The sequence below is a fragment of the Grammomys surdaster genome, unplaced genomic scaffold (assembly GCF_004785775.1).
Source record: "Grammomys surdaster isolate TR1022 unplaced genomic scaffold, NIH_TR_1.0 166, whole genome shotgun sequence".
In the NCBI taxonomy this organism is placed as follows: domain Eukaryota; kingdom Metazoa; phylum Chordata; class Mammalia; order Rodentia; family Muridae; genus Grammomys; species Grammomys surdaster.
Window position 1 is genome coordinate 12,589,933 of NW_021604614.1, and position 143,744 is coordinate 12,733,676.

Below are 143,744 nucleotides of genomic sequence, written 5' to 3' on the forward strand. Positions count from 1 at the left end.
CTCAAATCCTGCCTCTGTCATCGGAAGGCTAGCATACCAGGCATGCACCATCGGCCTCAGTTGGGTGCATGTTTTGTAGTAGCTTTACAAAACAAGAGGTGTTCTGCAGCTCTCCTTCCTGGAAAGTTCCCATTTCCAGTTTGAACAGATCCTGGCGTTCCTCAGCTGGCACCATGGGTTTCATGGTAAGTGAACTGCCCTGAGGCAGGCAGTGACAGGATCCAGCTCACTTACAGTATCCACAGGAAATAGCAGAGCTGTGGCTGTATGGATACACATGGGATAACACAGACAACCTCATATATTCACGCTGTAATCAACGCAACAATAAAGAACATGGAACTGCGTGTTTGAGTTCTCTAACAAGACTTCTCTGGCAAACCTTCCATCCTATCAGACTTCGTTCTGCCCGAGGGAACCAGAGTGAAGATTGGGAACCAGCTCCTACTGGCTGAGCATCAGGTTCAGCCAAGCTGGCAGCCTGATTTCCATTTGTGGAGTTCTAGTGCCACCGTGTGATCCCTTAGAGTGTTTGTGCGTTTGGTAACCAAGTACACAACACCCTTGTGGTTTTGGCCTTCTGCTTGGTGAAAATGCAATTACAAATCCATAAATATATATATCTTAAAATTAAGTTCATTCATTTATTTAAGAGGCAGAGCACATGTGGAGGTCAGAGGTCAGTTTATAGGGATTGGTTCTCTTTTTCCACCAACTCAGGTCATTAGGCTTGTGGGCAAGTGTTTTTATCTGCTGAGCCTTCTCATCGTGTGTGTGTGTGTGTGTGTGTGTGTGTGTGTGTGTGTGCCTATTTGAAGCAGGGTCTCACATAGTCCACACAAACCTCAAACTTGAATTCCTGATCCTCCTACCTCCACTGCCCAAGTGCTGGGATTACAGGCATGGGCCAACAAGCCCAGTTTCTGCGAGGCTGGGATTGAACTCAGGGATTTGCACATACTAGCAAGTACTGTGCCATGTCTCAGTCACATCATAAATATTCAAGAAATACAAATGTTGGGCTGGAGAGATGGCTTAGTGGTTAAGAGCACTGACTGCTCTTCCAGAGGTCCTGAGTTCAATTCCTAGCAACCACATGGTGGCTCACAATCATCTGTAATGTGATCTGATGCCCTCTTCTGGTGTGTGTGAAGATAGCTACAATGTACTCATATATAAAAAATAAATAAATCTTAAAAAAAAAGAAATACAAATGTAAATAATGAGACGCTATGTTCACCTATGAGGTTAAGCAGGTTTTTAGAGACAAGGTTGCTCAATGTTGGGGACAATATAATAAAGACATTCCTACCTCTGCTAGCAGGCAAGGACATTAAGATCTTTTGAAATGCACACATGTAGTTCAGTAATATGCACTGCAGGTGGTAGTATCCAGTAAGTCTGTCCTTGGAATGTATCTTTAATAAAACATAGTGTGCATGTGTGTGTGTGGGGGGGGTATAAGTGTGTGGGTATGTGTACATCACAACATGCGTGTGGAGGTCAGAGAATAACTCAGTGTACCATGTAGGCCCTAGGAATTAATTTCAGGTAACTCACATTTTGCAACAAGCACTGGCTCTGGGAATGTATCTTATGTCAATGATTCTAAATATGGAAATTTATTTAAAAAAAAAAAGATGTTAGTGAGTTCTGGAAAGAGTCCTCTTGCTTTCAGAGGACCAGAGATAGTCAGAGCACTCACCTAAGGCGGCTTTCAACTGCTTGTAATTTCTATCTTCAGGGGTTTTGATGTTGTCTTCTGCTGATACCTGTACTCAAGCATGTCTGTGGGCACAGACACACACATATAATTAAATATAAATATTCTTGGAGGGATCAATTAAGATAGGGTCTCAGTATATAATGTTGGATGCACAGAAGTCACAGAGATCTACCTACCTCTGCCACCTGAGTGTCGGGATTAAAGGACTGCACTACCATGGCAGGCTAGCATTTAAAAAACAGAACAGAACACTATTAGTGCAATCTAAGTTGCTGGACACAGTGGGGCATGTCGGTAAACCCAGGTCTTGGAAGTACAGTTAAGAGGAACAGGAGTTCGCTATCATTGGACGCATGGCAAGCTGAGGTCAGTTTAGACTAATGAGATGTATCTTATCCTCCATCTAACTGTTGAGTGGACACTCGGTAGTGGAGGATACAGGGATACAGGATGTGTCACATGGAAGTCAATATTCTACATCACTTTTCCTCCCAGCCCATGAAGGAGATACGTTATCCGACATTTTGGATATGAGCATGTACTCAGGAATCCCGAACAAACCAGTCTAGCTAATCTACCTATAGTTGGAAGCAGCTGTGTAACCTGAGAGTATGCCTGGCTCTCCAGACTATGGTCTTTTTCCAATACCAGTGACAGAATAGGCAACCATTGAAGACAATGCTTTGGGGCTGGAGAGATGGCTCAGGGGTTAAGAGCACTAGCTGCTCTTCCAGTAGGTCATGAGTTCAATTCCCAGCAACCACATGGTGGCTCACAACCATCTGTAATTGGATCCAATGCTCTCTTCACATAAAATAAATAAATAAATCTTTTTTTAAAAAAGAAAAGAAAACAATACACCTGAGGATCTAAGGATCATGCGTGGAAAAAAACCATAGGACGTTTGAGACCTGCCTGAGTAATGTAAGAAGACCCTTCCTGCAAATAAGAAAGACTGAAATCTTGTATTTGTTTAAAAAAGCTTATAGTATGTCAGGTACATTAGTGAATGCCTTTAATTCTAGTACTTAGGAGGCAGAGGTAAGTGGATCTGAGTTCAAGGCTATCCTAGAGAAACTGTCTCAAAAACAAAACAAAACTAAACAAAACAACGGTTTATAGTAGGGGTTGGAGAGATGGCTTAGCAGTTGAGAGCACGTGCAGAGATTCACCAGCAGCCATATGGCTCACAACCACTTCTGACTCCAGTTCCAGAGGATCCAACCCTGTCCTCTGGCTTCCAAGAACATTTGCATCCACATGCGTGCATGTGTATGCACACACACATGGTTAAATTAAATCATAAATAAATGCTTGGCTGCTATTTTTTCCTCTGGTGAAATATATATATAAACACATGATATGAAAAATATATTTTTATATGAAAATATATATCTGTATCCTAAGTTGCTGCTGTCGTATTGGTCGCTGCTGCCTTGATTCTGTCAGCTCACTCCACTGCTAAATTATTTTGCATTACCAAGCATATACAAAATGCATTATTCTCATTCCCTTGGTTATCATTGACTGTCTACTTGAAAAAAATATACGTTTCCTTACGCAAAATAAAAGCATATTGGCTGCGTCTAGTGATGTACACCTATAATCCTAGATGCAGGAGGGAGATGGACCCCAGGCCATCCTGGAGTATATAATAACACATCTGCAGAGTTACAGTCGTGGTTCGTGCTCTGTGTAATCTCAGCAGGTAGAAGGCAGAGACAAGAGAATTCCTTGGACTTTCAGACCAGCTATGGCTAACACCAACCAAACGAGCATTTTTCCCTCCTTTGAGACAGGGTTTCTCTGTGTATCCCTGGCTATCCTGGAATTCTATAGACCAGGCTGGCCTTGAACTCACAAGAGATCCACCTATCTCTGCCCCTGGAATGCTAGGATTAGAAGTGTGCACCGTTCGAGGCTAGCCTGGTCTACAGAGTAAGTTCCAGGACAGCCAGGGCCACACAGAGAAACCCTGTCTTGAAAAAACCAAACCCAAAAAAAAAAAAAAATAAAAAAAAAAAAGTTGGTGCCAGGTGGTGGTGGCGCACGCCTTTCATCCCAGCACTTGGGAGGCAGAGGCAGGTGGATTTCTGAGTTCGAGGCCAGCCTGGTCTACAGAGTGAGTTCCAGGATAGACAGGGCTCCACAGAGAAACCCTGTCTCGAAAAAACAAAACAAAAAAAAAAAAGTGTGCACCACCACTGTCCTGCTAAATGAAGTCTTCATGAGAAGTTGAAACTAACATTGGACAGACAGAAACATTTCTCTCTCAGCAGTAGATTCTCCTGTAGCCTTCCAGACAACGTCACTCACAGGTTTTCAGTTTTACTAACATATGACTGCGTGCTGTCACTCACCCATTTGAAGTATACTGCCAGATGTTTTGTTGGGGTGCTGCTGTGCTTCTGCATGTGCCTGGACAAGCACAGAAATCTCATCAGGCTGCTTCTGTCCTGGTCCCTTGGCTGCAGAGAGTACCTTTCGTTGGGACTTTCCCCAGCAGTGCTCATTGGTGTTTGTAAAGAAAACCCAGGGCTACATAGCAAGATGCCACCAAATAAATATGTGGACCTTGATCTGAGGCCCTTGGCCAGCCGTATCTCTCTGGTTCTGTTTCATGTGTAGAGTTTATAGCTGTACTTAGTGGAACAGCACAAAGTATGCACATTCTATTTCCCAGAAGCACGTGTTCCACCTGACTTTTGTTTTCAAGGTAAATTTATTTGGTTTGTTTGTTTGTTTGTTTTTGAGAAAGGGTTTCTCTGTATAGCCCTGGCTGTCCTGGAACTCACTCTGTAGACCAGGCTGGCCTCAAACTCAGAAATCTGCCTGCCTCTCCCTCCCAAGTGCTGGGATTAAAGGTGTGCGCCACCACTGCCCGGCTTGAGGTAAATTTAGAGGGTAAAAAACATACAACCTGGAGACCAACAGTACCAGAAATAATTGACTCTAGATCCTGGAACATGCTAGATAGGAACTCTCATTACAGGACCATATTCTTGGCTGGCATATATATATGTGTGTGTGTGTGTTTATTTATTTAATAGATCCTCCTGCTTCTATCCCCCAGATAGGGGCATGAATTCCATGCTAAGCTAAAAACAATTTTTGTTCTACCTTTACGTAGTCTCTTGTATCCTAGAACTTCGAACTAACAGTCAAAGATGAACTTCTCTCCTATACTGTGGGTCCTGGGGGTTAAATTCAGCTCATCAGCTTTGGTGGCAGCTGCCTTTATCCGCTTAGCAAACTCACCAGCTCTATCCCAAAGGTTTCAAAAGTAACTTTACCATGGGTATGGGAGGCAGAGGCAGGAAGACCATAAGGTTGAAGCCATATTGAGCTACACAGCTAGGGTCAGCCAGGTAACGTGACTAAAGACAAGGAAAAAAAAAAAACCAACAGTCCATTTTTAGACAACAACTTTATTGGCCAGGTGTGGAGGTGTGCGCCTTTACTCTCAGCATTTCAGACACAGAGGCAAGTGAATCTTTATGAATATAAGGAAAACATGGTCTAAACAGTGAGTTCCAGGCAGCCAGATCTACACTGTGACACTCTCACCAGCCCAGTTTTATATAACCCTTTAATGTTATTTTTCTGTATACATTTTTCTCTTTCTCTCTTTCTTTCTCTCTTTCCTTCTTTCTTTCTTTCTTTTCTTTTTCTTTCTTTCTTTTTTTTTTTCTGAGACAGGGTTTCTCTGTGTAGCCCTGGCTGTCTTGGAACTCACTCACTCTGTAGACCAGGCTGGCCTCGAACTCAGAAATCCACCTGCCTCTGCCTCCCAAGTGCTCGGATGAAAGGTGTGCGCCACCACTGCCCGGCCACGTTTTTCAAATGTATACATTTGAAAGTCATCACTATGTTGCTTCATCAATGTCTCTTAATTTGACAATATACTTTGAAACATAGACCTAAGATCCCCAAGGGGTGAGAGAATTCATTTCAGGAATGATTCTGGGCACTGGTCCATGGAGTCAGTGGGTAGCAAACTAGCATGCAAGCAGTTGCATCTTGAAAAGGATGACAGGTGTTGGAGACACCATAGGGCAGGGATGGACAAGTGCCATTATGTGAGTACCACAGGCAGCCCGAGTTTCCCTATGCCAAGAAGCATGACCCCAAACTCATCTTATATAGACACCGCTTTTCCCAGTGGTACAGATCCTCATCTGAGAGTGCTTCAATTGCTGAGCCATCTCTCCAGCCCATGCCTGGCACTCTTTCAGTTCCTTTAACACCTTGTAGGCAATCCCTGGTATTCAACCCTTTTCCTGCCTAGCATATCAGGTGTCTTCCATCTTTTTGTATGGCAATTGATTGACATAATCAAAGACTAAAATTATATAAAATACTGAGAATAATCTTAAGGAGATGGTTAATTTACTATCATGTGTAGTGAGAATTTTGGTTTCTTTAAAAGCCCGGTTATGTTGTGTGCATATATTTTTGTTTTCATCCCAGGTGTGAGATGAGCGGCTGCTTCGCAGCAGGTGATTGTGATTTGTCTTGTGCACTAGCAGGGCCGTGACCTTTGCCCGCTGTAGATGCTTGCTGTTGCTGCAGTTTGTCCAGTGATAGTGACAAAGACAACTTCCTAGCTAGTGTTGAGGGTTGGAAGGGATCAGGGTGGAATGAAGGTTGGAAAGGGAAAGAAGGATGAGAAGTATAAGAACATAATAAAAATAACTCAAAAATAGTGCCAACAATCATGTGCACATGCCGCTGTGTGTGTGTGTGTGTGCACACAGACTTGTATGAAGCTTGATTTGTGGTGTCTTATTCAATTGCTTCTCCATTTAAGTTTTTTTGGCACAGTATCCTTCACTAGGCCTGGAGCTATGCCATTTCCTAGAATGGCTGACTAGGAATCCTGAGGCATCCTTCTGTAACGAGCACAAGCCACAGTACCAGGCTTCTAATATGGGTGCCGGGATCTGAATTCAGTCACCTATGTTTGCATGGCAAGGACTTTACCAAGGGAACCATCACCCCAAACCAATGCAGGATCTTTATATAGAGAGGAAATAGAAGTTAAATATAGGGCTATTTCTCAAGAGGGAAAGGGAGCTTCTTTATTTTTGTTTTAACTGTACTAGTGTTTTGCCTGCATACACATATGTATATGAACCATGTACATGCCTGGTACCCATGGAGACCAGAAGAGAACATCAGAATCGTAGCAACTGGATTTTACCAGTTGTGAGCTCCCAGATGGGTATTGGGACCTGAGCTAGGTCTCCTGGAAGCCTTCAGAGTTCTTAACTGCTGGAGAAGGTGAACTAGCTTTACATTTTGTTTCCTTCATGCATAGTGCCAACTCCCCCCCCATCCCCCTCCCCCAGACTACAGATCACACGAGGGGACAGGCAGTGGAGGCGCATACTTTTAATCCTAACGCCCTGGGGGCAGAGGCAAGGAGATGTCAGAGTTCTCAGCCAGCCTGCTCTACAGAGAAAGTTCCAGGACAGCCAGGGCTACACAGAGAATCCTGTCTCAAAAACCAACCAACCAACGAACCAACCAACCAACCAACCAAAAAAAAAAACAAACAACCTCTGTTCCCCCACCACTACCCAAAACTCCAAAACAAAACCCCTACAAAGTACACAAGAAACCAAAATCAAAATATTTATTAATACATCATGTGAGATACCCGAGTCAGTTATGTCAATATTGAATGTCGTATTTACTCCTTGCAGGATAATGAAATACAGATCGCACAATTTGTAAGCTGCAATAAACAGGATTAATTAGCGGCAGACTCCAACTTCCTCTTGGTTTTGAAAACTTGTTTGCTTTACTACGATCCACCAAGAAATGTCTAAATGGGGGGAAAACAGAAGAATAACTCATGAGCGTTGGCTTCATTGTCACCATCGTGACGTGTGGGGATCAAGCTCACATACTCAGGCCTGGCAGCAGCTGCTCTCCCCTGCTAGGCCATCTTCCCAGCCCCGCTTCAGTTCTTAAAACAGGAAGTTGTTAGACAGGCTACAGAGCACAGGGCTCAGCCACAGGGTTAAAATACACATATGCAAGCACCTCCATGTGACAGGGACAGCTAGAGAAGAACAAGCTTTACAGGCTACAAAGTTGTCTCTATACTCTTCACGTTTTTAAAGTTAATACCGTGTTGTTACGGTGTCAGCATGGTGTCACCAATCTCCACCTGGTGGCACTACTCAACAGTGACTGCAAGTCAGTTTGCTGGCACCAATGGGAGGTGGTAGTATCTAGAGCTGGGCTGGGTTAGAGGACTTGGCTTACTAAGGCTGTACCTTGACAGGAGTTTCCCACCCCTGCCACTCCATGCCTGACTCTCTGTCTTGAGGCCAGCAGCTTGGTGACATCATGTTCTGTTTTGCCACAGGCTGAGGAGTCAGTAACCGTGGCCTGCAGTCTTGGAAATGGAGCCAAAACAAGCCTCTCTCTGCTCCTTTGTAATTGTCACAATGGCTAACCAACACCGTCACAGAGCACAGCTGACTGACAGGAACACGGCTAGTTCTTTATGGAAGGGTGCACGGTGGCATGTCAAGAGGTCCTGGGGCTCCAGTCACAGCTGGGCCATTAGGCAGCAAATGACTCTGGCAGGTCACTTAGCCTGTGGGCTGTAGTGACATCATGATGGCTCTAACATCCTAGTACAAGTAACTCATTGCTCATGATTATGGGGACGTTGGTGTCAGCGAGTCACACGGAGTACAGAAAACTATGTGCACATAGTAGTTGATAGTGACGTTAGCTACGGTGGTGCACACCTTCAATCCCAGGACTCAGGAGGCAGAGGCAAGTGGATCTCAGTGAGCTCCAGGCCTGCTTGGACCACACAGTGCGCTCCATGACAGCCAGAGCTACATAGTAAGACCCTGTCTCGGACGATAAAAAACAAAACAACAAAACCAAACCAGAACAAAACAAAAGGTGACCATGATCGTAAATGATGTTTTAAGGCAATCTCTTCGCATGTGCTCCTGCATAAAGAACACGCCTTCCTGTCATACTTTTACCTGCATCGAGAGACCACGCTGAGACACTGGGCGACGTATCAAGACCATGCCGGCATGTGGAGACACACTGTGATGCTGGCCTAACACAGTGCTTGGAAGGAAGCCTACATCAGTAAGTGAATGTACATGCACGTACAGTCACACTCACTGATGCAAAAATGAAAGGCCAAGACAGAAATGGCAGGGATGGCAAGGCCCTTAGCATGGAAGGATACTTGCCAGGCAAGCCTGACGCTCTGCATTGATCCCCAGAATCCATGGTGGAAGGACTGCTCGCACACACACACACAGACACACACACACAGACACACACACACAGACACACACACACACACACACACACACGAGTTAACTTAAAAGTATATAAATGATCTCAGATTTGACCTGAGGCAGTCTTTAGCTGGCTTACCTTCAGGATTTCACAGGGAGCTGCATCTGCTGGCACAGGCTTCCCACAGTGCTTTGAATACTCAGTTATCAAAGATGAGGCTTCATCTAAACTAGAACCAGACAGAACAAGGCAGGTGTGAGGAGACCCCTGCCGGAGATTCCTGGGGTGATGATGTCAACAGTGTAGATTGATGTCAAAACATATAAGCTGTATTCTTCACATAGGTATAGCCTATTACACACATCAACTGTAACTAAAATGATCACTTACTCATAAAGGACAATGTAGTCATGAGGGCCTGAGGATGAATAAACAGCTAGAATCATGGTGTGTGGAGGAGACAGGGCACCCCAGAGTGACCAATGCGGGGAGGACAGAGCCACGGCCACTGCTTCTGACTTTCCCTTCTAGAGCATCAGCTGGTATTTTCCTTCTTTTAACTTCCCATATGCAATCTTGGCTGCAGCCCAAGCAGCTTACTGCTTCTTCCCTCGTGGGTGTAGAAAGTCAGTTAACCAAGCACAGCAAGAACCACGTGTTACGTAACACTAGCAAGCAAGGCCCCGAGCAAGCATCTAAGGAGTCAGTTGTAATGTAAGGGTCAGAGCGGAACTATGAGACACCTGTTTTGAGGATCTAAGCAGCTCCTTTAATTAGTAGATGACAGATTCATGTCCCAAGGTTCCAAGCTTCGGGAGCCTTAACTCTAGGAATGTGTAGGAACACTATGGCTCAGTGGTAGCTACAGCCACACATGGCGCTCTCTCTCTCTCTCTCTCTCTCTCTCTCTCTCTCTCTCTCTCCAGAATCAAGACACATTTTAAGGAAATTCTACAGTAAATTGAAGTTCCTCCCATATTAACTCACCTGAAGTCATTTGCCAAATAGTTCACCAATTCAGTGATGTTGTCGGTGTTTATCACGTGCCATTTCAACAACTGAAAATACTTTGTCTTTGCCAAAACCCCAAATTCCTTCTTATTTACGACATGATTCAGAACCAGACTTCTAATCTAAGGAATGACAGTTATCATGATATTAAAAATGTGTTTAATTCTAAGTCCTTCATCGAAACACAGATTTCTGACAGTCAGAAATTGAATTCTTGGAGCTCTGGGAGGGAGGGTGTGGACTAGCACAGCACACAAATAGAAACCTACTGTGTTATGTGCTAGGGTTTTATTTTTAATGAGGAGGAGGATCTAATTACCAGTACTTATGGGTACAGTTCTCCAGTGGGCACAGCAGTAGACAAGATGGCTGGGGCACCTGCCTTTCACATTTTTACGTAATTCTGGGGATGGAATCGAGGTTCTTGAGTACATTAGGCAAGTTCTCTACTACTCCGTCACAGCCCCAGCCAGGTACCTGACTACTAAAAGCCGAAGCTTTTAATTCAGAGTGAAAGAAAACTATCTGGGGGATAAGAGTTACCTCCTGTGATCCAGACGGAGCAGAAATGAAGCCGAACTGCCCTTACCTGATGTGAAAACCCTGCTAGCTGGCCAGTCCTTACCTGATGTGAAAACCCTGCTAACTGGCCAGTCCTTACCTGATGTGAAAACCCTGCTAACTGGCCAGTCCTTACCTGATGTGAAAACCCTGCTAACTGGCCAGTCCTTACCTGATGTGAAAACCCTGCTAGCTGGCCAGTCCTTACCTGATGTGAAAACCCTGCTAACTGGCAGTCCTTACCTGATGTGAAAACCCTGCTAGCTGGCCAGTGCTCATATGTTCTTCTAACTGCTGTAAAATGATCCGAGCATCACATGAATTCAGAAAATTCTAGGAAAAAAGTGAAAACATAATTTAAGAATTGTGATAGCAATTGCTGTGATGTTGAGTCTGGGAGGCTTTTAAAAATTCTTCAAGATTTTCTTTAACTTGGAAGACAGGCATAAACCCACTCAGTAGCGTCTGCCCAGCACACACGAAGCCCCATGGTCTAGCCTCAGAGTTAAGAAATTGGGCACAGTGGAGAGTGTACCTGTAGTCACAGCACTCAGGAGGAGGAAGGCTGTCCTGGGCTACACAGTGAATTTAAGGCTAGCCTGGCTCACCAGATCTTGGTCTCAAGAAAGAAGGGTGGTTATGGGGGTGGGAGAGAGGAAAGGCAGACAAAACCAGACTAAAGACAGGAGAGTGGGGGGGGGGGGGTCACTGGGGCTCTGTAACTCTCTTTGGGGTCATTTCCATACACGCTTTTTCTTAAACTAAAAGTTTATCGGTTCTATTAAAAATTTTAAAAATTAGATGCTTTTATTTCTAAGATACTTCTAGTGACAAAAAAAAAAAATTACCCAGACAAGGAGAAAAAAAAGGTTTTTTTTTTTTTAATATAACTTATGTAAAAGATAAAGCTGTTTATCAGGCTTTATCTGTTGTGACAAAACTTTTTTAAATCCTGAAGTTGAAAAGTAGTGAGATGCCTTTGAGTAATCAAAACAGTTAAAGACAAGCGCAGACAGCCTTGACGGCACGTGAATGAGACGGGAGACAGACAGCAAGTTAGAGCGCGCCTGCCTGTTTATCCAGACCCCTGCTGCTCTATCTACCCAGAGGTGAATAACTGGAGACATTTCAGAAGCACTTGTCCTAACAGTTATTTTAAAAGTTCTGTCTCAAGCAGGGCAGTGGTGGCACACACCTTTACTCCTAGTGCTCAGGAGGCAGAGGCAGGTGGATCTCTCTGAGTTCGAGGCCAGCCTGGTCTACAGAGTGAGTTCCAGGACAGCCTGGGCTACACAGAGAAAACCTGCCTTGAAAACCAAAAAAGAAGAAAACCCAAACCAAACCAAAAAAGGAGAAAAAAAAAAACCACCCAAAACTCAAAAAACCCTCCTTGGAGGCCTCCTCAACTCGCTCAATCTGAAGACCAACCCTCTACCGAGGAGACCTTTCCCTCTGGCTTTAGCTAGGGCCTACGACACTCTGTCTCACCTCACCTCAGGGCCTTTCCTCAGGCAGCTCTGCTTCTTTTCTTTTTAATTCACTTCACATCCCCGATCACATCGTCTCCACTCCCCCTTCTTATCTTTTTGGTGAGAAAAGAAAAGTCTAACTGTGCAACCCTGGCTGGGCTGGAACTCAGAGCTCCACCAGCCTCTGCCTCCTGAGTGCTGGCATTAACGACGATAAAGCCTCGGCCAGTCACACCTGGCTTGCTCAGCGCACACAGCCTGCTAAAGCACCGCTTTTCTCAGTTCACTTTGCTCTGCCAAGAAAATCAGTTTCTCACAGATAACAGAATAATGGCCAAACTCATTCTGAGATATCCCTCTGCTGAACTTCAATCAATCCCGTTACTTCTCATTAACCTGCCTCACCCACACCGAGTATCCATGCTTTATGAGTCTGGTGAAAGAAAATGCCCTCTTCTGAGGGCTATGCGGTATCTTCTGAGGGCTATGCGGTATGTCCTGGCAACCTGAGAGGAACAGCATGCGCATGCACAGCATACCTTGATCTGCTGGTGTCGTTTCTCAGAGTGGGGCATGAGCATTAGGCAGGTGAGTGCAAAAGCGGGAAGCTCTAACTGGACATACTGCTTGGCAACACCCATCATGTCGAGGTCATCTGAAACTGGACATCTTTGAGAGGGCGCAGTAATTAGTTAATGGCTTGGCAGGTTTACTAGACCACATTAGCCTTTCTCCGTTTCCACAGACGTTTCCCGTCCACTGCCAATTCCTTTAAATGCCTATGCGCTGGAACGCAGCACATTCTTACTAATAAGGAAAGAGCCTTTGAGAACATTCCATAGGAAAAAAAAAAAAAAAAAAAAGAATCTTTTCCTAGGACACAGACTGCTGTCTGCCATGTCTAGACACTTGCAGATGCACAAGATATATTCTTAGACGCTCAAGCCGGGCATGGTGGCATACACTTTTAATCCCAGCACTTGGAGTCAAAGGCAGGAGGATTTCCAAGTTTGAGGACAGCCTGGTTTACAAAGCGAGTTCTAGGACAGCCAGGACTACACAGAGAAACTCTGTCTTGGGGCAGTGCTGGGGCAACAAAAACAAACAAAATTCCTTGACGCCCAGGGTCCATGTGACAACATTCTAGGACTTAGCAAGAAGAGGCACCCCAAACTTACACTTATATCAGGTGCCAATCTCAGAGTGCAGTGAATATCGGCTTCTGAGGAAACTTATGAGAGAACGTTCCAGTTCACATGGAAAGTAGGGATTACAAAAGTAATAGGTGCATTTAATGAAAGTAAATGTTAGCTTAGCTTCCTTGAGAAAAGGCATGCGAGCCACCCCCTTTCTTATTTGTAGGGATTCTATTCCAAGACTTCCTCCATTGGACAGCTGTATCTGTGGATTCTCCCCAGACCTATTTCCTTATGCATACACATTTGTAACAAGGTTTAATTATTTAATCTATTCTCTTGGTCAGAGAGCACGCATCTACTTACTCAAGAACAGCGACAAGACTCTCACAACAGTCTGCTAACTGACTGGGTCTTAAAGGACAGGAAGCTGAAGAGAAAAGGTGAGAAACACATGACCGCTCAAACATCAGAATGCTACCGTCTACCAGGCATGGTGGCTCAACCTGTGATCCCAGCCCTTGGGAGGCTGAAGCTGTTTAAAGCTAGCCTGGGCTATAGTGCAAAACACTGTCTTATCACAAAACAACCCCAAATTGCTACTGTCGGTGTTCAGAGGCTAGACGCTTACCTGAGAGCAGGGGGATCTGGATCACACGTTGCCAAGCTTTGCTGAAGTAGGGAATCTGTGGAAATATGGGCACTGAAGAATCCATGTCTAGGATACTAGAACCTCTATTTCACATGCCTGGATTGAGCCTGATTACTACATACTACATGTATGACAACTATTTACACAGCAATACAGTGTTAGGTTTTATGAGTAATCCAGAGTTGACTTAAAATACACTAGCCAGCTGGCTCAGTGGGTAGCGGTGCCTGCTGCCGAGCTGGAGGAGCGGAGCAGAGTTTGATCCCAGGGACCTGTGTGGTAGAAGGTGGGGACTGACTCCCGTAAGTTGCTGTCTGACTGCTACTCACACAATGTGGCACATATGCACCCACAAACACACACACACATACACACACACACACTGAAGCAAAAATCACAGCGCCTGCAGGGTGGTGGAATCCTAGTGTAACCCTCACAGAAATCAAGGGTCTGTTATTATTACAGGTGATAAAAGAATCGAAGAATTAAAATGTCACAATGCAGCGTTAGGTTACAGGAGAGGAGCCAGACATGGAGCTCGTTATGTGAGCCATTTGATGTGAAATGTCTAAAGCAAACAAAGCCACACAAAGAGGAGGAGTCTGAGGTTAAAAGGAGGGGAAGATGGCAGCCAGCTATGGGGGATCTTTTTCTTCTTCTGGCAGTTCTAGGGGACTGGCCTCAAGTATGCCTCCTCAACTCTCAGCCCCAACCCTGAGGTTTCTTTCTGAAGAGAGGAAAGCAGTCTAATATTAGCCAATAGTGATGGTTGTTAAAGCTCATACACATAGTAAAAGCCACATAATGATATACCTTTGAAAAGGATGCTTGCTACCTCAGTGCTTAGCACCCACAGTGGGCGGCTCACACCGCCTTTAACTAGTTCCAGGGGATCTAATACCTTTTTCTGGCCTTCTTGGGCATGGGCACTCATGAGCACACAGCGAGACACACATACACATAATTGACGAAAAACAGCCCTTTAAAATGTTTTGTTTTAAAAACATAAAATGCGCTGGGCGGTAGTGGCGCACGCCTTTAATCCCAGCACTTGGGAGGCAGAGGCAGGCGGATTTCTGAGTTCGAGAGTTCAAGGCCAGCCTGGTCTACAGAGTGAGTTCCAGGACAGCCAGGGCTACACAGAGAAACCCTGTCTCGAAAAACCAAAAAAAAAAAAAAAAAAAAAAAAACAAAACATAAAATGCATTTATGTACATTCCTCCCCATGATTGTGTAATAGGAAAGTGTCTCTAGAAAGAAAAGGAGAATTGTTGTTTTACTTAAAATATTCTCACACTGTTCTAGTAAACTGAGAATAAATTACCTACTTCTTTTTAAAAACGTGTGTGTGTGTACATGTGCAAGAGAGTGTGGATACACCAGTCACAGGCAACTTGTGGGTGTTGTTTCTCTCCTGCTACCAAGTCGACCCAGGATTTGAACTCGAGTTGTGAGGCTTGGTGGCAAGCGCCTCTCCCACTGAGCCAGCTCACTGGCCCCTAAATGATCTACTTCTGTATGATGAGTCTGAGGTGCACAACTCATGAGACTGAACAAGTAAAACAGAAAGACCCCAACTTTCAAGATCTGTTAGGTCTGAGGGGGCACTCCAACCAACACGGAAATAAAATCAATGACACTGTAACAAATGCTAGAGGAGTGCCAGGCGACTCATGCAGCCTGGGGAACTCAGAAGGCAAAGCCCTGATGGGGGCAACAGCAGCTGAGGACGCCGGAACAGTCCTACACCGATCCGATTCGCTCTTTACTAAGGAAGAAGCTGACAGCTCGATGCAGGCCACCCATAAACTACCTAGCACAAAGGTTAAACCTAATGAAGTGTGCCTTAAAGGAAAAGCACATACCTGCCATAAGGAATGGATACTAGAAATGTAGGATAGAACTCTCCTCAAGTAAGGAATCTGTAAAAGAAAATTCCAAAATGAGACTCCCAAAGTACTAAGTTTCAATATGCCAACACAAAGTTTTACACCTTTTAAAGAATCATTTTTGAGCTAGGGCCTCACCCACAGCCCAGGCTGGCCTTAACTTCTTGGGCCATCTCAGCAGTGGTGGGATTGCAGGTGTACAGCCACTTCTAACTTACTTTCCTCTTTGGGACAGGGTCTCATGTAACACAGGATGGCTTCGAACTAGATATGCAAATGAACCTCACCTCAGATCTCTGGTTCTCTTGCCTCTACCCCGTGACTGCTGGGATCACTGACTCGGGACCCATGTTTGGTTTTTGTGAAGCTGGGTATGGAAGTCAGGCTTTATGCTGCTAGTCAAGCAGCCACCGAGTTCTGTTCCTAGCCCCTAAGTCATTCTGAGTTTGACTTCCTCTAATAGTCCTTAAGTCTGGCAGGAGCCCAAGAGCAGATGTTTGTATCAATACACATCAATAGCCGGTGTTAGCTTAGAATATGTTAGGAGGTTGTGCATCAGGAAGACCCAAGTCTTACCATGTTGAAGCCCAGAAGCTTCTGCAAGAGCCCATTCCAAAGCTGCAGGTCATAGATTCTGTATTCTAAACAAAGCTCTGCCACCAACCGTACTGCCTAAAAGCCAAAACACCAAAGAAAACAATAAAATCACATTGCTTTGAGACGTTGGTAAGTCAGTCCAACCAGCCTCTTGAAAAGGCAAGGTACCTTTTTAAAACATGGACAATAACTTATAAAGCTCTAATGTCCAGCTCCTAATTTAATAATAATAATAATAATAATAATAATAATAATAATAAACCCAACCTGCCTGTCCCAGCTGCAACTGCATCAGTGACTAGTCTCCCAAAGGCAACTAGGCAGGAGAGAATGGAAGCTTCCCTCTCCAGCAGGTCTTGGAAGGAAGCGTGAACAGTGCTTTCTTGCTCGCAAGCATGATTAGCCTATGTACTCTAAGAAGAATGGGAAGGACCTGCCACATTGCCTTACCATTTCATGAAGTGTGCTGCAAACCTACAGAAAGGTCTAGGGCATTGGACCTACTGAGGGCAAAGGGTCTCTGGGCACCTGAGGGGTGGTGGATGACCGGGTGACACACACTGCATATGTAAAGACAGGCGCACCATGGCCGGAGACACATACCATCGGTTCGTGGCTGTGGTTCTTCCACAAGCCCTTGATCATGCCTTCTTTGGGACTGTTGCAGAATAACTCATATGTGATGGGAATATTCAACGTTTCAAATGAGGCCAGGAAAGTGATGCATTTCAGGTAGGATCTGGAAAACAGAGGTACTTGTAAGAGTCATTCTTGTGGCTCACATTTAAATCTAAAACCAAAACTACTGCGGGGGACAGGGGACTATCTTGTTTCAAGTGCATTTAGGCTGCAGGTATCGTCACAGGATACAGCTTACATAGAAATCAATTTGAACAGGAAAATAGTCACCTTCTAAATGTTGCTAAGATGTTCTCATGGGCCTGTTTCACCTTTGCTTAAATAGTAACAATTGAAAGAATGAGCCTGCATCTCTATAGCGACCAGTAGGCATCCATGTGATTCAATCAAGGGTTCAAAAGTTATGGTTCAGATATAAGCAAATAAAATCTGTTTGCCTCCTTCAAAAACAATAAATCAAGTGCCACTTACTTCATTTCATCAGTGGGCTTTTTGAAGAGAGATTCTATTGTTTCCTTGTCAGCCAAATAGAGGAGACACTGAAGAGCCCGTGCTTTGTGGGCAAACGTTAACTGGGGCATGCCCAGTGTCTGTAAAAACAAGAGGCTTGGAGAGTCAAGCTGCACACCTGCAGCCTCAGTCAGGCGACTGACTTCAGCTTAGGAAATACAAACACCCCTTCCCTTGGTTATTTTCCACTTTACTTGAGCTCAATTGTCTCTGCTCTTAGCTAGCATAGAGCCGAGCTGCTCAACGTGACCCCCGGAAGGAACCCGAGACCCCAGCCACGGCCAGCACTGGACACCAAAGAGGGCTTCCCCTTGAAATGGTTTTGATTAAGCAATAAAGTTTAATTTTCTTAATTCCTCGACTCCTGTATATATCACGTGAACAAACCCACCTTTGAATCCATGTCATCGTTAATTACTGATGATGCGTTCATTAATACTCTTCTTAACAAAATGAACAGTTTGCTTATAGACAGTACATCAGGAGGCAAGTAGCTCCCTGCTTAGCCTGCGCTAACTGGCCATCGAATGACTAAAGGACAGACTCCAATCAAGAACCATGGTGAGCGTACATCCGGTATCTCAGATTTTCGTCTCGTCCTTCTAAGGACCATGTACCCCGTGGTTCCTCACCCTCTACTTTAGCTGCTTCACAAGATATTGTTAGCTGGGTGCGATAACTCACACTTGCTATCTTAGTACTAAGGAGACTGAGGTAGGAGGATTGCCAAGAGTTTGAGATCAATCTAGGGTACATAGTCTAACCAAGACTATGTCTCAAAAAAAAAAGAAAAAAGAAAAAAGAAAAAAGAAAAGAAAAAGAAACACCCTTCTCAACACCAAACAACCAATAGAATTGCTATAGGAAAATTCCAGAAGACTCAAGAGTTTGTGGATCCCCCCCTGGAGACTGCAGTTTCACATGGGTAGGGAGGCTAGTGGCTAGTGGGTGATTAGGGCCAGAGCAAGTCATACAGGGCCATGGAGACAGGCAGAGTTTCCCAGGGCTGGTTTGTACAGTCTCCTGGTATCAGGAGTGCTGACTGATCAGGGAGTTAATCACCACAGAGTGCACCTCTGAGAGCTACGGCAGGTGCATCCTGTGGCCTGTTGAGCAGATGCTGTGTCCAGAGCGCTAGCTGGAGTGTGGTGTACAGAGAGGTCCCCACTTATCGGATTAACATAACCCACAAGTGTATTAGTGAGCGTTATCTGAGTGGTGTTTAGGAAGCCAAGTGTGAAAAATACACAGGGGTAAAATGTCAAGCAGAGATGGCTGCAGGTTCCAAACATGTCTCTAGAGCTTACACTTGTAGTTGAGGTGGCAAATACAAACAGCACTCTCGAGCTGTAATCAATCGGACGAGCCTGGAGGAGATACACAACTCTGGAGGACAAAAAGAGAAAGACATTTTTTAAACTTAAAGCGATAGATTCCCACTACAATGGAGCTGTGTTTCTGCCCACAGTAAACGACAACATCCTGGCTGTCAGCCAGGAAGACGCAGGCCGATGGCATTTTTGTTTTCCCTTTCAAAGGAGGTTTAGCCTCTCTTATTTTAACCTTTTTAAAATTTATTTTGTGTGCGTGCATGCTTTGCCTGCTTATATGTCTGTGTACTGTCATGTGTGCCTGGTGTCTGCAGAGGCCAGGAGACAAGAGGTCCTTTGGAACTGGAGTCAAAGACGGTTGAGAGCTGCCTTCACAGCTAAGAGGATAACGCCCAGAACAAATGCTGGCTTCAGGGTTCTCCTCTGAGCCACCGCCGCTTAGCCTTCCAGTATGGTTGATGGAACTGACACGAACCCCAGCTTACAGCACAGTGAGTGTCACACATGGGAAAACCTGTTTTCACGAGACCCATGAGGACCTTGTAAGTGACTCCTTTTAAATTCTAGACCTAGGGCTGGCAGGCCACTCCGAGGAGGGCCCAGAGGGATTAGACATACAAGCCAGAGGAGAGGAGCCTACAGATGGAAAAGACAGAAATTCTGATTTGGACATTTCTTCTGTCACTGAATTGCTTCGAGGGCCTTCCACGAAACTGGTTCTGTTAAATAGGCCAGAAACTGTCTGTGATCTGGAAAGGTGCACCTACCCTTAAAAGTCTAAGCAAGAAGCCTGCTGTAATGGTGCATGCATTTAGTCTCAGTGCCTGGGAGGCAGGGGCAGGTGGATCTCTGTCCCAGGACAGCCGGCCTACAAAAAGAAACCCTGTCTGTGGGGCTGGGAAGGAAGCCTGGCTTTGTATTGCATGGCTGTCATTTCAGCACTGGGGAGGCTAGGGCAGAGGTCCCCAAGTTTAAGATCAGTATAACTACCCATGTTGTGCCTGGAAGCATTTATGAACCCCAACAGACCACCAAGGACCCGACTCCAGTGTAATCCGACTAGGGTCCCTTTATTACAGACTCCAGTTTGGGCCGACTCACAGCCGACCCATAGGACGGTTTGGTGAAGCAGCCCCAAATGCTCATTGGAACAGGGTTTTATAGGAAAATGGGGGCAAGTGAGGGAGTGTCCAGCCCGGCAAGCATCTAACAGAATGACTATGGTAACCCGACAGGTGGGGGCTCTGAAGCAAGACAGTGAACAATCACACACAGCCTGAAAGTACATCTGAACAATCAGACTAATCTTGGATTGACTGTTAGTAGGAAGTAGCTAAGGAATAACTTTGGGGTGTGGGCCAAGGGCAAGCCAAGGGGTCCTTCTGGTACTTGGGTTCAGCTGTAGGTCAAGTTCTCGAGCTTTTTCTTTTAAGATGGAGGCCAGTCCCAAGATGGAGTAGGTTTGGCCTCTTCAGTACAGTTAGACCCTGACTAAAAAAGCAAGTAAAAGTAACAACTCCTCCTCTCAAACATCCACCATTTCCAAACAGCAGCATGAGGTGGGGTCCAGAGCAAAGGAAGGCAGAGAATAGGAAGGTAGCCATCTCTGTTCAAAACTAGGAATAATTATTTTCTTGTTCTGGGCTTTGCAAATCTGTCTTCACTATCTGATTTTCAAGAAAGAAGAAACCACAGGGCCTCCCAGGCCTCTCAGCTACTTGTGGTTGAGGCCAGGAATGGTAAAAAGCTGGCAGCTACCACTACGCCCTCTTCTCATGCTGGAGTGAAGTACTGGCAACGAATTACCACATTCCTTCTGATTCAAGCCTAGATATAGTCTTCTCAATAGAACAAGCCAAGAGCACTCAGACTCAGCACGTTTAATGGCAAGCACACAACTCTGTAGATCTGGGTCTCAGACAAAGGATACAGTCAGTGTCTTACAGCTGAGCCATGCCATCTTCTAGAATTTGAGAGCACACAGGGCCCTGGGGCAAAGGTTCTGGCTGATAGAAGAGTTTTCCTTTGCTTGGCCCTCTCTGCTGCAGAAGTCTGAGAACACTCACAGGGGTTCAAATCCACAGTCTTGGCTACTGACTCCATTCCCGCCCCTGGGGCCTAGCACTGATTCTTCAAGACTCTGAGCCACGTTCCATCAGTCTCTTGATAAGATCCCTACTGGGTGTCAAGGACAGTACAATGAAGGAATGCGTACCTATGTAGCACTTCATCCTCTTCAAGTTCAAAGAGCTCCAATGCTTTCTTTGAAAACAGAGAAGAATACAAGTTAAAGGTTAAACTAAAGGTTGTGACCACACAAACTGTCATCTTAGTGCAGTAGCTCAGACAAAAAACCCAAATTACAAAACAATGTTTATGGGACTGGACAACCGGCTCAGTAGTTAAGTGCACTGTTGCTCTTGAAGAGAAGACTTGAGTTTGATCCCAAACACGCACATGGTGGCTCACAATCCGGAACTCTAGTTCCAGAGCACCGAACACCTTTTTTGGACCTTAGCAGGCATCAGGCATACATGTGGTATATGTACATGCATGCAAACAAAACACTCGTATACATAATAAAATGATTTAAAAAACAAAGAGCAAACTATGTTTCTGTGGACAACTGCTTAGATGGAGGGCCCGCTCTCTGCGGCACCTCTAAGTACACTCATGGCCAACGTAAATGAAACAAACATTTGGGTGCTCGTGGAGCTTACATTTGTTGGATAAATTTTAAAATGAACAGAGCCTGGCATGGTGGCACACATCTTTAATTCCAATCCATCTTACTATGTAGCCAAGGCTGGCTCCTGCCGTGCCTCAGCCTCCCAGGTGCCCAGGGTCTTGGCATGCCAGCCAAGTGTTCTGTCACTGAGCTACTTCAGAGAGTTAAATGAGTTGTTTGTAAACTTAAGGTGTATTCATCAGGACTCAGAAAGCACTGTGCCAGGTTTGATGTAAGGCATAGTTCTTAGTTGCCAGATCCTTCCAGCTGACTACTCTGAGCTTATGTGATGCTTGGAACACAGAAATGCTGGTTTTAGACACATGCTTACATTCTGTTTCCACTGAAGCTGTCACTGCTCTTGGTAGAATGGGGCTAGTGCTGGATCTCAGGCAGGCAGTGTTTGCACTGTAGAATGGACCACTGGGTTCAAACCCCAGCACAGCACAGATCATGTGTGATAGCACACACCTCTAACCCCAGCACTTGGGAGGTATGTAAGTTCTAGTTCATCCTCGGCTACATGGTAAGCAAGCGTCTAGCCTGGGGTACTCAAAATCTATTGACAAAACAGCAGCAGCACATTGTGGCATGAAACGAAAAATTAATATAAAAGAAAAGCTACTAACTAAAATCCAACAGGACTGCTAAGTTGACTCATAGGTAAAGGTACCTGCTGGCTAAGCCTGAAGAACCAAATCCGTTCCCCAGGACCTACGTGGTAGGAGAGAGCCAATTCCCTCAGGCAATTTGGGTGTAATTAAAAAATAAATTAAATGCCAAGGGCTGGAGACATAATTTAGTGGTAGAGCACAGGCTTAGCATTCAATGAATTCAGTATTCAGCACAAAAATCAATCAACCACAACAATAAAACAAAAACAAATAAAAACTGGCTGCCAACTATAGCTAACCTCAGCTGCCTGGGAGACTGCAACAGAACTGCTTTCAATTGGGAATTGAAACTAATTTGGGTAACATATTATTAGCACCCTAAATTGAGCAAATTTACTAAGTATAAGTACTTAATTTCATAGTGATTATACCATTTTTTATGAATACATTTCAAGAATATTATCTTCCTACGTAAGAACAGAATTATAGACTTTACTTATTAAATTCTACTTAAAAATTCACAGAAACTCTTGAAAAATCTGGATTGAGATTGCTAATTCCTTCCAGGAATGTGAGATTCGCTATTTCTAATAAGTGTTTTTGTTGTTGTTGTTGTTTCGAGACAGGGTTTCTCTGTGTAGCCCTGGCTGTCCTGGAGCTCACTCTGTAGATCAGGCTGGCCTCGAACTCAGAAATCCACCTGCCTCTGCCTCCTAAGTGCTGGGATTAAAGGCGTGTGCCGCCACTGCCTGGCGAGATTCACTATTTCTAACAATATCAACATCATGAGCCGCCTGCTGTGTTCTGCTGAGAAGAGCACATCACCTGTACATCACCTATACATCACCTATACAGCATCTATACAGCACCTGTACAGCATGACTAAAGCCCATGACCTAGGTTAAATAACAGAAAAATGTGAACAAAGCAAAAATGGCATTTTATAAAAGCAATCAGCCTGCACCCTTCAAAACTGTTAATGTACTACCATGATTAAAACATGTTAGAAAATCATCAGTGGTTATTAAGTTAACATGTAGGGTGGGTAGATAAGATAAAGGATGAATTTGCAGAGAACTTTATACTGTAGTCTCAAAATATTTCCCCTAGTAACTACAAAAGAACTATATATATATATTAGAAAAAGTGAAAACTGAGCCAAGATATGTATCTAAATTAATATAACCTGTAAAGATAGGAGAGCACTGACTCTACAGAGTTGTCTCTTGACCTCCGTATACACACACACACACACACACACACACACACACACACGTAAATTAATACCACCTATAAGGGCAAAACAGATATCCTATTCTTCCAAATATCGTACACTAACATCATTTATGCAGCATGATACTTAAGGGGTCAATAACATGTCATAGGTAATATATTCCCCAACGGTGAGAAATGAGTAAAAAGTTAGAGAATGAAGTAAATATGGAGAGATATTAAAAACCAACGAGCATGGGTAAACGGAGTCAAGGAGTATCCCTGCACTGTTCTTAAACTTTACTGTTTCATTTTAAATTATCTCAAGACAAAAAGTTAATCACATGAATCCTGGTAAAAAGTCTTCTTATATGAGTATGTGTCTGAAGTCAGGGGCTAGAGGGTAGATTAGCTACAGTTACAGAAAGGAAAGACAAACGGCCTCATTAAAATCACCAGGTAACAGGTGATCTTAGATCCAGTCAGGTGTGGTGGTGCAGGCCTATGATCTCAGCGCACGACAGGCCGAGGCACTAGGATAAAGTATGCAAGCTCTCTGAGGGACACAGAGAGACACTGTCTCAGAGGAAGCCAGGAAGAAAGGCCAGTCTGTGTCCTTCTTTGCAGGGTTGTATTGTGTAGAACACAAACTCAGCTCCTATCAAAGCACAAATCTGGGCTGTGAGCACTCACTCACTCACTCACTCAGTCACTCAGTCACTCACTCACCCACTCACCTCACTGGGCACCGTTGAAGGGCACAACCATTTCTCCAACAACATGTCCCATATTTTTTCCAAATTAATTTCATTGACCTCAGCTATTTCTTTAGCTGCTGCATGGATATCTAAGACAACGAAGATAAAAAAGTACAAAAGTGAAACTCAAGCTTTTGGCTGAAGACAACTGGCAATCAAGACAGCAACTTTTCTGGACCAGAAGCTGGCGTCTCCTCCTCACCAGGATAAGCTTTGCCAGATGGGGTACAAAGTCTTTCGCTTATGCTGGGATGTTCGTAGAGGCTCACGATGAGGTGCGCTGGCTTCCCTATGACTCTTAAATATTCCTGAGTGTTCAACTTGTGGGCTATGAGCACAGCTTCTGTTCCCGAGAGCCGAAACTGGAGGTAAAGCTTCTTCAGCAAGGCCTTGGCCTTTTCACACGTCTCATCCTTTAAAAACATTTGAAATGGAAAGGAAACCCGACTGTAAAAATCTCAAGGGAGATAGACTCCACCTTCAGCAACCTCAGGCCCCATGATGAGACAGATGCTAAGCAATCACCGCTTTGGCAAAACAACAAGAGGCACTTCAGTTTTCTAGCTCATACTCACCTGAGGTGGGATGTTCTGTAGCCACCTCTCAGCTAAATACACGCAGAATTTCAAACTAGTCATCTTGAAGGGGCCTGGAAAGACGAAGGTTTGTAAGGAGATATGAATCTTCTGAGACAATACATGTTACCAAGGCAGCAAGAACTTTAAAACTATAAATGAACAGTCAGTAAAAATTAAAGTTGAGGCAAATGGGACAGAAGGATACAACACAAAAATCAAAGGCCACAGAGATCCTTCTTCGGCTTCTAGTCCATGACTAAATTCTTATTTCTAGGAAGTTTCTATGAATATGGGGATGAAGAGCGTAACACCATCCATACTGTTATCCTCTTGGATATCTTTTCTTTTTTTGTTCTTTTTTTTTTTTTTTTGGTTTTTTGAGGCAAAGTTTCTCTGGCTGTCCTGGAACTCACTCTGTAGACCAGGCTGGCCTTGAACTCAGAAATCCGCCTGCCTCTGCCTCCCAAGTGCCGGGATTAAAGGCGTGCGCCACCACCGCCCGGCTTGAATATCTTTTCAAACAAGTCACTGATGTGCCTCAGCCACCTTGCTGCTCATAGGGTGAGGCTTGGACAGCTCCTGACAAACTCTTCAATCCTGGGATAGACTGGTAGCTCCCGGCTGGCACCTAGCTGACGGGCATTAGAGATGAAAAATAATATACAGGGCAGAACAGTTGCCTAGCATGTACAAGACCCTCGCTAGATCCCCAGATCTATCTGCAAAAAGGAGATAAGAACCAAAACCAGTTTCCCATATGGTCTAGTGTTTAGGATTCCTGGTTTTCACACAGGCAGCCTTTGACTCCCTGTATGGTAACATCACAACTTTGGCCTGGAGAGGTGGCTCAGAGGTTAAGAGCACTGACTGCTCTTCCAGAGGTCCTGAGTTCAATTCCCAACAACCACATGGTGGCTCACAACCATCTGTAATGGGATCTGATGCCCTCTTCTGGTGTGTCTGAAGATGGCTACAGTGTACTCACATAAAATAAGTAAATCTTTAAAAAACAAAACAAAACAACAAACTCCTTGTCCTGAGAGCAGAGGGCTACACACCTTCTGGGACTTCCTGGGTGAGACTGATGGCGATGGCGACGGCCCACTCGGGGTTGACAATGGACAGGAGGTATGACTCCAGGGTCTGCATTAGCTTGTCCACCTCCTTGCTCATCAGGGTGGAGGACCTGGCTTGTGCTGACTTCAGGAGCTTTGGCTTCAGGTTTTTTTCAAACACGTGTTTGGCGGTAGACACGTAGAGAGTATCTAGGGAGAACTTCAGAATGGAGGAGGGCAATGATGAGGCAGGAAGTAGCAGAAGATCTCCCGCCCAGGCCGAGGCCCGACTAGAGACGAAGAGCCCTCTCCAGATGCTTTACCCATTACCTTCATCAGCTTAGAGATTAAGAGCAGGGTTGGGAGCGACTCTTCACTGAGCTCTGAAGCTGGAAGGGGAAGAAAAAGGACGTGATAAGAAACAAATTAGTTGGCCACCTAGTAACATTCATAAGAAGTTAATGAGCATACAGAGAATTTTCCAGAAGTTCTGTGCTGTGCCAAATAATATTAGGTGAAAGGGCAGTCTAGTCTGCGCAGCTGGCGGCAGAGTTATCAGGTGCTCCAGCATGTACTGGTATTCGAGGTCCACTGGTGGGGAGATTCTTCTGTATGACTTCAAGTGTCTCAGAAGATTCAGAGCCTGTGTGGAAACGAGCAAGAGACCCGTAAGGCCCACTGTGTCTGTAATACCTGCACCACGTGCATTTCCCATTCCTCACAGTCTTTGCTAGGGGACAGTGGCACTTGCCACCAAGCCTGCTGCCAACCTGAGTTCAATCACGGGGAACTACATGGTGGAAGGAGAAAACCAACTCTGGCTTCCACATGTTCATGGTGGTACATGTGTGTGCCGGACTACACACACATACACACACACACACACACAGTCTTACACAAATTTAATAATAAGTTTTTTTAAAAAATAGAAAAAGCAAAAATTATTAAATAAAAATTATAAATGAATTAAAGAAAACCAGGGGTTTATATGAGGGATGAGTTGGGGAAGGATGAAGGGAGTAAATATGATTAAAATACATTGCATTCATGTTTGAGATTCTTAAAGCATCAAAATATTACATATTGCCGGGTATGGTGGCGTATGCCTTTAGTTCCAGCACTTGGGAGGCAGGAGCAGGTGGATCTATGTGAGTCTGAGGGCAGCCTGGTCTACAACATGAGTTCTAGGACAGCCAGGAACTCTACTTAGAACTAAGTTCAGAATCTAAAATGAGGTCAAAGAATAACCCAGACATTCTCAATCTTATAATAATTACAACATATATGATAAGTTATAATATATCATCATAATAAGTCAAGGCACAGAGATGAGTTTTCAACCTTTAACATCCTTCTATACCTGATTAATGTTCACACTGGTTATCTTTTCATCAGCTTGTTCTATAACTTTCAGGACAACTTCAATCATTTCATAATCATATGGGTCCAGCTGCAACAAAAGCAGAAATTGGTCAAAACACTAGGAGGCATCGTCATGCTCACAGATGCTTTCTTTAGCAGTGCTCACTGGTTCACAGAGCAAAGGTAAGTAAGCTGAGCATGCACCACAGCCCAGGCTGCCTGTCACAGATCAGTTCTCCATCTACGGCTACCTCTGCTAGACTAAGCATCCATGTTTAACATGTCTTGAAATGGAGGTTGAAAAGCTGTACAAGGCAATCCTTGGAGACATCTGTCTCTCGGATGCTAAATATACAGAAAGAATAAGCGTATGGTCAGTGTTTCCAGTTTTTAAGAGTTTGGAATTGAAGTTCCACTTGTTCTACTCATGATGGAAGTTAAAACAGGAAAAGTGCCTCAGAGATACCTTAACTACAACGTGGGCCCTCGTGGCTGAGGCTCTTGGGGGACTCTGCTTTAGCGTCACCATCCTCCTAACACAAGAATTAACTGGATGGTGTCTGTACAGGCTTACAAAAAGAGAAGACGTGTTCTCTCTGCTCCTTGCCCACACACCATTACTTTCTTTCTTTTTTTTAAATGCCAACTAAAAGCACATAATTATCAATGTAGGAAGACAGTCTATCAGACCGAGGAAATTTAAGCAAGACTATAATTTCTGGCTGACTTACAGGCAAAATATAAAACTAAAATTCGCCTTACAGTTCTAATGATAATCTTACTTTTGCTATCTACCTCCCAATCCTCCAACCAACTATCGATTAACTTAAATACCAATTTGTAAAAAATTTCATTAAAACACACACACACACACACACACACAGAGAGAGAGAGAGAGAGAGAGAGAGAGAGAGAGAGAGAGAGAACATATATTCATTCAACATAACTCTTTATAATACTAAAGCATATGGCTTAAACATATATCCGTGAAAGTCTGGTTAGACACAGTGTTTGCCCCCAGTAAGCAGGGTACTAAATAGGACAGGCACTAGACCAAATACTGACTGTGGAATGGTAGTACACTATGTGTCTGAGTTAGGCTTTCCATTGCTGTGAAGAGATACCATGATCAAGGCAACTCAAAAAATGACATTTCTCTGGGGCTAGCTTATAGAAGTTCAGTCCATTATTAAGACAGGAAACATGGCAGCATCCAGGTTGGCATGGTGCCAGAGAAGGAGCTGAGCATTCTATATCTTGTTCTGAGGAAACCAGGAGAAGACTATCTTCCAGGTAGCTAGGAGGGTCTCAGAGCCCATCTCCACAGTGACACACTTCCTCCAACAAGGCCACACCTCCTGATAGTGCCACTTTCCCTGGGCCAAGTATATACAAACCACACTGTGGTTTATCCCACTCCAGAGAGTAGGATCCACAGGTAAATTTCTCCTTGGGATTTATACTTTCCTTCTCATTTGATTCTTCCACGAAGAATGTTTGTTATTTAAAAACTCTGAGATTGCTGACCAGCACTTTGTTGGGATAACAAACACTTGTATACTCTGTAAAGATTGTCTTTGTATTATTCAAATGCTGTTTTCTGTACCAGCAGATTTCTGAGTACTGTCTGAACTTTGGTATATTTATTTCTCTGAAATGTCATCTGCCTTATTCTTCCCCATCACCTTCTGATTGGTTTAATAAAGAGCTGAATGGCCAATAGCAGAGCAGAAGAGGAAAGGCGGGACATGGGGGTGGGTGAGATGGGAACTCTGGGAGTTCCTGACAAACAGGAAGGAGCGGTGACTAACAAGCCTCACACAGGGACAGAGCCCCATGACCGGGCTTACATAGATGAGCTAGTGGAGCGTCTGCCAAGCTTGCATAGTTATTAAAAAGTCCCATAATTCAGGTACTAAGGGTTCGAGCGACAGCACTTGCTGCCATGTCTGACAACCTGAATTGGATCCTAGATCCCACATGGCAAGTGACATGGAGTCCTGTGTAAATTGTCCCCTGACCTCCTCATGCATACTGCAGTGAGCATGCCCCACAACAGAGGCAAACTAAAACAATGTAAAATGAAAACAAAACCTGAGAAGCCAAGGATGGTGGCACACATCGCTAATCCCAGCACTTGGAGATAGAAAAAGGAGGTCAAGGTTACAATTGGGTACACAGCAAGATCCAGGATAGCCTGCACTACGTGAGACCATTCTCAAAAAGAGATATATTGAGGGAAAACAAAACAAACAAAATGATGGAAAATGCTGCTTTATTTTGAGGGGAGAATTAAAGGTAAGACAAGAGGGAGGAGCTATCTTAAAGGCTGACTGCTATGTGAAAATAAAGAACTTAAGGTTGAAGAGACTGCTCAGTGGTTAGTGCTGTGTGAAAATAAAGAACTTAAGGCTGGAGAGACTGCTCAGTGGTTAGTGCTGTTGCAGAGGATCCAAGGCTTCCCAGTACCCATGCAAAGCAGCTTAAACCAGTTACTGCTGCTAACTCCAGCTACTGGTAAGTCTATGGCTTCTGAGGGCATCAGTACCTACACACACACGATTTAGCAGTGTGGTGGCACACACCCATAATCCAAATACTTGAGAGGTAGAACCAGAGGGTTCAGGAGTTTTAGACCATCCTTAGCTAAATACTGAGCTTGAGTCTAGCCTGGGCTATTTGGGACCCTATCTTACACCAAAACTGAAAAAATTCAGGACTTACATATGCAGTTTGTTAGAATATGTATCCAATCAATTAAGGATGAGAGGGGGAAGGGTGATCAGCGGTATCTACGTTTCCACTCACCTACCTTATAAAGGATTTCACTAAGACTGATCACCAAGTCCTTTGTGCTCTTCAGTAGAGGGATCATCTCAGTGGCTTTCACCAGGAGTTTGGAATGCTGATGTTTTGTCAACTCCAGGGCAGCATCTCCCTGGCTCTGGCTGGTAGTGTTGCAGAGCAGGGTTTCGATGAACAGCCGCAGGGTGGCATCAGAGTCCAGCTGAAATGTGCTAAAGGAGCAGTCAGTCAGTTACAGGCTGATCTCAAGCTCCTGCATGTCCAGACAAGGCTCTGACAGACAGGCGCATGCTTCTGTCACTCAAGTCTTTAACCATGCTGTTGTCCAGCCTCATAATCAGAAAAAGGAACATAATCAAAGCTAAATACTGCCTTAAAAAAAAAAAAAAAGGTCTTGATAAGGAGCTGGTGTTAGAATCAAGCTTGAGGTAATCTTTGGTTCTCAGACAATAGTGAGGCCTATATCATAATGTCTGGTTTAATTACTGTCTTTTCAAATCTGGTATTACAGCCTTTGGGAGTTAGCAGGATCAAGAGTTCCAGGTCGCCGGGCAGTGGTGGCGCACGCCTTTAACCCCAGCACTTGGGAGGCAGAGGCAGGTGGATTTCTGAGTTCGAGGCCAGCCTGGTCTACAGAGTGAGTTCCAGGACAGCCAGGGCTACACAGAGAAACCCTTTCTCGAAAAACCAAAAAAAAAAAAAAAAAAAAAAAAAAAGAAAGAAAGAAAAGAGTTCCAGGTCATCCTCAGCTGCACAGTGAGGTCATGGATCATCTGAACTACAGGAGGCCCTACTTCATGCAGAAGTAATAGGTTATATAAAGGGAAAGAAAGATTCTGGTTTGTATAGACAAAGTGACAACTGAAACACTCCTCCAGTCCTTTGAATGAGAGAGCAATCCTTTTGTTTTTCATTCATGGTAACAGAGATATCAAGCAATGCTTTTGGTACCATCATGGTCAAGTCCTCCGACATTCTAAAAAGCTAAGTAGCTAAGCATGACGCTGGGCGGCTCACAGCTGTAATCCCCTCCCTTAGGAGGCTGCATAAGGAGGATTGTAAGTTAGAGTCAGCCTGGACCACAACAAAAGCCAAATGAAAAACTGTTCACACAGATTGCCGCAGGCAAAAGTGTCACCATGGATACGAATGATCCAGGCCTCTGCTGAATGACTGAAACAAACTTAATATTACTACAGCTCCTTAAAATGCAGGGAAGGGAGCGGTTACAGAAATCCACCCGGAGTACGACTTCGTAAAGCTGAACCCCACCAGCACTTGAAGTTCTCAAAATTGAGACTGGTAGAGTCCCATTTCCATGTTCATTTGTGTCAGTGTGACTCCGAGCTCTGGGCAGCTTCAAGTCCTTGACTGCAGCACCCCCAGCGTGGAGAGAGCCATTACTCTCGTCCCCAAAGGGAGCTGACTAGGTGCTAGGCCGATGAAAGAATACTCTAAGCAGCTGTTATCAGTAACTTAGGCACTGGGGATCGGGGTGTAGTGCAGCCAATGTGCTTGAGGACATGGATTTGATCCCTAGCACCAAAAAAAAGCAAGATGACTCAGATCTGAACCTGCATAGGGATATGCATCTGTTATTCCAGCACTCGGAGGTGAGGGCAAGATGACCAGAAGTTCAAGACCAGCCTCAGCTACATAGCAAACTTGAAGCTACTGTGGGATACATGAGATCCTATCTCAAAAATAAACAACAAAAACAACCCTGGAATCCACGTATCTATTACAAGTCAGAAAGGAGGAAGAGTATCTTTAGTATTTTAGAAGAGGTCACTTAGTTGACACTGACCACAACCACATCAGAGTCCCCTCCCATCCCCCACCTGCCCGTCTTTCCTTCCTCGTCCCCTCACTTTGTCCAGTGTATCCACGCTGTCCATGTGACTTGCCTGTTAATTACTTAGGTAATTACCTGTTCTCACAGGTAAGAGGGAATCCACATGGAACCCATATAAGATACTCAAGACTTCAGACCCTCTCAGTCCAGACCTGCAGAGCCAAGAATGCCAGGGAAAAAAAGCCCAGAAACCTGTATTTTTTATTTTTGATACAGTAGTTCACTATGTAGCCCAGGCTGGTCTTGAACTTGTGATTCTCCTGCCTGAGTCCTGGGAATATAGGTGTACAATATAACAGGAGCTCAGATTAGACTATCTATACTTCTGTCCCAGAGCTTGGACATTCGTCAGGGTGTAAGTAAAAAAAAAAAATCTCTCTCCAGAGAATCTAACCTGGCTTTGTCTGCTCAGGCCGATCACAGAAAAAGAAAACAGGTCTCTGGACTGACTGAACAACCAACCTCCTTGACTATGGGCTTCTCAGAGCAAAGGTTATGAGCCGACTAAACCAACATCAAAGACGCCACTAATACTTAAAGATTACCTGCAGTACTCCAGAATGAGGCTTGTGTCCATATCTATGTTATTCACAAGAGCTTTAATAAGGTCTTTCTTGGTGAGAAAATTTTGTCTGAAAGCAGGCTGAAAAGAAATCTAGAAACAAAAAACAACTTCTGAACCAAAAAGTATTTAAAAAGGGACATTACAGCACGCCTTTTCACTTTACTGTTATTTTTATAAACACTCTCTACACCGCCTCAGATTTTACTTTTAGGTTTATTTCCCGGTTGTGCGTATGTGTATAGACGTACATCCATGAGAAAGCTAAGCAGGTGAAAGCGTCAGGCTCCTAACATCACTGACAAGGACGTAACACAGAAGACCCTGATTTCTTTATACACTCTAGCGGACGAGATATTTGTCTTATATTTGCAGACTAGATAATCCTCAAGACAGATTAAAGTGTTATGAATACTCACACCAAGTTTACTAAGACGAATACCCCACTTGGCATCAATACTGAGTTCCTGGAACCGGAGACCTGTTTCAATATCCTCGTAGAGATCTGCCAGCCGAGAGCCCACCAAAGATAATGCCTAAAAAGTTTGAACAGGATCAAACTGCATTGTAAATAGTATTAGTTTTAGTATGATTTAGATGAAACTCAGAAAGGGGAAAACAAAAAACTCAAAGCCAGGTGCAGCAGTGCTTGCTTAAGCTCAGCACTTGGCAGAACTGCTGTGAGGTTTAGGGCAGCCAGAGTTACACACAGAAACCTCATAACCTTGGGCTGAGTACATGGTCCAGCGGTGAAGTATGTCTCGGCATACACGCAGCCTGAGTTCAATCCTGAGTTCCCACACTCCCTAAACCCTATAAAGCTTTTTGTGAAAAGAAGTAGACCGTTACATATTTGTTTGTATGGTCACTACTTCTCTAAGTTTATTTATTATTTTACATAATCTGTCTCTCTGTGTGTATGTGCACCTGTGTGCAGGTGTTCAAGGACACCGCAGGCTTCAGATCCCCCTGCAGCAGGAGTTACAGGGGTAACAGTGTGGGTGCTGGGTACCAAATTCCAGTCCTCTGCGGAGCAGTATGTACTCTTGACCACCGAACCGTCTCTTCAGTCTCTATTTTAACTTAACTTCTATGTGTGTGTGTCTGTGTGAGTGTATGCCACGTGTGTGCAGGTGCCTGCAGAGGCTACAAGATGGTGTCGGATCTTCTGGAGCTAGAGTGAAGGCAGCCATGAGCTGCCTAGCAGGGGTGTTAGGAACTGAACTTGAGTCTTCAGGTAAAGCAGCAGCTGCTCTTACTGCTGAGTCATCTCTCCAGCAAGACCCCCCCCAACCCCCAATACTCACATACACCACAGACTTTTTTTGAGATAAGGTCTCAGGGAGCCCAGGCTAGCCTCAAGTTTCCTATGTGGCTGAGCATGATCTTGAACTTCTGATCCTCTTATCTCTGCCTCCCAAGTGCTGGGATTACAGAGATGAACCCACACTTTGTTACGAGATGCTGGGGATTCAACCCCAAGTCTTCTGAATGCTGGGACAGCACTCTACCAGCTGAGCCTAGTCCTGAGTCCTTTACCTTTTACTCATCTGGGTGATTCAGTTTCTTGCATGATACTGTTAAATGTAGTGTACCTTTCCTTCACAATGAAAGGACATATTTGAGGCCAGCCTAGGCTACATACAAAAACTCAAAACAAAACAAATAAAACAACTAACCAGAACAACCAAGATGAGCTATGTAGCCCCTGTACCCATCCTACACAAAAGCCTTGCTGTGAGTCTAGGGTTTCAGTAAAAGGGGTGATGTTCCGAGGGTGCACAGAGATCCGTGTGTGGCAGCCAGAGGACAACCCTGTCCTTCATTCTTCACGCACTGCCCACCTTATTCTTGAGACCGGAAGAGCAGCCAGTGCTCTGAACTACCTGCTCACTCAGTTCTCCAGCTTTTTCCCAGATCTGCCTGCTTCTGCCTTGCAACGGTGCTGGAATAAAAGGCTTAGCCACACATATAGGTTTAAGTTTTCATGTTCTGTTTTACGAGTCAGGACTTCTCTATGTAGTCCTGGCTGTCCTGGAACTCCATCTGTAGACCAGGCTGGCCTCTAACTTAGGTTCCACTAGTCCATGCCTCTTGAGAGCTGGAATTAAAAGCATATGCCACCACACCCAGCTACAGTTGTTTGGTTTAGTTCTTAAAGAAGTAAGAGCTTATTTTTTAAGCAATGCTTATCACCAGTCAAGCACAAGTAGGTAGAGATCATATGAGACAGATCACCATTTTTGCCAGAGAGTTGAGACCTGCTAACAAAGTCCTTCACTTTGTCCCTCAAACCTTAACATGTCAGCAGGAGCAGGTCTCCATGCTCGGGGCGTACCAGAATTTTGTCGTAATTTTGAGATGCTTTATCTATGAACTCCCAGAGGTTGTCAAACACATCCTTCTGAGGTAAGAGAGTGCAGTAAGCCAAGGCCAGGTCCAGATCCACCAGACGACAGTTAAACACCTATGGGAGGAAAGCATCAGAAACAAAGTCTCCATGAACAAATAGAGGATGGACCCTAGGCTCACTCCCCACCAGCTGAGGTACAAGACCCCCAGAAAGGACAAGCTCTTCAGGAGGTGATGCAGAGAAAAGACCTGTGCTTAGGGAACCTTTAGCCAGGACTAGAAATGGAAGGAAAGGGGCCTCAGTGCCCTGTAGGACCCAGAGCTCTTCCTTCTCCCTACAGTTTAGGTCAATCTGAAATCTCCCATAAGCCCTTCTCTGCCTCCTTAGTTACTGACCCCACATTTTATCAAGCCAAGGAATCAAAAGGAACCAGAAGTGATGTACCACACTTTCCCACCAGCGTCCCCTGCATCGGAACCCAAATACAGCTGTGCGTTTTGCAAGGAAGCTGTAGTTCCAACAGAGTGCACACTTAACAGTGGTCCCACAGGGCCTTGTTGCTGCGGCAGCCACCCTTGTTCAGGAGGTACGCTCCGTGGGGGCTGCAAGGCTTTGGTCCACTCACCAGGGTGTCCCTCCCTTCTGCATGTCACTGTACCCCATCTCCAACTGCCTCGCCTACTTAAGGACTTGCTTTTTGTTTTGGCTACTCAACAGTCTCTCTTCTATCAAAAATCAAAACAAGATAAACGGCGGGCTCTGGGGAACTCTAGAGAGAGGTAGGCTGCTTTGGCTGAAGGACCATTCTGCACCTTAAAGTGGAGATGTACAGATTTAGACTGAATAAAAGATGATTATTAAAGCAACATCAGGACTTGGCCCTTAAAAATACTATATTATTGTTTTACTAGGTATTTTGTCTGCATGAAGGTTTGTGTACTGTATGTGTGCAGCACTTGCAGTGGCCAGAAGAGGGCGGGGACCCCCTAGAACTGGAGTTACAGACCACTGTGAGCAGCCAAATGGGTGCTGGGAATGAAACCCAGGTCCTCTAGAAGAGCAGCCAGTGCTCTTGACCACTGAGCCATCCCTCCAGCTCCAAGACTTCAGAGTTAACATTTCAGCCTTGGAGGCACACCTCTGTAGCAACAGCTCATTGCTTCTCTAGAGGCAGGAGAGCAACCTTAGCAGCCATAGGTAGCACACAGTGGGCACGGCCATGGGCTCGACAAACTGTAAAAGTTAAAAGCTGGTCTTGCAGGCTGTAGTTTGCTGGCTCATTAAATACACAAATCAGTCTAAATTTTGTACCAAAAACACATGATTGATAAGCAAGACAAAATTAGATTAGAATGTGAACATTAACACAAGTGCTTATACCACTGTTAAATTCAGTGCTGGGGAAATCTGCATGGCCATTAAACCAGAGAACTTTACACAAAGGAGACAAACACTGGATATTTAAGGGTAAAAGAACTTTATATGCTAGGTGTGGTGGTACATGCCTTTAATCCCAGGACTTGGGAGGCAGAGGCAGGTGTGTGTCTGTAAGTTAAGACCAGCCTGCTCTACCTAGTGAAGTTCCAGGTCAGCCAAGGCTAAGGCGAGAAATTCTGTCTCACAAAAAACAAAAACAAAACCCAAAATCTTATATGTGATGAGGGGGAAAAAAAAATTCTAATACAGACGATAGAAAAAAAGAAGAGAACTCGACATTAAGTAATGCATCAATTAAGGGTATACTTTAGTTCCTTGTATTATTATTACATTTTTTTCTAAAACTTTGAAAGTATCACCAAATTTGGAAGTGTGTGCTCATGTACATACGTGTGTAAAGTCACTATGACCCACTATGGCACTTGGCATCCCTAAGTTTCCTTCTAAAGTACTGGTTCCTAGTGCTGCGACCTTTAATACAGTTCCTCTCCATGTGGTGACCATATTTTGCTTCTACTTTATAACTATCTAATACACAACCTCCTCCCGCACCGCTGCCTTCCCACCGCCAGGGGGGGTCACGACCCACAGGCTGAGAACTGCTGTAAGGCACTCTGACAGGGTTGGTTGTGTGGTAAGGGATATTGATGAATTTCATCATCTGGAAAGCAAGGCAGAAGATTTTTGGCAGTTGTGTACAGCTTGGGCTATACTGAGTTTCACCCCTATCTGCGGGGGATTACTAATTAATCTATCTGATAACTAGAAACCTAGTGCCAACACAAGAAATAATAATTCTTCCCTTTTAAAGGTCTCTTAAAAGTTCTTAAAAATTAAAGGCTTAGACATGCCTCTGATGGCAGCTATTAGAGGCAGGGAATCAGGAGCTCTAAGGTCATTTTTGCCTATACACTAAATACAAATTTGAGACTAGCTTGTGTTACACAAGACCCTGTTTCAAAGGGGAATTTTTTTTTTAAAACAACAACTAATAAATTAGCATTCCTGTAAAGAAATCCTGGAATAGAAATGTAAACTGTAGGCAAGGATCATGAATATGCTTTAGTCCACTTGAAAAATAGCAAAATCCAGGGGAAGTACTGAGGAAGACTCATTACAGTTTCATCCATGTTCAATAAATAGCATTTCCATATACTAAAAACCAATACACAAGCAGCAGTGTTGGTGGTCACACTGTTTTTGAAGCTTCCGAATGGTCGGACACTACCCAGCACTGTCTGACTGGCTCGGAACCACAAGCCAAGTGTAGGCACCCACCTTATGCAACAGGGTGGCGGCATTTCCCTTGATAAACGTGATGGACTTCTCTTTCAACTCCATAACAATATGCCTTGAGTTTGCCAACGTGTTCTTGCCAAGTAACTTTCAGAAAAGAACAGAAGACTCTTTAGGTCCCTTTGATGTGCCATCTCAAGAGACAGAGGCAGGTGGATCTCTGTGAGTTCAAAGCAAGCCTGGGCTGCAAGATACTCTGTCAAAAATATCCCCAAACAAACAACAACAATAGCAATAAAACCCCTACTACAACAACCACAGTGAAACAAAACAAAAAATACTGTGTTGTGACTACCAAGCTAACCCAAAACTCTGGGTAACCAATTTTTACATGCTCCATTCTGAATTTCGGTATTTACAGAGTGGAGACTCGCAGGGATGTTAGTAGGAATGTGTGCAGGTGTCCTGGGATCTTAGTAGACGCTCGACAAATGTATCTTGCATTTAACATCTACCATTAGTGCCTTTGCCAACAGGAAACCGGTTTGGCAGAACATTTGGTGATTACCCAGAAGTCAAATAATTTATTGTGAAAGTCATACCTTTTCACTCAAACTGATATTCATGACGTTTGACACAGAGTGCTGCAGGCAGGTACCAAAGGAGCCTACCACAAACCTCAGCGCTAGCTCCCACTGACTGGATTCCTGAAGGGTCCGGAGCAGAGCAGAGATGGAGCTTACAAGGGGGAGAATACGGTTTTCTCCTGAAATGTGAGATGATTTTCACTAATTATATATTTAACCAATAAAAATTTTGATATTTACTTACTTACTTACTTACTTAAATGTGTATGTATGCATGCCTGAGGTGTGTGGACTATGGGTGTGCAGAGGCCTTTGTGGGTCCGAAGAGGATGTCAGAGGGAACAAAAGTGTTGGTGTGGGTGCTAGAAACTGAACCTGGGTCCTCTGCACAAGCAGTCATGCTGTTAACCACTGAGCCACCCTAGTTTTTTTTTATTTGCTTGGTTTTTGTTGTTGTTGTTGTTTTTGTTTGTTTTTTGTTTTTAAATAATAATCACTGTTGTGGAAAATTGATTTGAGGAATGGCCTATTTCCTCAAAAGAGGTAACAGTTATGAAATTCATTCCCAAAGTCAGTGAATGAAGAGTTAACATGAGGCTGGGATTTAGACCAGAAGTCCACAAGACAATGAGATAGGTTAGCTACAGTATCTGTATGTTTGTTGGCTTGTTTCTTTTTTAATTTAGATGCTTAAGTTATTGGCAGTTGAAGACATTTTCTCTATATATAACCCTAAAATTTATGAATAGTCATTAAAGTTAATACAATTAGACAAATCAAATAATTGACTTCTGAAAATTACTAATTAAATTATTAAACAGTTACATCAAGGATGTCATGACAAATTCACATTCAAAATTTCAATATGTAAGAATTCATGCTTTAAGTTAGCGTGGCATTTGTGCATTTATAAAATTTTAATATAATACTATACATTTCTAATTGTAAATACCTTCACTAGTGGAACAGTATGGCAAACTTATAGAGTCCAAAGGATGTCTTTTGCTTTCTACAAAAGAGAAAAACAAATTAACGAAGACGAAACAACGTAACTCATACAAAAGGCCAAACTCAGATATCTGAAACTGCTCTATTATCAAATAATGTTCTAAAGCAAACAACTGCTTTCAGAAGCGAGGTGAGTGACAAGCCTCAAAGCTGAGCATGGGGACGCGTGCCTGAGCCTCAAAGCTGAGTATGGGGACGCGTGACGAGCCTCAAAGCTGAGCATGGGGACGCGTGCCGAGCCTCAAAGCTGAGCACAGGGACGCGTGCCGAGCCTCAAAGCTGAGCATGGGGACACGTGCCTGAGCCTCAAAGCTGAGCATGGGGACGTGTACCTGACATCCCAGCAATTTGCTGGCAGACTGCAAGTTCAAGGCAAGTCCTATCTCAAAACAAACCCCTCAAATAAAGCCAGCCAACCAAACTAACAAAAGCCTTCAACTACACATCCAAATGCCCAGATAAATATACAATCTGTAAGCAGCCAAACTGAATATGGCAGCAGCAAGATCAAGAACCAGAACTTCAGGCCCCACAGCCCTCACACCCTTCTGCAGGCATGGCCTGTATGACAGTTTGAATGAGCTATGTCCCCACAGGCGTGGGTAGCTGAATCCTTGGTCCGCAGGCGGCGGCTGTTTGGGGAGTGTAAGCAGGCACAGCCTTGCTGGAGGGTTAGCTATGGAGGCAGGCTCTGGGTGTTCAGGCCTAGCACCATTTCCAGTTGGCTCTCTGTGCTTCACTGTTGCTTTGGAACACGTGAGCTCTCTCTTCCTTTTTCTGCTACCATGCTTCCCTGCCATGGCAGACTCTGGAATTGTAAGCCAAAGTAAACTCCTTCTTCTGTAAGTTGCTTTTGGTCAGGATATCTTATCATAGCAAGAGAAAAGTGACTCATCCACCTTCCCTAAGGACAACCGCTACCCTGACACCAGATACCATGACTTATTGAGAGCTCATTTTTCCTTGCATAAATGAAAGAATATACAGCACGCATTCCTTTGCACTTGGGTCCTTAAGTATTTACCTTATGGGATGTAGTTCTGGTTCTAAGCCTCTAGGAGTTCCAGCATGCATAAAACAAAAACAAGTAGAAAATAATGATTTACCTGCAGGGGGCACCACTGATGAGATCAATTCATAGATGACAGGCAGCACCACCTGTGACTCAAGAACAATTCCATCTTCACTGAAGAAGTCACTGTAGGACCACTCTTCATAGGGATCTTTGTGAGTTCCAACAGCAGCCTAAACAGCAAAAGCACAGAAAAGACAGTGCTAGGCACACTGTAACACAAACCACTCTCACCAAGCTGAATAAGGGGTCAGGTTGAGAGCCCAACAGCTTGAAAAAACAAAAAAGGTTTTGATTAATTTTAATTATATGTAGGTCTGTATTTGTACATGTGAGAGAGGTGTTGGATCCCCTGGAGCTGGAGTTTCAGACCACTGGAGTTGGACCATGTGTGCCCAGAACTGAATTTGGATTCTCTGGAAGAGTAGCCAATGTTCTTAACCACCGAGCCAACACAAGAGCCCGACACCTTTGATGTTTAAACACAACTCTAGAATCATGGGTTGCTTCCCTGAACCCACAGACTCTATGGCTACAGCCATTTTGGATCAAACTTAGTAAAAGCTGGAGATGCTGAAAGTGTAAGAGATGCGTGTGGGTTACATGTAAATGTTACGATTTTGGATACAAAAGGGATCTTAGCACCGAGAGATCCTGGTATCTCTGAGGAGAAGGGCAGTCTGGAACCAATTCTTCTGTGCATACTAAGGGGAAACTGTATTCTAACATTCTTTTCTGGATGGCAACTTGTAAATATATTACTTTGATTAGACTCTTAACAGAAGCTCAACATTCAAAGAAGCCTTGGTTGAGGCCCCATGTTTTAAACAGTTCAAATCAAAATGAACAAGTTTGCCTGGAAAGAGAATTGGCTTCACAGCTCTTTAGAGGATAGTGTGCTCTCCTCTGGAGAAAAGCTATGTATAACAATTTTGGAATTTTGTTTTCTTAAACACATATACATACACAAGAAATATTATAAGAATATGTTTTAGCTTTAAGCCCAAGGTGTGGGATATGGGGCTGTTTCAGACTATGGACAGCAGCTGATTTGCCTCGTGCTCTAGGAGGGGTGTGATTTTGCCATTGGCAGATAGTTTCTTCAATTGTGTAACATTTAGAATTCTGGTAACTTTCTAGAGAGTGTAATGAATGCTAGGGTCCCGAGAGATAAGGTGGGTTGTTTGCTGTTGGTCTCAGTTTGTTAAGTAGTTGTGCAGAAACAAGAAATAAAAATTAGACATCCTGACAGTGAACTCAACGCCCATAACCAGCATGAAGTAGACTAACGAAAAAGTCACCCCCTTTCCCTTCTATCTTTTTTTCTCTCCTAGGGGTTGAAAGGATGGAAAAACAGTGCTACCTACAAAGTAGCAAATGCCAGCTACAAAGGTAAGTGGTGAATTCCGCATTTCTGTGAACTGTGCAAGTGATCTGAAAGGCCACACACTGGGCCAGTAGCAGTTCTCTTTATGGAAATAAAACTCAGAGGTGGCTTACCTTCATCAGAATTCCACAGTCATCCATCTGGCACTGTCTGCAAAGCTCCACAGCGGTTAAAGTGTATTTACTTAATTCTAAAACATCCAGTAAATAATCTGAAAGTGGAAAGAATCATCAAACTACTGTAACAACCACTTAAATTCACACATAGCTTTGACTATTGTAAACACAGTTCACATCTGTGCGTAAGCATGCCTTGGAAAAGATCCATGTGGGATCACATGTCAGGAACACCATGATCACACAAAAGCAAATGCCATCAATACAAGAAACGACAGTGTTAATGGACTTGTTGACTGACTGGGTCTAGCTAAGTAGTCCAGGCTAGCCTCGAACTGATGATTCTCCTGGCTCTCAGTCACCTAACTGCAAGCATTTGAGGGGGCAACCACACTTATTTGTTGTTTTAAAACTACAGTGCCCTAGTGTAAGAAGAAGCTGTCTCTCTTGTGTGGTTTCCAGAAGGCAGTTATCAGAGATAGCATGTGGAACACATCGATACAATGGACCAGAGAGCATGAGAGGTTTATATGTCCTGTCACCTGGACTGCAGATGGTGACAGCGTGGCACGCGAGGTCATGGATCTCAGAAGGGAGGTTGAGTCCTACTGGGGCCACCATTGGGACATCGTCAGCCAACATCTGACAGAGCTTCTGACACACCACAAACAGTAATCTCCCTGTGTCAGCATTGCAGTAATGCTTAAGTAAATCTCTGGAGAGGAAAGAAGGTGGAGTTAGGAGTCACACCACAAGCACACGTTTGTCCCTGTGTTCATACCTAACCACTAACAGCAACACATGAAAAGTCTTCAAAATATTTTCATGGTACAAATTATAGTCCATTTTTAAAGTATACCCTTAAAGGTCAAGGTGCGCAGGAGTGGACCGTCAATAGTGACATCACCAACTGAGTAAGTCTATTTTCCCTCTATGCTACTATTTTTAGACAGAGGCTATAAAATAGGCTCTCAAGAAACCAACCAATAATCACTGCTGTGAAAACAGAAGTAGCCCTGACCCTGTGCTTATCAGCAAAGAAAAGAACAGAGCAAATGTCACTTTCACACAAACTGAGCGAGGTGGGGATCCAGGCGTCACCTGCACTTGCTCAGGGCTGCTGCCACCTTCCCGTCCTGTAAGGCTCTCAAAGCCAGCTCTGCCTCCAGCTCTTGTGCAGACACCTGCAGGACCAGTGCCTGTCTGTGCAGCTTTGACTTGATGCTCAAGTTTGTTCCCCGGGCCGGGGTGGGTCCTGGGGGTCCCCTGTGTTTGTGCTTAGCCTGTGCATCTTCCTGTGCCTTAATATACTGTTCTCGAAGGCCAGCTACCAAGGTGGTGTCGCTATAATCTTCAAATGGAAGGAAGACCTCAAAGTTCTCCTGCAGCAAAGCAAGACAAAGCTGTAAGTTTATTCAAGTGTTGAAACTCAGCATTGCTTTTCACCCCCTCCTTCAGAAACTACTCCCTAATAAATTATGGAGTAATAAAATTTAACATTTTTATGTCTCAAAGGTTATAAAATACCAACATCAAAAGTTAGGAAAATAAGAAGGTATCATTAGGAAGAAGGTCTTCTCAATTTTAACTCTCTTGACATTTGGGTCCAGATAATGGTGTGCTGTGTGGAGCCTTGCAAAAGCAAGAGGCTTACTCCTAGAGAGGGTTCTGCTGCCTTATGAGCAAAGAGTTTCCCATCTGAGTGTGAAAAAGGCAGAGGAGATGGTTGTGTAGCATTCTGAATGTAACTAATACCAGTGCAATGCGGGCAGAGAACCCGCTAGAATGTATCATTTTGTTTTGTGTATGTTACTACGTTAAGAAACTAGAAATACAATATATCAAAAGTTATCAATACTGTATGTGATACATGAATTACACCCCAGTAAAGTTGCTGAGAAAAAAGAACCAGTGTATCACCATCTCTGAAGGCTGAAAGCACTAAAGTGAAAGCACTGATCAGGTGCATAATCTCTTTACCTGTAAACTAGCAACCATTTTAAATCGCTTCAGGAGTTCTTCAGACTCATCCTTCTTCTGGAGATTGTCTGTAATTACATTGTAAAAAGTTACAGCAGATATATGGATTCTCATGTGGTCTAACTTGAATTTCCCCCAGAATGTCACAGTAACAGGAGGCAGGATCTCTGGAAGGTGACTGAAAACTCATTGTGAGCCAGTTGCTTCAGTGAGGGATCAATGCAGGCAGAGAACCCGCTAGAATGTATCATTTTGTTTTGTGTATTTCAAGAGTGCTTGGTGGCTCTAGCTTAGTACTTCTGAACCCATGATGCCTTCTGTCACATCACAATGGAGCAAGGCCCCTGGCAGACCCCAAGCAGATGCTGGCACCATATCCTTGGACTTCTCAGTCTCTAGGACTATGACCTCAATAAACCAGTATTCTTAGAGATTACGCAGTTAACTCTGGTTTTCTTGTAAGTCTTCTGTGGTGGTTTCCAGTTGCTGCTGTAACAGTTTGTTTATTTGCTGTGTGTGTGTTGGGTGTGCACGTGCCACAGCACGCATGCTGTGGAGGAGGATCTCTCCTTCCACACTGACATGGGTCTCAGGGCTAGAACTCAGGCTGACAGGCTCGCCTGTGAAGTTCCTTTACCTGATGAGTCATCTCACCACCTCTGACATAACACAACTGAAGTGCAAAGAAAGATCAAATATGAAAAGAGAAACTTCTTCCTGTGGGTAGAAAAGGGAAGTTCAAGGCTTATAATAAAAGAGCAGAGGCTGGAAAGATGAATCTGTAGTTAAGACCACACCCTGCTCTTCCAGAGGATCAGAGTTCAATTCCCAGCACATACATCAGGTAGCTCATGGCCACCCGTAACTCCAGCCTCAGGGTCTCCAACTTCTCCGGCCTGCACAGAAACAGGTGTGTACCCAAAGAACAGAAACATGCATGTACCCAAAGATCAGACACGCATGCACATAATTTAAAAACATAAAATATAACAAGAATGGCAGTCCTTCTGAAACAAATTTAATCCCACTTCCCAAGAAAGTTACTTTTTCAACTCTTTTAAGTCCAAGCTTACATGGGCTTTCTCCCCTTATCACAGATAACAGCTACATCAGGTATCTAGGCCAACAACGACCAGCTTAATGAAACGTGTAAGATGTAAATAGAAAAGAACTCAACTTCACATGCTTTAGTCTAAGATGACTAATTTTAAAAAGATTAGATGTTTCTCATGGAACCTTTGTTAATTTTGGGACAAAAACCAAGTTGAGGAATAGAAACTAGAAAAACTACCTTTCTGAATATCACACAGGATTTTGAGAATATCCACCGATGTCTTCGCCAAAGATATTCTCCAGGCCTTGTCCTAAAATATGCAAAGTGAAATCTACTTCTTTACTGATCACCTCAGCTGGACAGACAAAAACACATAGAAGAACCATGGAATCATGGGCTGGGGAATAGGGAGAGCATTTGTCTAGCGTGTCTCAGGCATGAGTTCCATCTTCAGTACCAACAGAAAACCGAAACAAAAGAATATGAAGGAAGCAAACGAAAAACTAACCAAAAAGAATCAGAAAAATAATAAAACAAGTGTTTGAGGCTTATGTATAGCTCCAGTCCAGCGCTGCAAGGGTATAACAGCATCACCAAGGCTCAGTATAGAAACCCACCAACACCAGCTTTAGGGCTACCGGGAAGAGATGCTAACCTTCAGCCTTTCAACTACACTACAGTCGATGGACCTTTCTTTTTCTTGTGGAGTCACACTAAACAACTGCAAACCTCCTGAGGTAAAAAGCTTGAGAGAACAGAGTGGAAGGCTCATAAAGAGCTTAGATAGTCTAAGTGGAGTCAGGAAGTATGCTTTCAACAATTACCTTAAAATATTTAACAAGAGAAGAAAATGTGAAGCATTGATTAAAGGACGCGGGGAGAAAGGTGATTCACCGTAGAAACCATGCGAGACACTGTTCAGTCAGCAGCAAAACGTGCACACAGCAGTGATGGGAGCAAGGGAAGCGGTCTGAGCGGAGGCTCTGCTACTTTCTAATAAACCAAAATGTCATGGAAGATCTCATGTTCTACAGTCAATCGACAATGGGGCCTACTTCACAACTTTGTGAAAATAAATAGATTATTTAAAGCTGGGAGGCATTTCTCAAGGCTAAAAAACCCAACTTCTCTGCTAAATTAGGCACTTGGTTTCTTTTTTTATTTCTTCTTTGTGTGTGTGTGTGTGTGTGTGTGTGTGTGTGTGTGTGTGTGTGTAAGACAGAAAGAGTGAGAGAGGGAGTCAGAGAGAGACAAAGAGAAGAGACAGAGAGAGAGAGAGACAGAGAGGAGACAGGGTCTTACTATGTAACCCAGGCTGGTTTATAGACCCGTAGACTGACTACTTCTGCCTAGTACTAAAGTAGAGTGTCACCTCACCCTGTGACACTGGATTTCCTATTACTAGAGGAAAGAACTGTCTCTACTGAGGCCATCTTTAAGCCGCAATGATTTCCTTTGAAACAAGGGCTTATAATGGCACCAGGCTGGCCTGGGAGGCAAGGCCCTGCCTCCCCACCCTGACGCTTTGCCTCACCTCTTCAGAGCCGTCAGGCTCTTCCTGCAGTGCCAGTCGAGCCCAGGTGATGACTCTCACTGCAGTTTTCTCAGCTTCAGCAGGAGGCAGAGACCTCAGGAGCAGGAAGCAATCCTTCCCCTGTGGACAGTGTTACAAAGGAGGGAAGGAGACAGCTGGTCCTTACAAGGAATAGTTTGAGATTGGCTTTCTTTTCTTTTTTTTTTTTTTTTAAAAAAGATTTATTTATTTATTTTATGTATATGAGTATACTACCATTGTTCTCTTCAGACACAGCAGAAGAGGGCATCAGACCCCATTACAGATGGTTGTGAGCCACCATGTGGTTGCTGGGAATTGAACTCAGGACCTCTGGAAGAGCAGTTGGTGCTCTTAACCACTGAGCCATCTCTCCAGCCCTTGGCTTTCTTTTCTACTTGAAAGTGAGAAGAGAAAAACAACAAAAGCTTCTGACCTGTGCTGCCTAGTGTGAGGACAACTGTATCAATTAGCAGAATGGGAAAAAAAAAAAAAGACTACAGCACACACAAACAATCTTAGCACTTGGCAGGGCACTGGAAGGCCAGCCTGGGCTATACAGTGTTCCAGGACAGTTTGGGCTGTACAATGAGATCCTGTCTCAAAATCTGAAAATCCTATTTTGAATGACAGGGGTACATAAGCTAAATTTACAATCAGCCCAGGGCAATGAAGACCACCTTACCACTTAAGCATGCCCATGATGCTGAAGATGAAGCAATAAAGACATTTAAGGCTACAAAATGGTGACCCTTCAGTGCTGGAATGTATAATTAGCATGCACGAGGCTTTAGTTTCAATTTGTAACACCTAAGAAGACCAGGCAGAAAACCATAAAACCACACACCTTAGTTTAGCATCTCAGAGTCTTTTACAATATATATAACCCACGTTTGAGCTGTAGTAAGCATAAGCTAGCTACAAGACACCTTTGAAAAGTACATAAAAAGTAGTTACTGGCCGGGCAGTGGTGGCACATGCCTTTAATCCCAGCACTTGGGAGGCAGAGGCAGGTGGATTTCTGAGTTCCAGGCCAGCCTGGTCTACAGAGTTCCAGGATAGCCAGGGCTATACAGAGAAACCCTGTCTCGAAAAAACGACAAAAAAAAGTAGTTACTGGGGCTGGAGAGATGGCTCAGCAGTTAAGAGCACTGACTGCTCTTCCAGTAGGTCCTGAGTTCAAATCCCAGCAACCACATGGTGGCTCACAACCATCCGTAATGAGATTGGATGCCCTCTTCTGATGTGTCTGAAGACAGCTACAGTGTACTCATCAATAAAATAAATAAATTAAAAAAAAAAGTAGTTACTGTACTGTTTCCTGCTGATATTGTAACATATGGTAGTTATTTTAACGTTTCCATGCTGATATGGCTTGTTTACTGTGTTTTCTGAAAGTAGCTGGACAGTTGAGCTTCACGAAGACGGACTCAGCAGAGCAGCCCTACGACACAACCTACAGCTCCCACCTGTCCTCTGTCCATCAGATCAATGACTCTTAGACTGTAGATTTCGTCATCAGACAGCCTGTACCCTCGGGCCACCTTCAGAGCGTCTTCTAAGGATGACGGGATGTCTTGCTTGAGAATGTATCGGACCACTCTCTGGAAGAGATAATACATATATCCTAATAAGAAGTCTCACAGAGCTCCAGAATCATCTGCTTATAAAGGCAAAATGCGTGAGTTCACGCCATAAAATCTACATGGCAGAAATCGAGAACAGACTCCTGTGTTTTCTTCCTTCCTCCACGTGCTTACCATGACACATGTGCGACCCTCTCCCGTATAAGAAGTCTAGCTCTGATAACTTTTTGAATATGAAAATCTTCAGTCAATTTTTCATGCTACCTTAAAAATACAAGAAAGAGGAACCAACCCAACCAGGGCTTACCATTATTTCATTGTTCAAGAGATTCACCTCTCTTATCCCATAGCCTCGCAAAAGTTTCTTCATCTCCATCAGCTTGTAGCTTTCCTGCAGTAACTTGACTCTAAACGAGACGTACTGACATTAACAGGACTGTGAGGACAGGCAATGGAAGACACAGCTGGAGGTCAGCTCCAGCTTTAAGTCGGTACAGGGCACAAGGACATCATCCAGTCTTCTGCGAACTTACTTGGGGTGGTCCATTTCCAGGTGCTGCTTCACCAGCTGCTCCAAAGCTGCACTCCAGGGAACCACAGCCTTATACATTATCTTGAGCACAGCATCAAAGATGAGCTACAAAGAGATTACACAGGAACAATGCCCAGCCCTCAGCTGTGCCTCTTATGTAAGCGAGTGGCTCTGCACACATCAAGGACAGGGGCAGTGAGAGCATTTCATCTGTCTGCAGAAGCATGCGCTTTCTCCTATGGTCAACATAAAGAGCGATTTCAAACCAACTGCGGTGAGACAAGCCTGTAATTCTAGCACTCATGGCTAGGAGGAGCAGGAACACAAGTTCAGGGTCAACCTAGAGAGATGGTTCAGCAGTTAAGAGCACTTGCTGCTCCTTCGGGGGACTGGAGTTCAATTCCCAGAACCCAAACCAGGTGGATCACAACCATAATTCCAGTTCCAGGAGCTGGGACACTGACTATGCTGGGCACGAGGCATACACACAGTATACATACATACATGCAAGGAAAACATTAATAAACCCATTGAAACAATCAGTGCTGCCCTTATATTTTAAATATTTAATTATTTACCTACACTTAATTGTTTTTTCCAAGACGAGGCTTCATATATGACTTAAGATTCTTAAATTCTCAGACTGTGGGCACGTGAGACCCTGCCTTTATGCAAACTAATGATAGTGGGAAATCATAGTAAAGGCCCATGCCAACAAGTTAGGCATTTCAATTTCTGAGTAATTCCAGATCCTGAACAGAGAGGCATCTAGTTGCCTATGACAATTCTTTTGGCAATGAGAATGAGAATATTTTCATCTTATTTTCCATTACCAAAGAAAATAGAATTAAGCATGTTTTTATCTTCTTTTTAAATTTTTTTTTTTACATTCTATGAAAAATTTCCCTAACCAATATTTATCATTCTTCTGACCAGAAAACAGCTGTTCAAAAGGGAACTCCCTACCCAGAATATAAAAGTCCAGCAGTTGGTGTTTGCTTACATCTCTGTCGGACAAGCATCTTATCACCGCCATGGCCTTTGCTTCCCACGCTGTGTCGAAGAGCGTCATGGACTTCGAGCTACACCTCTTCAGTAAATCCTAAGAAAGAGACCCATACATGCTTGTTAAATATTAGGAATGCTCAGCCTAGGTGTGGTGGTGCATGCCTTTAATACCAGCACTCGAGAGGCAGAGGCCAGCCTGGTCTACAAAGTGAATTCAAGACTGCCAGGATGGCTACCCAGAGAAACCCTGTCCTGAAAAACAAACAAAATTAGAAACTTACTAAAAATGGCAAATGGGCCAGCAAGCTAACCAGCAGGTAAAGTCACCTGCTGACCTGAGTTTGGTCCCAGGCACTCACATCTTGGAAGGAAAGAACTGACACCATGAAAGGTGTTTCCCAACCTCTACATAGGTGCTACTGTGGAATGTGCATGTCCAAACTCACACACACAGTTAATGCATAGCACACACACATGCATACACGCGCTCTAAAGTTAAAACATTTTTTTCTTTTTCCTTTTCTTTTCTTTTTTTTTTTTTTTTCGTTTTTCGAGACAGGGTTTCTCTGTATAAACCTGGCTGTCCTGGAACTCACTCTGTAGACCAGGCTGGCCTCAAACTCAGAAATCCGCCTGCCTCTGCCTCCCAAGTGCTGGGATTAAAGGCGTGCGCCACCACCGCCTGGCAAGTTAAAACATTTTAAAGTTGCGGAAAATGTAGCCTAGGCTTTCATATGGCATAGAAAACTTAAAAAGGAAGTATTTCTGAAGGATCTACAGAGATTATTCAGCCAGTCATATCGCACAGGCCCTTAAACCCAGCACTAGGAGGTAGGCTGATCTCTGTGCGTTTGAGATCAGTTTGGTCTACATAGTAAGTTCCAGGACAGCCAGGGTTATTTAGAGATCTTGTCTCAAAAAACAAACCAAAAAAAAAGTTTATTGCAACATTGTATTCTTTATAAACACTGCCAGGTTGGGGATGTAGTTTAGATTCTGGAGACCTGAGGCCTGATCCTTATCACCTTCTGTCAAAAACCAGTTAAGTATTGAACTACTCCTAATACCTCATAGGAGGCCCTTGGAAAACATCTTCTGTTTTTCTTTATCTTGTTGAGGTGGGATCTCATTGTGCTGCCTAACTGGTTTTGAACTTGTGGGGCTGAGTAGCCCTCCTGCCTCTGCCTCTCTAAGAGCTGGGCAGTCCTCTGACAGAACAGAAGCCTGAGTAACCCTCCCACCTCTGCCTCTAAGAGCTGGGCGGTCCTCTGACAGAACAGAACCAGCTTATAGTCTGGATCAGTTCAAAGTGCTCCATTTGCTAGTGGTAAAGCCTTGCATTACTTCTAGAGTCAAGCATCTAATGTGAAGATGCACTGCACAGACTTCACAAACAAAAGCAGGGGCTGACGGATGGTTCAGCACGTAAAGCTAGTCTCCAAGCTGATGACCTGAGTTAGAGACCCAGGCCTGTGCGGCAGGAGGAAGAGCTGAGTCCCCCAACTTGCTTTAGACCTCCACACATGCACTGTGTCTGTGTGCTCGCAGACGGTCACATAATAGCAAATGAATGCTTTAAAAGTTAAAGACAATGTTACCTCTATATAAAGCAAAAGAAGTTCCTCCTCTTGCAAATTCTGTTCCCGAATGTAAACTCTCACAAACTTCTCTAAGACAGAAGGGATCAGCTCTGGGGCCGAGACCCTGTCGAACATGCGGAACACCACAGTGGTCGAATTTTCCTAGATGAGGGAAAGGGAAGATGGAAGATGGCATAAATGATGCAGTGTCTTGTCACAACTGGATACAAAAAAAAACAAAACAGTGTCCAGGGGTGGAGCTCTTACCTTTTCAAACTCAGAGAGGGACAGCTTGCAGCTGTACTTCCTATGCAGGATGATCAGCTCCTGCAGCTTGCTAACCAGTGTCTGTAACTGCTGGACTTCCTCTGTGTTCTGACAGTCCTTCTACAGCAAAAGCATTAAGATCGTTGAGGATACAAAACAAAAAGTGTGACAGGAAAACACAGTCAAACTTATCTCAGTGAAATCAGTAATGGCCACAATTACTAATTACTCACAAGAAAAACCAGAATCTGAAATTAACTAAAAATCTGAGAATTGGTAACCGGAGGGCCTGCACATGTACATGTGTATATGTAGATTGGGGTATTTTTTGTTGGTTTTTTTGTTTGTTTGTTTGTTTTTGAGGCAGGATCTCAGGTAGCCCAGGTCAGCTATGAACTGGATACATAGCCAAGGATGTCCTTCAATTTCTGATTCTTCGGCCTCCACCAGCCACAGCCTCAGATTACAAGGATGCCCCAACACAGGCAGGTTATGTGGTACTGAGAACATGTACAGGGCTTCGCGCATGCTCAGCAAGCACTGTGTTTCCACAGAATCATAATGCACATTTTTAAAGATCACATTTGTCTGGTTCTAAAGTACTGAAAACTTCACAGTAGATTTCATTACGTCTTATACATTAATTTACAAACTCAACTCTAGCACTCCCAATATAGTTTTTAAAAATATAAAGTTGCACACTTTTCCAGGTATAACTCATGCTTTTTTTGTTTGAGAAAATTCAAAAGAGAAATTAGCTTTCCGGGCGGTGGTGGCGCACACCTTTAATCCCAGCACTTGGGAGGCAGAGGCAGGCGGATTTCTGAGTTCAAGAGTTCGAGGCCAGCCTGGTCTACAGAGTAAGTTCCAAGACAGCCAGGGCTACACAGAGAAACTCTGTCTCGAAATGAAACAAAACAAAACAAACAAAAAGAAAGGAAGCTAGAAAGCTAGAAGTGCCAGGCAGTGGTAATGCGCATGTTTAATCCTGGCACTTGGAAGGCAGAGGCAGCCAGACTCTGAGTTGGAGGCTAGCCTGGCCTACAGAGCTACAGAACAAGATCCAGGATAGCAAATGAAGAAAGAAAGAAAGAAAGAAAGAAAGAAAGAAAGAAAGAAAGAAAGAAAGAGAGAGAGAGAGAGAGAGAGAGAGAGAGAGAGAAAGGAAGGAAAGAAAGGAAGGAAGGAAGTGGTTAAGAGCACTGACTGCTCTTCCAAAGGTCCTGAGTTCAATTCCCAGCAACTACATGGTGGCTCACAACCATCTGTAATGGGACTTGATACCCTCTTCGGGTGTGTCTGATGTCAGCTACAGTGTACTCATATACATAAAATAAATCTTTTTTAAAAAAGAAAGAAAGAAAGAAATTTAGAAGCAAGGAGCCAAATATAGTTCACCTTCAGAACTACACTCCTGATCATGATCCCCCTGTAGCAGAGCTTCTTTCCTTTTGTGATACTAGGATGACACACAGCCTCATTCATGCTAGGCAAATGCTCTACTGTTGAGTCTTACCCACATCCCGCTGCTGCTTCTGCAGACTGGCCATTACAGCAGGGCGTGGTTTCCTGATTTAAGTAAATGAAGCAGTTGTGACTCCTCAGACCAACTGATTCTCATAAATCATTTTTTTTATCCTTTTAAAGGACTCTGAAATTCTACTATTGCGGGAAATTCCAATTGTACACTTAGAATGTCTTTCTATTGTTTTCATTTTGGCTGGTTCAGCGTAGACAGACCACACTGAAACAGGAGTGGTTGTAATAGATCCAGCAGAAAAGAAAAAAGGATTTTCCCTTTCAGTGGACAGCATGCTTTTCTCTAAACAGGCAAATTCTTTGCTGTGATGTTACAATTTCATTATAAAGTTCATCTCAACATCATACCAAGGAAATCCAGTGCCAAGAGGATGCAAATCCAAATTTGTCTGTTTTCTCTGCAGTGAAGAACACCTCTGCCAGTTGAAGTCCATTTTCTGGCCAGTTTGCCTTTAAAAACATGAAGATCGTTAAAAATCAAGTCTGAGGCTGCTGTAGGGGTGCAAATGTCATTGTCACCTTTGTTGGAGGGACATTACCTTATCAGTTAACTCTAGGTTCCTTGATGCTTGTTCCAGCCATTTTGCAAGAATGTTCTGCAATAGAAACACCATTTAAGGATAAAATTCTCATACACAAAAAAATTCCATAATCAGTTTTTCTTTCTTTTTTTTTTCAGTTTTCTTTTCTTTTCTTTTTTTTCAGTTTTTCTTTTAAGAACTTTTAAAAAATATGTGCTGGGGTGCGGGGAGGACATCGGATCTCCTGGAGCTGGAACTGTAGGTTGTAAGGTGCTGGGAACTGAACTCAGGTCTTCTGGAACTGTAGAATGTGCACTTAACCACTGAGCCACCTCTCTAGCTGTATAATGTTGTCTTAGAAGCTATTTATCAGTTACACAGCTGGACACTGAACCCAAGACCTTGAAGATGCTAGCATGCTAGCTGGCATTCTGGCACCACCTTTACTGGTTGGTTTGTTTGTTTATTTATTTATTTAGAAATAGGAACACACTCTGTAGCTCATGCTGGCCTGTAAGTTGCTATGTAGTTCACACTGGACTCAAACTCCCAACAATCCTCTTGAGAGCTGACTGAAGTGTGTACCTCTGCATCCAGCCCCACCATCTTTTCAAACGGCTTCTCCAGTAACCTAATACGAAGCCTTCATTCAGTTAAATCTATAAGAGTGGAAATACTGGCGGCAACTCACTTGTCCTTCGGGCACGATCCTCCTCACAAACGGTATCACGTCGTTTTTAAACCAGGAACAAAGTTTATCCAAGGGGACTTGTGTAGATATTGAGTTCAGCAAATTCTCCAGCATTTTCACATCAAACTTGCTTTCAAAGTTAGCCTGAATTACAGAATGAGAAGACATGTCTGACAATATTAAACCACCCCCAAAACACAAAGACCGATGGGATCCTTGGGAAAAGCAGTGAGGGGGGTAAATAAAAAACAAAGTGTAATGGCAGAGACTCATGAAAGTGCCTTGGCAAACCCATTACTCTGCATGCTAACTGAAGCAAATCATTTTCTTAAAGAAAAAAAATTCAAAAGAATGTTATTGATTTTCTTTTTCTTTTGAGACAGGTTTCTCTGTGTAGCCCTGGCTGACCTGGAACTCACAGAGATCCACCCACCTCTGCCTCCCAAGTGCTAGGATTAAAGGTGTGGTGTGCACCACCATTGCCCAGCAATGTCACTTAATAATGAGAAAGGTGATTTATTCTATGCAAATAACTCAGGTGGGCAGGGGAGGGGTGTCATCACAGCTCATTAAATACCGTATTAGTGAGTAGCAGACAATAAACACACACAGAAGCCAGAAAATAATGAAGCCTGAGGAAAATGCAACTGGAGATGAAAGCAGAGACGCTAATAAATGTATCCGTTAGTGTCATAACCATACTTCATGAACCTAAATGTTACACGTCAGTATCAGCCAACAGAAGAGGATTTGGATAAACAGTCTATCTCTGGATGAGACGGTCTACATTGCCCAATCTGGCCTGAAATTCCTAGACTAAGCAATCCTGCCTCGGCCTCCTGAGGAGCTAAGGCTATGTGCCACTGCAATCAGATAAACACCTTTTTTTTTTTTTTTTTTTTTTTTTTTTTTGGTTTTTCAAGACAGGGTTTCTCTGTGTAGCCTTGGCTATCCTGGAACTCACTCTGTAGACCAGGCTGGCCTCGAACTCAGAAATCCGCCTGCCTCTGCCTCCCAAGTGCTGGGATTAAAGGCATGCGCCACCACTGCCTGGCAGATGAACACCTTTAATAAGTATGCCTTCACCACAATCTAAATAGTCGAAAGCTCCTCTCCACCAAAGCAACAGAAGCATGATATTAATAAATAACCTGATAAAAAATGATGCTTACTGGTCAATGATAGTGCACACTCTTAATCCCAGCACTTGAGGGACAGAGGTAGGCAGATCTCTGAGTTCGAGGCCAGCCCCATCTACAGAGTAAGTTCTAGGGCAGTCAGAGCTATATACACAGAGGAAACCATGTCTCAAAATAAAGACAAAACCAAAAAACCAAAACCAAAGCCAGTGTCTACTAAGGAAAGCCTGAAAAGCTAATCAGCCACTGAAGACGATGCGCTAAGGCACTACCGGCGTACCAAAGCCCTTCCTCTGATCTGCTAGTATCCTGGACAATCTCCCCTGGGACAGGTCACATTTTAGCACTCTAGACACACTGCCATCCATTCACACAGTCCAAGAAATTAAAATGCAGGGAGCTGAAGAGGTGGCTCAATGATTGTAAGCACTGGCCACCCTTCCAGAGGTCCTGAGTTCAATTCCCTACAGCCACATAGTGGGCTCAAGACCATGCTGGGATCTGATGTCCTCTACTAGAATTTAGGTGTACATGAAGACACAGCATTCGTATAAATAAATCTTAAAAAAAAAAAAAAAGGAAAGAAAGAAAAGAAATTAAATTATACAATATATTACCCGATGTCTAAGCCAAAGATACTGTGCACAAACCAAGTTTCCGTTACTTAGCTGCAAAAGAATATCTCTGAGGTCATCTTCATTATTCAGGAACTCAATCCAAGAGCTACCACTGAGAAATCAGAGGGAAGAAACGAGTTAGCTGTATAAGAAATACTTTCCAAACAGACATCATTATACAACTAAGCCGCTTTTTTGAACATTTATGCATTCAGTGGGGAACGTGTGCTGCGGCAGGCTTGTAGAGGTCAGAGGACAACCTGCAGGGACCGACTCTCTCCCCATCACGTAGGTCTAAGGGACAAAACGCAGGTGGTCACATTTGGTGGCAAGCACCTTGAGCGTCTTGCGGAACCTAAATACTTCCCCTTTTTAAATTTTAATATTATTTCATGTATATGAGTGTTTTGCCTGCATATATGTATGGGCAATACCCATGTGTGGGGTCCCCTCAGAGGTCAGAGGAAGGAGTACGGTTTCCTCGAACTGAAGTTATGAATTATTAAAAGCCACTGCATGAGTGCTAGGAACCAAACACTAGTCCTCCACAAGAACAAGTGTTCTTAATCGCCGAGCAATCTCTCTACCTTTTTTTTTTTTTAAAAGATAAAGCAAAACATAAAACAGACCTAAAAATTCTACACTGTAAAGTAAGTCTCCTTTCTGAAACTTAGAGAACACCTGCTGAGTAACAGCAGTGACTCTCCATGTAGGAAACCGGATCAGATAGTCCCACATAGACGCTCACAACTGTCAGTCGGGGGATCTGACACCCTCAACAGAGATACATGCTACAGAGCAAATTGTATGCCAGCCTAGCTATATGAAACCATGTTCTTTAAAAAAAAAAAAAAAAAAAAAAAAGGAAGAAAAAAATGAGGGGCTAGAGAGATGGCTCAGAGGTTAAGAGCGCAGTTCTTCCAAAGGTTCTGAGTTCAACTCCCAGCAACCACATGGTGGTTCAAAACCATCTATAATGAGATCTATTAACACCTATAATAACCTTTTGGCCTGCAGGCATAAAAGCAGACAGAATGCTGTATATATAATAAATAAATATATCTTTAAAAAAAAGAAAAAATTGCATTTCTTATGTAAAACAAACAAAAATCCAATTAAGACAAAACCTGAATAATAAAAGTCATTATTAAAAAATACTTAGCAGGGCTGGAGAGAAAGCTCAGTGGTTAAGAGCACTGACTGCTCTTCCAGAGGTCCTGAGTTCAATTCCCAGCAACCACATGGTGGCTCACAACCATCTGTAATGAGATCTGATGCCCTCTTCTGGTGTGTCTGAAGACAGCTACAGTGTACTCATACACATAAAATTAAAACAAAACAAAAAAACTTAGATAAAAATTAAGATTCACGCTGGGCGGTGGTGGCACACACCTTTAATCCCAGCACTTGGGAGGCAGAGGCAGGTGGATTTCTGAGTTCGAGGCCAGCCTGGTCTACAGAGTGAGTTCCAGGACAGCCAGGGCTCCACAGAGAAACCCTGTCTCGGAAAAAAAAAAAAAAAAAAAAAAAATTAAGATTATTAAGATTCACACAAAAGCAAACCAGTTATATTTTTGTAATACTTTTTACAAATTAGATTAGCAAAACACAAATTATTTGACTAAGTGAATGAATGGGAAACAGCATTCTCTAAGCTGTCTATCAGAACAAATATATAGATATATCTAGTCACCTTAGCAACTGTGCTCCCAGATACTGAATTCAAATAGACACACTCACTTACAGAAAGATAATTATACCATAATATAATTCTTACTTATTATTTACTTACAAATACAAGACATGTTTAACAGGGACAGGAAGTTAAGCCATTAGAAAATACAGGCAGGGCTGGAGAGATGGCTCAGAGGTTAAGAGCACTGGCTGTTCTTCCAGAGGTCCTGAGTTCAATTCCCAGCAACCACATGGTGGCTCACAACCATCTATAATGGGATCTCTTCTGGTGTGTCTGAAGACACCTGCAGTGTACTCATATAAATAAAAAATAAATAAAAAAAAACTTAAAAAAAATATCATCAAAAAAGATACAATGGACTCATACTTGTTAAAAAAAAAAAAAGAAGAAAAGAAAATACAGTCAATGATCATGAGCAAAATATGAAAGGACAAGGCTCTTATGCCAACTCTTGCTGCAAAGATAAAGCACGTCCTATCTTTTGAACACACAGGCTCCGTCCACCTTCCCTTCCATACAAATTCACTCAAAGGACTACAGTCTTTCTCGTGATCTCCCAAAACTGTATTTAGTTCATAACCTAAAAATTAAAAATAAAATGCTCATACCTGAATTTCTCTGGTCCAAATGCTCCATAAAATGTAGTTAACTTTGCATGAGCTTTTAGCACCTAAAGAAAAAAATTCAATAATTTTAATAATTTTAAAAATGGATGTGGGCTGGTAAGATAGCTCATCAGGTGAAAGCACTTGCCATTCAAGCCTGGTGTTCAATTCTTGGAACTCACTTCAATGTAAGAAAGACCTGATTCCAAAACAGTGTCCTCTGACCTCCACATACACACCAGGGCATTTGTATCCATGCAAAGAGAAACGCATACAAAACACACACATACACACACACACACACACACACACACACACAGTGATGATACTGAAATTTAAAAAGTTTAGCCTTATATACATTCTCATTTTAACTCACTCATATTTTGGCTCAATTCCCATCTATGTAAGCTCATAGTTTAACATACCCACACAAAATAGTGAAAACATTTCTAGCCATATTTTATTATAAAGGCAAATGCATATAAGGCTTTCTCACTTAATCATTTACATTTAGGGCAAAACTTAGCTGGATTATGTCATCTGTAGAGGGGGAGCTGGGTGTGTGTACCACAACAAACACAGGACAATCTGCAGGAGTTAGTTGGTTCTATCCTAGCATGAGGATCTCAAGGTCTGAACTTGGGTCTTCAAGCTCGGCACAAGCTCCTTGCCCCACTGAGCCACCTTGCCTGCCCTATTTTGGGAATTTAAATGCACACATTCTTGTAAGCATGCCTGTATTCATCACTGGCAGCCATTGACTGAGTGTTTACCAGCTACCAGGTACTAGACTAGAAAGTTTTGCAGGAATTGGTTGTTTTGACTCCAAATCAACCACAGGAACAACAGTACTTGGAATCCCGTGTTTGTGATAAGGAAGCTGACATATTAAGCAGTCACTTAATATCAATCTGCCTTGAAAAGAAAACCAGCAACACCTTCATGCTCAGTTAGCTACGGATACAATGTCGGTACCTCCATGAAGCTATCAGAACAGACATGTAGAGTCCTGTCTTCTTTCTTCATGAGCTAAGCACACATGGACCGAGAGAGACAAAAAAAAAGGACATGTTAGGACAGGAGCATGCTGGGAACAGATAGAGTCAAAATACACTGTATATAGGTGCAAAAAAAGAGAAAGGAAAAGGACCACAAGGAGACACCTGTCAGACTCCTCATAAAGATTTTGACCTGACAGAAAACGTTATCTTTGAAAGGAAGTTGTATTTAAGCCCCAAATAAAAGGAAGTTGATATATGCAATGCTATTAAACAATAAATTATTTGGGGGATTCAGCAGCTAAGATCATTATTGCTCTTCCTGAGTACCCCAATTCAGTTCAGCACCAGAGGGATCTGACACCCTTTTCCTCCCCCAGAGAGAACCTGCATTTGCTTGCACAGAAACACACACATAACTAAAAATAATAAAAATAGCTGGATACACTGACTCACACCTTTAATCCTAATACTGGGATACAGATGCAGGCAGATCTTTGTGAGTTCAAGGTCAGCATGGTCTACATAAGGAGTTCCAGGCTAGCCAGGACTAGAAAAATGAGATCTCAAAACTAAATAGAATAAAAATAAATCTTAAATAGATATTGCTTAAAACCAGTGCATATGAAAATTGCCCAAGCCAAGTCGTGGTGGAGCACACTTTTAGTCCCAGCACACTGGAAACAGAGGCAGGAGGATTTCTGAGTTTGAGGCTGGCCTGGTCTGCAGAGTGAGTTTCAAGGACAGCCAGGGCTACACAGAGAAACCCTGTCTTGAAAAACCTAAATAAAATAAATAAATAAATAGAAACATTCAGATTTTGCACACCATGTAGAAAAAAAAGGAAGTAATTAGTAGTTATCAGGAGGGAGGGGTCAGAATGAAACCACACTGGTCTCAGTCTAGAATGACCGAGGTGACCATTGAGTACACAGAGAACCGTGAACTTGAAATGGCTCCACGTAAACTATCTTAAAGCTAGAAGAAAAAAGGTTGATAAAAAAAAAAAAAAGATATTTTAAAGAAGAAACACAAAAACTAAAGGACAAGTAAATACATTTTAGCTGATAGAATTCTCATGAGTGACTAAAGCAAATTTTTCCTAAAGAAGAATAACTTACCCTGGTTTTGGCATAGCTGAGCATTTCCTGGGTGGTTTCATAGGTTACCCATTGGGCCTTGAGGCAGAAATTCACCACGAAGTCATCATCCTGTTTGAAATACGCGAAACAAAGGCAGTAATATTGGATTATGAGATCCAATAATAACATTGGATAGCACATCCCCTGGAAAATTCCAGGTGACAACCGGGAAGACGCACCTGGATTTTGCGTAGGTTTTCTTTAGCCTCATCTACCAGCTGCTGCCATTTGGACTGCTCACTCTTGTCTGAGGAAACCAAAGCCAGCTTCTCCAATATATCATTTGATTTGACCTTGTAAACAAGCTGTGACACAAACATGCCACAATCAGTGCCATGGAGCACACACAGCATCTTAGCATGACAGCTTCAACAAGCTAGGGGAAACAAAAGACTCAGGAAAGGAGTTTCTTCCCTGTGCTCAGGAACGAGGCTTAAACAAGACAGTTCTCATTGGTCACAGTGGCCCACGCCTTTGGTCTCAGTACCTAGGAGCTAGAGGCAAGGGATCTCTGAAAATTCATTACCAGACTGGTCAATAGAGGGAACTCCAGGCCAGCCCTAGGCTGATTAGTAGACCTTGGCAAAAAAAAAAAAAAAAAAAAAAAAAAAAAAAGGAAGGAAAGAAGGAAGGGGGGGGGGGAAGGAAGAAAAAAAGGTAACTCATCTAGATGGTAAACTCAGATTATTAGGAATTATGCAAACCATTTTTATTAACTCCTTAATAAACATATCAGGAACTGTTCAAAGAACTTTATTTAAGCTAAGACATGAATCTAATCAACTGCCCAATGATGGATAAGTAAATCAGTAAAATGTGGCCTATACATAAAGCCTTAGAGAAGAAGCCACTTTGTCACTAACAACATGGGCCAACCTGTAGGATATCATGCTGAGTGACCCAAGCCAGGCCCAGAAAGAAGATGCATGATCTCACAGATGCACAGCCCACAGAACTCACAGAAGCAAAGCAGAGAAGCAGCTTAGAGTGGAGAGGTTGGCGGGAGCAAAGGAGGGAGTTTATCAAAGGGAGGAGACTCCAGGAGGCACAGGAGGAAGGGGTTTTAGAGATCTATTAAGCCTCGTGATGGATGTGTGTATTGCAAATTGCTACAAGCATAGATATAGTAGATATATTATCACTATTTTTGTTTTGATATGGTCCCTCTTCAGTGATATCTCTCTCTGTCTCACTATATAGATCAGGCTGGACTGAAACTCACAAAGACTTGCTTGACTATGCTTGTCCCAGTACTGACATTAAAGGCTTGTACGCCAGCACCCTCTAAACTGGGCCTACTCAGATCCCCTAGAGTTGGAGCTACATATGATTGTTAGCCACTATGTGGGTGTTGGGACTTGAACCCTGGCCCTCTGCAAGAACAAGTTCTCTACACTGCTGAGCCATCTCTCCAGCCCCTAGAGCTCTTGTTCTAATTAATTCAAGTAAGAATATGGGGGCCATGTCCCAGCTGCACACTAGATCATTCGGTGCCCAAGTGTCAACCTTCTGCATCTCCTCAGCCTCTAGCACACCACCAAGAAGCATCTGCCCAAGAGCAACAGAACAAATGAATGCTTACCTCAACATCCAGTCCGAACTGAATGGCAAAGCTCTCGGCTTCGGCAAATCTGTGCTTGTGAAGTAACCGGCTCAGTCTGAAGAGTTGGAGAAGGAATTTCATCAAATGCCTATCCATCAGGGACTTTACATTTCTCATTAAAAGGCAAATAATGCTTTAAAAAAAATGAGAAGTTACCTGTTTTCTGGTAACACCTCTGTGAGGTACCTAAGTACTAAGTCAGACACAGAGTCTTCACATAGGCTGAAAAACAAAATTTACATTGTGAGTAGCCCTGCCATGCAGTATTCATGAGTAAACTCTAATTTAGCTGCTGTGTAGAAATTAATCTGACAAAACAAAGCATGACCTACTTAGGATCATTTTTGTGAATTCCTTCCAGAAGGTATATAGTGTCCTACAATAATAACGAAAACATGATTAAAATGCAAATGTAAAAGCCATCAAGTACTTTATAATTACTAGAAAAAAACAGAGAGTTCTGGCAAAAATTATCCATCCATCAATTCTTAAAATTATTAAGAAAAAACTCAAACATTGAGGAAAACGATTTTCTCCTGGTTTGGAAGCCATGCCACATAAGGAACTTGCTAATGATGACGGGAAGATCTGATCACAGGGAGAGACCTGGGGGGGCTGTCTTAAGCCAGAGGTGGTGCAAACAACTTCACCTGCTCAGTCATCTTGGTAGTCCTTTCCTTAAAATTCTTTATTTACCTTCTACTTGATCGTATGTGTCTGTTTAAATGTATGTATTTGCACGTAAATGCACGGGTCTGAACAGAAGATGGGGTCAGATTCTCTGGGCCTGGAGATACAGGTGTTATGAGCCACCATCTGAATGCTGGAAACCAAATTCAGGTCCTCTGCAAGAGCAACAGCCATGCTTAACCACTGAGCAAAGTCTCCAGGCTTCAAAAATAGTGTTATTCACACACATACACACACATACACACACACACACACACACACAATTATTTTATATGTATGGGTGTTTTGCCTGCATGAATGTCTGTGCACAGCATGTGTGCCCGTTGCCCGCAGAGGCCATAAAAAGGTATTGGGTGAACGGGAAATGGACTTACAAATGGCTGTGAGTTACCATGTGAGTGCTGGAAATCAAACATGGGTCTTTTGGAAGAGAAGCTAGTGCTCTTAATCTCAGGGCCATCACTCCAACTCACAGCCTTATTCTTAAGAGGTATTGAAGAAAAGTATACAAGTTCCAAAATGTATGGAAAACAGCTCTCACAACTACGTGTGTGTGTGTGTGTGTGTGTGTGTGCACGTGTGCACGCGTGTGTGCATGTAAAGAGATGAAATAAAATGTTTTTTTGAAAAGGATCACAGTTGATGGGTATGACTGCACACACCTTTGATCCCAGCACCAGGAGGCAGAGGCGTGTGAGTCTCTATGAGTTCTAGGCTACTTTGATCTACATATCGAATTCCATGACTTAGGGCTACACAGAGAGACCCTGTCTCAAACAAACGAAGAAACAAACAAAAAAAAATCGCAATTTGAAAATGTACAGATGCCGGGCGGTGGTGGCGCACGCCTTTCATCCCAGCACTTGGGAGGCAGAGACAGGCAGATTTCTGAGTTCGAGGCCAGCCTGGTCTACAGAGTGAGTTCCAGGACAGCCAGGGCTATACAGAGAAACCCTAAAAACCAAAAAAAAACAAAAAAAAAAAAGAAAAGAAAGAAAGAAAAAGAAAGAAAGAAAGAAAACGTAGAGAGAATCTCTTATAAGCCACACCTGTCAATAAAAAAGCCGATGGCCAATGAGCTGAGGCAGGAAATAGGTGGGACACTGGCAGGAAGGGAGAGGATGCTGGGAAATAGTGCGCATATGAAGGAGAGTCAAGAGAGCTGAGAGAGGACAGATGTAAACCAGAGGTGGCTGAATTCAGGGTGGAATGACTGAAGAGAACAGAGAAAGTTTCAAGTGAGAAGGACATATGTAAACCAGCAAGAAGCTGAAGTAAGCACAGAATAGAAGGAAAGAGACCCTGGGAGAGGCTAAGGAAGAAGCAGGCCAGGACTACAGGGGAGGGAAACTAATTATGTGGAAGACACAGAATAGTTTAAATGGTTAAATAAGTTATGAGTGAGCCAGGGAATGAGCCAAAACTTATAGCCTAGGCATTTAGTAATAAATAGTTTCAGAGTCATCATTCCTGGAGCAGGGGCTGGAAAGAAAAAACGAAATAGTTTTTACATGAAACTATAAATATCACAGACTGCATATGACTGTTACATATTCATAATTTCTTAAAGTAAAAGGAGATGAAAAAGTTCACTACCCTAATTTGATCTTTATAGACTTTAAAGATGCAATCACTTGGCACACTATATATACCCCACACAGTTTTAGAATTAAAATAACAAGTCAATTTTAACAAAGCACTACTGCTGTGAACATTGTCATCGATAGTCTCGTACAGACAGAAAGGAAGCCGAGAAGCTGAGGAAGGGCTGGACAGCTCAGAGGTGGAGAGCGTGTGCTGCTCCTGCAGAGGAACCGAGCTGCAGTCCCCCGACCCACACCCAAGGGCTCACAACTCCAGCATCAGCGGATCTGACACCTCTGACACACATACTCACCCCCTACACACAAAATTTAAAAAGAGACAATTTTTTTTAAAACAAAACAACTGAATAGCAGATGAAGTTTTATCTTGATTTGTATTAAGACTAGTATGTGTTAGTAATGAATATAAGTATAAGCCAGAGACAAAGCAAAGTATTGTTCCACCCACATTTTTCTTACTTGTGAAAAATAAGGAAAAAAAATATAGCAAAGTCATTAAAAAATGTGCATAAACATACCGTGCTAATTCCTGTTTGAACTAAAGAAGAAACACTAGATACTTCCAAAGAATACAGTATTTCCATCGTAGGTAAAGAATAAATGATGAGGTTTCTCGTCTACGAGAAATGAAAAATACAAACCCATCAGCACAAGTCAGCTCTTCCCCGTCAAGATGTCTATTAAAATGTCTTGTACAAGCCAGACGCAGAAAACCACAGCACTCGCTTACTATATAAGGTGGCCTGCCACTGCTATTATAGAAATCCTATACACAAAATTGTGTTCTTTAAAGACAGAAAACCAAAAGGGAACACTGCTCTAGTCCACCTGCCCTGCTGAATGAAAACACTCACAGAATCGCCCACCTCCCCACCTCTGGAGTGCTGAACCTTCACAACAACCAACCTGGTAAGTGCCTTTTCTTCTGTCCCCACCCTTTCTTTCTATTCTTTTCCTTCTCCTTCTTTGTCCTTTCCTTTCCTTCTTTTTTCAGCACTGGAGGCTAAACTCAGTGCCTTGCTACTCTTTCATCTCTAGCCTTTGACTTTTTGACATAGGGACTTGCTATACAACCCAGGAAAGCCTTGAACTCATGACCTTGCTGTCTCAGCCTTCTGAATGCTAGAACTACAGTTGTGAGATACCATACCTAGCTTAAATAAGTTCTTATATTTTTTTTTCCAGGGACAGGGTTTCACTGTATACCCCTGTAGACTGGGATGACCTAAAACTCGCAGAGATCCACCTGCCTCTGCCTTCCGAGTGCCACCACTGCCTGGTTTATTTTTGGTTCCTAAAATGATCTGTTTACTGAAGAGCCAAAATTTTCATCCATTCTTTGAAAACAAGGCTCTGCGTATTAATTCTTGTTTGCCGAAGTCTTTGCGAACTACAATAGTATGCTAGTAATCATGACTTCCCACTCATAAAATGGACAAATGTGAAGTAAAGTCTCCCGGTACCTTCTCCTTCGTTGTGGCTGTCAGGGTGACTAATTTGAGATTTGTAATCCCTTGCCTAAAAGAGAAGAGAAACTCAAGTTAAAAAGCCATGCATGTTTCTAAGTATGAACTTACATAAAGTGATATTCTCACAGAAAGGTCAAAACACACTCAGAGAAGACCATGGACTCTGCTTCCCTTGCACACATCCCAGAGTCTGTTCCTACCATCATGACGTAGACGCTCACATCATATTATCTATTCATGCCAAATAGAAACTGGCAAGTAATGCATCAGTCCTCCCTCTGCCGGACCGGCTCAGGTGTGATTTCAAACACAGTATGTAGGAAAAGATCTGAACAAACCCAGACCGATACTTGGTGCTATGGAAATCACTATCAACTAGACCCCAACATACCAGGTAACTGATGAGGGAGAATCCGCTTCTGTCGTGAGGAGAAACTGCTCTACGGGAAGGGGAGGCCAATTCCACACAGGAGTGAGAGTGTAAGCATCCCACAAGCTCAGCACATTCTACAGGGAAGACACTCACTTAGACATCTATGATTCCAAAGCGAAAGTCAGGCTACGTTCCTTGGCTCACACTGAGACGAGGCATAGCACACAGATAGTCATGCACCCCAGCTAACGTCCTTGTCTACCCCTTTTATTAATAAATGTATTATCGGGTGGCAGGTGATGGTCAGTGGTAGAACACTTGCGTGGCATTAATGAGGCTGTGAGTTGACTCTCTAGCACAAAGGCTCAAAGGACAAAAACATGGTCGTAGTAAATGAAACCACGAAGGAAGTATCAGAAACGTACATCAGTGTCGAGCACAAAAAGCAGGTTGTCAATCAGCTGAAATGACTTTGCACCTGAAAGAGAAAGGGAGATATCTAAGGGTTTTATTTCTCCCTCACATAGGACCCTGTTTCAACTGAAAATTCATGTCTTCATAAAAAGGCAGAACTACATTTAAATGGTGTCCCCATTTTCATCTACTCTTGCCTCAATTTTGACTTTTGTTACTGCTGCTCTTGTTTCAAGGTGACTAATAAAATACAAAGCCTTTCCAAAGGTAATAACTGAACATGTCACAAAGGTGGGTGGAAGTCACCAAATGAATCTGGCTTCTTTCAGTGTGATAACAAAGTGACCTGTGCTCGGAAAAGTAGCTTGTATCTGTACTCCCAGTGTTATGGAAAATCACACAGGAGTAATGCTCAGAGTTGAGGCAAGTCTGGGCTACTATAATCAGCCTAGACTATAGTAGGAGCCATCTCAAAAACAAAAACAAACTCCAAAAAAAACAAACCAAAACAACAACAAAATCCCAAAAACAGGGTGGGCAAGATGGCTCTCAGAGCATAAAAGCGCTCGCCACACCTGAGAACCCAAGCTCAATCCTTAGGACCAACATGACATGATGAAAGGAGAGAACCAATTCCCAGGTTGCCTTTGATCTCCACATACACATACATTAAGGTAACCAAATTTGTACAGGTAATGTACAAACTAAACAAATATAATGAAAGAAAGATAATCCCAGCACTTGGGAGGCAGAGGCAGGCAGATTTCTGAGTTCGAGGCCAGCCTGGTCTACAGAGTGAGTTCCAGGACAGCTAAGGCTACACAGAGAAACCCTGTCTCGAAAAACAAAACAAACAAACAAACAAACAAAACAAAAGAATAATGAAAGAAAGAAAGAAAGAAAGAAAGAAAGAGAGAGAGAGAGAGAGAGAGAGAGAGGGAGGGAGGAAGGGAGGGAAGGAAGGAGGGAGGGAGGGAGGGAAGGAGGATGGATGACGAACCAGAGGACCTTCAAGATGGTTCAGGGATAAAGGGCTATTGTCATTAAGTCTGGGAAGCTGAGATCAATCCCCAGAACTCACACAGCAGAAAGAGAATAACTCCTGAGAGTTCTTCTCAGGAGTCCTCTGACCTCCACTCACACATACAGACACACCCTGTAATTCTATGCAACACATACCTTACCTATGGCAGCATAAACCTGTGCTACCACTCCACCAGTGCTGGAGGATCAGAAGTTCAAGGTTAGCCTTGGCTACACAGTAAATCTGAGCCCAGCCTAGGACATTTCAGAGTGACAACAGAAAGTTGCATCAGTGGCTTATCATTACCTTTAATATTGTCTGTGTCCACAAAGTTCTTAAGAGACATTTCTTTCTTGGTAGAATCTGGTTCCCATTTTGAGAATGCACAACTACCAGTTCCCTGGAAAAGTGCAACAGTACATCAGTTGGATACCTTAACCCCAAACCTTCCGGGAATCGCACAAAACAAATGCACATAAGCTGTACACATTCTGAATTCAAACACACGTGTGTGTGTGCTCACTGGGAAGGATGCTGGAGAATGAACCCCCAGGGCTTTGTTAAGCTAAGTGAGCACTCTACTACTAAACTATATCCCCAGCCACTTCTATTTCATCCTCAGGGAGTGTCCTGCTGTTGCCCAGGCTGGCCTCACTTAAGATCCTCCAGTGTGAGCCTCCTAACCGGACGGGTCTGTAAGCTAGGTTTGCAGGCCTTAACACGTGGCACCAAGGAGCTTTCACCTCTGTTTCTCTCTTAGCTTAAGAACTGACTGGAGGGACTAAAGAGATGATTAGGTGCTTAAGAGAGCTTGCTGTTCTGCCAGAGGACGAGAGTTGGTTTAGAACCGTCCACTACTAGTGTTCCACAATTGCCTGTATCTCAACTTCAAGGGATCTGATGTCACACACTGTTAGGGCTTCTACAGCCACCCAAAAGTCATATCACACACACACACACATACAAATAAATAAATAAAGGAAGACCAGACTGGGAAGGACAATGAGGTATTCATAACTCCTAGCTATCGCTTGAATATTTGAGTACATACTTGAACATCTCACCCTAAAGAAAAAGAAACTCTTGCAACACTATAAGCATAGCCTTTTGTTTATTACAAAAGAAAAGAAACAAAGAGACAAAAGCTGTGCAGGGTGGTGAATGCCATTCATCCCAGTGCAGAGAAGGCAGAGGCAGGAGGATCTCCCAATAGAGCTTTTACAATCGCCCTCATTGCACAATGGCAATACTTGAAGGATGTTAGAGAGAGCTACAGCGGTCAGACATGAGGCTGCGATGAGCATTTAGAGGCGTGATCACGGGTACCGCCACTCGTGGAGCCTTTTTTTTGGTTTCTTTTTCTGTGATTTCTAAGTTGACAGAAATGAAGAAACATGGCTGGGTGAAGGAACAAAACCCTGCCTGATCAAAACGAAGCTGCGCACGCCTTTAATGCCAGCACAAAAAAAGGCAGAAGCAGGCAGATCTCTGAGTTCAAGGATAGCCAGGGCTACATAGTAAGACCCTGACTCAAAAAAACAAAAGAGAAGACAATTTCGGGGACAGACTAGTGAAAATCAACACCAATGATCTAACAGAGAAAGGATTACTTAGTTAATTTTATAATCATGATTTTGTAATGCCCCTCACCCCCATTTTTTTGAGACAGGGTGATGGAATTAGAGTTATGTGCCACCATGTCTGGCTTGTTTCGTTTTAAATGATTTTTTTTTTCATTTTTATTTATGATCTAGGTGAGTGTGTATGTGCACGTGTGTGAAGGTGTCCAGGGGCCACAAGAGGGCAGCAGATCTTCCGGAGCTGAGTTACAGGCATTTGGGACCAGCACAACTTAGGTGCTGGGGACCAAACTCTGGTGTTCCTCAAGGGAAGCAAGGACTCTTAACCATAGAGCCGCTAGCCTTTATTTCTGTTCTTGTCACATTACAAATTAACTTGTACTTTAACTAAAAATAAATGTTTCTGACAAAAACAACATTTATAAAAAGAATTACCCCAATTATCACAGACGTTTCACATGCAAATTTTCCAAATTGAGATGCCACAAGACTGAGACAACCAAAATTGTGGTAATTTTCAGTAGAAATAAAACTACATTTGAATTGTCCTTGTAACTGCAAAATTTAAAAAAAAAAAAATTAGAATAATACATATATATGCCCCCTAAAAACCATAAGCTGTTTAAATCAATTATGTATGTTTTTAAACAGAAAAGTTACTTAAGTGTTAGATTACAGCAGATCCTATACCATCAGCCAGTACAATGATTAATCACAGAAACGGCCTCTACATTCATAGTAAGTAAAGATTTAAAAATATATATATATACAATTTTCTTTTCTTACCTTCTTGGCTGAATCCAAGTCTGTGTTCTCAATTGCTTCATTAAAGAAAAAAAGAACCATCTAAACACAGTATCAATCTACAGGTTTTTATAAACTAAAAATATGACTTGTCTCTCCCTTTGAGTTAAAGTGAAATTAATACATCCTAAGCCAAAGAACACAAGTCAGGATCAGCAAGTTACTCTTTCTAACCAAGAATATTCCCTGTGAGTTCGTATTGTACACAGGCATCAGCACAGCTAATGCACAGAGCCTCATCAAGGGCCTCTACCCCACCCCCACCACCCAAGCTACTCAAGCCTGAAGTCTCAAATGTAAAGTATTCACCGTTGCCCATTCTGGCTTGGAACATCTCTTCTGTCTAGATCCTGCATTAACTATTAAAAAAAAAAAAAATTATGTATCTTAAATGTTTTTCTGTTTGTTTGAGATAAGATCTCTATGTAGCCTTGGCTGTCCTGGAACTATGTAAACCAGACTGGCCTTGAACTCACAGAGGTACTCTTGCCTGTCAGAATTGGGATTAAAAACATGAGCTACACCCCCCCCATCCAAAATGACGTGTTTTATAACATATTTAGAACATAGTCACACACAGGGTACCTACCATGCATCTAGCAAGCAGTAGATGCTAGAAAGGTCCCTCAGTTTTATCTGATCTGGTGAGACTTACAGTCCATACACTGAATTACTACTGATGGCTACTCTGCATTGCGTGTTTGTTGTATGAGATAAAGGCATGGTAATGTAGGGGCACATACACCGTTGCTTGCACGTGCGGCGGACAGAACAGGATTTCGGTTGTCCAACTGTATCGTTTTGATCTCTGCTTTATTGCTTTGAGACAGGATCGCTCACTGGACAAGAAGCACACTGTTTTAGCTGTGTTGGCTGTCAGCCGACACTGAGGATCCATCCATGTCTACTCTGCACCTCCTGTTAGTTACAGGCAGAAGCATAGCTTGGCCAGCTTTTTACACAGGTGCTGGGGATTTGAACTCACGTCCTCATGCTTTCAAACAAAGTGCTCTTACCTACTACAGCATCTCACCAGCTCACTTTGCAATATTAAGTTAGTCATTTCCATTCCTGTGTTTAGTCACGCCTTCAAAGAGCCACTTAGCGGCTGAGATGGAGTTCAGTGGTAGAGCACCTACCTAGTATGCACAAGACCCTGAGTCTCACCTTCAGTATTACAACAAGCCACTTATCACTGCTGTCTTTTCTTTCCAGTTAAGTTATACACTGTCAGAAGGCTATAACCCAGTGATATTTTTCACATTCTACCATAGCTTTAGCACAGAAGAGTTAAGTGAACTCTGGATATGTCTAAGTATACCCACTAACATACAACTAAATTAAAATTTTCTTAAAAAGAATATTTGAAGACTTACTTGAAAACTAATAAATCCTATCACAAATCAATAAGAAAGCAATACCTTGTTCAATTTGTGAAAGCTGGAGGTTTGTAATATAAAAAAATCCATTGTTTGTTAGAAGCAGCATGTAATAGGTACCTGGTAAAATAAAATCAAAACCAAAACCAGTTTCTATAAAAGGCAGGTGAACAGACGATTCAAACCAATACTGTGAACCAGTTCTAAAATCTCTCGACTAGGGCTGAGGAGATGGGTCAGCAGGTAAAGATACTGATCACCAAGCTTGACAACTTGAGACCCACATGGTACAAAGAGAGACTCAAGTTCCACAAGTTGTCCTCTGACCCCTACTAGTGAGCAGGAATGAGGAATGTGGTCCTGGGCACACACACACACAAACACACACACACACACACTGACTTTTACATGCTAAATCAACAAATATTTTAAAGGAATGGAATGTCATAATGAAGGAAAAAAAAATAAGATAAAGCTCTTTTGTGGTGTTATTTCCACCTAGAAGATACCTCCTGTCTTTGGCATTTCTCTCTATTCCCTAATAAACCAGTATTCAATCTGCTAAAAAAAAAAAAGAAAAAGAAAAAACCCTGTGCCAGGTGTGGTTTAGCCCAGCAGGAGGCAGAGGCTGGGAGATCTCTTTGAGGGCAGCCTGGTGTATTCAGACCAGTCAGGATTACATAGTGAGACTCTGTCTCAAAAAGAAAACAAACAAAAAGATTCTTTCTTATGTTAATTGTACTAACAGAAAATTTACCATGATTTAGGTAGCACAGCAATTAACGTATAATGTTTATTAAACATAAATGTGAATACTTGATTGGGTATCCATCAAAAACCGTGCCCCCCCAAAAAAAAAATCAAAGAAACTTACCTTCATCTGAACCGTCTTTCTCAATAATGAGATTCTGGTAAGTACGCTGAAACTCATCCTCAGCTCTCTTCACAAAAGCCTAATTGCAATCGAATTTCAAACAGCAAGAGTGAACTGAGACAGACAACAGCAAGTGGGGAGTTTGCAGTTTAGACCCGACACAGCAACGACAGACCACCTCCTAAATCAGCGGCTCTCAACCTTCCTAACACTGCAACCCTTTCAAACAGTCCCACATGCTGTGGGGACACAAAATTATTACACTGCTACTTGATCACTGTAATCCTGATTCTGTTGTAAATTGTCTTGCAGGAGATCTGATATGAAACCCAAGACCCACGGATTGAGAGCTGAGGCACCTAAACACTTCAGCTTGACAATGGAAAAGGACAAGCACGCGCAGTGTCTCCTGAGTGTCACTTCTCACTTTTGAATTGACTCCATGTGTTTTTGCAGTCCGATTCTTTTCCCCTTCCTTTCTCCCTCTTGCTCCGGCCCGCTCGCTCCAGCCCAAAGGTATGTATGTATGTATGTATGTATGTATGTACATATTTATTTATTATATGTAAGTACACTGTAGCTGTCTTCAGACACCCATAAGAGAGCATCAGATCTCCTTACAGATGGTTGTGAGCCACAATATGGCTGCTGGGATTTGAACTCATGACCTCTGGAAAAGCAGTCATCTCACAAATCCTGTAGTCTGATTCTTAAATTCAACAAAACAGATTTTTTTTTTTAACTTTAAAACACAGGCTATGTGAATGTTTGTTTGCTGGACTTGCTGTCTAAAAGGGAAACACGGCCCTTACCTTGGTGAATAGCGTTTGCTTCAATGTAACATAGATAAGGTGGAAGTTGCCACTTCTCTCCCCTACAAAGAGAAACTTTCCTTCCTGACACAGGCCAACCACATCCACGTCAGTATCTGAAAAATTCAAATCCAAGTTATAGGTGATTTTCAATAATCCTTAATTTCGATTTAAAAAGAGCAAATTTTCACACCTAAAAGGTCAGTAGCTTATTCCAATCTATGCAAGTCATGGAAGTGTATGTCTATAACCCCAACATATGAGCAGCAGACAGGGCATTGAAAGGGTTTCTCTGGGCAGTCCAAGCTGTCCTGGAACTCACTCTGTAGATCAGGCTGGCCTCAAACTTAAGAGATCCACCTGCCTCTCCCAGCCCATTGCTGGAATCAATGGCTTAAGAAAGACCCCAAGTTTAAAGGCAGCCTGGGTTAAATAAAATGAGCTTGCCTTAAACAAAAACAAACAAACAAAAAATCATCACCACCAACAAAACAGTAAGACAGGAAAATCTTTCAAAACATTTTCACTTAATTTCGGCTTAATCATTGACCCGCCACTTAAAAATCATTTCAATTTTTATTCTTAAATGGTGACTTTTGAGCCTGGTAGCACACAACTTTAATCCCAACACTTAGGGTGGGTGTCGGGGGACAGAGGCAGGAGGATCTCTTTAAGTTTGAGGCCAGCGTGGTCTACAGAGTGAGTTCCTGGACAGCTAGGGATACACAGAAAAATCCTGTCTCAAGGGGAGAAAACTCTGACTCCTTTTTTTTAAAAGATGTATTTATTTTTATTTTATGTGTATTTTGCCTAAATGTTATGTCTGTGTCTGTGAAGGGTATCAGATCCCTGGAACTGAAATTATGAGGCCCCACATAAGTGATGGAAACCAAACCCATGTCCTCAAGCCCATGAGTAGCCAGTAGTCTTAACAGCTGAGCTATCTCTCCACCTCTTTAAAGAATTTTTTTTTTAAAGATACAGTATTATTAATAACCTAGGTTGACCTTGGAACTTGGTATGTAGTCTAGGCTAGCCTCTAACTCCCATTTCTCCAGCCTCAACTTCCAAAGTGCTGGGATTTCACACCACAACCAAATTCATTATTAAATCCACGTTAACTCAAACAATTATTGCACACACGCATTCTAAAAGATTATTACACTGTGATCTATTCTCCTAGAACTAATAGGAACGTGGTAACCTGCCCTCTTTATGTGCACAAACACAAAACACGCGCAAGATTAGAAACTTGAGTACAAATAAGCTCAGACATTAGGATTCAAATATATAACTGGGAGGAGGGGTTGTTTGAATAAATACCACAAACAATCAAATCCTTGCTTACATCCATCTTCCCCCTTAGAGATTCTGAGGCAAGGTTTTATGTCAGCATCCTTTGAACCTAAAGCCCAATAAGCACTAATGATTTTCTTGAGATTCATCCTTTTTTTCCTCGGTTTTCAAGACAGAGTTTCTTTGTGTAGTCCTGACTATCCTGGACTCCGTAGACCAGGCTAGCCAGAGATCTGATTGCCTCTGACTCTCAGGTTCTGGGTTTAAATGTGTGCAGGACCATGGCCCAATTCTTATAAACAATGGATTAAAGAAAACAGGGTCCATAGAAATCAGCATCAGTCCTCCTTGACTCTCGGGTGTTTGACTCTGTCAGACTTACCAAAGATGAGAAACAACTGGAGCGATCTGCATAGACTGTCCAGCAGTATCACTGACTGGTCAGCAACGATTATAAAGCCCTCACTTAAGCTGCAGGCTTGTATCTTCGGACTCGGTGAGGTCTGTGGGAGGGGAAAGCATGACCAAAAGTAAAATGATTTCATAGAAGCTTCATGACACTTAATAATACTGTCCTAAGGCCAGGTGTGGTGGCAGGTGTTTGGTTTCAGAGCCCAGGACAAGGGACTGGGGTGTATATTTTATATACCAAATATGGGATGAAATATCCTGTGATGCACATGATTAAAATCAGATGAATTATTGAAAAGGACAAAAATGATTATGAAGCCTATTCTGCCACTCAAAATAGAGAACTACCTATACATCTCTCAGTACCAAATTCTTCCTCTTGAACCCCATAAAAGGAAGCCCCAAACAAGAGAGGCCTTGAGTAACCTTTCTTGTAGTACATTCTAGTCTTTTTTATTGCTTTGCTTTGAATAAACTCTCCTTGCTACTTCTGTGAACCTGGGTAAGTCACTATTTTCAAATTTTGGGAAATAGGCGGAGAATGCAGAAACACGTGACTCTACCGGCCACAGGAGTACTGAACTCAGTAAAGAAGTGCAGCTTGGGTCGGGGAGGGTGTTGACATAACATTTAACTAACAAATCCTGGTGGCGTGTTCGCTGTCCGCCTCAAGGTTTTAAGTTGCCAAATGAAACCACACACGGCCTTTATATTTTGATATGCCTTAAACAGCGCCAATACCCGGGCCACTTCCTAACCTCCGTGCGGTTAATCGACCTCTCCTCTGGGCCTCACACTCCTAGCTCCTGAGTGGAGTCTACTCTCCTAGACCTCTCCTGGTGGTCTTTCTCCTCTCCTCCTTCTCAGTCTCAAGCCTGGGAAATTCCAAAGACCTGCTCTATCTGTCCTTCCCAGTTATTGGCTGTTGGGATTTTTATTCACCAATCAGAACTACCTGGGGAGCAGGGTCCTTCCTCTGTGTGTGTGTGTGGGGGGGGGTTTCCTTGTGTAAACAATTTGGGGAACCCAAATTAACATTTGAATACCAGCAGTATTAGGCCAAACCCACTAGAGGAGAGAGCCCTAGTGTTCAAGTCTACTGGGAATGTCTTATGTCCCAAGCAGACAGCAGATAATTCTTTTTTTTTTTTTTTCCTTGCTTTTTGGGGTTTTTTGAGACAAAGTTTCAAGGAGATAATTCTTTATATCAACTTATATACTATCCCTCAGTGTGGTGGTATTTTGGTTTTAGCTTTGAGACAGTGGCTGGTCAATGTTGTCTTAATTGGCCTGGACTCATTATATGACTCTGGCTGGCCTCAGACTCTAACTCCCAGTCATCCCCCTGCCTCACCCTCCAGATACTTGATTACAGACACAAACCACGCAGTCCAATTCAGCTTACATCCTCTTTGTAAAAGGAGTTAGGGAGGGCTCATCTTTGGAAACACTGCTCCTAAGATGACCCAGGCGAACGTGGATGCCCATTTCCTAATGTCTGTGACTGAACCTTGATTCAAAGTCAGTATAAAACCATCACCTTCTCAGAGGAGAACTTCCCAAGCAAGTCTGCTTGGTACAACGCAGTCACGTTTTCTTTTCTTGAGTCAACACTGAGGCATCCACTCCCGGTGTCATCGCTTGTTAGAAGCTCAATATTGTTCCACATGTTTCTGAGACTGTCTTTGAGAGGAAGGAAGGAACCACTGTCTTTCCTGGAACAACAGACCAAATTATTTTTGTGCATAGGATTTAGTTCTTTGGGAAATGAAGTCTTACTCAAAGAAAAAAAAACCCAAAACTTAGTACTAATAAACTAAAAAACCTAACTTTGTCTTCAATGCTGTGTCTGGGGTTGTCACACAGTTTGGCTCGGTAAAACAAACGGACAAGTATTATGATTATCACCAGAGAATACTGAATTGTCTTACACACAAGTCAGTCTGATCTTATCAATATATCCTGGAGCTTGTACTGTTTCGTGGCCTCAACATCTGAATTATCCAAAGTTTTCATTTGAAATAAACCATTACGTGCCCTTCTCCAGCCTTGAGCAGGCCGGAAAGACCTTGTTTACAATAGACCTAGTAATAGGATGTAGTTGGAGTGATCAGCCCTGGCTGTACACATAACTTCCTATAGGAATTTAGGAGAAGCTCAGAGACATAATCCAGCTGAAACAAAGGATGGGATCGGTGGGCTTTCCCTACATATACAAAGTGCTGAATAGTAAATTTTGAGTCTTGATCAGAGACTTTGTCTTGGTTCTACGTTTTTCTCACCCTCTGTCTCCTTTTCATTTCCAGCCCTCCTTTCAAGTTAAGCCAGTTCGTCTGTGGCCACTGGGCGGCTATACCGTTAATCAGCATAAATCCAGGTTCTAAAGTCAGACTGGGTCACCTCACGATAAACACTTATTTGTTCATCAGAACAAATTATTAGCTGGGTGTTAGTGGCACGTGCCTTTAATCCCAGTACTCTGGAGTCAAAGACAGAGACAAGTGGATCTCTGAGTCCTAGGCCAGCCTGGTCTACAAAGTGAGTTCCAGGACAGTCAGGGCTATACAGAGAAACCCTGTCTCAAAAAAAACTACTAAATAAATAAATATTAAGAGAACAAAGAGATTAAGAAAAAGTGAGCAAGAACTGAGAAGGAGCTCTCAGAGAGGAACCAGAGTAATGTTTCAGAAGTCATGACCCTATTTCAAAGCCCATTAATATTGCAATACTATTCTCTAAGTAAATAAGTAAATAAATAAATAAGTTTGGGATTTTGGGGGTTGGGGGCATTGTAGCTCTGTTGGTAGTTATGCAGTGCTTGGTTCAACCCCCAGCACTGCATAAACCAGTTGTGATGGTACACAGAGGAACAGAAGTTCAAGGTCATTTTTGGATTGGTGGCCACCCTGGACTCTCTGAGACTACCTCAAATGAGACCCTGGCATAGTGGCACACACTTTTAATCCCAGTGCTTGGGAGGCAGAAGCAGGTAGACCTCTGCGAATTTGAGGCCAGCTTGGTCTACATAGTAAATTCCAAGACAGACAGGATTACATAGCGAAACTTTGTCTCAGAAAAACAAACAAGGGGGAGTTGGGCTTCAGTTTGTATGTGGTGATGGGTTGGGACCCAAGGTTTTGTGCATGGCAGACAAGTGCTCTATCCCGCCTCCACCCTGTCATGAGTTCGATTCTACCTTCATCAAAAACTACACCCGAAACCCAGAAGAGATTTTTTCTTAAAAAAAAAAAAAATCATTAACAATATAATTCATATCATCTGTGAAGAGAGTCGGACTAAAATAGAATCTCTGGATAACTTTTAACATCTGAAGGAAAGAGGAGCTACAGATGGCTCAGTGGTTCAAAGCGCTACTCTTCAATAGGACCAAAACTCAGTTCCCAGCACCCAACTACTCATAACTCCAATTCCAGGTGACCTTATGACCTCTTCTGACTCCACAGGCACATGCACCCGAATACACACACACACACACACAAATAAAAATAAAATCTTCTTTTAAAAATAAAGTGTATGAGGAGCTGAGGATACAGCTCAGTGGGAAGTATGAGCTCACCACACTAGAGATCTTGGGTTTGGTCTTTACCAATAAAACAAAGGTGGAGGCAGGAGGGTCAGAAGGTTAAAGGCTGGCCTTATGACAGAGTTCTAAGCCAGCCTGGGATATGAGAGAACCTTTTTAAGAAGAGATGCTGGGTGTGATGGGACACGTCTTTAATCCCAGCGAGTGAAGAGGAGGGGGATCTCTCATGAGTTTAAGGCCAAGCTGGTAATATAGTGAGTTCCAGGATAGCCAAAGCGCAGAATGGAGAAATCCTATCTCAGGCAAACAAAGTGAGGAGGAATGTACCTGTCTAGCATCAATGTTCATCTCTAAGACATTATAAACTCGGCACGGTACTGAAAGCCTATGATCACCACACTCAGGAGACGGAGACAGGAGGCCCAGAAGTTCAAGAACGCTATGAACAATTTTTGGCTTTAGGTTCTTTGCTTTCACAATGACTAGCCAGTAGTTGTCTGGGGACAAATACTATAATTCTTTTCCTCAATTTTCTAAACCTTTTTTTTTTTTAATTTTATGTGCATTGGTGTTTTGCCTGCATGTATATCTGTGTGAGGGCATCAGATCGCTGGAACTGGAGTCACAGACAGTTGTGAGCTGCCATGTGGGTGCTGGGAATTGAACCCTAGTCTTCTGCAAGAGCAGACAGTGTTCTTAACCACTGAGCTATCTCTCCAGCCCCAATTTTAATCTTTAAAGTAGTTATATAGGGCTAGCAAGATGGTTGTCATGGGGATGAAGCTTGATGCCCAACCTGACTGGAAATCTGAATTCCATTTTAAGAATCCACATGGTTGCCGGGCAGTGGTGGCACACGCCTTTAATCCCAGCACTTGGGAGGCAGAGGCTGGCGGATTTCTGAGTTCGAGGCCAGCCTGTTCTACAGAGTGAGTTCCAGGACAGCCAGCACTACACAGAGAAACCCTGTCTCGAAAAAAAAAAAGTACAAAAGAAAAAAAAATACACATATATGTACATAATGTAGACAAGCATCATGGCAAATACCCATAATCTAAGCATGTCAGAGGCAAAGACAGAAGAATAATTTCAAATTTGAGGTCAATCTGGTCTGGTCCAAGTTTGTATAGCAAGATCCTGTCTACACACACACACACATACACACACACACACACACACAAAGTGGGAGGGGAATGTTGGAGTTAGCTAAAACTAAGGGTTTTAAGGGTTTTTCTGTGTAGCCCTGGATGTTCTGAAACTCACTCTATGAACCAGGCTGACCACAAACTCAAGAGATCCTTCTGCCTCTGCCACCCAAGTGCTGGGATTAAAGGTGTGTGACACCTCTGCCTGACTTGAAGGATTTTTTTTGTTTTGTTTTAAAGATTTATTTATTTATTTTATGTATATGAGTACACTGTCCCTGTCTTCAGACACACCAGAAGAGGGCACCAGATCCCATTACAGATGGTTGTGAGCCACCATGAGGTTGCTGGGAACTGAACCCAAGACCTCTGAAAGAACAGTCGGTGCTCTTAACAGCTGAGCCATCTCTCCAGCCCTTGAAAGTTTATAGTCTTTTTTTTTTTTTTAAATAGTCAGCCTCTCACTGTATAACGGAAGATAGTCTTGAGTTAGGCTTGTCCTATTTCAGCTCCAGACTACTGGGATTTCAGCCAAGAACCACCACATCCTGCTTGTTCTGAGTTTTGATGGTTCCTGGGATTCTATTTGAATCGTCTGCTAATATGCTATCTGGAAGCAGGTAACATTTGGGCTAAGGATGTAATGAATAAAAGAAAAGAGCCCCTGCTAAGAACATAACACGACTTTAATTCCAGCACTTGGGAGGCAGAAGCAGGACAAGCTCTGCGAGTTCGAGGCCAGCCTAGTCTAGAGAGCTAGTTCCAGGACAGCCAGGGCTACACAGAGAAATCCTGTCTGGAAATACCAAAAACAAACAAAACAACAAAAACAATCCGAAAGATGAGGACTCAAAGATACTGATCCACCAACCAAAGAGCATGCACGGCCTGGACCTAGGCCCCTATACATACACAGCAGATGTGCTGTGTTTGGTCTTCCTATGGGTCACCTGATAACCAGGGTGTTGTGGGAGGCCTGTCTCTGTTGCCAGCCTTTGGATCCCTCTCATCTGGCTAGGCTGCTGGTCTGGCCTCAGTGGGAGAGGATGAGCTTAGTCCTGCTGCCACTTGGCGTGCCAGGGTGGGTTGCTACCCTTGGTAGGGCCTCCTCTTCTTTGAGGAAAAGGGGAAGGGGAACAGAGAGAGGAGGGAGGGATAGATGCAATCAGGATGTAAAGTGAATTTAATGAAAAAGAAAATAAAGCAAATACTAAAAAAAAAGAAAAAAGAACACAACTGAGTTAAAAGAAACAAAGTAATATTTTTTTTAAAAATACATGATACTTAATTGGGAATTGGGAGATTAAGACAGGTGACTTTGAGTAAATACTTTGAGTGTGTTTACTACATTTATAAAACACAAAGAGAAACATCTCAGAAACTCTACTGTGCACCAGGCACAATCCTAAGAGCTGTTCTAAAAGGGTACAATTATGAATGAGACAGAAAAATGTCACTTAAAGTTATCCTTTTTGTTGGGGGGGGGCAATATCATGTAGAGCAGACTGGTCTCAACCGTGCTATGTAGACCAAGATGAACTGGTTTATGTGTTGCTGAGGTTCGAACCCAGGCCACAGGCTAGACAAGCACTCTACCAACTGAGTTAACATTCTCAGCCCTGAGATTTATAGTCTTGTGAGAACAATAACAACAAAATGGTTGACTACTATGTCAAGTATTTTTATGCTTGGCTATTTTATCCATTTTGGCCTTGCAATTTATACTACACTTTAGGAGTTTAATTCCTGACATCAGTTAGATAATAGATCACAGTTACTGAAAGTAAGTTTAAAGCTAGTAAATCAACTCAAATAATGTCTGCTTTCCATGATTAGATTGTCTCCCAACAAATAAATGCTCATGTAAGTACAACAGCAAAGAAGGTCCGGAGAAACGGAGGATGATTTAAGAAGTACTTGTTTGGGAAAATTACTGCTGAAACCTGAATGACGGGAAACAAACTATGTAAGGTCAAGAACAGTGATTGCAATCACTGAGAAGGGCTGAAGAGTTTAGGCAGCTATGGAGCCATACCAAAAGTGGAAGACGGTGGGAGAGAAGTAAATCTTTTAAGACTAAATTTTCTATCTAGTGCGAGAGAGAGGGAGAGCGCAAACAGGTGATAAGCACAGAGATTTTGGCGTCACTGACTGCGGGAAGAAAACAGATGAGCCAATACAAGATCATAAATCAGATAAAACACTGCCGATGAAGCTATCCACAAAAGCTCAAACGGCCTGCCGTCCAGAATCCTCTCCAATTTTCCTCCCGCCAACATCTAGAGAGCGATAAACACTGAAATGGACTGAAGGCCCCTGCTGTTTCCACCTGACACGCCTCCCGCTTCCCTTGAGCCGCACGGTCGACTTCTCACCTGCAGCTGAAGAAATTAAAAGAGAATTCTCAAGTGTTTCACACTTCTTCCTGACTGTCACAACCACCCCTACTCATTTTAGGTTCCAAGCCACTGATTTGAATTGGCGGGAGAATACCGCGCCCAACCCCTTTTACGGTAGCCGAAGCCGGCCAAAATTCGCTCAAATTTGAGCTAGGGAACCGCCCCGCCCTAGACTAAATTGAATTCCTCATACCGAGAATCCATTCTGGGACGTATTCTTGGCCCCACCCACATTAAGGCTTTACGCCACGCCCTTAGAAAGACTAACCAATCACCGCCTCGAGCCGCGTTGTTATAGAAACTCTTATCACCACCCACTTTTTCTCCCAGCAAGCTGCGCGCCTGGCCGGGCCTCATCCCTTTTGTGCCATCCGGGTCTCTCGCGCGAGAGATTTAGTCTGTGGCGAAGCTTCGAGGCGGCCAGTACTGTTGAGTGCGGGCAAGCAGAGGCGCCGCCTTAGCGGCCGGGACTCAAAAACAATGGCGGTAGGTACTAACTGGAGCTTGAAGCCCAGGCTGTTTTTTTTGTTTCTTTACACAGAGTGGGTGAACAGCCATCGGGGCTGTTGTCCGTGCTTGTGTGTGGACAAAATGGCGCCGCGGCCGCTTTCTGCGCTCGCCATCATGGCTTCCTGCTGCAGGGAGGGGGAGGTAAGGCGGTCTGGATGGGGGTGGGGAGCCGCAGGGAATGGCTTTTTTCCCCAGAACTTTCCTCATCAGTTTCCTTAGCCAATATTTCTTCAGAAGCCCACCGAACTGTAGGATTTATCTCTTTGACCCAGACTAGTGTTATGCGTTGCCTTTTATAAGGCTTCTGAGTTTATGCTTTGCGCTTTATCGCATTTGACTGAAAAGAAAAAAAGACCAGAAGTATCCTCTGGGACGCTTTGGGTCAAAAAAAAAAAATCAGTCTCTTTAAGGCGCAATGTATGAGGAGTCGTTTTGTTTTGTTTTCTTTTTTTGAGCGAACCTTTAGTGATAGGCGTACTTCTAATTTTGCGAACCTTCTTGGTTGGAACTAGGATTCTTTTATAGAGCAAAAAATTGTCTAGTTATCCGTTTCCATTCCCTGATATTTAGCTTTAAAGCGACTTGTGTTGCTTTTTTTTTTTTTTTTTTGAGACGACTTCTCTGTAGACCAGGCTGCCCCCGAACTCAGAAGTCTTTGAGAACCGCACCATTGTTTAAAACCCCTTTCTGACCCATATGGAAGCCGTACCTAAGTAACCTGAACAGATAGCCTGCCCTGGATGTACTATACCCATTTTTTTTTATTTTATTTTTTTTTTGTGGTTTTTCTAGACAAGGTTTCTCTGTGTACCCTGGCTGTCCCGGAACTCACTCTGTAGACCAGGCTGGCCTCGAACTCAGAAATCCGCCTGCCTCTGCCTCCCAAGTGGCGGGCGGACCGCCCGGCTTACCCATTTCTAATGAATCCTATTATCCTGTGATATTTTGTTTCTGGTTTTCGAGAGAAAATATTCCTGTAAGCATTTTGTACTCCCTTTTACTGATTAACAGGTTTTAACTTCATATTGTAAATAAGGCTTACTTTTCCTGATAGTTGGAATGTTTCAAATAAGAATAGTACAGATAGTTTTTCTGCATCTCACTACCCTCTTTCTAGTTGAATTTTGAATGATTTTTTTTTGAGTTTTCAAAGAGTAGGCAAGCTTTTTAAAATGATGGGATTGATACTTTCCTAAGTTGTGCCTTGGGCTTTTTAGTATACTTCAAGAGTGGTATTGTTTTTCTTGTGTTCCATTATTTTAAGTGAAACAAATTCAGTTTTTTAATTTCTGTGGTGTCGTCCACTGTAAAGGTAATCCTCCAGAGAACTGGCCTAGTATTAAATACGCTGCTTACCTTTCCTTCTAAAAAGGGATTTGTGTGCTGTGCTTCAGTTGTTACCTAGGTTTTCACGATTTAAATATGAAAAATAGATGGCTTATAGACCCAGTGATTAAAAACAGTGCAGTTTGCAGGCAGTGTTTATACGGATTTCTACTAAAGTAAAGCTGAGTGATATTTTGGCTTTCAATCTCTGGGGGATGGGGAGACCACCTGTTATTTCATGTGTTTAATGATGAGGTGGGTTTTATTCTGTAGTGTATTTTGTATGTGAAATGACTGTTAATAACCTGTGTCACACGGTAGTTCCTCTGTTACCAGTCTTTTGAGCTTGCTACAGAATAAACTTTACTGGACTAAATGTTGTCTTTTTCTGTACTTTTCAGTTCTCATACTGGTTTTCTAGCGAGTGAGAGGCTGTAGCAGGAGGTTGAAAAGTTTGAAAACAGCTTTGGACACACAGACATCACAGCTTGGGAGGAGGGGTGCCTGTGTTTGTTTGAAGTGCTTTTTAAGCTGAGAAATGTTCTTTGGAACACTCGTCCTTACTAATTTAATAGAGCAGCATGTATTACTAGGAGATAGTTTACAGACAGGGAGATCGTAGTGTTTTAGAAGAGTTGACTATTGCTTAGAATGCTCTTTCTGTATCTTACTGTTCTCTGTTGAACTACAACTGGTAGCTTATCACATAATTTATTTCACTTCCAATCATAAGTTTGTCCTTATAATTGTATGTTCTTAACTGCTGAGCCACCTTTCCAGTCCCCAAATCTGTCTTATTTTGTGTGTTATTATTGGAGTGTGGTATCAGTTTTGATCCTTTTTATGCCCCAGTAAAATAATACACTTCCTTTATTTTGGTACTTATTTTCTGAACTAATCTTCCCAAGGGAAAAAGTTGGTCATGATTCTCCCTGATGAAGGCTAGTAATTCCCTCTGAAGTCCTAAATGAGAAGTTGGTAAACACTTGGTGGAAGGAGCAGCTGGTAAAATACTTTTGGTTTTATGGATGTTATTGTTTGCTTGCTTTACCAAGCTTTTTAAATATGAAAAATTAATTCTTCAGCTGGGCTCAACAACACACGTTTAATCCCAGCAGAGACAAGCAGATACCCGAGTTTTAGGCCAGCCTGGTTTGCATAGTGAATTCCAGGCCAGTCAGGGCTCCATAAAGCGACCTTGTCTCAAGGGGATTGGAGCCAGGAGGGCTCAAGAATTGTACAGAGCAGTAATGTAGTTTGCCAGCTCCTGTCCTGAGTCATCTGTTCTCTGGGTGAACAGATTTCTTTTCCTATTGCCATCTCCAGTCAGATACCTTACCACTTTACTACAGACAGGTTCAAAGCTGTTTATTTCCAGTACCTCTTATCAAAATTCAACTATATGTTGGGCTTGGTGGCATGTGTCTGTAATTTCAATGCTCTGGAAGTAGGAGAGTCAGGAGTTTAAGGGCCTGGACTATCCTGCATGTACGAGATGCCATCTCAAAATCAAACTCAACTGTCGGGAACTTTTAGATTTTAGTATATCCTTGAAGATAGATGCTTTTTATTTTTCCAGTTTAAATGGCTTTCTTTAGTATTGCTTTTTTTTAAATTGTTTTAACATTTCGTACATCAATACTGTTATACATCATTTCTACCCCTCTTTAGTAATATGGTAAAACATTTGTTATTTGGATCACACAGTTGTCAGAAATAGGGTTGGGTAGTTGGGTTCCCAACTGGTGATTTAATGAGGAGCTTCACTTACAGGCAGCAAGAACTTCTACCACTGACCTACATCCTCAACCAGAAATAGCTTTAGTGATGGGGTTACAATTGAAATACATTTCTTAGGCATTTATTCATGGGTTTCTGTGCTGGTTGCTGTTGAGAGTACAGAAGATGGGTGGCCTTCTGTAAACTAGAAAATAACAAGAAATTGAACCTCAGGTAAATTAGGTCTCTGAAAATATGTGTGCCATTATGTCTTTTGTTTCAGTTTTGTAAGTCCTAGGATTTATTTAGCTCAGTGATAGCGAACTTGCCTGACAAGCATGAGACCCTGGGTTTAATCTTTAGCACTGCAAAAAAAAATTTATATTGTAATATTGCCTATAAAATGCTTTAACGTGGAAACGGCTTGATGTTTCCATAGCCCAGAGCATAAATACGGAGAGGCAGAACATGTTTTGCTGTACCTCTGTGCCAAGGGGATATTTTCATTAAAGAAGGTTAATTAGGTTCTCAGGTAAGGTAATTTTCTGCTTATTCTTTTATAATCTAGAAATACTCCCTATGCTGCTTTAATATCCTATAGTTTTAAGTACATTTCTATTTTTAACGGCTCATTTTAAATAGCTTTGTAATAATAATGAACAACAATTTGATTACTGGCAAGCATCTAAAGTTTTACAGTTTCTTTAAATATTTATTGGAAATACCTACAGTCAAATCCTTTACATCTGTTACTTTACTACACATACATCCTCTTGGAAATCAGCTATGTTTGGGTTTTGGTTTTTCTGGTAAAACTCGACTGTCTTCATTCCTTGCCCTTTCAAAAACTAGGAGATAACTGGAAATGCGAGTATAAACTTTGATGATTTTTTTGTTTTTAACTTTTAGGCTATTGATGCAGAACGAGATGGATTAGCCCCAGAAAAAACGTCACCGGATAGAGAAAAGAAAAAAGAGCAATCAGATATATCTGTTTCTCCTAGAGCCTCAAAACATCATTATTCAAGGTCAAGATCAAGGTCAAGAGAAAGAAAACGAAAATCAGGTAAGGAATTTAATGGAATAAAATGTTGTCTAGATAGAGGTATAGTCTACATTTATTTAACACACTTTAACTCTTTAACTATGTGTTGTAGCACCTGTGTGGGGAGTTTTGATTGGTTTTTTTCTTCCATCACTAAGGCTAGAACCCAGTACTCTAGTTAGTCTTTACCATTTACTTACACCCCAACCCTTGTAATACAGAAGCAATGTCTGAAGCAAGTTTGATATCTCCAAATGCTTGGTATTCATGTGTCCTTTCAAAAGAAGAGACCAGCTGAGCATGGCACACACCTGTAATTCTGACGCTTAAACAAATTCTGAGGCAGAGCATTATATAATAAGTACGAGGACAGCATGAATTACATTGTAGTTCCAGACCAGCCCAGGCAAAATAGTGAAACCCTGTCTATAAACCAAAGGAAGGCTAACTAGTGTGGAAGGCTATTTAAAGAAAGCAGGGCTGGGTGTGGCTTCAGTTGGTGAGAGTGTCTAGCTTACACAAGGGCCTAATGTTGTAAAGTTAATAAACAAAACTGAGAAACAAAAGAGTAATTTGTTTAAAAGCTGTAACTGGAGCTTAGTCATGTGTTGGTTTGTGTTTAAATTTATTGGGCACTGTGAACACTTTTAAATTGAACATTTGCTAGCTTGATGTGACATTGATTGCAGGGGAATTAAAAGTTTAAGAGTCAACTCAGGGTTACATAAAGCCTTACCTCAAAAAAACAAAAATAAGAAAATGTCTAGCTAACATCCATTTGACTATAGAACTTGTCAGATATAATCCAGCCTGGCTATTAATTTCAAAATGAGTCTACCTAATCCAGGCTAACCTCCTATGTGCTGGGATTGTGTGGTCAGCCCAAACCTGGTTTGTTTATTTTGAGTTTTGTTTGTTTGTATGCACACATACATGTCCATACATGTGTGTGAATAAGGTATGTTTATTTGGTATGTGTGTGAGAGCAGGTGTGTGAAGGTCAGGACTTGACATTTAGTGAGATCTTAGTGTTGGATAACATATATCCAACCTGACCACCTACATTCAACCCTCTGAGCCCAATAAAAGTGAAAGAAAGGGAACTGACTCCCAAAGTTTTTTCCTCTAACCTGCAGTTTGTGGACACACATGGTAATAAACTGGCCAGGTGTGGTGCACAGACAGAAACAGGCCTGGACTGCATAACAAGCTCCAGGCCCCAGCCAGCCTGAGTAACATAGTAAGGCTCACTCTATTTTAAAATGTTAAAACACAGCCTAAAAAAAACCAAAACCTTAGCTGGGCGGTGGTGGCGCACGCCTTTAATCCCAGCACTTGGGAGGCAGAGGCAGGTGGATTTCCGAGTTCGAGGCCAGCCTGGTCTACAGAGTGAGTTCTAGGATGGCCAGGGCTACACAGAGAAACCCTGTCTCGAAAAACCAAAAAAAAAAAAAAAAAAAAAACCAAAACCAAAAACGTTTAGATAACTAAAACACAAATGTCATAAGAAGGAAGGCACTGTATAGTGAGCCAGATCAGAAATTTAGGAGGTAGTTGTTTGGCTTTGCTTCCTCCCCCCAACCCCCCTTTTGTTTTCAATTCAAACCTGGACCTTGTTATGAAAGTTCTGTAGTACGGACTTTTTTTTTTTTTTTTTAATTGTTCGTGTGTTGAAAATATGTGTGTGTATCTTCATGTAATGGGGATTTTGTGTGTGTTCACAGATAATGATGGAAGAAAGCACAGGAGCCGGAGCAGAAGCAAAGAGGTAATTAACACTTTGTAGTGAATAGGTGCTTTAGATTCTTATAAAGTGTCTGGTAGAAATGTTTTTGTGACTATTTGCCATTATCAAGGTAAGTACCAAAACTTGAAGTTTAAAAGGTTAATTGGGTTTTAAAATAAGCATGATTTGGATTCATCGTTTTTTCAAGAAGATAGTTGTTTATATGGAAAGTACCTTCAAAAGCTATTAACTTTTACTATATTGTGAATATATTCACAATAAAAATATATGAAGAATAAACTGGATTTTTAGGCCTGTGATACAGAGCTTCCATTAATCTGAGGTCCCAGGTCTCCTTATCCTTGACAACTGCTCAAGATTTTTAACTAGCAATCATCTTTAACCGTACCCTATTTGTTGGCTACTTTTTCTTTATTGAAAATACTGAATTTTCTTTCTTTCTTTAGTGAATAGTTCAGTGAACCTAATACTGTTGCAATAAAAATATGAGGGAGAGTGGAGAGGTGACATTTACGGTAAAGCTTTAGGGAAAACAAAGGCAGCAGCTGGACTGCAGAGGAGCTAACTTGCCTCACCCACCTAAGAAGATGAGGACTGAGCTACCCAGGAAGAGAATTAGTGAGAAAGGGAAGAAAGCCTCAGGGGGCTGGGCAAGGGACTCCTAAAACAAATGTGGGCAGGGACTTCACCTCGTCCCCTAATGGAAGCTCTGTTAAGTTTTTAATTTAGGAGAGATTTTGTGAAAATGACTATTTTGTTTAGCTCACATGATAACATTTCTATAATAAATCATACTCAGCGTGCTAATGCGCGAAGAGACTGAACTGAAGACGCTGCAGACTCAGATAGCAAAATAATAAGCCTACTTCATGATAAGGTAACTATTAGTCATTCAAACTCCTATTTCCCTTAAATAAATATATCTTAAATCAGTTAAGGGTTATAATGTTTTATAAAATTAATAGTAATGTTATGTTTGTGAACTAATTTAAAATAAACTCTTAAAGTTTCTGGAAATTTTACCATTTAAAGCTTTTCTAGTCTACCACTATATAGCAAAGTTGAGAATGTTTTCTAAGGTTGTGTTAATAGAGAGCTGGTCACGAAACTAAGGTTTGACTTATGCCTCCAGGTCTCTTTATTTTTCTGTAAAATAAGAAGTCACTGATCATTTTCATATGTGTCATTGTGCATGTTCCAAAATGATTGACTCTGCTTTTTTGGTTTGTTTTTTGTTTCTTGTTTTTTTTTTTTACTTTGTTTTTAAAGTTAATTAACCTCAAGTCAAAAAGAATATGCTTATGACTTGTCATGAGAAATACCCATGTTGTGTTAGATGAAATGGTGGCCTGGTAACACTCAGGCAAGGGATGGGATCCAGGCCCAAATGAACTACTGTGAAGCTTTGTGTCTCAGCTCCTGTTTATATGAAATAGGAGAAAACAGTTTAAAGGATCTGAGTTTCTATTCGATTTAAGCTTAATACTCTGAGTTGTATGAAATTTTAAGCTTTAAATACAAGGTGGATTTTCCAAGTTTGGGTTAGGAAATAAATATTACTTACAAATTTGACATTTGAGTGGCCAGAGTTGAGATTTGATCATACAGTTATGTTTTATGACATAGGGATTGTTACCCCTGGCTTACTTTTGGTAACTTTTTAAATTTAAACTGATAATCATTTTCCACCCTGGGTTCATAAAATGTAGTAAAGTTGTAAACCTGCTGGGATTGATACAAGCTAAGTGGTTGCTCCACTTTTTGTAGACATTGAGAGATACGACCTTTGGAGAGAGTGTGGCTAGTGAAAGGGGGGTATTGCTACTCTGCCTAATTTGAAATAGCGGGAAGTATGAATGTTTTGTTAAAGTATGGTTTTCTGCTTTGAAGTTCATTTTGTAATACAGTTCTTTGTTTTTACCGTTTACCTCTTCTCTTTTTGCTATTACTAGGGATTGAGTCTAGGACTTTACGCATGCTAGTGAAGTGCTCTGCTGCTGAGCTACATTCCGAAGCTCTGTTATTTTTTACCTGATTGGTGGTGTGTGGGTTTCTTTTTCTTTTTCTTTTTTTTTTTTTGAAACCGAGTTTTTCTGTGTAACAGCCCTGCCTGTCCATGTACTTGAATTCTAAACTAGGCTGGCCTCTGCATCCTGAATGCTGGGATTAAATGTATGAGCCACCGCTCCCAGCTGTCTTTTAATTGTCTATATTGTTTTGTTTAAATTAGATTAGAAGTGTGGGCTTTTTGGTTTGTTTGTTTTCGAGACAGGGTTTCTCTGTGTAGCCCTGGCTGTCCTGGAACTCACTCTGTAGACCAGGCTGGCCTCGAACTCAGAAATCCGCCTGCCTCTGCCTCCCAAGTGCTGGGATTAAAGGCGTGCGCCACCAACGCCCGGCGGGTTTTTTGGTTTGTTGTTGTTGGTTTTTCTTTTTTTTTCCTTAATGATTCAACTTAAGCTGTAGCTTTTCATTATCTGTTTTTGAAACCATTGTTTTTAAAATACTAAAGGAACAAACTGCAATTTGTGTTTTAGTAAGAAAGTTGTATTACTATGTATCTTTAGGTGATATGAAGCTAGATTTTATTTGCCACACATTCCTAAGGTTACTAATGTTGCATCACAACATTTTTGTTTACTGATACCCATACTAACTCTTTTTGTTGCACTATTTTCCTGAAAGAACCAACTTCTTGTTAAAACAGGCAAGAAGACATGAATCCAAAGATAAGTCCTCTAAGAGACACAAGTCTGAGGAGCACAATGACAAAGAACATTCTTCTGACAAAGGAAGAGAGCGATTAAATTCATCTGAGAATGGTGAGGACAGACATAAACGCAAAGAACGGAAGTCATCACGGGGCAGAAGTCACTCGAGGTCTAGATCTCGGGAAAGGTAACTAGTCTTGCTGTTGTAATGCTTTCCAGTAGCGTTAAGTTTCAGATTATACCCAGCCTAGCACTGTATCCATATAGTTTTAAACGGAATAGTGATTATTTCTTTTATTTCTTACTTGGTTGGTTGGTTGGTTGGTTGGTTTGGTTTGCTTTGGTTTTGATTTTTTTGTTTTGGTTTGGTTTTTTGAGACAGGGTTTCTCTGTGTAGCCCTGGCTGTCCTGGAACTCACTCTGTAGACCAGGCTGGCCTTGAACTCAGAAATCCGCCTGCCTCTGCCTCCCAAGTGCTGGGATTAAAGGCGTGCGCCACCACTGCCCGGCTACTATCTAATTTTTTAAAGGTTTATTTTATGCACATGAGTACACTATTGCTCTCTTTAGACACATCAGAAGAGGGCATTGGATCCCATTACAGATATAGATGGTTGTGAGCCACCATGTGCTTGCTGGGAATTGAACTTCAATCCTTTGGAAGAGCACTCAGTGCTCTTAACCTCTAAGTAAGCCCTATTTCTTACTATATTGATGTAGTTATTTTTCAGCTGATAACTAAAGGCTTTTTGAATCTTAGGCTATAGTAAACAGCTGTCATGTCCAAAGCCATGGGAATCACTCCTCAGCACTGAAAGAATAATGCTTTGAGGCTTTTTCATAAATCTAAAAGTGACTTCCAAGAGGCTGAGAGATAGCACATTTCACTAGTGGCTTAATGACCTTTAACCGTCTGTTATTTATATTGTTAAACTTTATTAAGCCAAGAACTATTCTTTTATAGAATCGATTCAGGAATTGTTCCTCTCTAACATCTGATTTATATTTTCTTTTGTTGTTTTTGGGAGGTGAGGGTGGAGATAGGGTTTCTCTGTGTAACTTCCATTCCTAGGTGAATAGACCAACCAGGCTGACCTCAAACTCAGAGATCCACATACTTTTCACCTTTTAAAGAAATTTACTAATTTTTGAGTCAAGTGACTCCGTACATAACACAAGCTGTTCCAGAATTCACTATATAGTTTAGGTCAACCTCAGACTTCTGAGCTAGTCTTACTAGTGCCTATTACTATACTCCACCATTAGACAGGCTTCAGACTTGCAGCTGCCCCAGTGTTCCTCTAGGGTGCTGGGTTATAATATTTAGTCACGATAAAGCAGCTTTTGGAAAATGGGGCCATGATTCAAATATGTAGGCTGTTGTTTTAGTGCATATGGGTGTTTTGCCTTCATGTACGTGTCAGAAGTCTATAACTGGTGTCTATGGAGGCCAGAAGAGCATTGGATTCCCTGGAACTGGAGTTAGGTACAGTGGGTGTTAAGAACCCTCTGGAAAAACACCGAGCCATCTCTCCCACAGTGATAATTTTTGTTTGTTTTTAAGAACCCCATTGCTACATTCAGTAAGGTCTGGGCAATAATTAGTATGATATCAAATGTTTTGGTATATTTATACTTTGACATAAACAAGGGTCATTTTCCCTTTTTGTTTTGTTTGGGTTTGTTTTGTTTTGTTTTTGAGACAGGGTTTCTCTGTAGCCCTGGCTGTCCTGGAACTCCTAGACCAGACTCCTTCCAACTCAGAAATCCAGCTGCCTCCCAAGTGCTGGGATTAAAGGCTTGCACCACCACTGCCCAGCTGGAATTCACACTTCTTATAACAAGTCAGCATTTAAAGTGAATTCAACTGCAGATTTTTTTTTTTTTTGGGGTTTTTTTTTTTTTTTGTCCCCCCCCCCCCCCCCATTAATTTTTTAGTCCTCTTTGACACCATCATCCTGCCTTAGGTGCATGGCAGGCTGAGCCCAACCAACAGTATCTGTCGATGGCTGGAGGTGAAGAAAGCTCCTTTTCCTATCCTGTTACATAAAACAATGCAGGTTTTTTCCCCCCATCTTGATAGCATATTTTGGGTTTTTGGTTAACTACCTTATATGATACAGAATGGAATTTTCAGGAATTAAGAGTTAGAATCATAAGGTCAAGGGGAGCTATCTATGAGCAATCACAAGTTTGTACACTTGGATTTCAGGCGCCATCGCAGTAGAAGCAGGGAAAGGAAGAAGTCTCGGTCAAGGAGTAGGGATCGGAAAAAATCTCGATCCAGAAGCAGAGACAGGAAGAAGTCAAGATCTAGAAGCAGGGATAGAAAACGAAGGATCAGAACACGTTCCCGATCAAGATCCAGACACAGGCATAGGACTAGAAGCAGGAGCAGATCAAGGAGTCGAAGTCGGTAAGTGTTCATTACCCTGAATAAAGTATAGCAGACTTCTTGCAATTTAGCTTTTCTCAATTTGTGTGCAACAGTTTTATTTGCTAATACATCATCATTAGCATGACATCATCAATAAAAAGAAATGTAGAACCTAGTGGTTATGTCTTAGTGGAAATACTTTAGTATTCTGTGCCTTGTGCCACAAAGAAAAGTGTTATGCACATTCTTACACATATGAAGATGCAAGTAACCTCAATTTATTATAGTCCTTTTTTGATCACAAGAGTTAGTTTTTATGACTGCTGCTTGCTATATGTACTGTAAGCACTGTGCATATCACACTTTTTGGATTTCTGTTTTCTAAATTACCAATTTGTTTGATTTTTTTTTTTAATGTTTTTGAATGTATGTGTGCTGCATGCGTGCATAGTACCTGAGGTCAGAAGAGGACTGTGAGATTCCTTGGAACTAAACTTACAGGTGGTTGTGAGCCTCTCTATAGATACAATGAATGGAATCCAGATTCTCTTACCCATTGAGTCATCTCTAGCCACTTGGGGAGGGTGTCTGTGTGCATGTGTACATGCATTTCTAGTGGTGAAAACCTGAAGCTTGCCATGTCAGCTAGGCTGGCTGGCTGGCAAGCTCTTGGGATTCCCAAATGCTAGGGTTAGCGCCATGTACATGGTGGTATGTTTTATGGTCAAAGTAAGAGTCTCACTCTGGCCTTTGGATGGCCAAAAATACCAAGCTATCCTCTACTTCCCCATGATTGCTGGGATTAAAAGTTTGGGGGTTTGTTTTTGGGTAAAGGATATCTATGTAGTTCTTAGTCCTGACTGTCCTATGGGGCGCTCTGTGTAAATGAGGGTAGTCTTAAGCTCTAAGACATCCTTCTGCCTCTGCCTCCCAAGAGCTGGAATTTTTTTTAAGCTTATTATTTTTTTTTTTGTTGTTTAAAGATTTGTTTATTTTATATATGTGAAGACACTGGCTATCTTCAGACACACCACAAGGGAGCATCAGATACCATTAAGATGGTTGTGAGCCACCATGTGGTCGCTGGGAATTGAACTCAGGACCTCTAGAGGAGCAGTCAGTGCTCTTACCCACTGAGCCATTTCCTTGTTTATTTTTGAAATTGTTTTATTTGCGTTTTTGTCCTACTTTTCCTCCCTCCAGGCCCTCCAGTATACCCCTCCCTGCTCTCCTTCAAATGTATGGCTGTATTCTTTATCAGTTGTTACTGACTACATATGTGTAATTCCATATACATACATATTCTAAATATAGTCTGTTGTAACTTGTTTTTAGACAATTAGTTTACTCTGATGTTTGTAATTGGTCTGAGCCAGTAATTTTTTTTTTAAGATTGGATTTTATATATCAGTATGTATTTACCATGTATGCAAATGCTGGTGGATTTTGGAAGTCTCTTTAAATATCATGGCTGTATTGTCAATTTCCAAGAGGCAAGAAGGAAGTCCAGTACAACATGACTCAGTAGCTGATATTGGTACCAACTTTGAGAGTCTGACACTCAATAGTTTATTTTAGGCATATTTAAGCACAATTTGTGAAAACATTTCCTGGTGACAAGTAACTCAATCCAGTGCCTACTAATTAAGTTGAAACTCTTGTATATGACAAGTGACATCTTCTGTAAAGATGGGCTCTATAGGGGCTGGAGAGATGGCTCAGTGGTTAAGAGCACTGACTGCACTTCCAGAGGTCCTGAGTTCAAATCCCAGCAACCACATGGTGGCTCACAACCATCTGTAATGAGATCTGATGCCCTCTTCTGGTGTGTCTGAAGACAGCTACAGTGTATTCATATATAATAAATAAATAAATCTTTAAAAAAAAAAAAAAAAGATGGGCTCTATAGATGCAACTAAGGGTATTTGAAAGGATAGTGCTATAGATTGACAGAGATAAGCAGGTTCAAGGTAAGGGTCTGGAGAAGCTGGTTTCATGACCATACAGATAGCCCAGAGATCACCAGGCTATTAATTTTAACCACATCCGTTCCCTGCCTTTTGGGCAGAAAACATGTTATACATCTCTCCCTTTGAAGAAACAGTGTTTAACTTTACTGGTTTCCTTCCTGAACAAGAATCTGTTTGCTTTGTACAAGTTGAAGCCAGAAAAGGACATTTAAATCCCTTGTATCTGGGTTTACAGACAGTTAGACATCCAGCATACATTCCGGGAACTAAACTTCAATCTTATGAATAGCAAGTACCCTTAATTGGATGAGTTTTTTCTATTGCATTTTTCTAATTTGGTGATTAATAACTATTATCTGAGATATTAATAACTCAGCTTAAAAATATTTGAATCCTCATTGTGTACATACAGGATAAACAATGTTTGGAACAAATCTTTGCATCAGTAAGTATATAGGCAGAAAATTGGAAATAGCCAGTTTGATTCCAGCTATAACATGGGTGTTAACTGGCCACATGTATGAGAAATTTAGAATTACTTTAAAGGATGTATTGATTGTTGAGGGTGGGAAATGTTGCGAGCACTGGCTGCTCTTACTCAGTTCACAGCACTCATGGCTTCTTACAACATCTGTAACTAACTCCATGAAGCCTGATGCCTTCTTCTGTCCTTAATCCAGACATGTAAACAGTGTACAGACATAAAAGATTTTTTTAACTGTAAACCATGTACTATTTTTTGTTGAACTTTGTAAAGAAAATTGGAGCTGGGCGGTGGTGGCGCACGCCTTTAATCCCAGCACTTGGGAGGCAGAGGCAGGCGGATTTCTGAGTTCGAGGCCAGCCTGGTCTACAGAGTGAGTTCCAGGATAGCCAGGACTACACAGAGAAACCCTGTCTCGAACCCCCCGCCCCCAAGAAAAAAAGAAAAGAAAATTGGTTTTTATTGAAGATACATATTGAGTGGCCATAATGAGACACAAAATACTATTTATTGTAGAGATAGAAAGAAGAGAATTGAAAAACCAAGAAGATTTAGCAGAAGCCTAAGCCGGACGCCTAGTCCACCTCCCTTCAGAGGCAGAAACACAGCAATGGATGCCCAAGAAGCATTAGCTAGGAGGTATGTATATTTTCCCATATAGTTCATATTTTTTTCCTTTTCAACTTTTAAGTAGCTGGTCAATTGTATAGACAAGCTTTTAATCCAGAATAATCCTCCCTCCCTCTAAAAGATCCTAGCTATAAATGCTTTTGTACATTTATGATACAGAACTATCAGAATAGGTTTTTAGTTGGCGATTTTATTGGTTTTTAATTTACACATTCAGGAAGACTGGAAAGTTTTTTGTCTTTGGGATTAAATAATTTTTTTTCACATATTTAGACTTTTAATGTCTTCTGTTTGCATTTGAGGACTCGATGGCCCAAGGACCTCTTACTTGTCTTTTCCCTTCTTAAGACAAAGCACCTGAACAGTGAAATTTTTGTCATGAGTTTTTAGATTGAGTAGGTACATATCATAAGTTAATTTATTATCTTCTAGTGTAGAAAAAAATGCATTTCCAAAGTTTCTGAGTACTGGGTGGTTGTTTGGCCACATTAGAGCAGGTCTGTAACTGAAATATGCAGGAGCCAAAGAGCTACCTCAGGAGACCAGAGCCAAGAACATGTTTGCGATTTTTTTGCATATTCTGAAAATTATACTTTTTGGATTTGGGTTTTTTTTTTTTCTTACAAAATTGAGTTTGTATTTTTTTTCATTATAAAAATACAGTTATCACAGTGTAACCTGATGTGCTGCTGCCCTGTGAAGCCAGCCTGGCAGAAACTCCACTGAACAGCAGCAAAGGTGTGAGCTCACCCCTTCTTCATCCGTTCACCTTAGTGAATGGAGTTGGTTCCGACCTGCAGTGGCTCTACAAGTGCAACCAATAGTTACCTTGTTCAGAGCAACGGAGTTACAGAAATCTAATTTATAATGATTTGTTTATTAACTGACAGTATTTTCCAAGCTTTGAAGTTTACTGTTTCTTAATTACATCTGTTATATTTTCTTTTTTTAACTGTCACTAAGGTAAAGTTATGGGCTGCATATGTTGGTACACATCTTTAATTCTTGCATTGAGAGGCAGGAGGATCAATTCAGAGTCAATCTTGACTATATAAATACTTTGTGGACAGTGTTAGGCCTATGTAAGACCAAAAATTAAAAATACAAAGTTGTAAAACAAAACAAAAGAAACATGGAAACATGTTGGTTTTGTGTCAGAATTTAAAGCAGTTTTGGAAATAAATGATCTGTGTCCTATTCTACTGATGAACATAATTAAAAACTTACTCTCAAGGATTATGGGTTAAGTACTTGTTAAAGCAAGTATCTACTGAGAGTGTAACTCAGTTCAGTGGCACACATCTCTAATCTTATCATTTGGGTGATGACGCAGGAATTGTCATAAATTTAAGATCATTCTCATTACCTGCAAGAGTATATGAGATGCCTCTGGAAAAGAGGAAAATTGCAAATACCTGTTAACTGTCACCATAATGTACATGTGTCTCAAAACAAAAAATAACCTTTTCCTCAGTCCTTCCTGGTTTGGACTACATTAATGAAACATAACATTTGAAAATTCAAGAACTGAGCGATTAATCTGCTGAATAAGAAATTAATCTGAACAAACATGGTAATTTAGTGTAAAGAATAATTCCTTTTGTTTTATGTTGAAATTTAAATTCTATGTTACCAGTTACTTTCCTAATCATAGATTTCCTAATTTAGTTTGTTCTTTTTATTAGATTGTGATGAAGGGTTTTTGCATATCTTCTAAATTAAAGATTATTGTGTTCCCTTCTTTGAATATAAAATAGGTGGATTGTATTTACCCAGGGTCATTCTTTCCAAAGCAGTATTCTTTATAAACATTGTTTTGCTACTTCAGTATACACTATGGTTTACATAGCACCAGTATGACGTTTGCAGGCATTAATTTTATCTTTGCTTTCATAGCCATTACTGGAATTGGAAGCTGTTGGGATTATTAAGTTTTATGTGCCAGTCTTTAAAGCAGGGTGTCCCTGGCTGTTCTATAGCCCAGCATCATCTTCTGAGTGATGGCATTTCATGTATGTGTTGCCTTGGCAGTCTAGAAATTTTTATATTTTATACTATTTAAGTGGGTGTTGGGGGGTCTACTCTTTTGAGTCAGGAGGTAATGCACAAGCCTTTAATTCCAGCATTTCAGGGTTAGGGAGACAAAGGTAGGAAGATCTGGATTGAGGCAACCTGGTTTATGGAGCTAATTCCAGGACAGCCAAAGCTACACAAAGAAACCCTATCTTGGGGCAGGATGGCAAGTAGTTAATGTTGCGGACACCTGTAATCCCACTGTGTCCGTTCAAGTCTAGCCAAAGCTATTGAGACTCTGTCACAAGAATTTCATTGGATAAATACAACAAAATATGCCTCCCTTTTGGTAGCCTAGCATATATAGCCCTGCAATTTAAGGCCCGCACAGACATGAGCCAACCCCCAACTATTTAAAAAAAGAGTTTGAGAATCGTACCAAAATATTCATTAACTGACTTGTACCTAATCTATATAGGAGGAATGTGATATTCATTAAAGCTTTATGTATAAAATGTTTGTATGTACCATGATTAGTTTTACATCCAGTTGTTTTACATTGTCTTTGATAGATTAGAAAGGGCAAAGAAATTACAAGAACAACGAGAAAAGGAAATGGTCGAAAAGCAGAAACAACAAGAAATGGCTGCAGGTAACTTACTATGAATTGTGTGATTATAAAAATAAATATATAACCTTGAAGCTGGGCGGTGGTGGCGCACTACCTTAATCCCAGCACTTGGGAGGCAGAGGCAGGCGGATTTCTGAGTTTGAGGCTAGCCTGGTCTACAGAGTGAGTTCCAGGACAGCCTGGCCTATACAGAGAAACCCTGACTCGAAAAACAAAACAAAAAAATATATATGTGTGTGTGTATGTGTGTGTGTATATATATGTATATATGTACACACACATACATACATATGTATATATACATATATGTATATACACACACATTGAAAGATACAAAAAGTTTAATAGGAAAAAAATCTCTATCTCTACTTGTTATGAAGCTCCTACATAAACATTTTGCGTGCTTTCATCTTCTCAAAACCCTTTTTGTGTTCCTGAATATAGTGTCACTTGCCTTTAATCCCAGCACTTGGGAGGCAAAGCAGGTGGATCTCAACAGAGTGAGGCCCTGTCTCAAACAAAAACAAATCCCAAAAAGTTTGGGTATAGATGTATATGGCTGGAAAGAACCCAGAGTGTTGCTCCTGCCAGACAGGGACTCTTGCTACTGAACTATATCCTTAACCCCTTTGTACATTTGTTTTTATTGTGATAAGATTTTTATCTTGGGGCCAGTTGGTGGTGGTGAATGCCTTTAATCCAAGCACTCAGGAGGCAAGGGCAGGTAGGTCTCTGGGTTTGAGGCCATCATGGTCCATAAAGTAAGTTCCAAGACTGCCAGAAGTACAAAGATGAACCCTTTCTTGAAAAACCAATTACATATATATTGGATTAAGGGGGTATGTTTTCTTTGTTTTTAATTACATGGGGTATATTTTTGTATGTTTTCCTACCTGCCTGTGCCACAGTGTACATGTAGAGGTCAGAGAGAAATTTTTGGGTAGACATCTCTCTTGGTGGAGCACATTTACCCACTGTGCCATCTTATCTGTCCCAGTCTTTGGATTTTTTTTTTTTTAAAAGAAGACACACCAGAAGAAGACCAGAAGAGGGCATCAGATCTCATTACAGATGGTTGTGAGCCTTCGTGTGGTTGCTGGGATTTGAACTCAGGAACCCCAGAAGAACAACCAGTGCTCTTGACCCACTGAGCCATCTCTCCAGCCCAGTCTTTGGATTTTTGAGACACTCTTCTGTACCTCAGCCAGGCCTTAAATGTGTTATCTTCCTATGACAACCTCCTAGGTACTACTTATTAGCAAGTGTGTGTCACTACACCCAGCTGTATCATTTGGAGGTTTGTTTGGGTTTTTGTTTGTTTGTTTGCTTGGGGTTTTTTTTGTTGTTTTGTTTAGTGTTTGTGTCCATGTATAACCACATATTCCTTTGTATGCATGGATAAGTCGGGACAACTTCTGGAAACACTTACTGCTTCTTCCTTTGGATTATGGGAACCAAACTTAGGTGACCAGGCTTTTCTTTTTACCCACCAAGCTATCTCAGTGACTCAGGAGCAGCTAATGTCTTCATAAGTAAATAATGGTTATTCTTGGTTAAAAGCAAGCAAAAAACACCATAACTTGGTTCCTATGTTTGTTTAAGATCTTTTAAGCCTGATATGTGTGGTGGCCATGATCTAACCTCTCAGGAGGCTCATGGCAAATTCAAGGCTAGACAGAGCTATAGCATAGCAGAACTGTCTACAAAAACATAAGGTATCAGAGAAGAGGATTACATCCTAGAAGGGGATGGTGCCTCGGGCAGTTTGAGTTTTTTAATAGCATATTACATAGCAAGTGCCAAGCCAGTCTTGGAAGAAGAGGACCAGGGAGCAAGCTCAGCGATTAGGAGCACTGGCTGCCTTTTCAGTCATTCTAGGTTTGATTCCTAGCAACCCACATTGCAGTTCACAGCCACCTGTAACTCCACTTCCAGGAGATCCAGTGCTCTCTTATTCTCTTTGGCACCAGACATGCATGTGGTGCATATACATATGTGAAGGCAAACACTTCTTGGGAGGTGGTGAGCTATGTTCTGAATTGCTGACTCACTATAAGAATCTAGCGTTTCTCTAGAGTTTGACAATTCCATCTACTAGGTATAAATGATGTAGTAAGCAAATGTTATTGATGAACACATGAACATACATGTTAATTGTGAGCTAACATTTCCTTATATTTAGTGAAAAAATATCCTGCCATTTTACAAATTGTAAGGTTTTATATACAAAATTTTGTGTGAATTAGATTGCTTATGTCTTTAAAAATCCATTGTGCTTTTTCAGCGGCTGCAGCCACTGGAGGTTCTGTTCTTAATGTTGCTGCACTGTTGGCATCAGGAACGCAGGTTACTCCTCAGATAGCTATGGCAGCTCAAATGGCAGCTCTGCAAGCTAAAGCCTTGGCAGAGACCGGCATAGCTGTGCCCAGCTACTATAACCCAGCAGCTGTGAATCCAATGAAATTTGCTGAGCAAGAGAAAAAGAGGAAAATGCTCTGGCAAGGCAAGAAAGAAGGCGTAAGTTCTTGTGGACTCTTATCGTTTTAACACTACTAGTAATTTTGTAAAAACGAACTGAAATGAAAGCTAACATTTCTAAGAACTTCCTTTATAATCAAGTTTGGCATGATTACTTAAAATTAAAAATATGTGTATTTGTCCAACTTTTTAAAAAATGACTCATTCGTGTGATTTCTGGTTGTGACTTTTCATGGATGATGTTGTATTAGAATTTCAAAAGACTAAATTCATTTGAACCAAGCTTTTGAAGAAAGCCAATTATTTTCATATATTTATAAAGGGTGGGTAGCAGGTACTAAGAAGCTTAATCAAAGATTATATTACATTATAAGCCAGAGATAGTGGTTCATACCTCTATTCCCATCACTTAGGGGCTTGGGACAGTACTTCAGGACGACTGCTTAGGTAAAATGTGACATGTTTTCTAATTGGGCATGGGATTTATTATAAGGTATTCAAATTTCGTAACTCCGTAAGTGTTAAGAGATTAAAAATTCCAGTAAAAGAATACTTTAAATGTTATCACTTAGCCAGGCAGTGGTGGCGCACGCCTTTAATCCCAGCACTTGGGAAGCAGAGGCAGGTGGATTTCTGAGTTCAGGACAGCCTGGTCTATAGTGAGTTCCAGGACAGCCAGGGCTATACAGAGAAACCCTGTCTTGAAAAACCAAAAATAAATAAATAAATAAATAAATAAATAAATAAATAAATGTTAACGCTTTATTTTGACTGTATTGTGGCCTTTATATAATGTAATAAACTATTAAGTTTTATATATTCTAAAATCCAGTGCTTCTTAACAGGACAAATCTCAGTCTGCTGAAATATGGGAAAAATTGAATTTTGGAAACAAGGACCAAAATGTCAAATTTAGGAAGTTAATGGGCATTAAGGTAAGTTATGCTTTAGGATTGCTCCTAGCTTCTGTTTTCATGGCAACATCGATTTTCCAACTCACAGTATTTCAATGGTGTATCAGTTCTAGAGTACTTTATTGAGAGTATCTCCATTCTATATTTTAAGGAAAGTTAAACAGGATTAATGAATTTGCTGGGGGAAAAAACTGATGCTTTTAAGATTATTTTGTGAGGCCTTTAACAAAACGTGATCTCCTTGTGCTAGTAGCTAGTCCCACCACTGCTTTTCATCCCACCAAGGCCTGCGGTCTTTTTTCTCCTGTTAAACCCAGTGTTAACATAGAAAGCACTGTTGTCCCTGAAACAGGCCTATCCCTACTTCACTTTACTTATGGCTGTTATATGGTCAGCGCACTATTCTTTACCACACTACTAAGAATTGTGTTATGTTCCCATAATGTCTTTACACTTACAAGTGTTTTAACGACTGTTATCTTTAATGGTTTATGTCTGGTGCTAGAGAGGTAGCTCAGCTGTTAAAGCAGTTGTTCTTCTGGAGGCCCCGGTCTGATTCCGAGCATCCACATGAAAGATCACAACTGTCCGTGTCCACTCTGAAGGGCACCACAACTCAGACAGTATAACTGTGCTCCTGATAATAATGGCTTAAAAGTTAAAATGTTTTGTGTCTGATATTTAGAGTGAAGATGAAGCTGGCTGTAGCTCTGTTGATGAAGAAAGTTACAAGACTTTGAAGCAACAAGAAGAAGTTTTTCGAAATCTTGATGCTCAGTATGAAATGGCAAGATCACAAACCCACACACAAAGAGGAATGGGTTTGGGTTTCACATCTTCAATGCGTGGAATGGATACAGTTTGAAAAATATCAATTTGGGACTTTAATAGACTTGTTCTGATGTCGGGTCCTTGTTCACCAAACAGCTAGTATTCTAGCTTGCATGGGTGTTGCATTGACTTTAATTTATTGAAAAATACGATTTTTTTGTAAATATCAGATCAGTGATACTGGTGTTAGTGTTGTAATCAGGTTAAACCCACTTCCATTAAACTTGACAGGACTATAGAAGGACAATATTTTTTAGTTCATGAATTCTACTTTTCAAATATATTAAAGCTTCGGGTGGGATAAAATCTCATACATAGATTTTTCTCGTGTCCGCTGTCTTGTGTACTTTTGTACTTAACCTTGTACAGTTATTTTCATCTCTTGAAACATGAAAGAAATGTTATGTAGCTGTTCTTAGAAGATCTGGCCATTTGGTACATAATACTGCACACAAGCTGGGCAGTGATAATAAAAATGGTTTTCTCAAAACTGGTGTTAATTTAAATTACCTGGTGTTCTTTTTTGAGTTTGTTTTATGTAGCCTTGATTTTATCATTAAAAACTGGTTATAAATGCCTTTTTATAGCAGCTATTATAGGTTGTAGACAGTACCACGGTGAGCAAAAATATAAACGGAGTGCGAGTGGAGCGCATTAAATAGAACTTTTTCTATTATAAGGCAGAATTGCTGTGCAGTATTTTCTTAATCCATGTTAATCAGGAAGTAGACTAAAGTATTAAAGGGATGTGAGCACTTTTATTCTAATAAAGTGCCTTATAACAAGTCCATTGTATGCTATTTGCTCATTATCCCTTTGAAGTCTTGTTCAGCAGAAACTAAGACATGAAGGAAGGGAAAAAACATGGCTCGCATCTTTAATTCCAGCACTCAGGAAACAGGCAGGTGTATGTCTGAAAGTTATAGGCCAGCCTGGTCTAATAGTATGATCTTATCTCCAAAAAGAAAAGCCACACACAAAAACAGCTTTGTGAAGCTGAGAGTTGAGTAGTAACTTGGGGCCTGTTGGCTACAGCTCTGTGCTTTGTAGTGGGTGTTTATGTAAGGGACACCCAGCTAGAGTGATGGTAACTACCATATGGTGTAAAGACCTACAAATGATAAAATAGAAGTCTGTGTTAATGGGGCTATTAAAATTCTCTCTTAAAAGATGCAGTCTGGCAGAGGTGGGCAGATCTCTTGAGTTTGAGGCCAGCCTGTCTAGAGTGACTGCCGGAACTATACGCAGAAACCCTGTCTGGTAAAACCAATAAATTTCTGGGAGAAGGGGGCAAAAAGACTGAGATGCTGAAATCCCATCCATCCCTAGAGAGCAAAGACAAGAAGATTGCCTCAGGCCAGCCTAGGCTATAGGTAAAAGCCACTGGAAAGAGCCTTAGGGGTGTAGTTCAATGGCCACTCTTGCCTATCTATGGGTTTGATCCCCAGCACTACATAAACAGGAATACATGAGATCTCAAAAGTCTTGGAAGACCATCATCTTGGACACAACCATTCCCGCAGATACGTTTAGTGCTTGAAACGTTAAGACTTAAAATTATCCACACAGTGCATTGATGGCAAGATGGGTATTGTAGCTTGTTGCACATGGCCAGGTCTTCAACTACCAGGGTCTGATCACGAAATACAGCCTGAGCCATTGAACATAGGCTTTCCTTTGTAAAATTGGATTAAGTGGCATTTCTTGAGTGGGTTATGACCTTTCTACCCAGTGAAAAAAATCTTGCAACTCTATAAAAATGTAAACCCTGAGACCTTGAGGGTTAATAACTTAGAAGCTTCAGGTGGCTTGAAGAACTTGGAGTTGACAGGATAATATCAGGAGCAGGGAAGCCTCTGGGGTTAGCATTGTCAGTAGTCTCTCCTTTGAGAGCTGATATTGACAGGATAAGGGCCTCCCTCAAAAATTTTTTTGTGGAGAAAGCAGAAGCTAGGTCTACAGACTGAAATCTCGTCTAGAAGTTACCTTTTCTGGTCTATATAACTCCTAACACTCTGGTCTATATAACTCTTAACACACAATTTGCACTCCCTCAGAACTCCAGCTATTCGTTTTACTGATTAGACAGTACACCTCTGTAGAGATCAGTACCTTGCTCCTGTCGTAAAGATACCTTTTATTCTGTAGTGATTGTGTCTAAGCCTTACAATCTAACCTACGTCTGGAAGCTTCTAGCTTCCGTACTATCTAACTTAGGCTTAGAATATTTTCAACCTCTGAGACCTAATGCTGACTAAGATCGCCCTTTCAAATTCTTTCCAAACTCTGGTCCCAAGCTAATTCGTTCAGACTGGGCTTCTGACTGAATTTTGCTCTGCTTAGCCTCAACTAACTGACAATCTGTTCAAATCTTCTGGCTCCTCATTCTCTGACTCACTTCTGTCTTCACCAGTGTCTAGCCTGTTCTCTCTCTGCCATCTGTCTGTACAACTGACTTGATAAAACTTCCTCCTTCCTCTCTGTACTGCTCCTAAGGAGTTTTCCTTATTTCTGTCCTCTTGAGAGTTGGGAATATCCTATTCTGTCAAATCTCTCCGATTTGTCACTTTACCACTCAGACATCACTTTCAGAGATGGGTGCTTCCGGAATTTTACAAACTAATTTTACCTTCATTGTTTGGGATTTCTGGCCAATAGCTAAAAGCCAATATTCGTCTGGACCAAAAGGAATCATTTCTATTACTTCTGGCATAGGGGACATATAGCTACCTATCACCACATCAAAGCACATGCTAGAACACAAGTGCCTGTACCTGTTACACATTTCAAAGTCCATGCAAGCTAGCATCCTAGCCTTTATCACCTCTCCGCTCTCCCTAGCTCATTGGTTTCCTTCCCTCCAGCTACTCATTCTTACAATTCTGCTATTCATGCTATGTTTGCTCAACGATCCCGTCTTGCTCTTCTTTCTATGCTTTCTCTATTCTCTATCTCTGGCTATTCTCCCTGCACTTGCAAGATATCCCTGGCCATGTCTAGTCTGCTGGCCGTGTTCTTTCTGTTCAGCATACTTCCCTCTCTGCTCTGGACTCTTCCAGATGTGACACAGGATATTTGATCACACTGTGAACCCTGAGATGGTGTTATTTATTTGAAAAACCTGGTTTTAGTGGTGGTGTGGCTCAGCCTTAGCACACACCTTTAATACAGGAGTTTTATGCTTGAACATTGTAAACAGATAAAATCACCCATGTGTCAAGAGGCAGAGCAACCAGCCAGTTGACAGGAAGTGAACACAGGATTCTTTAAAAAAAAAAAAAAAAAAACCAGTAAAGGAGTCAGGAGGTCAAATAGACACACATTAGAAAAGAGGGATATTCAGTTTGAAGGAAGTTTTTTGAGATAGCTGAGGAGGAAGATAAGCTGAATGCTCTCTTTGCCTCTCTGAGCCAACAGACTTTCTTTCACCCCAGCATCTGGCTCTAGAGTCATCATTAGTAATATCAAACAATTGAGAGTTTTGTTTTGTTTTTCAAGACAGGGTTTCTCTGTATAGCCCTAGCTGTCCTGGAACTCACTCTGTAGACCAGGCTGGCCTCGAACTCAGAAATCCACCTGCCTCTGCTTCCCAAGTGCTGAGATTAAAGGTGTGCACCACCACTGCCCAGCTGACAACTGAGATTTTGTTTTAAAACAACATATGCCGCTGGCTGTTCTTTCATATCCCCAATAAAAACCTTCCTCTTAACCATACCACAGATTCCCCCATATCATTTTATACACTGACAAGACCCGAAAAATAAAACAAAAAACACACACACCAGACAGTGGTGGCACATGCCTTTAATCCCAGCACTTGGAAGGCAGAGGGAGACAGATTTCTAAGTTCGAGCCAACCTGGTCTACAGAGAGTTCCAGGACAGCCAGGGCTACACAGAGAAACCCTGTCTGGAAAAACAAAAACAAAAACACAAACAGAAGAAAACACAAACACTGGAAGTGAAACTTTGGTGTTGGAGCAACTGCCATTCACCCATGTTCCTGTATGCAATGCCCTTCCCCCACTTTTTTGCCAAGCTGGACTTAAATTTTCTGTGATCTTGTAGCTTCTTGCCTATTGGTGGTGAGTAGACATTGACTTACCCTCCCCTGGGTATTTGCCAGAGTATCTAACCAAAATGCCTCAAAAATATGTTCATTGTGCTGTTAGCTTTTGAATAGTGTGTGTGAAGTCCTGAGTTAAATACTCAACACCACTAAAAAAAGATTAAAAAAAAAAACCAAAAATTCCAAAAAACAAAACCTTTCCAATATCTAGCTCTCTGTTGCCTGTAGCATAAATCACCTCAAGGTATCAAGTCAAAATAAAACCATCTGCATTCCCAAGACATTCCACTATCCTGTTTATCTCAAATGAACATTTAACCAGTACAAGTCAGATCTTGTCAACTACATACTATTTCCTTTTCTCTCTCTCTCTCTTTTTTTTTTTTGGTTTGGTTTGGTTTTTCGAGACAGGGTTTCTCTGTGTAGCCCTGGCTATCCTGGAACTCACTCTGTAGACCAGGCTGGCCTCGAATCAGAAATCCGCCTGCCTCTGCCTCCCAAGTGCTGGGATTAAAGGTGTGCGCCACCACCGCCCGGCCTTTCCTTTTCTCTTAATACCTTTAATCAGTATATATTCCATTTTTATCATTTACATATCTTCTACATTTACATATCTATTTTTCATATCACTATTATTGTGTACCTATAATCCAAGTTTTCTTCCCTTACCCCATTTCTATACTGGAGAGCAGAACACTCAGGGCTTCATACAAATCTGAAAACTCCAGCTACTAAACTACAATCTCTAGGACACTACCCTCGCCCAGTTTCCCACAAGCTAGAGTTTCCTACTTTACTATGAAAAACCTATCGATCTGTTTGCTAGATGCCGTTTAATTCTTGTTCTAGTTCCAGTCTGTTCTCTAGCCTTTCATCAAGACACGTGAGAAGGCTAGTTTACTGTTATTTACATAGCATCTGTTTAAAATGTGTAAATGACTTCAGCTGATAAGCAATCTAGGAGAACTTGGTGAATGTATCAGGGTCATTTTGCTGCACTTTGCTTTCCCACTCTATTTATTGCTTTGACAAACCCAGATCTTCATTGTCTTCTCATACACTGGCCATGCATTTGCTCATTTAATCTTTCGAATTACAGTTCTTCACTGACACTAACAGTTTTTTTTCTTTTTTACTTTTTTTTCATTTTCTTTTATTTTTTAAGGGGGAAACATAGGATGTTTCATGTTGCTCAGACTCATCTCAAACACTGTCTCTGAAGATGGCCTTGAATTCCTGTTTCTAAATATGCCACCCATTAGGCAAGAGAAACAGCAAACAGCTCTAGGACCAACCCATGGAATATGGCCACCAGATGGGTGTGGGGAGAGGACTACGTGTCCTAGGGACTTCGTGGTATTGTGGAGTTTCACTCTGCTTCTTACCCTCACGGTCACCTGGTCATCTCATCCATCATAATCTATGAATGGTAGGAAAACTCAGGGATGTTCCCAGCCCCTCACTGAGCAGTGTCATTGGCACTTAGAACTGTAGTGATTGATGTTTTTCAAGCATTGCTGTTGGAGCAGATTCATGATTCAACCACCACCTTCAGAAAGAACTCAGATATATAGATTGTTAGCAGTGGCCACCACCCTTAGGAAGAATCTGGAGATATAAATTGTTAGTAAAAATTAGGTTAAGATGTTTTTGCTTGCCAGGCGGTGGTGGCGCACGACTTTAATCCCAGCACTTGGGAGGCAGAGGCAGGTGGATTTCTGAGTTTGAGGCCAGCCTGGTCTACAGAGTGAGTTCCAGGACAGCCAGGGCTATACAGAGAAACCCTGTCTCGAAAACAAACAAACAAACAAAAAACACAAAAAACAAACAAAAAAAAACAGAAAATTTTGGGGAACAATTTAAAATCCAGTAGGGGACACTTTTCAAAGTTGAGCCAGGGATTTTTCGAGGTCAGGGAACATGAATAACAGCAGCCCAGCTAGAGCTTATGTTTATGTGGCTTTCTTGCTAAAAGCTGGGTAGTTGGTCAAGGTGGTGATTAATTTCTTGTACCTATTTTGACACTCATCTTCCTAATATGATTTAATAAAAAAATTGTTGGGGGGTATATACCCTGAGAATTTAAAGTAGCAATGACTGATTACAGGGAGGTGGTAGCCTATACCTTTAACCTTAGTACCCGGGAGTCAGAGGCAGGTGGATCTCTGTGAGTTTGAGGCCAGCCCAGTCTACCGAGTTAGTTCCAGGGCAGTCAGGAATACACAGAGAAACCCTGTCACTATGTGTGGAAGACACACACACACACACACACACAAGCTTAGATTTCTTGATTCTTAAGATTCTAAGATTATTTTTAAAGATAAATGATAAAATAATTGATCTTTTCATTATAACTGCAAATTGCAGCCAGGTAGCATGAAAACTGGCTGAGAAAAAGTAGCTTACTTGCTTACACTTATAAGTTAACCTATAATAACTTACTTAATTTGGTTTTTTCACTTGTAATACCTAAGACTTTTAATCTTGTAAAGGTATTGGGGAACATGCTGGGGGGGTTGTTTGTTTACTATAATCATTCACTTAAAAAACGTAGTCACTCAACAAACAAACAAACAAACAAACAAAAACCCGAAAAACCAAAAAAACAAAACGTAGTCACATTGTAATTTCTGTACTACGTGGGAGATTTTGTTAGGGAATATAAGCTACGCGAGAAATAATAAGGTCACTGAAGCTTGTTGAAGTCTTGCTTCATCCACCGTGTTTGTATGTGTTTTGTGTGCATGTTCATGTGTGCGCGCGTGTGTGTGTGTGTGTGTGCGTGTGTGTATGAGTGTGTGTGTGCTTTACATTAATCGTCAACCCCTCCTTCGACCACTGACCACACTGCAGGAGCTGGCCTCTGACGGAGACCATAACGGGACTGACCATATTATTTGATACAGGGATAATTTCCTGTGTTTTTAACATGCGATGACGAATATCCATTCAAACCCAGCAGGACACGAAAGCAGAAACATAATAAAGGATTTTCTGAGGTTGTTTTTTTTTTTTTTTGTCCCCACCCCACCCCCTACCCCCACCGTCGCTGACTGGATTTCATGAGGGTAGACATATTACACTGGTCGTAGAGACGTCCCCCACACATTAAAAGCAGTGAATATATGTTGAGTGAATGAATGATGAACCCACAAAAAGCCTCCTTAGAAAAATCTAAAACAGTGTAATAACCTATTTTTCATTCATTTACAAATGAAACAAACAAAATAAAATAAAGTGGCTTGTGTCTAAGCACATTATGTCATCTGCGGCAAAGGTAGAGTTCCTGTTTTCTCTTTTCGACGTCGGACAAACGCACCACAATTTGTCAAAGCCATGTATCCAGCTTTGACTCTTCAGCTTTGTACGCCTAACGGGGACAATCCACATTGTTTTAACTCATTCAGAACCGTTTTTTTAAAAAGATCAATCCCAGTGTGCAATGCAAACAATGAGCCCAGTCGCTTAGAAACCACATATCCCAGGATGCCACGCTCCGAGACCCAGTCGGAAGGAGGCATGAGGGAGGCCTTGGCATTCTGGGAGTTGTAGTCTCCGGCCAGATCCCGCCCCCAGACGGCTTTGGAGGCCTGTGTGTGGAGAAAGCCTCCGGGGAGAGCCGTGCTGCCCTACAACCTTCGCCCCCTGCCCTCAAATCTTTCCCACAATCCAAAATGGCGGCCGTTGTGGATTTTGGCGACCTGGAGCTATTCGAGGCGTTTGACCCTCAAGAGGAGTCGACCCCGAAGCCCGTTCACACCCGCTTCAAGGACGACGAGGAGGAAGAGGACGACGACGAGGATGAGAATGGGGTGGGCGACGCGGAGCTGCAGGAGCAGCTTCGGCGCTGTGAGGAAACCATCGAGCAGCTCCGCGCCGAGAATATCCTTCCGGCTTGTTGGGCCCTGTCACTTGCCACTTGTGGTCCGTGTGGCGGCGGGCGGGGCGCGGCGGAAATTCTAAGTCATTTCTAAGCATTCTAAGTCATTTCTCCCGCGGCCCGGCGGGTTGGCGGGCGGGAGTCTCGGTCCGGTTGCAGAAGCTGCGACCGCGGCCCGCGCGCAAACCGTCCCTTGTGAGAATCCTCCTGTGCGGACCACCCTGGCCCCTCAACTCAGAGCGGCTCTGTTACATTGCAAACACTTCTCTCCCGGTCTTTGAGGTCCCGGTGTTTTCTTTCTTGGCGTGCCAAGCTCAAGTAGAGACTAGTCGTGGTGTTAGTTTGTGTGTTTGAAGATGCGTGTATCGCAGCGGTGGCATGGGATGTTTGTGGACGGGCAAAAGTTAAGAGTGCCCACTGTGATGCAGAATCGGGGGCCTTAAAAGAATTCGCATGCAGAGAGACTTGGTTAATTGTCGAGATAGTTTTAATTTCTTGAGCTAACTTGCATCGCAGTGTTCTGGGAAAAACGCGCCAAATTTCTCTTTGACTTTATAAACACGATTGTAATTATGTTAATTTCCGTTCTTAGGTAGTTTTGGTTCAGGTAACCTTTTTTTTTTTTTTTAACTTTCCTCTTAAAACTTATACTGAACCCTGACAATGGTTGATACGTCAACTTTTGAAGTTAAAGTCTGATTTTTTTTCATAATATTTTCCGTAACACTTTATTATGAAAACTTATAAAATACTAGAGAGTTGAAAGGATTGTGCATTTAATATCCATAGGTGTTCTCTCAAATTCTTGTTAACATTTTGCTATATTGCCTTTATCATTTATCATTATGCTTTGACATGGAAATTTTTCTTAATTGACTGCTTCATCTTGTTCCCGGAACACCGCTGTCTAACCGGATTTTTTGGTTAATCTCTTGAACTGTTTCTGAACTTCAGGGTCATGTCTTAGAATATATGTTCAAAGGGATGAAAACCGTTATTTAATGTTTAGGTTCAGTTGTCCTACCCTCGGTAAAACATGTACCCAGTGTGTTTCCCTCAAAATACTTACAGGTCCTCCCTTTACATTTATGACATTTGGATAACAAAAGTGAAAGTTTTAGTGGTTGAATTTTATGTCCTGCATAGTTGTATTTCCTGAGGACTGATATTCCTTAACCAGTAATAACATCAAGAACTTAAAAGAAAATTGAACATTCTGACAAGACCCAGGTATGAGATCTTGAAATTACACAAGATGCCCCTTTGCTGTTCATCTTGTTAATCACAGCATCTTTGGGAAAAAAAAAAAAAAGTTTGTGGGGTTTTTGTTATCATCGTTAATTCAGAATGCTATGAAGAATTCAGTAACGGTTCTTTATTGTTGACTTAAGAGTATAAAGGAATTCTGGTAAGTGGGTTAAACATTTAAACACACTTAATAGATGTTTTTCCTGAATCCAGAAATTTTTGCTTGACTGTTCAGAGAAGTAAGTTAGACCCAGCTGTTCATATTTAACACGTTTCTGATAAGTTTACAGTTAGGTTAGCTGATGGTTTCTTTACAGCTATTAATATAACTGTTTATTGGTGGTAGCTGGTTGGGTTTTTGGAGGTTTTTTTGTTTTGTTTTTTAGTGGGGGCAGGGGTGGGTTTACTGAAACAGTGTTTCTCACCTTGTAACCCAAACTAGCCTGGAATTCACTGTATAGTTTACACTAGCCTTAACCTTATTATTGGTCCTTGTTTGTCCACCTTGAAAGTGCTGAGAGCAACCACGCTAGCATTAAATATTTTTATTACACACTTTTAAAATACTCATTAAATGTTGTACAATTACAGACAATGCAAGGTATAGCATTTTTTGTTTTGTTGAGACAAGTCTCTTTGTAGCCTAAGCTGGTCTCCGGTTACAGTGTAGCTGAAGACCTTGAACTGCTGATCCTCCTGCCTCCCCTTCCCTAGTACTGGCATTACACCTTGGGGCCAAGTCTGGCAAGGCACAGCACTTTAGAACAGGTAATGAGCTTGAGAAAGTACAGAATAGAGGCATGTATTCAGACATCTGGTCACAACAGTCACACTAATGCTGGCGTCTCCTGTGATAGGAATTTAGCAAGTCACTAAATTAGTTTTTTATTTATTTTACTTTTTTGAGTCAGGATTTTACTTTGTAGCCTTGAACTCCAAGTCTTTGCATGAAACTCACTTTATATATACCAGGCTGGTCTCAGACCCAGCTGCCTCTTCTGAGTGCTGGGATTAAAAACAGGTGCAACCTCTGCAGGCCTCTAGTACTGTACTAATTTACGTAGAGCAGTTGCTTCTTAACTTTTTTTTTCCTTTCCTCTTCTCTCCTTCCTTCCCTCCCTCCCTCCTTCCCTTCTTTTCTCCCTTCCTCCCTGTCTTCTTTGTTTCAGCAGGGTCTGTATGGTTCAGGCTGCTCTCAAGCTGCCTTCTGCCTTAACTTCCCAAGGGCCGGTGTTCCAGATAGGAGTCATGTTCAGTTGAAATAGTTTCAGGCTTTGGAACTGGGAAGTTTTCTTGTTTGTTTATGTACTGGCTAGGTTGTGACCAAAATTTCAGGGTCTCATGTATCCCTTAGCAGTCCTGGAACTCATTGTGTAGCTCTGAGGATCTTGAACTTGGAATCTTTGTAAGTCTTGGTATTACAGGCATGCATGCTAGGCAAGTTTACTCTCAGCTGAGCCACTTTGTCAGCTGAGTTCAGGCTTAGCCAGAGCTAACTCTGGCCTATACATACGGTCACCTGCTTGGGAGCAGTACTGCCTGGAACTCCCATGTTTTGTGAATCTTGGATTGTAATAATTAAAGCTGTTTGCTTTGGCCTCCAGGAGTCTATAATAAAATAAAAATTCACATATTTATGAAGTGTTTAGTTTTCCTTTATACTTCCAAACCAAATATACTTGGAAATGGTTAGAAATATATCCGTGTAACCTGCTTGCTTATACTCTTCCCCTAGTCTCCTAATTTGTAAGGAGACCATTAATTAGAGAAATTTTGTTAAAAACCAAAAGATTAACCTATGGGGTGTGTGTGTCTGTGTGTGTGCATATGTGTGAATGTTTGAAAAAAAATTTTTTTTTTTTTTTGTTTTTTTTTTTTTTGTTTTTCGAGACAGGGTTTCTCTGTGTAGCCCTGGCTGTCCTGGAACTCACTCTGTAGACCAGGCTGGCCTCGAACTCAGAAATCCACCTGCCTCTGCCTCCCAAGTGCTGGGATTAAAGGCGTGTGCCACCACCGCCCGGCGAAAAAAAATTTTTAATGTTGGAGGGGATTTCTGGGCCAGATGTGGTGGTGCAGCCTGTTAGTGACCACTTGGGAAACAGAGGCAGTAAGATCCCTGTGATTTCAAAGCCAAGCCTTGTCTACATCGTGAATGTCAGGGCTACATAGTGAAACCCTGGAGAGAGAGAGAGAGAGAAGGGGGGAGAGGGAGGGAGGGAGGGGGGGAAGGAGATTGAGGTTGTAGGACTTGAGATAGATGACTGGTTAAAGTGTTTGCTGTAAAGCCTGAGTTTGTGATCCCATCACCCATGTAAAATGGTGCCAAAATTGACATCTGTGATCCCAGTACTGCAGAGGCAGAGGGAAGTCCTGAAGCTAAAGATCTAGCCAATCAGCAAGCATCAGATTCAGTAAGCAACCCTGTTTTAAAAAACAGAAAGACGCCTTGACTTTCCCTTCTGGCCTCTGACCTACATATGTACTTACACAGACACTGAATGCAACCCAACACGATCCCACTAAAGACAGTAGAATGGGTAGAAACTGGATCTTTTGTGCTTCTTGTGGTCAACCGGTTGTTTGTTTTGCTAGAGTTGGAAGCTGAGGCCCTTTTCCTGTGCCGAGCAAGCTCTGCACCACAGGCTGCATCTCCAGGCCTCTTGGGCTTATTCATAAAATATTGTATGATCTTTAGTGCTGAAGAGTTACAGACGTTGGGTTTGTGTGGTAGTGTGACCTGTGAGCCCAGGACTGGGGAGGCTGAGGTAGAAGAGTCCCGAGCATGAGGCAAGCTAAGGTGATTAAGACTTTGTCTCAGTGAAGAATAATTGCAGCCACACTCAAGTTCTTCTAAGAGCTGTGTGTGCACTTTACCGTCCTCTAAGACTATGTTTAACTTCTGTTCTAGTGGCATACTGGTGAGCAATACTAAGCTAGATGGACCATTGTTACAAATCCTGTTTATGAACAATGCTATCTCAAAGTAAGTAGTTTTTCTGTTTCTTAAATATGAGTTCATGTGTTCTAGGAAACTGAATTCTGTAAATATGCTATTTTGCCTCATCTTTATTCTTTCTCTTTTTAAATGTATATGATTGCTTTGCCTGCAAGGATTTATGTGCATGCTTATATGTATGCTTGGTGCCTGTGGAGGCCAGAAGAAGGCATCAGATTCCCCAAAGCTGCCATTACAGATGGGTGTACATATTTATTTGTCTGTTAGGAATTGAACCTCGGTCCTCTGGAAGAGCAACCAATGCTGTTAACCACCGAGCCATCTCTCCAGCCCCTATTTTCTTTTTTTTTTTTTTTAAGATTTATTTATTTTATGCACATAAGTACACTGTAGCTGTCTTCAGACACAACAGAAGAGGGCATCAGACCCCATCACAGATGGTTGTGAGCCACCATGAGGTTGCTGGGAATTGAACTCAAGACCTCTGGGAGGGCAGTCAGTGCTCTTATCCCCTGAGCCATCTCTCCAGCCCTTCTTCTTTTTTTTTAAACTACATTTTATTTATTGCATGCTTTTATGTGAGTAGGTACTCATGCACCATGGTGCAGGTAGGTGGTCAAAGGACAGCTTGTAGGAGTCAGTTCTTTGCTTCCTTATGCAGGTTCAGGGACTTGAACTCAGGTGATCAGACTTGGCCTCAGGCACCTTAACCCACTAAGCCATCTCAGGGACTCGCCCTTATTTTTATTATTTAAGTTGTTTTTGAGTTCAAGTATATGAGAGCATGGTTTTGAGCAAGAGTGTGAGTTAAAGACCTGAATCTGAGTCTGGATTCTGACATCTGTGAACTGGTTAAACTCAAGGTATCTGTTAGTTTTTCTCACTGGAAGCCAGTGTGTGCTAATAGTAAATACCTCTCCCATTCTTAAATGGCACCTCTGAGAATCCAGGAAGTAGCACCTCATAAGAATACTACCACCGGGGCTGGAGAGATGGCTCAGTGGTTAAGAGCACTGGCTGCACTTCCAGAGGTCCTGAGTTCAAATCCCAGCAACCACATGGTGGCTCACAACCATCTGTAATGAGATCTGATGCCCTCTTCTGGTGTGTCTGAAGACAGCTACAGTGTATTCATATATAATAAATAAATCTTAAAAAAAAAAAAAAAAGAATACTACCACCATAGAAGCAAGGTTAGTTGTTCCTGCTCTCATGTATGGATGTTTTCCCACACTGGCTGTCCCGTAGTGATTTTTGGTCAGTAGCAGAACTTGACTCCCACAAGCCTATGGCGTGCCTGAGTGGAGGCCTCAGTGCCCTTCTACAGCGGCCTGCCCTCCTGAGTCACTTGTTCCTATTATTGTCCAGTGCACGCGCTGCAGACAAGAAGATAAAGGAGTAGGGTCCAGGCCCGTCACCGGCTTTAGTCCAGAAGTAGAGCCCAAGGCTTCGGGAACTAGGAGTAGCTGGATGGTGAGTGCAGTAGGGGCATGATGCAGGCACCCCTGGATGTGGGTCCTGCGGTCCCCTAGATTAGAAAGGTATTAATGATTTTAATTAGCTTTTAATAGTCTAACTTCAGTACCATTCATCTGCTACTTTGCTTGCAGAATGTTAGAATGCTACAGCTAGAAAACTTCTGAGAGGCTAGGTCTGTCTGAAGTACCCTGGCTGTCTCATTCTAACATAGACAAACCAGGTTTCTGTTTGTACCTCCTGAAGGGAGCACTCCAGAATGTCTGTCCGATCAGTGTGATTCTTGACCTAGACAGCTAGACAAAGTAGACAGTTCTCATTTTTCTTCCTTCCTCTTTTATTTTATGCTAATGTATTTTGGTTGGCCTTTTCTAGTTTTTGAGTGAAATGTGGATTTTCTTGTATGTGCGTTGAAAATCTAGAAGAAGGATATGGAGGACGCCCCTCTATACAGAAACAGGAGAAAGCAGGAATGGGCTTTTCATCATGTAACGCTTTTGCTGGGTTTTCTTGTCTGTTTTTTTGTTTTCTGGAACAGGATTTCTCATGGTAGTCCTGGCTGGCCTGAAATTTGTAGTTGTCCTTCCACGTCTGCCTGGCTGCCAGATGCTGGGATTATAGGCCTACACCACTGTGCCAGGCTTTCTGTTTGGTTTTTGAGCCATTTGCATCTAGCACCTATTTTTTGTTTTTGTTTTTCGAGACAGGGTTTCTCTGTGTAGTCCTGGCTGTCCTGGAACTCACTCTGTAGACCAGGCTGGCCTCTGCCTCCCAAGTGCTAGGATTAAAGGCGTGCGCCACCACCGCCCGGCTCTAGCACCCATTAAAAATTAAGTATATGACAGCCAAAGCTACACAGAGAAATCCTGTCTGGAAAAACCAAACCCACCAAACAAAAGTATAGGAGATTTATAAATAAAATGTACTTACTCTCACAAGTGTTTGACTAAGGTTCTATGCCAGACACCAGTAGATTATCATACTTACCTATCAGTGCTACAGTGGGAGATAGTGTTTCTAAGGAGTAGCATTCTGGGTTACAAAGTCACATTAGGAAATGTGACAAACATGAAAAACAAAAAATAAAGTTCGGCTGTGAGTTCTTACAGTGATGCACAGGACCTGAGTCTCCTGAAGTCTCACCCTGTCCAGGTTCTAACGGTCTGTCCGTCTGCCCTCTCCTGCAGGCAATACCACCAAGAAATCGAGGAGTTTGTATCAAACTTAGTAAAACGATTTGAGGAACAGAAAAAAAATGACGTGGAAAAGACATCCTTCAGCCTTTTACCCCAGGTATTTTAAGCTTGAGCCTCAGTGCTAAGTGGCTATGCTTTTTGCTGCCAGCTGCTGTTACACTAGACATTTCCTTGGATCAGAACCAAAATGGTGAAGGTCATGTGCTGGCTTCCTTCTCCAAGTCTGACCAGTGCTGCTACCTGGTTGGGATTGTCGCTGGTGTGCTGCCTTGCCTGGATTTCGTGTTATTTTTGATTTAATGAACATTTTAAAATGTTTTAATGGTTTGAGGTCTATGAGGTTATCAGTATTGACTAGTAATGTTAGATTACACACCTTTTTAGTCTCCCTGGGGCTGTTTTCAAGTCTGCCTTGCTATTTGATTAAGTATTGGATAGTCCATAAATAACCCTGTCTTAGCTTTGAAACTTATGACAAAATGTCCTGTTTATGTATGTTGTTAGGTGAAGGAGCCATGTTGAGGCACCTCATGTTTGAAAGTCAAAAGGTATTCCTCTTGTGACTCTTTGTAATGCCTGTTTCTTGGTCTTAGCCATCCAGTGTTATGTTGGAAGAGGACCATAAAGTGGAAGAATCATGTGCCATTAAAAACAACAAGGAAGCTTTTAGTGTAAGTTTGGACTCTTTCTTTTGAACTCTGCAGATGTATGGTTCCTGTGTGTTTTCAGTTGGGTGGTGTAAAGATAGGCGATGTCATCACATTTCTGTAAAGCAGGAGTGTTGTTGTCATCCTCTAGTGTCACTACTCTAGTGTGACTGCTGTGCTCTGTCCTGGTACACTTTGTTTGCAAGAGTTTGTGTTGGTCCTGACCAGCCTCTTCATGTTTTTCTTGAAAACTTTGACTAGGCTTGTAAAACTTACATACAGAGGAAGCGGCAAGAAGTAGCTGATGTAGCGTGGCATGTTAGAGACCTCAGATGCCAGGACGCCTGATTAGTGGGTAAAAGGAAGTTTAACAGGGAGAACCTATATTTAGGCCTTCCAGTTCCTTTGTAAAATTTGTTAGTATCAAACCATTTTTGCAACATATTCTCAAAGGATGACTGGTTTTTCTGCTTATAGAAATGTATATCCCTCTGATAATGTACCCCAATTTTACAGACACGGGGATGCAGAGATGCTGAAGAGCCACAAATCTGATGAAAAGACTTAGAGGGATGTTGCATCTCAGCAAATTTGGTTGTAGTTGTTAGTATCATGCTTTATAGCATCCCTGGCAAAATAGGATTAGTGATGGAATTGAATACAGGAGGTACTTTTGAAAAGGAGGTACTTTTCAGCTCAGAGTCAGAGACCTAGGCTGGAAGTTGGCCTTGATGGCTTACACTTGTAGTCTTAGCTCCCTCAGCTCCTGGAGGCAAAGGCAGAGAGGTAAAGGAAAAGGCTAGGCTGGACTTACAGCTTAGTCTCGGGGTGCTTATCTAGCATGTGTGAGTTACTAGCTATATCACCATTCTCTTCCTCCTCCTCTTCTTCCTCCTCTTCCTCTTTTTCCTCTTCTTTCTCTTCCTCTTTTTCTCCTTCCTTCTTCCTCTTCCTCCTCTTCATCTTCCTCTTTTTCCCTTTCTTCTTCCTCTTCCTCTTCCAGAGAGAGCTTAGCAGTCGAGCATGTGCCACTGGTGTAGAAGATCTAGTTCGATTCCCTGCTCTTACACTGGGCACCTTACAACCTCATAAAATTCCAGCTTCAGGGAATTCAATGCCTTTGGCGTACCCAAAGGCTGGCACTCCATGCCCATACCCACACACACATACAGATAGACAGACAGACACACACAAACACACACACATGCACCATAATTAAAAGCAAAATAATTCTCTAAAAAAATCAGAAAAAATTTGCACCAGGTGGTAATGGTGCACATCTTTAATCCCAGGACTTAGGAGGCAAAGGCAGATACATCTCTTACTTCAAGCACAGCCAGGGCTATGTGAAGAAACCTTCTCTAGGGATGGAGAGATGGCTCAGTGGTTAAGAGCACTGACTGCTTGCTCTTCCAGAGGTCCTGAGTTCAATTTCCAGCAACCACATGGTGGCTCTATAATGCAATCTGATGCCCTCTTCTGGTGAGTCTGAAGACAGTGGCAGAATACTCACATAAATAAAATAAATAATTCTTTAAAAAAAAAAAATGAAAGAAAAAATGAAACTTTGTGTAGAAAAACAAAAAAAAAAATCAGAAATTTGCATCAGAGAAGGAAAAAAGTTCATGTTATTTGAAGAAAATAAAAATTAGGGATGCTATCAAGAATATTTTAAAGTTTTCTATTTTTTATTTTTTTTTTTTTTGGTTTGGTTTTTTCTTCTTAATTTTTAAATGTATTTGTATGCATGCATGTGAATGTCAGAGGATTGTTTGCTGGAGTTGGTGCTTATCCTTCTACCCCGTGGGTCCTGAATGTGGTCTTCCAGCTGTCAGGAGTGTAGCATCTGAGCCATCTCAACGGTGCAAATTGTTTTGTGAGACAAGGACTCACTCTGTTGTCCAGGCTACCTTTAGACTCATAGAAATTCTCCTGCCTCAACTTCTGAAGTATTAAATTTACCACATTTAGTTTTAAGTTGTTTTTTTTTTTTTTTTTTTTTTGAGACAGGGTTTCTTTGTGAAGCCTTGGCTATACTAGAACTCATTTTGTAGATCAGGCTGGCCTCGAGCCCACAGAGTTCCACCTGCCTCTACCTCCTGAGTGCTGAGATTAAAGGCATGAGCCAACACTTCGTAGCTAAGGTTTTTTTTTTTTTTAATTTGACTAGGTAACATTCATTTCTCTTCCATCTCAAAGGCTATAGGATTAAAGTACTGCTTTGTTTTAAGTGAGAGCTTTACAGTTATCACTTTAGTCCTTTAGACATTCTGGTGTTTTCTGAATGCTGCTTTGTGCCAGGAACAGAGAGAGGTTAAAGAGACAGCAATGAAAAGAAAGGGTCGGGGCCAGCTCTTGTTCAATGAGCCGTTCAGTGAATGAAGGTTGACCTCCTAAGAAAAGTAAGGTTAAGATACAGGCCATTATGTGCTTGCCTATAACACGAGCCCCTGGGTTCGATTCTCTAGGAGAGACAGAAGAGAGAAAGTGAGAGTTTGTGTCTGTGCGTTCGCATGTGCACACATGCACATGAGAAGCTAGCTACATGGGAGGCTGGGACAGGAAGGTTGAAAGTTTAAGGCCTACCTGGGCTACAGAGTGATCCACGAGTAGCCTGGATAGTTTAGTGAAATTCTGTGTCAAAATAAGGAAAGAAGTAAGTTCAGTGCTGGAGCACTTACTTGCCCTAAATTAGAAACAAACTCTAATATAGATAGCCCTAAATTCAGTACCCAGAACAATTTGGGTGGCAGGAGGAAAGTGACATGGTACTGGGTGTGGGTGGTTTGTATAGTGAGTTGTTGGTGACTGCCTTTGTGGGCCATGATCTGGATGAATAGAGGGAGAATGTGAGGGTGTATTCTGAGCAAAGAGTGCTCAATAAATAGAAAAGGGAAGAAGATACCAGCAGCCAGTATTCAGCCAAGTACTGGGCTATCACTTGAGCTGGTCAGGTCAGACTGACAGAGACGCAGTTCTTGCCATTGTACTCAGAAGGAAACATTGACAGCTCAGAGACTCACCAGTAGGTGACAGAGCAGTTGATCTACATCCTGACGAAAACTTCAGATCATAGTCTATAAGCCATTTAAGGGTCATAAGTAAAAATGTGACATGCTGTGTCTTAATTGAAAGAACCAGGTTCCTTCTAGAAAGTAGTTGTCCCCTGGGAGGGTCTGCAGTCAGTTAGAAAGCTGGTGTGTTAACCTCAGACAAGGGAAAGCAGTAACAGACCAGCGTGGTAGTGGTGTGTGGCTGAGACCTGGATATACTTGCAATAAGGCTAATCTAATGTGTTCATGAATTGGATGTAGAATAAGGAACCCCTGAAAGAATAGTCAAAAGAGGTCAGGGCTTGGCCAGGGAGAGTGGGGGAGAGGCAGGATTGGAGGGGGCTGGGAATTGCTGTGGTTTTTTTTTTGTTGTTGTTGTTGTTGTTTTTGTTTTTAAATTTACTCATCTATTGGGTTTTATTGTTGTTATTTTAAAGACAGGGTCTTGCTGTGTATCCCAAGCTGGCCTCGAACTGTGGTCCTCCTGTCTCAGCCTCTCAAGTGTTGGGATTGCAGTCAGGTGTCGCCATACCCAGGTTCCAGTGCCATTTTAAATAGGTGAGTTTGAGACACCTTACATTTCTAGAAAGAGGTGTCATGTAAGCCTTTGACTATCCAAAACTGGAGCTCAGGGACTCACCTTTGTGGGGTCATCAGCACAGAAATTACATCTCATATCCTAGGTGTGGGTGAATCAGGTACGAAGGGAGAGTGGAGAGAAGGCTGACTGACCAGCCATACGGCAGCTAATCCAGAGACGAGGGAGAGATGAGAGAGACCTTGGCAGCACAAACAGGTTCCATCTGTAGAGCAGACCTGAGAGTAGCATCCTGAGTGCCTTGTAAGAGTGGAGGATGATTCTGGGAGAAAGGAAGAGTCAGCTGTGTAGTGCTTGCTGCTTGGTTGAGAGATGAAGATTGGCAGATGCCCTAAGAATTCAGCTGCAGAGTCTTACTTAGCTTCTTCATCAAGCAGCTAGTGTAGTGGTCAGAATGAAGCACTATTGGGAATGTTCTAGAGAAGCTGATAATGTCACAATAACTATCCAAATACAACGTGTGAACCTTATCGAGTCCTGAATGGGGCCAGCACTAAAAAGCGTCGTGGAGGTAAAGAAGCTTGAGTGTAGAGTTGCTGTGAGTGACGCCTGGGAGTTAGAGCTGGTGCCCGGGGAATGGAAGGGAGGGTAAGTGTCACTTTGTCTGCGTGCATGCGTGTGTGCATGTGTGCGTGCATGCGTGCACATACATGAAGAGAGTTGTGCACGGAAAAATTTCAGACTGTTCTTATTCAGGTACAGGGTGCATGAAAATTCATTGTATTGTGTTCTCAACCTGTCTGTATGAAATGGCTACAAAAACTTGGTAGTAGACCAAGTCAATGGAACCAAGGAACCAGAAAGATAAAAGCAGGCTGTGGTGGTCTTGCTGCAGACATAGAAGGTACTGGAGGGACCTATGTCGGGCTGCGGTGTGAGCAGCACGCTCTATAGTACTGATGGGTCTGTGACAGCTCAGGGGTCATTTATTTGCACATCAGAGTCCAGCTGATGTTTAGGGCTCTATTTCTCCCAGCCTCATCTAGAGTCAAACTTAATGGGTAATCATAAACTTACATTATCGTAGACTTACGTTACTTACTGTCTTTTTTTTCTGCTTAAATAGCGATATTTTTTGACTTGTTTTCTGCAGGTTGTAGGAAGTGTCCTGTATTTTACTAATTTTTGCCTTGATAAATTGGGGCAACCGCTACTAAATGAAAACCCTCAGCTTACGGAAGGATGGGAAATACCCAAGTATCCTACATAGTGAATGAAGATCTTTTATACATCTTGCCACTAAGTTCACCTTTAAAAAAAAAAAAAGCTTACCAAATTTTGCAGACTATGATAACTATTCCTTAATAAAATTCACTAAAGGTACCAGCAAGTCTTCAGCCACATTGTTTCTCTAGAAGGGCAAGAAATGCAAGTAAAGGCAAAAAGGTTCGTGTGGGGGTGTTGTCTTGTTTTACTCTTTGTTTTCCAATACCAGAATCTCTTTATCAGCTCTTAAAAGTTAATATTCTTTATAGCTGGTTTGATAAGAATTTCACACTGAACTAGAATCCTGATATCTGGAGATATGTGTTTAATGTTTAAATTGATCATCCATTTCTTGGAATTCAGGCCCAGGGCCTGGGAGGGTGGAAAGAAGTCATTATTGCTATCAGTGTGGTTACTGTCTTAGAACCATCTACCTTCTTCCCGTTAACTGAAGGAGAGGATGCTCTGTTTGCTTTGGTTCTTCTGTTATTAATCACTGAACAAGTTGAGAGGTAACATATGAGCTGGAGCAGGCCAGTTCTTGGCTTAAAGACTACAAGTGCTGCTTATGTAATTGAGTACAAGACACATCGCTGTGCTCGGCAATGCAGATCCAGTGCCTCGCCTGCTGCTGTCTCTGGCACTCCACTGGCATCTAGAATGTACTGATGTGCTCTTCTGTTGTCATTTCCATCATGAAAATCTTTGGATTTCTGTTCTGTTTTGTGTTCTGACCTAATAGGCCAAAGCCTCACTGCTTCAACTGTGGTTCTGAAGAGCATCAGATGAAGGAGTGCCCAATGGTAAATCTTCATAAGCAGGATGTTACTGAACAAAAGCTATGGCAATTTTGTGTGCATGTGTGGCTCTGGGTAATGTGCATGGACTTCCTGTGCTACATTCATTTGTGCTTTAATGTTTTTCAAGTTCGAGTTTATATTTAAGACATTGGATTTTTTTTTTTAAAGAAAATAACATATTCTGTATTTGAGGTGAATGGAGTTAATTTTTAGACATATTTTAAAAAGTTAAAATGTAAGTTCTCATAACATTAAAATAATAAAAATTAAAGTGACTGTTTCTTCTTGCTTGCTTTTCAAAAAATGTCTGCCCACTTTTGTGTGTATAATATACATTAAAGTAGAACAATCTATTTTATGCTTTATATTTTAAAAAGTGAGCATTCTTAGTAAGTTTCTGAGATACTTTTAAATTTCTTGATACCATTCTTTTCAAACATTATTATGATTTAGCCTCGGAATGCTGCTCGAATAAGTGAGAAAAGGAAGGAGTATATGGATGCCTGTGGTGAGGCCAACAGTCAGAGTTTTCAGCAGCGGTATCATGCAGAAGAAGTAGAAGAAAGATTTGGAAGATTCAAGCCGGGAGTTATTAGGTACCACTGTTATTTTACCATGGAGTGTCATTTTTAATTTCTCAGTATTGGTATAACATGTATAACATGCCTGTACAGAATACATCCATTTATTCCAACCCACCTATCAAAGGCTTGCCATGTGCTTAGTATGTATAATAACTTCATGCTTTGTAATGCTATGTGATATGGAACAGAAATGTTTTAGCTAGACATGGTGGTTCATGCCTGTGATACCAGTACCTGGGTGGTTGAGGCAGGACAGACCCATAAAGTGAGCCTGGGCTACAGAGTGAGAGCCCTGTCTTAAGGAAATTATGGGGCAGGAGCGAAGGCTTGGAAGTTAAGAGCGCTGGCTGCTCTTCCAGAGGACCCAGGTTGGATTCCTAGCGCACACAGGATGACTCAGAACCATATCTGTAACTCCAGTTCTCACGGATCTGATGCTTCTTCTGCCCTCCATGGGCACCAGGCGTGCATGTGTTGGACAGGCATGCATGCAGACACAAACACTCACATGAAAATGATACTAAATCTTTAGAAAAACAAAGATGCCAAAATGTTTTCATGCAAATAGAAATCCCTCATCTGTCCTCCTCTTTATTCTTATTTTTTACTTAGTGAGGAACTTCAAGATGCACTGGGTGTGACAGACAAGAGTCTTCCCCCTTTCATCTACCGGATGCGCCAGCTGGGCTACCCACCAGGCTGGCTCAAGGAGGCTGAATTGGAGAATTCAGGGCTTGCACTCTATGATGGGAATGGTATGGTATTTTAGGACAGAGAAGTCAGCTTCCAGGTCCCTGTCTTCCCCTCCTGTCTCCTTTGTGTCATGCCTTCTCCCCTTCTTCCCCTCCTGTCTCCGTTGTGTCATGCCTTCTCCCCTTCTTCCCCTCCTGTCTCCGTTGTGTCATGCCTTCTCCCCCTGCCCCCGACCCCCCGTTAATTAAGATTATTAGCCAGGCCTCTAATCCAGCAGTCAAGAGGGACAAGTAGGTTAATCTCAGTGTTTGAAGCCAGCTTGGTCTCTAGCAAAACCGTGTCTAATGACAGGAATGGGTGGCCTGTTTAATGTGTTTTGAGGTAACTAAAAACATGATGACATTTTGTGTTTTACAAGGAAGGAACTAAAGCTTTATTGGACATAGGGAATTAATCAGGTAGTTTAGCTGAATATTATCCTGGCATTCGGGAGGCTGAGGTAGGAAGGTTGATAGTTTTGAGGCCAGCCTGCCTAATCTACATAGTAAGACCCAATCTTTAGAAAAAATAAAAGAAGAAATAGTATCAGGTAGGGGTAGGGAGGTGGCTTTGCGGGTGAAGGTGGTTGCTATGCAAACTTGACAGTGAGAAGGAAAGAAGTGTTATGACAGAGTTGTCCTTTGACCTGCACACATGTGTCAGGGTACACCTACACACCCACATCATGCACTTGAAATAATTTTTTTTTTTTTTTTTTTTTTTTTTTTTGGTTTGGTTTGGTTTTTCGAGACAGGGTTTCTCTATGTAGCCCTGGCTATCCTGGAACTCACTCTGTAGACCAGGCTAGCCTCGAACTCTGGAACTCAGAAATCCACTTGCCCCTGCCTCCCAAGTCCTGGGATTAAAGGCGTGCGCCACCACCGCCCGGCAATAATTTTTTTTCAAAGATTTATTTTTATTTATATGATATACAGATGGTTGTGAGCCACCATGTGGTTGCTGGGATTTGAACTCAGGACCTCCGGAAGAGCAGTCAGTGCTCTTAACTGCTGAGCCATTTCTCCAGCCTGGCTCACAACCTCTGTAATAGGATCTGATGCCCTCTTCTGGTATGTCTGAAGAGAGAGAGAGAGGGAGAGGGAAGGGGGTAGAGGGGTAGGGGAGGAGAGGATGGACAGACAGACACCTTTAATCCCGGCACTAGAAGGCAGAAGTGGGCAAATCTCTGAGTTCGAGGTTAGCATCCTGGTGTACAAAGTGAGTTCAGAATAGCCAGGGCTACATAGAGAAACTGTGGCTGGAAAAAACAAAACCAGAGAGACAGAGAGAAAGGAGAGAAAAAGAAGTACCAAACTGTTATCTCGGCTTGGTCTATGACCACCACAGCCAGAGCAGGAGCCCTTCAGATAGTCCTGAGAAGCTTTTAACCTTCTTCGTAATAGGAACATAGACCTATCAATGGCAAGAGACAGGTGGCGCTTCCACAGTGATATGGGAAGCAGAAACAAAGAGAATTGATTGACCAGGTATAGCTACTTGACACAAATAACATAAGGCCATGCTTGCCTCAAAAGCAAAGAGGCCAGAGAAATGGCTCGGTGGAAACAGGCACTACCTATCTTGCCTGGTGGTTCTCAGGATCCACGTGATAGATGGAGAGACCTAACTGCAGATTATTCACTGACTTCCACATACACATACCACGGCACAGACATTTACAGACATTTACATTTACTGAGACAGATGCAGACACAGCTAACCATTAAATTGAGGTCAGGAACCACTGTGGAAGAGTTTAAGGAAGGACTGAAGGAACTCAAGGGGCTCACAACCCTATAGGAATAACAGTGTCAACTCACCCAGACCCCTCAGAGCTCTCAGAGACTAAGCCACCAGCCAAGGAGCATATATGGAGCAGTCTATGCCCCTGGGCACATGGATAGAGGTGGACTGCTTTATCTGGCCTCAGTGGGAGAGAAAGGGCTTAATCCTGTGGAAACTGGATAACTGGATGCCCTGGGGAAAAGGAATGCTGGCAGAAGGGGTGGGGGTGGATGGGTGGGTGAACACCCTCAGGGGAGGGAGGAGGGAAGGACTGGAGGATGGGATGATGAACTCAGGTAGGGGGGGAACAAGAATCGGGGACAACTTGTAGAATGTAAATAAATAAAATAATTAAAAGAAATTAGATGGGGCTGGAGAGATGGCTCAGTGGTTAAGAGCACCGACTGCTCTTCCAGAGGTTCTGAGTTCAATTCCCAGCAACCACATGGTGGCTCACAACCATCTGTAATGGGATCTGACACCCTCTTCTGGTGCGTCTGAAGACAACTACAGTGTACTCATACACATAAAATACATAAATAAATCTTTAAAAAAAAAAAAAAAAAAAAAAAAAAAAAGAAATTAGATGGTCTAAGGGGATGGTGTCTTATAAAGCCACTATAGCCGGGCGGTGGTGGCACACGCCTTTAATCCCAGCACTTGGGAGGCAGAGGCAGGCGGATTTCTGAGTTCGAGGCCAGCCTGGTCTACAGAGTGAGTTCCAGGACAGCCAGGGCTACACAGAGAAACTCTGTCTCAAAAAAACAAAAAAAAAAAAAAAAAAAAAAGCCACTGTAGCTATCCCTGCAAGATCCCTCTGTACAGTGGCTTGGGCACTCCTACAAAGCTCTTTCCAAAGCTGAGTATGTCTAAAGTTTAAAATTTTTCATAATAAAAGAATTTCATTTTGTTTTGTTTTTCAAGACAGAGTTCCTCTGTGTAGTTCTGGTTGTCCAGGCACTTGCTACATAAACCAGGCTGGCCTCCAGCTCACCTGCCTCTGCCTTCCAACCACCCAGCTAGATCTTTTTTATTCTTTTGAGACAGTCTGTGTTCCAGGCTGGTCTGGAACTTGCTGTGAGTTGAAGCTGGCCTTCAACTCCTGCCTGAGCCCCCTAAACATTGGGATCATAGATCATGATGCTCACAGCTTGTTTAAAAGTTGTAATGGTTCAGGAAAATGATAATTAGTCATTCCCATACTAATTCTGATGTAGTATTTCAGCACTTTCCCTATATGGGTTGAGTTGGGGAGGGACATATTTAGTGTCTAGCCATGTTAACATATTCTCTGACTTCTAATAGATGACGCTGATGGGGAAACAGAAACTGGAGAAATACAGAATAAAAATGTCACTTATGATCTCTCAAAGTTGGTAAACTATCCAGGTTTTAATATATCTACTCCCAGAGGTATTCCAGATGTAAGTATACGTTTCAAAATTTTCCTTCTGAAATGTGATAATTATATTAAAGATTGTTAATTATTTTTTTGTTTGTTTGTTTGTTTGGTTGGTTTTTGGAGACAGGGTTTCTCCGTGTAGCCCTGACTGTCCTGGAACTCACTCTGTAGACCAGGCTAGTATCGAACTCTCAAACTCAGAAATCCGCCTGCCTCTGCCTCCCAAGTGCTGGGATTAAAGGCGTGCGCCACCACCGCCCGGCAAGATTGTTAATTATATTAAAGCTTATTACATAAAGAAGTGAGTGAATTTATAGCTAGACATGATAGCACACATGTGTAATATCACTTGAGAAATGGAGGCAAAATGGAGTGAGCTTTTAGTGACGTGTTTCGGCTTTTCATTTGTGAGACAGATCTTATGTTGCCCAGATGCCAGGATTACAGGTGTGCATGCACATACAACTGCATCCAACTCTGATGTGGGTTCTGGAAGCCAGACTTGGGGTCTCGGCTTGTGTGCTGCACCAGATTACCTCTCCTATATGGAACGTTTTAAATTCTTTTTTTTTGAGAACAGGGTTCTATGTGTAACAGCCAGCTATCCTGGAACTCACTCTGTAGATCAGGCTGGCCTTGAACTCACAGAGATCTGCCCACGTTTGCCTCCCTAGCATATATTTTTCAGTACTAGGAATTGAACTCAGAATCTATTCTTTTCTAGTGCTGAACTGTTACTGAGCTATATCCCAACTCTAGTTCCTCTTATTAACTAGAGTATTAAATGCAGGACTACTGTATATGTCAAAGTTGGGGGCTTTCTGCAACATCCTAAGCAAAAGCTAAGGAGCAGAAGTCTGTGTGTTAGGCTCTACGATCCTAAAACTGCCTCAGCAACCTCAGGTGGAATCAATCTGAGCCTCAGCAGATGACTCCTAAAGTGCCGCATTGTGTGGTAGTGTGAGCCTTTAATAATTTCCATGATTACAGGTCAGCCAGAGCAACATGAGAGACATAAAAAAGAAAAGAAACAAGCCGGGCGGTGGTGGCGCACGCCTTTAATCCCAGCACTTGGGAGGCAGAGGCAGGCGGATTTCTGATTCGAGGCCAGCCTGGTCTACAGAGTGAGTTCCAGGACAGTCAGGACTATACAGAGAAACCCTGTCTCAAAAAACAAAAAACAAAAAAAAAAAAAAAAAAATATACTGCTAACACTGTTAACATTTTTGGAGTAGTCTTTTAGGTAGTCTTATAAGTTGTACAAGTGTTTATATAAATAAAATTCTCTCCTTAACCTGACTAGATGCTGTGGGGCTCTTCCACCTGTTTTCCTTGGCTTTTCTCCTTTTGGTAAATTTCTTTCTGTGAGGGGCTTTTCACACTCGCTGCTGTGTGCCGTCCAGCTTTCATTCATTTTCAGTTTTAAACAGCGAGCTGCTTTGGTAGTGTTGACAAGTTTGGGTTTTGGTACTTTTGTTTGAGATGTTGTTTGATATAGTGATGCTCCTTCTGACTCTGGGATCCAAGAGTGTGCCATTGAGTCTAGTTTTAGAGTTCCCATTACCGTTTTCTAGTTTGCATACAAAATAATGGGCTTCATTGTGACATTTCTGGGTTTTTTTTGGGGGGGGGAGTGTTATTGGTGTTTTGTTTTGAATTGGCGTCTTCTACTGTAGCATAGAAAAACCTTGAAGTCACTGTGTAGCCCAGTCTTTTCTGGGATGTGCAGCAACCTTTACGTCTCATCCTCCTGAGTGCTAGGATGAAAATCTCAAAAAGATGAAACTTTCCAAACCCACTAATCCTTGTTTCTTCCACATCAGGAATGGAGAATGTTCGGTTCCATACCAATGCAGGCGTGTCAACAGAAGGATGTGTTTGCCAGTTACCTTAATTCTAACATCCAGTCGGTAAATTGATTTGTGTGTGTGTGTGTGTGTGTGTGTGTGTGTGTGTGTGTGTGTGTGTGGTGTGTGTGTATGATGTTGGGAATTGAACCTAGGACTTCAGATACACTTAGGAACATCACTACGTCAAGCAAGCACTTACCATTGAACTGTATATTCATTCCTAGCCTCAGAACTTAGATTTTAAGGGTGTAGTTGGTAAACGTCTGTAGTGGAGAGATTTTATGGCTCATTGCTGTTCTTTTTTGGTTTAAATTATCAATATTGGTACCTGATGAATCAAGAGGCAAATGGCAATTGTTTGGCTCTAGGGTGGTTTAGGTATGGGCTAGAGGTTCTCTGTCTGCCCTGTCTAACTTGTGTTCTTACTGGTTACTCTATTAGCCGAGCATGAGGTCTAGCAGCAAGCGGTCTTCCTCCCAGTCCAGCCCTAACAGTCCAAAGAAGCAGCGGAAGGAAGGCAGCTCAGCAGCCTCCCCTGCTGACATGGAGCTTGACTCAGGTAAGTTTGTGGTGTGGGTTTCCTGTGGCTCGCCTGTATCCTCCTGGGTCTGTGAGGACGACGAGGCTCCTGCATACTTAGCTCCCCAATCCTTAGCTGTCAGAGCATTTCCATTGTTGCTGATAAAACCTGAATTGGAAGCTACACTTGGTGGAAGAGGCAGAGGGGCCAGCTAGCCAAGTTCCTGAATTTGGCAGGCTCAGGTGTCCACAGTGTCACAGCTTGTCTGGCTCCTCTGGCATTACTCTGGACAAGCAGCAACTGGGCATGCACACTTTTGGGAGCTCCAGTTTCAAGAACAGTTGAGCCTCTGGGCAGGTATCTTTGTAGCATATTGGTACTAGAACTCAGTTACCTCCCAGGGCTGTGTACTCTTGAAAACTTAAATTGGGCAAATTCTTGCCCTCTGACACACTTTTTTTATCCTTTTATCCCTCCATATCTTCCCATGGAGCCTGTGGTCAACCAGGATCATGGTGGTCCTGACAGGAGAATCCAGTTTCCACCTTTCGGAGCGCAGTGTCTAGGATTAGGGAAAAAGAAAGCGGACTCCTCAGTTAAGAGCAGGCTTCTTCTTTTCTGGAGCCTTCCTAGGACGACTCCTATCTTCATGACTTGTGTTTCCTCTATCTGAAACTACATACAGTTCAGGGTAGCTTTCCCAAGGGTTTGATTCACATTCCTTAGCACCAGGATCCAGGCATGGTCATGGGATCTGAAAGTCTGCTGTTTTCCCTTTTCCTGGTTTTTGAGACTGTAGCCCAGGCTGACCATCTGAGCGCTGGCATTTACAGGCATTGGCCGCCATATCTAACCCTTTTCTGCCTTCTCAAAGATGGGTGTTTATGGTCATTCTGTCTTTGGTTACTCCCAAGTTCCAATAATAAGTTTGTATGGAATGCTGTGAATGTGTCTTTCCTGTTTCAGATGTAGAGATTCCACCTGGTTCTCAGAGCAGCAGAGCATTTCAGTTTCAGCCACCATTGCCTCCTGGCACACCTCCTCCACTGCCACAGGGGACACCTCCACCTCTCTTCACTCCTCCACTCCCTAAGGGAACCCCACCACTGACTCCCAGTGACTCACCCCAGACCCGACCCACAGCCTCGGCCATGGATGAGGATGCCCTGACACTGGAGGAGCTTGAAGAACAACAGAGGCAGATCTGGGCAGCTCTCCAGCAGGCTGAGGGAGCTAACAGTGATTCTGATGTTCCTGTAGACACACCTTTAACTGGGAATTCAGTGGCGTCCTCCCCTTGTCCAAATGAGTTTGACCTCCCTGTCCCAGAAGGAAAGGCTCTGGAAAAGCCAGTGCTGGCTGAGCCCCAGGGGCCAGCTGCTTCTGTAGACACAGCTGGACCTGAGCCTTCCTGCAGCTCAGCAGCAGGGGCAGCGGTGCTCTCTCAGAGAGAAGAGGAAGTGGCTGCAGAGGGGGACCCTGGAGATGCTCTTGTTGACAATGGCAGTGTGTTGAACATGAGCAACGGAGGCAGCCAGCAGCTCCAGCATCTGGACACCCGGCCTCAGCCGGCCTCTAAAACCCATAGCCCGGTACCTGACATGAGCAAGTTTGCCACTGGAATAACGCCCTTTGAATTTGAGAACATGGCTGAATCCACTGGAATGTACCTCAGGATAAGAAACCTGTTAAAGAATTCACCTCGAAATCAGCAGAAAAACAAAAAGACTTCCGAGTGAGCCCTTGCGGTTGCCCTGACTGCCAGGTGCTCTGCAGCTCTGCATTGTCCCTTCAGACTGAGACCAGGTGACCCATTTGTCCTTCCCACCTTTCAGAATCTGCCCATGATATAATTGTGATCTCAGCTCAAGCCTGTTTTACATAATGAAAGACTGGGCGTGTGAGTTTGTTCTTTTGTTCTCACTGACAACAGCCCAGGGTCTGTGTGTGTGAGGTGGTTCAGAGATGCTTGGTCTGGGTTATACTATTTTTGGATCGTGAGTGTCTGTCAAGAGTGAAGTTTTTTTTTTTTTTAACTGTCTTTTGTAAATTGTTTTCCCTTTCTACATTTTGCTATTATCCTATATATATAAGCTTAATATATCACTTTTTAAAAGAAAAGTCTAACAATTTTAAATTCACACTTCAATTTCAACAACCAAATGAGGATAATCAGGGATGAGCAGCTTTATCCTGCTTGGGGGTATTTTTGTAAGATTTTCATGCATGAATTTTAATAACACTTTTACTTTTTTGTAATTTAATTATTCAAATATGCTTCCAATAAAGGTGTGCTCACCTTTGTGTACAGAGGTTTAATAAATTAGTTTTCTTACACATGAGCCAAGACTTTGGGTAGATATGACTCACAGTTAAAGCTGTTCTTTTAAACTTGGTGAGAATTATGGTTGAGAAGAAACTGCATGTTTGGCTGCTGTGAATGGATTCCAGCCTTACGTGTAATAATATAGAAACAAAATGGTTTAATTACTTTGGGAAAAAAGTGGAGGTCAGTTAACCTTTGTACACAGTAATATTGTGGATTCCAGCTGGAAGATAGACAGGTGTGTACTGAGTGTGACTGTCTTACGCTAGCTGGAGCCTGGTCTGGTTCTCTGGCTGGGCGCTCTTAAGTCCCTGCCAGGTCAAGTTCTGGAACACTTGGAGATCTTGAATTACCACTCAGGTAGTGTTAAGCTGCCCCCAAGCCAACAGAGGGCGCAAAAGGGGATCAATCGGTCCAGATTTAAGTGACAGTTTAAGAACTCAGTGGTCAGATTTACTGACTTATAGACAGTAAAGGGAAGGACGTGATCACAAGAAAGGGAGGATAAGGCCACGCTAGGATAAAATGTTAAGTGCTTGGAGCTTCTCTGTCACCTGAGTTTTCAGTGCATTCTGGGTTTGCATGACACTGTCACCTGCAAAAGTGGCAGCCTTTCTAGCAGGCCTGCCACAAGGAAGGGAAGACACGGAGGCCTAGAGAAGACAAGGGGCCCTGTCAACATTAAACATGCTTTCTTCTCTCTCAGTGTTTTTTCTTCTGAGATAGGATATTGCTGTGTAGCCTAGGCTGGCCTTATTCAGTCTTCCTGATACTACCTACTGCTGAGATTACAGGCAAGATGACATGGTTCTTTTTAAAAAACATTTATGTACGGGGGTGGAGGGTGTTCCTTGGCATGGATATGGATGTTGGAAGACAATGTGTGGGGTCCATGTTCTGTTCTCTCATCAACGTGTCTCCTCATCGAGCACCCTTACCCAGAGAGCCAGCTCACCAGCCTGAAGATGGCATTGAACTTCCTGATTCCGGATTACAGGTGTGCCCTACCATTCCCAATGGCTAAGGATCCAACCCAGAGCACTGTATGTGTGCCAGGCCAGCACTTCCAGCTACACTGCTTCCCGGGCCCCAGTGATACGACTCTGGAAAGGTCAAACTGCCACTAGAGGCTTAGCTGATTTGTAAATCAGAAGTTATTGTTTAGCCCTCTCTGTTGGCTTAAGCCTGGAATCTTAGCACTTGGGAAGCAGGCTGGAGGGTCAGGATCGGCCTTGGTTCTATGGAAAGTTCAGTTAGACTGAGCTGCATGAGATACTGCTTGGGGGGGGGGGAACATTTTCCTTTAAATATTGTATTGCTGGTATCTGCTGAATATTGAAATAATTATTTCCAGCACATACATACTCTGTTAAGGTATAGATTATACCATTATTCCTTTATTGGGTAGGTATTGCCTCATCTTTTTTTGTTTTTTGTTTTTTTTTTTTTTAAATAAATGTCTAAGACATAGATGCCTAATTGTAAATAAATTGACATCACTTGCCTCTGTATCCAAGTTCCTTTTTTTAATATTTATTTTTTTATGTTTTTAATTGTGTGTATATATGTGTAAGTTCAGGTGCCCTCGAAGCCAAGAAGAAGGCATTGGATCCTCCAGAGCTGGAGTTGCATGCAAGTGGTTGTTAAATTGATGGTGCTGGGAACCAAATCTGGGTCCTCCTTGAAAGCAGCAAATTTAACGGCTCAAGCCATCTCTCCAGCCCTGAATCTGAAATTTTATCCACTGCCCTGTTTTCCTGTGAGAAACTCTACAAAAGTATTGGTCTCTCAGGAACTGGGATCCTCTTTTTTATTTAATTACTTAGGGATGGAATTTTAGCTGAGTGGTAGCTTACCTGACATGTATGAATGAGGTCCTAGGTTTGATCCCCAGGACCAGGAAGAAAGCCAATTGACAGTTAGCCACGGGGGCACATGTGCAGTAAATAGACGGAAGGAAGTGATGCGCTGAGAGTGATGGTTCCTGCTTGTTATCTCATCACTGGGAGACTGAGGGGGAAGACAAGTGGTACGCAGGCCTGTATCAGGAAGAGGATAGATGTTAGAAGTCTCCCTTTCGCTGGGCGGTGGTGGTGCACGCCTTTAATCCCAGCACTTGGGAGGCAGAGGCAGGCGGATTTCTGAGTTCGAGGCCAGCCTGGTCTACAGAATGAGTTCCAGGACAGCCATGGCTATACAGAGAAACCCTGTCTTGAAAAACCAAAAAAAAAAAAAAAAAAGTCACCCTTTCCTTTGAAGGAGCTGCTGTGCTTCGTGGGTCTCAGCCCAAAGCAGCAGATGGCAAGGGGCGATCACAGAAGCCTAGAGAAGACAGGTGGCTTAACTACCGATGGGAGGCTAGAGCCGGCTAGCAAGAGAAAACCCCTGAACCAGTCCTCAAAGCAGGAAGGAGGATGTTACAGAACAAATGTACATTGAAAGAAATGAGAGGAGCCACCAAGATGGCTCAGTGGATAAAGGCACGTGTCACCATTGCTGAAGCTGGAGTTCGGTCCCCGGGATTCACATGCTGGGAAGAGAAAAAAAACAAGCTGGACTCTGACCTTCCCGTGCACGCTGTGCCGCCTGTACACACAATAAAGAAAGCATTTTTAAAGAAACGTAGGCTGCTGTGTGTGGGTCTTAGGAAGAGAAAGGTTGAAGAGGAGGGATTGTTTAGACTTGTCATTGCTGTGACCGGTCTCCAGGTGTGGGCAAGTGAGGTAATACCCAAACATTCCCAGGTAGATGTTGGAGCAGGGTGGGGATCTGTTTGTCGTGTGAAATGTGCCACGGGTTGCTACAACAAGGCCAGCTCTCATTTTCTTGAGCAAGTAAGTGGAAAGAAGATGCTGGCTTGACTTTAAACCAAAAGATCTGCCTTTACTTTCTTAAAAAAACTTGTGCCACGGTACCATGGATTCCCTCCTGCATGGCTGGACTTTCCAGTTCTTTGCTAGAGCTCGTGGATCCTGGGTACTGAACTTAGTTATCCACTTTGCTTTACATTTCAAATGTTATTTCCCTTCTCAGTTTCACCTCTGCAAGACCCTGTTTCCTAAACCCCCCCCCCCCCGCTTCTATAAGGGTGCTCCTGGCTTCTTTTAAATTCACATTTTTATTATGTGTGTGTACATGCAAATATCACAGTGCACATGTGGACAGCTTGTGGGAGTCATTTCTCTATCATGTGGGACCTGGGGATGGAACATGGGTCATCGTTTTTGGCAACAACCTTTATCCACTGAGTCTCATTTGATTTTTACTCCCTGTCTTGCAGTTTAAAGATTACCATGAGCAGACAAACCTAACAAGAGTGTTGTAACAATTTTTAGTGCCCAAGCAGCTTTTAAGGTATGATTCATTCTCTGAGGTTACAATGCCTTCAGAGACAGTCTTTGTTTTCAATTTCTAGACTTAGGAAAATCCCTAATCCTTCAATCTTGTCACAGTACAGATCACTTCAGACTGTTAGGAATACATGATTTTGGTAAAAGAAAGTGGTTCACATCTATAATCCAAGCCTGGGATTTAAAGAAACAGACACAGACCATATGTTCCTGGATTACTAATAACATTTTGTAATTCGGTAGAAATACCTTCAGGTCTGGGAATGGAACTTAGGTGGCAGAATGCTTACCCAGCATGCATAGGGCCCAACTCCAGTACCTTAATCAACGTGGTGGTGTATGCCCACAATCCCAGCACTCAAAGGTAGAGACAGGAGAATTAGAAGACCGAAGTCATCCTCAGCTACATAACAACTTTTAAAGCCAGCCTAGAATACACAAGACTCTGTCTCAAAAATAAAATTATTACTCAATTTAAGAAAAGGGGTGGGGATAGAAAAAAAAGAAGAGGGCCAGAGAGATGGCTCAGTGATTAAACATGCTTGCCACCAAGCCTGACAACCTGAGTTCTCTTGTTTTTTGTTTTGTTTTGGTTTTTGTTTTGTTTTGTTTTGTTTTTTTCCAGACAGGGTTTCTCTGTATAGTCCTGGCTGTCCTGGAACTCACTGTGTAGACCAGGCTGGCCTCGAACTCAGAAATCTACCTGCCTCTGCCTCCCAAGTGGTGGGATTAAAGGCGTGCGCCACCACCGCCTGGCAGACAACCTGAGTTCTATTCTCAGGACCCACATGCTAGAAAAGAGAACCCTTCGAGCATGGTAGTGTATGCCTTTAACCCCAGCACTGGGGAGGCAAGGCTGGGTGATCTCTGTGAGTTGAAGGCCAGCTTGGTCCACATTACAAATTCCAGGCTAGCCAGAGCTACATACCAAGACAGTCTCTCAAAAGACCCATATATATTAACATATAACATGTATGTGCAATCTCAGTCCTTTTACTGGATCTTAAGCCACGGGAAATGGATCTTTAAAACAAAACTGCCAATGATTGTATATTTGGAATGTTGTAACCCAAGGAGGGGCTGCAAAGAGCTGGAGGCTTTATCCAGCTCTCTGTCGGGGCTCTCAGCTGACACCAGTCCTCTGCAGGGTGACCTCAGAACACAATGACTTCTCCATTTCAGTCACAGAGGCTTGGGTATTAGTCAGAACTGAGAATGACAAATGAAACTGGATCCAGACAGGCTGTGGGACTCCACCCAAGGCAAACTTCTCACGGACTCAGGAGTTCCCTCCTCTTCCACACTGGGCCTTTAAAACAATCACAGTTCTATTCACCGAACCCGGCCAGGTGATTCTAAAGCTTTTGTTCATAAGCATTGAGGACTAATGAGCCCTGGGATATTAGGATAGTTGCAAATGGTTTCATTAAGAAGTCAGGTTTAGTAGATGGTAACAGAAGAATGTGCTGCCAAGCTGGCATGGTGGCACACACCTATAATCCCAGCTCTGGGAAGGCTAAGCAGGAATATGGTGATTACTATGCTAGCCAGAGTTACACAGCCAGACCCTGTCTTTCTGTATTAGTTTGGCTTTTCTTTTTTTACATTTTTTATTATAGTTTCTGTGTATGTGTGCAAGTGCATACCAAGGTACATATCCGGAGGTCACGGGACCACTTCTAGGGGTTGGTTTTTTTCCTTTCATGTAAGTCTTGAGGACTGAACTCAGGTTTTCAAGCTTGACACCAGAGGCCATTTTGTCTACTTAAGCTTTTTGGTATTCAAACAAAATACTTGTCACAGACAGCTTGAGTAGGATAGGATTTATTTGGGCACATAGTTTCATTCCACAGTCCTTGGTTGTCTTGACTATAGACCCATGGTGAGGCAGAACATCACCATGACAGGAGTGTGTCTCAAAAACTCAGCCTGATCATGGTGGCTCATGCCTGTAATCCTAGGAAGATCTCTGTGAGTTCAAGGCCAGCCTGGTCTGTATAGTCAGTTCCAGGCTGGCCAGAGCTACATAGTGAGATCCTGTCTTGAAACAAAACGAACCAAAAAAAGCTACTTAGCTCATGTTGGCGGCTGGGATGAGACTGTCAGTCATATACACAAATCTCTCCTAGTTGACTGCACTGAATTTTTGAACAGTTTAGTCTTAGCCACACGGCCTTTAAAAATAGACTGTTCTCAGGATTTGTTTGTCTTATGACTGGCCTGAAATATATTTAAAGTTCAGATTGTATGTGTCTGTGTCATCTGATTGGTGACCACTGACTGACATGTATTTAGTACATGTTCTCCCCTTCATGCAGAAAGGACCTGGCCAGATAGTGATAAACTCTTTAGTAAGCACACACCACACAGAACTCTCAGCAGACAGAGAATGCAACCACCCACTTGGCACTTCACTGTAGGTCAACAAAGGGAGGAAACTTCTGAAGCCAGGCCTAGTTTCTCATGTTTGAAATGTCCATACTCTGGAGACAGAGTCAGGAGGCTCACAGCAAGTTTAAAGCTAACCTGGTCTCCATCCAAATGTCCAGGCCTGCCTGAGCTATGAAAGACCTTGCTTTTTAAAAGGGGGTGGGGTGGGGGTGGGGAGATGGCCCAGCCAATAAGAACACTGTCCACTCTTCCAGAGGATTCAGCATTGGTTCCCAGCACCCATTTGGTGGCTCACAACTGATCCAGGTCTAGATTCCAGATCTAGGGGATCCAGTGCCCTCTTCTGACCTCTGCAGACAAAACATTCGTATGCATAAAAATTAACCTTAAACCCACAAAATGGAAGAAGAAGGGGGGAACTTTAAAAAAAAGGATTACTTTGGAAAAACATTAAACTTAAAACTTTGCTTTCTTTTGTTTTTGTTTTTGTTTTAGATATAGTCTGTCTGGGTAGCTAAACTAACATACTCATGACAACTAGATAGGAATAGGAGATTGGGGGCTGGAGAGATGGCTCAGTGGTTAAGAGCACTGACTGCTCTTCCAGAGGTCCTGAGTTCAATTCCCTGCACCACATGGTGGCTCACAACCATCTGTAATGGGATCCTATGCCCTCTTCTGGTGTGTCTGAAGACAGCTACAGTGAGTGTACTCACATACACATAATATGGCCTGCATAGGGAATTCCAGGCAGACCAAGGCTGCACAGGGAAACCCTGGCTAAAAGCAAAGCAAGTAGGACCCATAGAAACTTGGTTGTGTATATGGTTTGATTTTGATTTGATTTTTTTAAACTTTATTTCAAGTGTATAAATGTATTGCCTGCACGTATGTATGTGCACCACCTGGGTGCCTGGTGCCGTACAGGTCAGAAGAGGGCATGAGATCTCTTGGAATTGGAGTCACAGATATTTGTGGGCAACGTCATTCGGGTGTCGGAAATCGGACCTAGGTCCTAGGTTTGCAAGAGCAACAAATGCTCTAAACTGCTGAGATATCTCCCCAGCCCCCCAGGTTTGCTTTCTGTTTTTCAGACAGGGTCTTACTTTGTCGCCCTGGATAGAACTCTATCTGTAGACAAGACTGGCCTGGAACTCAGAAACCCACCTGCCTATGGTACGTGCCACCATGCCCAGATGACTCTGTTACTTTTACAAAAAAGCAGTAAGTGTTGGTGGTGTAGCTCAGTGCATAGAGTACTTGTCAAGCACGTAGGAAAGGCTGGGATTCATCCTCTGTACCACATGAACTGGAGTTGGTAGCACATGCCTGTAATCCCGACAGAAGTCAGAGAAGTGCAATGGAACTCTCAGCTATGTAGTGAGTTTGAGGACAGCTTGAGCTACCGGGGACACTGTCTCTTTAAATAAATAAATAAATAAATAAATAAATAAATAAATAAGAAAGAAGCATATGTTGGCTAGTGAAATAGTTCAGCAGGTCAGCAAAAGGCTCTTGCTGCCAAGCCTGATGATCTGATTTGAGCCTTAGAACCTTCATGACAGATGGAGAAAATCAACTCCCACAAGTTGTCCTCTGACTTCTACGTTTGCCCCCAGTCATGCATGGTCGAGCATGCACGAAATCAATCAGGCATATGCTAAATCAATCAATCAATCAATCAATCAATCAATCAATATATAAAATAACATCAATAAATGCATAAAGTATAAAAATAACTGAATTTTATGGTGCAATTTTATGTGGTTCAACTTGGTAGCTGCCAAGACATTTCACACAGAGACTCGAACGCATACATTTTGTGGGAAGGCCTATGAACTACGATTTTGAATCTTCTGTGGCACTCATACCTGCAGCTGTGAGCGTCTCATTTACCTGGTCTTGCTTCTGAACGGCAGAGACGAGACACATCATCACGTATCAGAACCCGTGTCTCTGGGAGAAGAAGATCTAAGTTGTGCTTATTATTCTGGATGTGACTTTGGCTTGAGCACGTGGGAAATGTGACTGGTTTTCTTCTCAATTATTTTCTCAGCTTTTGTTGTGTTTGTTTTTTATAACAGTAAGTGTCGAACTAATGAATTGTACACGGCAGGCTACATCTGCAGAGCTACATATAGATTTAAAACATGTATTTGTACATTTGTATGTATCTGTGTATATGAAAATACTGTGTATATATATGTGTGTGTGTATGTATATGTGTGTCTATGTGTGTGTGTGTGTCTCGTTGTTTTTGGAGACAGTCTCACTATGTAGCCCTGGCTGGTTCTTATGGAGACATTTCCTCCACTGAATTCCCTCTCTCAGATGACGCCAGGCTGTGTCAAATTGACATAAAACCAGCCAGCACAACTGATCCTTTGTCAACTTGACACATAAACCCATCAATGTTAAGCCAGAGCCTTTCCTTTTGTTGTTGTTGTTGTTGTTGTTGAACTCAGAAAGAGATCTGCCGGCCTCTGCCTCCCTAGCGCTAGGATTAAAGGCATGAGTGGCCACACCCAGCCCTCAGTTGTGATTTTAATGTCATCCAAGGTACGATATGAAAGTGATAGAACGCCGGGCAGTGGTGGCCCACGCCTTTAATCCCAACACTTGGGAGGCAGAGGCAGGCGGATCTCTGAGTTTGAGGCCAGCCTGGTCTACAGAGTGAGTTCCAGGACAGCCAGAACTACACAGAGAAACCCTGTCTCGAAAAACCGAAAAAAAAAAAAAAAGTGATAGAACACATGGCTCTTCTTGTTTTTTTTTTGTCTCCCCCTTCCGCTGGTTTTTTGTCCCCCTCCCTCCCCCGAGCTAAGGGCCTTGCGCTTGCTAGGCAAGCAAGCGCTCTACCACTGAGCTAAATCCCCAACTCCTCTGCTTGGAATTATAGGCATGCGCATGCGCCTCCACCCTCAGTTATGTGGTGCTGGGGATAAATCCGGGGCTTCCCGTGTGCTAGCCGGGCACTTTACAAACTGAGCTACGTCACTTTCTTTCCCTGCAAAAATAAATTCAGCTAGGTGTGGGAGGCAGAGACGGGTGGATCTCTGTTTGAGTTGGAGGCTAGCCTGATCTACAGAGCTAGTTCAAGCCAGCCAGGGCTACATAATGAGACCTGGATTTTTGTTTTTGTTTTCGTTTGTTTTTGTTGTTGTTGTCGTTTGTCACACACATACATTCATATGGGTCCACTTTTCTGCTAACAATGCCCTAATATACTGATATCCAACACTACAAAAGAAGTTGAGAAAACAAACTAATTTTCTTTTTGATCTAAACTCCTTAAAAACAATCAGAGACAGGAGTGTTAACTTTAGCAGCCTGAAACTGCAGTTTACAATGACAAAAGGAGCTTGTGAAACTAAAATTAACTTCCTCACCTAAGGTGCTAGTTTGTGCTTTGACACTTTGCCTGGAGTTACACAGTGAGAACGTGAGGTGAGGGTGGAGATGCTCACCTCAGATGTCCAGGGAATCATGGGCCTTAGGGCCTGGTAGGCTAAGTGCGGTGGGGGATAGGAAGGAAGTCATCACTTATGGTACCTGTTTATGCTCTTTGGTAGAGTGATAATTTTTTTTTTCTTTTTTGAGACAGGGTTTCTGTGTGTAGCTGTGACTGTCCTGTAACTCTCTTTGTAGACCAGGCTGGCCTCGAACTCAGAGATCTGCTGTCTCTGCTTCCCAAGTGCTGGGAGTAAATTTCTGTGTCACTACCAACCGCTAACTTAAGAAGTTGAAATACAGGGCCTGGAGAGATGGCAAAATGCTTACCATGAAAGTATGAGGACTTCTGCTCTCTCCCAGGACCTGCATAAAAAGTCTCCATTGCTAAGGTAGTGACATGACCTTAGAGACATGACCCTGGAGGTTGCCCTCTGGCCTACATATGTGTACATGCCTACACATGTGACTCAAACACAATTTTTAAAAGATTAAAGTAAGCAGGGCGGTGGTGGTGTACACTTTTAACCCTAGCACTCAGGAGGTGGAGGCTCGCAGATCTCTGAGTTCGAGGCCAGCCTGGTCTACAAAGTGAGTTCCAGGACAGCCAAGGCTACACAGAGAAACCCTGTCTGGAAAAATACAAACAAACAAACAAACATACATAAAAGTACAAAAATAAAACAGGCCTGGTGGTACATAGCTATAATCCTAGTCTTTGGGAAGAAGAAGCAGGAGAATCAGAGGTTCAAGATCTTTGGCTACATAATGAGGACCGAGCTAGCCTGGGCTAAATGGGAGTCTATCTCAAACTAACAAATAAACAAACCAGCAATTGGCCGGATATCAGTTCTTGTCTCCTAGAATTCAAATGCCATTCCAACGTGGAGAATCTTGGGCTAGGTTCTGAGCCCCTTTCCTGATACAAAGCCCAAGAGTCTGCTTGGCTCCTTGCCTTGAATCTTCGTCCTTCATGGAGAGGTTCTGGACCTCAGCCAGGCTTATTGTATAACATGGTTGAGACATTGACCTTCAGCAAAGAATATAAAGGTGCAAACCACTTTAAAAAAAATACATTCATTTCGGCTGCAGTAGAGATGGTCTAAAAACTAAAAATGTGACAGAACTTGGTGCCATCATCCCAGTGGAGGGTGGATGGTAAACAGTCACAAGTGGAAAAAGTTTCAACCCTAGACCAAAACAACTTAGGTTTCTCTTTCCTCCCGATGTTTGTTCCTTCTAACTTTGTAAATTTTTGAAAATAAAATGTATGTACTTGTTTGCATGTGTGAGGTGATACAGGCCACAGTGTGGCTATTGAGGTGAGAGGTCATTTGTAGGAGCCTATACACTTCTTCCTGTACGTGGGAACCTGT

At 42.4% G+C, this 143,744-nt stretch overlaps 3 protein-coding genes across 4 annotated transcripts; 2 read left to right on the plus strand and 1 right to left on the minus strand.

Moving 5' to 3' along the window:
* Positions 1–7,340: 7,340 nt before the first annotated feature.
* On the minus strand, positions 7,341–81,509 carry Kntc1 (kinetochore associated 1). The gene is made up of 64 exons (XM_028766074.1): positions 81,441–81,509; positions 75,917–76,091; positions 74,348–74,468; positions 72,670–72,785; positions 71,858–71,936; positions 71,026–71,103; positions 69,587–69,621; positions 69,236–69,355; positions 67,527–67,620; positions 66,208–66,260; positions 65,801–65,916; positions 65,404–65,458; positions 64,459–64,557; positions 61,979–62,022; positions 61,803–61,868; positions 61,626–61,701; positions 60,223–60,348; positions 60,023–60,112; positions 58,879–58,932; positions 57,907–57,968; positions 55,603–55,714; positions 53,847–53,990; positions 53,174–53,230; positions 52,983–53,084; positions 51,096–51,215; positions 50,847–50,990; positions 49,244–49,342; positions 48,242–48,345; positions 48,016–48,115; positions 47,592–47,726; positions 46,105–46,224; positions 44,808–44,880; positions 43,517–43,584; positions 42,638–42,918; positions 42,079–42,251; positions 41,534–41,631; positions 40,068–40,206; positions 38,906–38,962; positions 37,969–38,132; positions 37,409–37,513; positions 34,679–34,807; positions 32,760–32,876; positions 32,324–32,433; positions 29,931–30,135; positions 27,117–27,206; positions 26,228–26,399; positions 26,087–26,145; positions 25,760–25,976; positions 24,699–24,772; positions 24,326–24,536; positions 24,103–24,212; positions 21,027–21,073; positions 18,788–18,866; positions 17,442–17,560; positions 16,935–17,070; positions 16,311–16,406; positions 15,711–15,767; positions 13,825–13,879; positions 13,560–13,623; positions 12,597–12,726; positions 10,832–10,921; positions 10,004–10,149; positions 9,155–9,245; positions 7,341–7,556 (listed from the first exon to the last, which is right to left on the minus strand). The coding sequence occupies exons 2-64, from the start codon at positions 76,043–76,045 to the stop codon at positions 7,536–7,538; spliced, it is 6,633 nt and encodes a 2,210-aa protein (XP_028621907.1). The 5' UTR covers positions 76,046–76,091; positions 81,441–81,509; the 3' UTR covers positions 7,341–7,535.
* Positions 81,510–81,820: 311 nt separating this feature from the next.
* Positions 81,821–103,356, plus strand: Rsrc2 (arginine and serine rich coiled-coil 2). 2 transcript variants are annotated; one of them, XM_028766049.1, is made up of 12 exons: positions 81,831–81,950; positions 85,459–85,551; positions 85,929–86,085; positions 87,789–87,832; positions 88,611–88,688; positions 90,497–90,709; positions 92,735–92,938; positions 95,870–95,992; positions 98,569–98,648; positions 100,912–101,144; positions 101,951–102,040; positions 102,705–103,356. In XM_028766049.1, exons 5-12 carry the CDS (start codon positions 88,681–88,683, stop codon positions 102,882–102,884), a joined length of 1,131 nt encoding a protein of 376 aa, XP_028621882.1. In that variant the 5' UTR covers positions 81,831–81,950; positions 85,459–85,551; positions 85,929–86,085; positions 87,789–87,832; positions 88,611–88,680; the 3' UTR covers positions 102,885–103,356. The 2 variants fall into 2 exon arrangements, with proteins under 2 accessions (XP_028621881.1, XP_028621882.1); XM_028766048.1 differs by lacking the exons at positions 85,459–85,551; positions 88,611–88,688 and having other exon boundaries at positions 81,821–81,950; positions 90,519–90,709.
* A 7,159-nt stretch (positions 103,357–110,515) lies between these two features.
* Positions 110,516–133,193, plus strand: Zcchc8 (zinc finger CCHC-type containing 8). Its single transcript, XM_028766089.1, has 14 exons — positions 110,516–110,800; positions 111,986–112,028; positions 114,955–115,029; positions 117,666–117,771; positions 118,268–118,345; positions 123,066–123,169; positions 123,293–123,358; positions 123,921–123,981; positions 124,432–124,574; positions 125,175–125,317; positions 128,385–128,503; positions 130,305–130,391; positions 130,773–130,890; positions 131,818–133,193. Exons 1-14 carry the CDS (start codon positions 110,593–110,595, stop codon positions 132,588–132,590), a joined length of 2,124 nt encoding a protein of 707 aa, XP_028621922.1. The 5' UTR covers positions 110,516–110,592; the 3' UTR covers positions 132,591–133,193.
* The last annotated feature ends 10,551 nt before the right edge of the window (positions 133,194–143,744 follow it).

Bases quoted from the DNA above. Each gene is read 5' to 3' on its own strand.
- Kntc1 (XM_028766074.1), bottom strand. From the start codon at position 76,045: ATGTGGAACAATATTGAGCTTCTAACAAGCGATGACACCGGGAGTGGA. The intron at 57,969-58,878 runs GTACCGACATTG...TTTTTTCTTTAG, and splicing joins GTTCTGATAGCTTCATGGAG to GTGCTAAAAGCTCATGCAAA. The intron at 32,877-34,678 runs GTACGCCCCGAG...CAAACTTTTTAG, and splicing joins AAAATTACGACAAAATTCTG to GCATTATCTTTGGTGGGCTC.
- Rsrc2 (XM_028766048.1), top strand. The intron at 86,086-87,788 runs GTAAGGAATTTA...GTGTGTTCACAG, and splicing joins AGAAAGAAAACGAAAATCAG to ATAATGATGGAAGAAAGCAC. The intron at 102,041-102,704 runs GTAAGTTATGCT...TCTGATATTTAG, and splicing joins GGAAGTTAATGGGCATTAAG to AGTGAAGATGAAGCTGGCTG.
- Zcchc8 (XM_028766089.1), top strand. From the start codon at position 110,593: ATGGCGGCCGTTGTGGATTTTGGCGACCTGGAGCTATTCGAGGCGTTT. The intron at 110,801-111,985 runs ATATCCTTCCGG...ACCAGTAATAAC, and splicing joins CGAGCAGCTCCGCGCCGAGA to ATCAAGAACTTAAAAGAAAA. The intron at 123,982-124,431 runs GTAAATCTTCAT...ATTATGATTTAG, and splicing joins AGATGAAGGAGTGCCCAATG to CCTCGGAATGCTGCTCGAAT.